Below are 144,179 nucleotides of genomic sequence, written 5' to 3'. Positions count from 1 at the left end.
GACGGACGAAGAAGGGGACAACACACCAAACGTTTCAAAGTTGAGACGTTTTGTGTGTTGTCCCCTTCTTCGTCCGTCGTCTCCGGTTTTCAAAAATGTATAATGTTTCCCTTTCCCTCACCACGAACGGGGTCCTCCATCATCTCCGCCGATCCACAAGAAGTCCGCGAAACATCAGTTGTTGAAAACCACTGCTCCAAACTGTCGATTGTGCTGTATTTTGTCTTACTCTGTCGTTCCCATGGTAGAAAACGATCATGATTAAAAAACAAGCAATAAGATTAATTTGATTTAAATCAAATTTATTTGATTTAAATGTGATTTATTTAAATTTCAATCAGATTACATTGATTAAAATCAGATTTATTTTATTTGAATAAGATTTATTTCATTTAAATCAAAGTAATTAAACATATAGTGATTCTTTAAACAAAATATTAATTGAAAAATTTGTCCAATCACTGAAAACAATGCGAAATAAGAAAACCTACTGCAAATTTAAACATTTAAAGTTCTGCATAAATTAAAAAAAAAAACGTTTTATTAATATAAACGCCTCCATACAAAATAAATTTGATAATTTTTGTTGGTGATAAGCTTTATTGGCTTTCATTTCGCATTCTAATTGGCTTGCGTAAGACCTTACTTTTCGTCTTTTCTTTTACATTTTGACTTGCTTTGAATATCACTCTAAAAGACGCCCGTGCGTCTACTTTCCCGCACAACGTAAAAATAGTGAATTCTCGAAGTTATTGTAGCGTGAGCTACACTGCCCGAAGTTGAACAGTTTCGCGTGGCTCGCATAATAAGCCGTGCTCCGTGCTGCGCATGCGCGAGGAGCAGTGACGTCACACGACGCACAGCTGGCGCTCCGCCGCCGCCGCGCCCGCCTCGCCGGTCTGCGCATTCCAGAGGAGTGACGTCATAGCCGCGGCAGATGCACTGGCGCCGCCGCGTGCCCAGCTGTGCGCCTCCGTTGCGCAGTAGCCAACTCTGACGCTGCACCGGAGCCGCTTGATAGCGCCTCTCATTTTCTGCGCATAAGCTCACGCTACGTATGTCCTGGCATAGCCGAGCTAAGCCACCGCAATTTCTGAGAGGGTGACAAAACTGATTTAGATTTCCCTGAGGGTTTGTCTCAGAAAGATAAGAGATGCCGAAATAAAACCACGCTCGAGCCACGGTAAAAAAAAAATCGCTTGCTGCTTTTAGTATTTCCCATAATACAAGATGTTAATTCTGTGGTAAATTTGATTCGAGCTTAATTTAGGCTCCAACATGCAGTGAAATCTCGCTCGCTGATTTAAAATCAAAATCTCGAATTCTAGAGCATGCCTCTTTTTTGTTCTTCGTGTGCTCTAAGGGGTGCACCAAAACATAAAAAAATAGTGTTTTTTTTTTTATAAAAAAGTACCGTATTTACTCGAGTAATAGCCGCACTGTTTCTGAAGAGAACCCGAAGGTTCGCTTTTCCGCGGAGCACTCAAATTGCCAATCATCGCGATCGGCAGCATGATTCCTTCGGTTTACAGGACAGAGATAACGTCTTCGCGCGAAGATACCATCTGTGAAAATTGCATTTGTATGGAGAATCGCGTTCTCGATCTAGTTATTCGCTATGTTATTTATGCGCAACGCAATGATTGGCTGTATATGTGTTCTGCGGGAAAGCAGACGCACGGGCCTTGTTCATAGATAGCGCGGCTATTACTCGAGTAAATACGGTATTTCAATGTCTGTATTTCAGCCCCACGAAAATGTATTCCTGTAACTGTATTTCCAATTTTTTTTAATTTTTCAAATGTATTTCTGATACGTATCGCGATACATTTTTATAAATGTATTTCAGTATCAGTATTTTAGCTGTTTTTGCCATATACCCAGTATTTGTATTTCCAAATACGTTTGAGAGTATTTCTACCCAACCACCTAAAGTGAGGAAAAAATGTATTAACTTTTGCACAATAAAGAAGGGAGTCATGTGTAATCATGAGACAGAAAACTTCCCTGACTAAACTTGGTCTTGGCCCTCTGTCTGGAGGTCAACAATTCTTTTAAAATTGTAATACTTCAAGATTATTTTAAAATTGATATCTCTGGGTGTGTATCATTTTCTGATTCTAGGCTGACTAGAAATGAACATACCAAAACATTGTCCGAATATTCCTTCATAAATGACTGTTCCCAGTACTCTTTATTCCATTAGTCACCAGAGAATGGAACCAACTCGACCATACTATCACTAACAGCACCACCGTCCCTTCAATTCCTAAACCAGCTAGATACTCTCTTACATTGCGACTAATAATCTAGGGTGTCTTGGTTATGCGAATTTCGCTATCCTCATTATTTCTGTAATAGCTGTTACATTTATGATGTTTCACATTTTCTGTCTAATTAATTCTATGCATAAGCATTTATGTGTATGATCGACTATGATGTTCTACGCATGATTCCATGTACTTTTTTGTATGTATGTGTTCAGTCCTGTTAAAATCCCTTGTTAGATTGACGGTATTTTTAAACAAATAAATAAATAAACTCACCAGACGACAAACATCCGGTATGGGACGTAGGAAATGCACAGACGTCGTTTTTCTTCTAGTGTTAATATTTCACCACATCTGACTTAAGCACTAAAAAAATAGGCATAATCCTTTGTGAAACGAGGTTTGCGTGTCAAATTTCGTCAGTATGCTTATAATTCGAATTTCGCAAGGCGTGCCAAATGCACTGGTCCTTACGGCCGTTCCCTGCATATTAAATTATTGAATATATATATATATATATATATATATATATATATATATATATATATATATATATATATATATATTTATTTATATATTGTCGAATAATGTGGACAACATTTTTAAAGATGTGCTTTGCCAAATAAATAATTCAAGTAATGGATTGAACCGCCTTCTCGATGCATCGATATAATCCCATGTATGGCGTGGGAAGAGTACCCATAATTAGAATAAGTTCGTGCTGGTTTAATATTTCATGTTTCAAACGTAAGAAAGACAGGAAGATAACAATGCCCAGTACACATCAACTTTGCGTCGTGTTCATTTTCTTTTCTTCGTATTTCGAGCTTTCAATGATAGGGGAGACCGGATCGTCCGCTTGCATTGGCAGAGCCCCACAATTCTCCTCTCCGCGCAGTGCAATACGGGACCGCCGAGAGGCCTTGTGGAGTTTTCCGGAAAGGCCTATTCGCCGTTCTATTGCACCTGAACGGAATGTATACATCCATCGAGCGTACGCTCACGCATTTCCAACATTTTTTCAGGCCTTCTTACACTCGGTGTTTCCAACTGCAATAGACTCACCTCCACTGCTTTCATCCATGAATTCGGAAAATCATTGAAGCATGTGTTCTAACTTCTATCCAAGAACTGGCTTCGTAATACAAGATCGCCATGAGGGATGGGAAAAAAGAGTGAGTCTGTTTGTGTTTTTTGTGTTTTTCTTTGTGCACTTTTTTGTAACCTTTACAGAAATTGTCCCGCGGTGCAAATTGAGCCTCTCTACGACCATTTATAGCGACCATGGTACGGTCAATAACTTTTTTTGGCACGCGCGGAACACTGAGGATCGTTGTCCTAATTTCAATCTCGGATGCACAAAAAAATACACAAAACCTGTTTTGACTGTCATTCACATATGCTCTTAAATCAACGCGATTCTTCACCGCATCTTCACCGCATCTGCAGGTAGCAGATGCGGTGAAGAAGGAACACTGTAGGAATTGTTTTAATCTCCAAAATCATCACAGCACGGCAGTGTGGCTCCCTGCACTTTATAGACGAGTATTACAAGGTTAAAATTGAGATAGAATGAGTACTGCACCAAGAGTTCAAAAATATGCGTACGAAAATACAGTATTTGTGCATGCTGTTTTCGGAAAAGGACAGTCAGCGGGTGCCGACCAAGTATGTATTTTTAGTCCAACCACTTTCTGTCGCTTTTGCATACCTACGATTTCTTTTACTTTCTTAGTTCTAATTTATTTTATTTTTTCAGTGAATAATAATGACCAGCAAAGATCTGTTGGCATACTTTGTAACCCTGGAACGTTGAGAGGAACAGGACAAACTTAAGCATGAAATATGTCCTGTCCCAACAATCTTCCCCTATGTGCTTAACCAGCTCGCCTGAGTTGCCTCGGTACTCGCTTTGACTTCAAGAGATCCGTTTATTAGGGCAGACAACTTGGAGTGAAAACTCTCTCGCTCGCTCTCCCACATACATGCAGAAAAAAAGAAAGGAAAAAAAAAAGCTCGATGTAAAACGAAATACAGTAATCAAAGATACGACTAAAGGCCGGTCACGCATTTGCGACGGTGGCGTTCACAACACTCAAACCGACAGAAACGACCGAAACCCCCGAACAAGCGTGACTCATAATTCCTTCGCGAAGCTGCCTCTTGCATTGCCTGCCACGTTTTGTGCGGCAAACACTTGTCCCGGTGACTTTGTCGTTGTCGTTTTGGTTGCTGCGAACGCAACCGACACAAAGATGTCAACCAACTTGAAAGATTATAGAAAATTAAAGCGAACAACAGATATTTCAAGCTATGAACGCATCCTCAAAACTATACCACTGATTATTTTATAATTCGATATTCTACGACGTATTTGACGCTATGTTATATTTCTGCACGACACGTTATGGAGCTGAACTCACAGCGCTTGCAAAACTTAAGACGCAAAGCGTACGGTAAGCCTTTGACGTCCCCCCATAATTTAAGTGGAGACGCCACTGTCGAGTGATTGCATGAAATGCTCGAGGGATATCCACCAATGAGTCCACAACCGAGTTCTCGGTTCTATTCTCAGTTCAAAGGACAATGACGATCTCCCATGTTGGCAACACTCAGTCCACCTCGTCAATCTTTGGTCCGGCGGCGCCGCCTTGGTTGGGAGGCGCCTGCTGACCAGAGCCTTGATGGAGCTTGGTCATGATGGGTGCGCACACCTGCTGCATGTCCTTCATCTTATCGTCGTACTCGTCTTTCTCGGCCAGCGTGTTCCTGTCGATCCAGTTGATCACTTCCTCACACTTGCTCAGCACCTTCTCTTTGTCGCTGGCCTCGAGTTTGTCGGTTCCCACCATTTCCACGGACTGCTTAACGTTGTACACGTAGGACTCAAGGTTATTCCTCGCGGTCACCCTTTCTCGCTGTTTCTCGTCTTCCTGCCTGTACTTCTCGGCGTCTGCCAGCATACGGTCAATCTCATCTTTGGACAAGCGGCCCTTGTCGTTGGTGATGCGAATGCTCTCCGAGCGTCCGGTGCTCTCGTCCTTTGCAGAAACCTGGAGGATGCCGTTGGCATCCAGGTCGAAGGTCACCTGAATCTGGGGCACTCCTCTTGGTGCCGGTGGGATGCCCATCAGGTCAAAAGTGCCCAGGAGGTGGTTGTCCTTAGTCATGGCCCGCTCGCCTTCGAACACTTGAATGGTGACGCCAGTTTGGTTGTCTGCGTACGTCGTGAATGTCTTGGATGTCTTGCAAGGTATGCGGCTGTTACGCTCTACAATCTTTGCCATTACACCACCTGCGGTTTCGATTCCCAGTGAAAGAGGGGCAACGTCGACGAGCAACACGTCCTTGATAATATCACTCGTGTCTCCTGTTAGAATAGCTGCTTGAATAGCTGCTCCGTAAGCAACAGCTTCATCGGGATTGATGGACATGGCTAGGTCCTTACCATTGAAGAAGTCCTTGAGTAGCTTCTGAATTCTTGGGATGCGCGTAGATCCGCCCACCAGCACGATCTCATGTATTTGAGACTTTCCGAGCTTTGAGTCCTGGAGTGCTTTCTCTACAGGTTCCAAGGTACTGCGGAATAGGTCCATACACATTTCTTCGAACCTGGCTCTTGTGATTTTGCTGTAGAAGTCAATTCCATCAAAGAGTGCGTCGATTTCAATGCTGGCTTCTGTGCTGCTCGAGAGTGTTCGCTTTGCACGTTCGCAGGCAGTTCTCAGGCGTCTGATGGCTCTCGTGTTTGTTTTCAGGTCACGCTTGTGTTTCCTTGTGAACTCTTCGACGAAGTAGTTCACCAGCCGGTTATCGAAGTCTTCCCCCCCGAGATGCGTGTCTCCTGCTGTGGAGCGAACCTCGAACATTGAACCCTCGTCAATAGTGAGAATGGACACATCGAAAGTGCCTCCACCCAAGTCGAATATTAGCACGTTTTTCTCGCCTTTCAGGTTCTTGTCCAAGCCGTAAGCAAGAGCGGCTGCGGTGGGCTCATTGATGATGCGAAGTACGTTGAGGCCCGCAATAGCTCCGGCGTCTTTCGTGGCCTGTCGCTGAGAGTCGTTGAAGTAAGCAGGCACGGTGATTACCGCATCTTTGACGGCATTACCGAGATAAGCCTCGGCTGTTTCTTTCATCTTGGTCAGCACCATGGCACTAATTTCTTCCGCATTGAAAATCTTTCGCTCTCCTTTAAACTCCACGCTGATGTTGGGCTTGCCTCCTTGATTGATTAGTTTAAACGGCCAGTGCTTGATGTCCTGCTGAATCTTGGGGTCATCGTACTTCCTGCCAATGAGTCTCTTGGCGTCAAACACAGTGTTTTCGGGATTGAGAGCCACTTGCGCTTTAGCCGGGTCACCAATGAGCCTCTCGGTGTCTGTGAAGGCGACGTAGCTGGGCGTGGTCCGGTTCCCCTGGTCATTGGCGATGATCTCCACTCTGCCGTGCTGGAAGACTCCCACACATGAGTACGTTGTACCGAGGTCGATACCGATGGCTGGGGCACTTTTGGCCATGCTAGCTGGATTTCGCACTGTTTCGAATCTAGCGAGAGCACTTGCCGCGACGGTGTTTTCAGCAGTTTTGCCAAAATGCGGCCGGTTCCTTTTAAAAGGCTCCACGCGCCGGGCGTCTATATTTATCCACACGGCATCGCTTCCCAGCCCCGCTGGCAAGCAGCGGGGGATGCGTGAGCGGGCCAACCTATGGGAATCTGTTGCTGGGTGACGTGCGCTGAGCGTCACCGGGAGACGCGTTCCGTCGCGGCCTGCTCGATGGTTCAGCGCAGTGGGTCGCCAGGTCGCCAGGCCATATCGACGTCCTCTTCAGTCTTTCGGGGAGCAGGTTCCGCTGCACCGGACCCGTAAATCGGCCATAACTTTTGAGTGTCTGCGTAGGTGTATCGATCGCGTGGGGCTCGTTGCCGATAGCCCGCGGCTTGCTATTTCGAGCGATTGCTTAGGGGCCTTAAAAATAACGGTTGCGAGGATGCCGGCGCTTCGCCAGGGCGGGGTGCTCGTAGAGCACCGTGACAAGAGGTGCTTCTCCGAGTTTTGACAGGGAGGCTTTCTGGGCGCCCGATTTGGCGACGGGCGCCAGGACCCTTGGCCAGTGGACGTTTCACTGTGTACCGAGGCGGCGCGCCGAAGGACTTATCCAGAGGTGTGTGATTTCACAAATAATTCGAGAAAGGGGTCTTCCTTGGTAGTTTGTGATCATTTGGTAGCGATATATCTCGCATTCATTCCGTCGGGTTGCTCATCGTGTCCTCGCATGATGAACGTTCATAAGAGCTAATGAAACCTTTTATGACAGACATGAAGCACAAGGCAATGACTTGTGCACATTCATAATCGTTCCGTCTGCACAAAAGACGCAATTGACTTATAGACATAAAAGCGTCAACTGCCGCTTATTGTCTAAACGCAAGTGTCGGAGTAAACTTTACGTTTCTCGAATTAATTGAAGCCATCGTTGAATCATTTCGAGCCCGTAGTATTTTGCTAAAGTGTTTCTTTTTGCATTATGTGCTGCGATACCTCTTCAAGGCATTGAAACTCAACCATATGTTGTTTGTTTTTAGACTTTTTATTGATGCCGCCTACTGCGCTTTAGTTTGTTTAATTTATACGTGCATATGTGACGGCCGTGTGCTTTGAAGCTTCGTGTCTGTACTCATATTGCTTGTAGTTTTTACGACCCTAGCGTGGTGACCTTTTTTTTTTCTTTTTGAGGGGGCGGGGGATGTACAGTTTTGGCCGAAGTGACTGGGTCAGCGTTTATTTTAAGTCTTTCTGAGGCTGCAGGGTGAAAGGGGGGGGGGGGGGGGGCGGTTGTCGCACACTTTTGGTTTATGTGTGCATTTTGGATCGGGTGTCGCGTTCTATGCACAACTACAGCGTTGGGAGGAGCTGCGAAGGTTTCAGAAACGTAAATTTCATTTCGTTCTATTTTATTACCTTAAGGACCTCTTGAGGTAAGCATTAAATAAGGGGGGTGTCAAAATTAAATTTCTATAATAATAATTTAAAAAAAGTCGACAGCAACTCACGAGCAAGGGCAAAAAGGGACGGATAAGCACAAAACTGTACGTCCCTTCCTCCCCTTTGTCCAGGATTATCTTGCCAGTCTTAAACCAGCTCGACTCCGCTTTAGTTTCGAAAATGTGATTTCTACTGCAGCTTCCTTCACGCGAATGCCTGTTTTGGAAACCTTACTTTATGATCGTGAATAGACTTTATTAACTATTGTGCGTTATTCAGAAGGGAAAAAAGTCTAGTTGGGATGTACTTTCAAAAGCACATTCTAAAAAAAAAAAAAAAAGAAAAACTTGTGCGTTTACTTTTTTCCACAACACTCGGAGAGCCAATCACCGCAACTAACTGAGGCAGTTCAGCGAATGACGATGCCGAAACCTATGTTTAGACCAAAAAACTCAGTCTGAGTTGTGATATTAAGCAATGCAAGGGCGTGACGTTTTGCATTGTTTAATGTCACTCCTCCGACTGCGGTTTTTGGTCTAAACGTATGTTTCGGCGACGTCATTCGCTGAGCTGCCTCCGTAAATAGCGGTGATTGACTGTCCGAGTGTCGGGTGCGGGAAAGTGGACGGACGAGCGTTTTTTAGGGAGCAGTTAGCTGTATATCTTACTTCATATAATAAACAGTCTCACTACTTCTTTCTTAAGTTAGAAATTAATATAAGTCATAGTAGTCTAGGTATTATACATTTAGTTCAAATATTATTTGCACCTTTTTCAGACTTCTCTGTTCTTCGTGGACTTCGTTTAATTTTTCCTCAGTCTCGGACCTGGACCATGTTGTACTAGCTACTTTTTCCTTGATATCCGGGGATGGGGAGGGATCGCCAATAATCAAAATTGCATTCTTCTCGCTTATGACTGTTGTGTATTATTAAATTCTCTGTTTTAGGCCTAAATACAAAATAAATACAAAAACGACGTGGGATGCTGATTCTCCGGATAAATGAGTATTTCACCTCCTCTGATTCGTTACAATTCAGTTCTTAATTTGTGGTGGTCAGTGTAATTTTCACCTTAGATTTGTTTTGTGTTCCAGTAACCTTCCTCATGACAAACTGTCGTCTATTGTGTAAGACCATTTCACCACCAGGACTTTCGTGTTCATATGGACTGCATTTATTTCCGAGTAATTCAACGCGTGCTTTTCTAAGCAAGTTTTTTTTTTTTTTTCTTATTTTCCAAAATAATTTGGCAAAAGACTGCCTGGTACCGAAAATCCTTTTGCAATCATGTCTTTCTTCGAGGGGTAGTTTATAGGCCACTGAACGCACCAGTTGAATTTTCATAGTGATTGAATTATATATTATGTGTAAACACGTGAATAGCGATACCAGGGTAATACTTAATGGAAACTTTAATCAGACACATGTAAACTGGGATTCACTGAAAACTGGTGGCGTTGATGTTCTAAACGGAGAAAAGGTACTCGACATTACGTTTAATCAGAATCTTACCCGAGCAGTGAAAAATGCACTAGAAGCACTTATTACTCTCAGTCGGTATTGGAATTGATATTCACTACGGACAACTGTTTCCGAGTACGAAGTTTCAGTTATGTAGGGCATTTTTGATCATAAAATTGTCTTGTTCACAATCCATTTACCACAAATATACCCATCACCGGACATTTAAGCCCATAGCTGTTAAAAACCTTGCTCGTGCGGATGACACCAGTATTATAGAATAGCCACAATTGGAAGCTTTTGAGGAACTAAGCGTTGCTAACACAGTAGAAAATTTGTGGATTTTTTTATAAGCAAGCATCTTTTGCATTAATAATTACTTCCTAAACACAAATAAAAGCACGGATCGTAAACATCCCTCGATTACACGTGATATTGTACGCATAAAACGTCAAATAAAGAAACATACAAAGGAAACAAAATGCATATGCGCTAAAAACGAAATTTCAACTGAAAGAGGCAGAGCAAAAGTGTTTTCGGTACCCCTTCGTAACTTTATAAAGACTGCACCAGAAACGTTTTGGCGGTTTCTAAAAGGAAAAAAAAAGAAATGATTGAACGAAATATTGAGAGTGACGTAATCATTACTGACAGTGCAGTTATGAAGATTGTTTTAACATGCTCTTTAATTCGGTCTTCACGTCCGATACGCCACATGTTTTGAGTGAGATAGCCCGTGATGTTGCTGAAACGAGTACCCAACCAGTAATTTTTTTTTCTAAATTACTTTTCTTGGTGCGAAAAAGTCAGTAAATCTAAATTTAGAAAAAAGAATTCTTAAAACGATATGCGGAGGGGCTGTACTATTTGGCAGGTCACTACCGACACAGTCTCTTCCTCAACAGTGATTATCTGCCCTTGTTGTCCTCGCTTTTAAAGAAGGAAACAGTCTGAAGATAGAAAACTACCGCCGTATGTTTTTAACAAGCGTAATTTGTAAAGTGATGGAGCACGTTATTTTGAAATAAACATTTTACTTCCTAAAGGAGCACTGAATGTTTTACCCGCATCAGCACGGTTTTCGAAATGGCCTGTTGAACGTAACACAACTTGTAGAAACGTTTTATGATTTTTTTCTTATATCGTAAACAACAAACAGCAGATTCATGTCATCTGCATCGATATTTTAAAAGCATTTCTCCATACACCTCACACAAAGATTAGTATGGTTTCTAAAAGATATAGGCTTATGTAGTAACGTCGTGCATTGGATTGAGGCTTATCTATAGCCAATCAAAGTAAAGGAGATGAAATTAAAAGAAGCATATCTGCTCTTTTGCCCGTATGATCAGGAGTCCCTCAGGCCTCGGCGGTCTTGGGATAATTATAGTTTTTTTTAATATACATCAATGACATTGCTTCACATATCCAGAAACCAACAAAACTAAATCGATTTACCGATGATTGCCTTTATTCACCATTAAAAACCACGAGTGATCAATTCACTTCAACAGAAATTTTGAATTTTAAGGCAGTGGCAAACGCGGATAAATCTTCGCAAATAGGCATACATTATTATAACAAACAAAAAAGTGTCTTGCCTTTTTGTTGTAATATGGGGAATGTTAAATTAAGCAATGTGTAAAGTTTCAAATACCTCGGTGTTACAATTTCACACAATTTACAATGGTTGACCCATATTGATACCGTTTGCTCCACCGCTTATTGGAGTCTATGCTTCATAAGACGGAAGTTGAAACTGCGACTAGTGACACCAAGCTGACAGCTTATAAAACAAGAATACTCCCCATTTTGGAGTATGCCAGCGTAGTCTGGAGTCCTTGCAAAAAAAAAATTACAAGATAATATTATAGGAAATTTAAAGGATGGCTGCACGTCTTATACTTTATAAGTACAAACGATAAGAATCTGTGACTAAAATGCTAAATCAGTGTGGTCTTCAGTTATTGAAGACTAAACAGAGAGTTAACCGGTTAAGACTGTTCTACTAGATTTATATTTAAAAATATAAAAATCGACCCGGAACTATATCTAAAAAGGTGCACACGTCATTATAAAGGTTTTAACCCTACAACAGTAGGATAGATATTACCAAACATTAATGTTTTGTTGACGCGTTTAAAGAATGGAATTAACCTCTAGAACGTGTTGTTAGGTCCTCTAACGTGTGTCATTTTGAATCTTCATTGGAACATCTGTTTTCCCAGTGAAAAAAGAAGCATGTCATTAAAAGTTTAGGGGTACACTACCAATGCTAAGTTTTCAAAGGTAGGGCTCTTATATGCGACAATTTAAGCTAAAATTGTGTTATGCTTCTGTCTGTTCATGTGCTTTTTAGAATTGCTGACTTTGTGCAATTTTCTAAGTTATTTTGTTTGTCAAAAGTTTGGTGCAAATGTGTAAATAGCTCTAGCCTCTCCTGTAATTGCCTTCAAGAGAAGGCCGAGAACATCGGTAGATAAAATGAATCAAATATTCCACGTTTACTGTCGAGAGAGAACTGTCTGAATAGATTTTAGTTTTGCTTTTACATCTGCGATTTACTCAAAACTAGGAACCTATGAATGACTTGCCCGTGAGGTCAAACGTTGGTTGTTGTCATGCTTCGTGGTGTGAAGTGCGCGCAGATAGGTTTGAAGATAGCACGACCTTGCGTCTTGTTATTGTGCTTATGTACATTGCATGAGCATATAGACACACAAGCAGGGACTTTGACTGATAACACTGAACCCAGAGAATGCAGCCAAACAGAAAGGATCAAATAGAAGGTGCGAAGTTTCAAGCTGCTGTGTTGACTTGTAATTCTACTTGCGGCTACATGTAAATACCGTATGAAAAAAAAAACGCTATTATCGTCGCAATAACTGGTCTTTCAGAGCAAGTAGAGACATTTGTTTTCCTTGGATGACTCTGTTTTGTGAAGTAGGCGCTATTTGAGTGATTTTTGGCGGCCACGTAGTCACTGAGAGCTGAAGAAACGCCAAGTGTCCCGATCATCTTTTTTTCGCTTCGAAGTCAATCAGATTGCGGAATTTTCCGATATTAACTTTAAAGAACGAAGAACAAAGCAACAAAAGTCGGAGCTCCAATCAAAGTTGTGAAGGTGGTTGGCCAGCGAAGCCGTGGTGTCACCTGCAACGATTGCCCATGCACTGCACTATAGACCCTTTTCATGGCAAACGCCGCCAGGCGGTGCTCCAGTCTTTGATATTCCAGAGAACTTCCGGTTCATAAAAATAATGAACAAAGGCCACCCTAACACCGCTGCTTGAAATGTCGACGAAACGTTTAACCACCAATTCTCCTAGTGTACGCCAAAAGAACCAAGAAGCGCGAAATCTGTTAAAAAATTTCGAATATTCAAGTAAACCAAATTGCATCCCCGAAGACGTTAAATGGTCTTGCCGAGGGCCCTCGTTAGATCTCCAACTTTGATGTACGTGTAGCATTTATGCTTTTTTGGCACTGGTGACATAAGCAAGCTCGACAGGCTTGTAAAGACGGAGCGACCAGAAGTCGGACGCAGGAGGCAGTTCATGCTTGTAAACAGCAAAATGGTATATACGAAATGATTGGCGGAAGAAAAGTAAATGCACTGTACCAAAACTTTCGATGTATGAAGCGCTAGTGACGTCACTCTCCACGTCGGGAGCTGCCGTCGCCGCGGCAGCTTGCGCAACAGGAATTTTTACCGAAAAAACGTATGCGGTGAGCGCTACGTGCTTCGCATTGTTATCGGGAGCGCCTTATCATCATGTGGTTCGAATGCTTGTTTTGTGCTTGTTCTTTATTGAAACGAATGCTGTGCTGTATGTTGTATGCGTGATATGCACTTTTCGCTTCGATCGCTGAAATTTTTATTCCGTGAGAACGACACAAAAAAATTCCAGAAATCACCTGCGAGTCATATACAGCTTGGCTGTAAAACCACAAGCATAATAATCAAATTATCACGCTGTGAGTGACTATACTTTTACTTACATGTTTTCATAATGCCACTGTTTTGTAACACCGACCATAGGCCTACGGACATTGTTCTCTGAAGAAGCAAGGGGGATAATGTGCCTGCATAGTAAGCACGACACAGGGGCGATGTCGGAAGGACAGGCGACACCTGACGCAGTCGCAACTATACCCTGTTATAGGTCACAAAAAGCATGACAAGCTCGTCCCGCGGAGCCCTCGACTCTTTCCCCTTTGGCAGAGCGATCGGGCGAAACGTGGCGAGCATCGAGGCACTTGCCTCTTCTATGGTCTTCGCTCTGCTAAAGTGGAGAAGGGTCGAGGGCTTCGCGGGACGAGCATGTACTGCTTTTCTTCACCTGTAGCAGGGTATAAATGCCCCATCGAAACCACAAGTTGGCCTCGAGGCTAACACTCCACAGTGACCCCCTTAAATAGGCTCGAATGTTGGAATTTCGGTTGTCATGACTAAACTTTACACGAAGATACTTACAAATTTGCCACTATCTCTCATAATTGCGGTACATTTTGTAGGCATATTATTCGAGGCAAAGTTTAACAAACGAGAATGAATTATCAAGCGGTATAAGAAAAATTTAAAACCACAAAATTCATTTGTAGCTTCATCATTTAATAAGGAACGTTATAGATAATCATTTGATTCCAAGTTACGTTGTGCAGTGTCGCTTTTATCACTTTTATTGTGCGTTTTATAAGTAAAAAGATCGTTTTGCAATGAATATTATAGTCTTTCAACACATTTACAATAAATGAAAAGAAAAGGAACCACCACATGTAAACTAGAACAGTTTCACTTTCAGCAAATTAATACTCAGAAACGAGCATTTCGTGGTACAAATTCGCAGGGTCGACACACTTCACCAAAACTTTAGACCGGTATAGATTGGTATAGATCTTTCCAATTGTTTTCAGCAAGTTGAGATGCGCCTAGTCATTGAACTTGTACAGGGGCGTCAGTGTGCAATATTTTGCACAACAGAGCTAATGTACAATGCTCGAAGTTTGATTCGTTCATAAAATGACGGAGTTTAACAGAGCCTGAAAGGTGTTCTTCCTTCTGGCGACTAGGTACGTTTTTTTTAAACGTGTGACTCAAGTTTCTTTCATTATCCGCCCGCTAAATGCATCCGCTCGCTGCCCAGGGGCCCCCCTGCTGTTTGAAGTCATGCGCGACCCAGACAAGGCCTTTGCGGAAAGGAATCATTCTTCGAACCATCCGGCGGCGGACGTTTCGTTTTTCTTACTCACACTGACAGTGATAGACTTTGGGGGTTGAGAAACCAGGATACCAGCGTGGATGATTGTTCCACGGAACACGCGATGAGAGAGTGCCATTTTGAATACGGGGAATTCGTTAACTCGATCAGCTCATAAACTCAGATCCTGCTTCTGTGTGCCTGTGAATGTGGGCAAAGAAATTACGAGAACGCGAGCGAGCTAGTCATGATCTAAGATGTTCAGCCCTGGTTCAGTAAGACGTTGCGGATACACTCATTTATATACTAAAGAAAAAAGTGTCGCGCCTCTATTCTCAGAAGAAAATGCTTGGCTCGGAAATGCGGTCTGCGCTGATCAGACATTGAGCACAAAAAAACGTCACGCTGAATTCAGACGTGCTATCATTGGAGATTGCATCATCCAGGCACAGCTGCGTAGAAGCAATCTGCGGACATAATTTCTTAGGCTTAGGCATTTCTAGCTCACGGTTACTGGATATTTCGCTGAACTACGGGGAAGTAAACGAGCGGGCATATTTCAGAGTGCAGGCTAGAAAGAAATTACCGATACGCACACGAACATAGGAGCAACTCTGTTACCACGCGCACACGAAGCGAAACTTTTTATTGATTCTTTTTACTGGTTGGTTTGACCACCTACTTGTGAGTGTTTGTAAGGTCAACGTGCGTGGTTGCGCTATGTTTGTACAAGCAGGCATTGTCTTCATGTGCGAAAACAACACTGCAGATTACCGCCGAGACAAATTTGAACTCTGACGTTTATTTAACTTGAGCCAAGTGGCGACAGCGTTTCAGGGCTGTAAACAGAAAGCCAAAAAATACGCGTACTTGCAGGATATGCAGGATGCAGCCGGCAAACATTTTGTTTGCGAAGATGAAAGCTGGACTGAACTGCGCTGCGACGTTCATCATGCGCGGGGCCGTTTTTCCGCCTGACTCTGTTGGTGGGCGCACGTGCTGTCACAGACCTTGAGCTTACACTGGCAGAAAACAGGGGGGGGGGGGGGGGGGGGGGGCAGTGATTGCAGCCGCAAACACATTCCGCCGGCTGGAAAGCGAACGTTGCTTCGCTACATTGCAAAGCGAGCTATGGAAGTGAAACTAGCCTTGGAATTACCATTGACGGGCATGCACGTCAAATATAGTGACAGCTTACGGTGTGCCTTCAGCAACACCCAGCTCCTGCCGTACGGGAGCACCCCTAATCCTCCTGAGTTCACGTGCATGGTCATGTGTACCGCGGCAGCACGCCAGCCTCAGATGTGGGACAATGGAGAGAGGCACCTGGTCGTTACTTGCCTTCCTATTTGGTACAACAGATAAAACGACTAAAGATTCAAATAATCGGGGGGAGGAGAGACACACAGGCGTTTCGAAAAGCATTAGGGGAACATAGATCGTATGCCAAGTAGATTTGGTGATAACGCGCATATTTCCTCGTTGCATTTCTTCTTCGATGTTACTTTTTAGTTCCTCCGTACTCAAGTTTCCGTAACTATTTTCGTAGCTATTTTTGTAGCCTCTATTGGTTAAATATATAGCCTTCCCTTCATTTTTTTTAATCTCTGGTTGAAGTATATATTGCCTGTCAGGCCATCATAACGATTGCACATGTTCTTGCAAACGGCACGTCGCCAGCTAAATAGCTACACTAAAAATTATATATAAAAAAGCGCAGGCATTGGACGAAGGTATGGCGTCAGGCGGAGAGTGGGAAGGAGATCAGGGAGACGCGCTAGCTCCTAAGGTCCAACGAACTAAACGTTTCTCGACGGAGACTGGTTTCCTCGTTGATGTGCGCTCTTCGTCTAACGTGCAATTACGTGAAGGGTAGCATATTTTTTTCAGCACAAAATGCTGCCAAGGATCTCCAGTTTTCCGCCTACTTAAAGAAGTTACACCTGTGTCTGGAGCTGGAAAAGGAAGATCACCTACCAGAGTGTGCACAAGTCGTTCCACTGTCGGCTGCTTCAGAACGGCGGCTCCCGTCTGTTCACCTTTGATTTCAGCTGATGTTATAGACGAAGATTTTTCATTTAAATTTAAATTATTACAAATGAAACACCCCTATGGTAAAATAACATTCTCAAGTTGGTAAGCAGGAATTTGTGTAAAATAGATAAATTGTTTTAATTGTTTTTGTGGTTACCAACAGCATAACCATGTAAAGTTGTGCGTGACTTTAGTTCAAAAGACAGCAAAAATATAAGAACTAAAACTGTGGAACAGCAACATAATTTTAAGTGTTTTCTGTGTGTGAAATTGCATACCGGTAATCTAGGTTTCTAGATGATATGTGAATTTACTATACAAAAGCAGAATATGCGTGCCTTGCGGGAAACGACTGGATAAAAAAAGAAAAATATATATATATTGTATTACAATCATGCTTGGGAAAAAAATAAAAAAACACCGCAACAGAAGACGGCACAACTGAATTTCCGTGAATTAGTTTGTTTAAAAAACATCCAGCCAATCGTGCAATAACCTTTTAGATTAGTTTATAGGTTTTCTATGGTCTTCGCAGAAATTTATTTTCCGTCCATATTCTGCCAGCACCTGTGAACTATACAGGCGTAATAATTAAGTTTCAGTAATTAAATTACTAAAATTTAGCTACATTTGCAGTATTGTGTTTGTAATTCATTACTTTTTTCGACGTAATTTCAGTTGTAATAGAGCTACTTTTTTGCCTCAGTAATTACACAATTTGAATTACAATTGCGTCTTTTTCACGATTCTGTCATGCAGGAGCTCCATCATAGAGGCAGTGACAAGAGAAAAACCCCCAGCGCCTGCCTCCTGCGGGATCTAAAGCGCCGCGGTTGTTCCCGGCGTTGACCATGGACCCATAGCTGAGAAACTGCAAGAGAAGCTCGTTTTAGCGAACACCGTTTTACCGACCCCAATTTAACGAATCCCGTTTTACTCTTTTTGACGTTGCAGGTATGCCTAAGCGCCATATTTCAAGAAATATTATGCCCATCAAGAAACTGAACATAATTACTTTATCTTTTTTACGTTCGGGCTAAATACTAACAAAAAAAGCGCAAAGAAAAACGCAAAAAAAAACACACAAATTTGTATGTCTTGGCGCCTAGAAACACGGAAAAAATTTAAATGTAATTTTGGCAAGTCTTTGGAAGAATACGTAACGAGTAACGTAACTACGTCACACGTTGCTCGAAATAAGTAACGTAAATATGTTACCCGTTAGAGTTTTGAAAATGTAACGAGCACGTTACAACGCTACCGGAAAAAGTAACGCGTTACCGCCAACACTGTTCGAGTCCTTATCTCATGAGCGAATGACGTTTTAGCGAACAGCGACATCTGAGCGAATCAACGTTTTAGCGAATAACGGGGACGCGTGTTAACGCAACTCACCGCGCTGGGCTTACGCCGCTTCGCGGCGACAGTCAGCGGCGGCTCATTACAAAAATGTGAACCCACTTGGCCCACCCGTAAACGCCGCATTAAGGCGGCCGACTATTCACTAAATGTCATTCGGTAAAACGTCGGCGTTCGCTAAAACGTCCTTCGATCAAGTGAGCGCCTCCCAAATAGTACAGCGAATCGACAACGGTCAGGCAAAGAACGAACAAAGACACCCCAGTGCGGAAAATGCTGTCACATCTCAGTCATCGGATTGCTCTAAAAAATTTAACAGTCTTGTGTTTATCCACCGTACAATCACAGCAATAGCTGCGACACGTCACAGCTAAGTCGTTGACCGTCGGCGTCGCGTTCACGCACCGTGGGGCAGTGGAGTGCGGTGGCAATCAGGTCATCGAACGACGCTTCATCGACAGATCGTTTCATCGACAGATTGTTTCATCGACAAATCGTTTCATCGACAGCTTAGATTAGCCTTTTTTCTGTAATAAACTGCATGAGACTCCCGTCGCGAAGCGGCGTGTACGGGTCGGTCAGGTGGATTAACATTTTTTGTAATGAGCCGCTGCAGACTGCCGCTGCAGACTGCCGCTGCAGACTGCCGCTGCAGACTGCCGCTGCAGACTGCCGCTGCAGTCTGCAGCGGCAGTCTGCAGCGGCAGTCTGCAGCGGCAGTCTGCAGCGGCAGTCTGCAGCGGCAGTCTGCAGCGGCAGTCTGCAGCGGCAGTCTGCAGCGGCAGTCTGCAGCGGCAGTCTGCAGCGGCAGTCTGCAGCGGCAGTCTGCAGCGGCAGTCTGCAGCGGCAGTCTGCAGCGGCAGTCTGCAGCGGCAGTCTGCAGCGGCAGTCTGCAGCGGCAGTCTGCAGCGGCAGTCTGCAGCGGCAGTCTGCAGCGGCAGTCTGCAGCGGCAGTCTGCAGCGGCAGTCTGCAGCGGCAGTCTGCAGCGGCAGTCTGCAGCGGCAGTCTGCAGCGGCAGTCTGCAGCGGCAGTCTGCAGCGGCAGTCTGCAGCGGCAGTCTGCAGCGGCAGTCTGCAGCGGCAGTCTGCAGCGGCAGTCTGCAGCGGCAGTCTGCAGCGGCAGTCTGCAGCGGCAGTCTGCAGCGGCAGTCTGCAGCGGCAGTCTGCAGCGGCAGTCTGCAGCGGCAGTCTGCAGCGGCAGTCTGCAGCGGCAGTCTGCAGCGGCAGTCTGCAGCGGCAGTCTGCAGCGGCAGTCTGCAGCGGCAGTCTGCAGCGGCAGTCTGCAGCGGCAGTCTGCAGCGGCAGTCTGCAGCGGCAGTCTGCAGCGGCAGTCTGCAGCGGCAGTCTGCAGCGGCAGTCTGCAGCGGCAGTCTGCAGCGGCAGTCTGCAGCGGCAGTCTGCAGCGGCAGTCTGCAGCGGCAGTCTGCAGCGGCAGTCTGCAGCGGCAGTCTGCAGCGGCAGTCTGCAGCGGCAGTCTGCAGCGGCAGTCTGCAGCGGCAGTCTGCAGCGGCAGTCTGCAGCGGCAGTCTGCAGCGGCAGTCTGCAGCGGCAGTCTGCAGCGGCAGTCTGCAGCGGCAGTCTGCAGCGGCAGTCTGCAGCGGCAGTCTGCAGCGGCAGTCTGCAGCGGCAGTCTGCAGCGGCAGTCTGCAGCGGCAGTCTGCAGCGGCAGTCTGCAGCGGCAGTCTGCAGCGGCAGTCTGCAGCGGCAGTCTGCAGCGGCAGTCTGCAGCGGCAGTCTGCAGCGGCAGTCTGCAGCGGCAGTCTGCAGCGGCAGTCTGCAGCGGCAGTCTGCAGCGGCAGTCTGCAGCGGCAGTCTGCAGCGGCAGTCTGCAGCGGCAGTCTGCAGCGGCAGTCTGCAGCGGCAGTCTGCAGCGGCAGTCTGCAGCGGCAGTCTGCAGCGGCAGTCTGCAGCGGCAGTCTGCAGCGGCAGTCTGCAGCGGCAGTCTGCAGCGGCAGTCTGCAGCGGCAGTCTGCAGCGGCAGTCTGCAGCGGCAGTCTGCAGCGGCAGTCTGCAGCGGCAGTCTGCAGCGGCAGTCTGCAGCGGCAGTCTGCAGCGGCAGTCTGCAGCGGCAGTCTGCAGCGGCAGTCTGCAGCGGCAGTCTGCAGCGGCAGTCTGCAGCGGCAGTCTGCAGCGGCAGTCTGCAGCGGCAGTCTGCAGCGGCAGTCTGCAGCGGCAGTCTGCAGCGGCAGTCTGCAGCGGCAGTCTGCAGCGGCAGTCTGCAGCGGCAGTCTGCAGCGGCAGTCTGCAGCGGCAGTCTGCAGCGGCAGTCTGCAGCGGCAGTCTGCAGCGGCAGTCTGCAGCGGCAGTCTGCAGCGGCAGTCTGCAGCGGCAGTCTGCAGCGGCAGTCTGCAGCGGCAGTCTGCAGCGGCAGTCTGCAGCGGCAGTCTGCAGCGGCAGTCTGCAGCGGCAGTCTGCAGCGGCAGTCTGCAGCGGCAGTCTGCAGCGGCAGTCTGCAGCGGCAGTCTGCAGCGGCAGTCTGCAGCGGCAGTCTGCAGCGGCAGTCTGCAGCGGCAGTCTGCAGCGGCAGTCTGCAGCGGCAGTCTGCAGCGGCAGTCTGCAGCGGCAGTCTGCAGCGGCAGTCTGCAGCGGCAGTCTGCAGCGGCAGTCTGCAGCGGCAGTCTGCAGCGGCAGTCTGCAGCGGCAGTCTGCAGCGGCAGTCTGCAGCGGCAGTCTGCAGCGGCAGTCTGCAGCGGCAGTCTGCAGCGGCAGTCTGCAGCGGCAGTCTGCAGCGGCAGTCTGCAGCGGCAGTCTGCAGCGGCAGTCTGCAGCGGCAGTCTGCAGCGGCAGTCTGCAGCGGCAGTCTGCAGCGGCAGTCTGCAGCGGCAGTCTGCAGCGGCAGTCTGCAGCGGCAGTCTGCAGCGGCAGTCTGCAGCGGCAGTCTGCAGCGGCAGTCTGCAGCGGCAGTCTGCAGCGGCAGTCTGCAGCGGCAGTCTGCAGCGGCAGTCTGCAGCGGCAGTCTGCAGCGGCAGTCTGCAGCGGCAGTCTGCAGCGGCAGTCTGCAGCGGCAGTCTGCAGCGGCAGTCTGCAGCGGCAGTCTGCAGCGGCAGTCTGCAGCGGCAGTCTGCAGCGGCAGTCTGCAGCGGCAGTCTGCAGCGGCAGTCTGCAGCGGCAGTCTGCAGCGGCAGTCTGCAGCGGCAGTCTGCAGCGGCAGTCTGCAGCGGCAGTCTGCAGCGGCAGTCTGCAGCGGCAGTCTGCAGCGGCAGTCTGCAGCGGCAGTCTGCAGCGGCAGTCTGCAGCGGCAGTCTGCAGCGGCAGTCTGCAGCGGCAGTCTGCAGCGGCAGTCTGCAGCGGCAGTCTGCAGCGGCAGTCTGCAGCGGCAGTCTGCAGCGGCAGTCTGCAGCGGCAGTCTGCAGCGGCAGACTGCCGCTGCAGACTGCCGCCGCGAAGAGGCGTGAACGCGGACGGAGGGGTGGCTTAACGCGCACCCCAGTATACGGGTGATTAAACGTCCTTACAACGTGCAATTTGTGTAACGAGTGTCGATGAAACGTTCGTGTCGACGAAGCGTGTGTCCATGAAACGTGTGTCCACGAAAAGTTGTCCACGAAATGTAATTCCACAAAACGAGAATCGGGGGAAACGAGTTCCGAAAGCTATTGTTCATGCATTCCACCCAGTGCAGTGCATGAACAATAGCGTTGGGAAGAAAATAGGCATTTGTTTTATTCCGAACGCTTAGGTTTGATTCAATTTCGTTCCGAACACTTTTGTTTGATTCTTTGCTCTGGAGTGCATGAAAGCGCGTCTCCCGGCACGAGCATTGACAGGGCTACAACGGCGTTTTGTTATAGACTATTTTCTGTACAGAAAGCGCGTGCAATGGGCAGTGGCATAGCCTCCTCTATACACGAACTCAACTCCCCTACGTCACGCCGCGGTGGTGGCGCGCCGGACGCACTTCCGGTCTGGGGCGGTGGGCAGAAGTCGCCGTGCCAGACATGCATTCCTCCTTTGGAAGAAACGAGACAAAAAACCGCAAAAAAACCTGCCTTCTCGTCAAAATGCTGCGACGAGGGCTGTACCAAGAGAGTCTGGAAAGGTTTCAAGATCAGTTTTCATGTGTTTCTGCCCTCTCCGTTCGTCCGAGAACGTGGATAGTAGCCGTGAATAGGGCAAACCAGACGCTGTCGAACTACGATTGCTTCTGCGGGCAACACTTTGTGGTCGCCAGATGTATTTGCTTTGTTCCAACATGAACGAGAGAAAACCTCCAAGTTGTCCGGACCACCCACGGGTTCAGTGCGTCTTCAAATTCACACGGCCGGCTGATCGTTCGAACTTTCGTCTGCTCTTTCAAACTTGTCTGCTTTTTGTCGTTTGCTCGTTCAAACAAAAGCGGCCCGTAGACCAAACTTTGACCCAGTGATTGCAATAAGAAGTAATTGCAGGCCTCAAAAGGCTTAAGTAGGCTCCGTGTAAACAGTAGATACAAGATGTTGATCATTGGTACCGGTGGCCATCACCGACTTGTTACGCTTGCTCTGTTCCCGCTTCCGATTTTCAGTATCGACGTCGATCATCGCCGCTACCTTCTACACTTTTGCAGCACGAGCGACGTCGCGACCGGAAATAGCTAGAAGAATCTCATCATGGTTTTGGCATCCATTCTGCGGCGTTCATGCGAATGAATCGCCGCACGTCAAATTATTTACGGAACGTTTAGCGGCGTAACAAGCCTTGATAATTTCGCTCAGGCGATTAAAGTGGTAAGACATTGCGATGAGGACGTAGAATCGACAATTCCAAAGCGAAAAAGAGTATGCAGACTCACACAGACGCCGACAACCTGACATTCGAATGGTTTGTTGACGCGTGACGCGGTGCTTCTTGCCCGTACATTGCGCATGCGTTCGATCTGTCGTCTGCTCTTTAAAACTTAGCTGCTTTTTGTCGTCAGCTCGTTCAAACGACAGCGGCCCGTAAACCAAACGTTGACCCGGTAATGGCGATAAGAACTAAGCGCAGACCTCAAAAATATTTTGAAGGTTGGTTGGGGTAAGTAGGCTAAGTGTAAACAGATACAAGAAGATGTTGATCATTGTTACCAGTGGCCATCACCGACTTGTAATGCCCGATTCTACTTGGGGTTTTCAGTATCGACGTCCACCATCTCAGCTATGGGCCACGCTTTTGCAGTCCGAGCGACGTCGCGACTGAAAATAGCGTGCAGAATCTCATCGTGGGAGTCAGGCTTTAGCGTCCATTCTGCGGCGTCCACGTGAAATGGATCGCCGCACGTCACAATATTCACGCAAAGTTTTGCCTCGTTAGTTTTGCTGAAGCCGCTCAAGTAGTCAGACATTGTTAGGAGGACGTAGAACCAACAATTCCAACGCGAAAAAGAGCACGGAGACTCCCACCGACGCCGACAACAACGCAATTCAATGGTTTGTTTATGGGCGACGGCGGGCTTCTTGCCCACCATCCACCGCGCATGCGCGGCGCCGGTGGCGTCCGCTAGGGGCGCTCTGGTTTGTTTGTAAACATGAGTTGGTGTATACTCACAAAGCCTGGCTGTTCGACGACGGAGCCACAGAGTGCCCGGTCGCACATCTGGAGCGCGAGGATCTGGTAGCACAGAGCATCAAAGAGCCGTTTGTCGGGGAACTCAGAGCTCTGAGGGAAGCTAGACGTCAGCGCACAGCTTTCGCAGCGGTGAGGACCCGAAAGTAACGCGTTCCTTTTATTTGCAAGTAATGAGTAACGTACTTCGTTACTTTTTTTTTTCCAAGTATGCGCATGCCGTGAGCCTATGCATATTAACTGTAAAAAGTTTGTGCGGAACTTAATGAAGAACAGAATCGTATCATCCGAACGTCTCGCTAGTTAATCTTTAAAGCTAGAAGTTGTTTGGTTTTTATATCAATCCTATTTCTTTCAGAACTTTCAAACGGGTATGACTATTTATAAAATAGACGGTGAAAATATTAAACAAAAGAAGAGCAACACTGCACCACTGCACTGGGAACAGAAATTCCTAAACATCGAGGAGAGAAAGAGGAGTTTGAATGTGACGTCACGGAGCAAAACAAACTCGCCACGCACGCGTTTCCCTCTTTTTTTTTTTTTTTTTCTTTTTTTTGTGTTGCTATTGCGCGTGGTGTTACCGGCATACAGATACGCTTAACAAAGCGTGTCGAGGAACAAACTACGTATCTGAATTTTGATTTGGTCCGGGACACCTCCGTCATGTGCCCCAATAATAAAATTAAGCCCCGAAGCCCTCAACAGTGCGAGCTTACTGCCAAAGTTCCGACAGAGTCGGAAACTTCGTTTCAGCTTGAGACGCAGTCGACGCTACGAGGTAATCGGACCAATCAGGCAGCGTCCAAAGCGCAATTCACTGAGCCTTCCTTTGTTTGCGATTGGTTCAGTGATTATATATATATAGAACACGTACAGAAACGCGACGGGCACCATGATGGTTCCCGTTTGACGCTACCTAATTGGTCCCATCAACTGGTAGCGTCACCTGTTAAGCTGAAACGAAATATAGAAGATTTTGCAAACTATGGGGGGAGGGGGGGGAGAGAGAGAGAGAGAGAGGAGGGGAGAAGAGAAGACACGAGAGCTGCAATATCAAACTTGTGGTGGCGGTAGCGAGTTCGCTCCGTGGCCATCTACTCAATGCTTCGGGAGATATAAACTCGACGCCGTTCCGCGACTCTGCTCTTTCAAAGTCCTACACACGAAAAAACAACAACATAAAAACAAAGGGGACGCCATGCGACACCGCTCGGGGAATCATGCGTTCGATTAGCTCTCACGGATTGCGGCATTCCAGAGAGGGTTTTTGTTTGCATGTGTGAGATGACGCACATGGCGGGAAACTGTATATGACTTATAGGTCGGATTTCTGGAATTTCTTCATATCGTCGTCCTTACAAGAAAAAAAAAAAAAAGAAACCTTTAGCGATTGAAGCGAAAAGTGCATATCACGCATACAACATACAGCACAGCATTCGTTTCAATGAAGAACAAGCACAAAACAAGCATCCGAACTAGATAATTGATGATTAAAATAAATCAGAAGTCAATTCTGGGTAAAGTCACGGAAATCGATAAGAGACTATCTGCCGTCGAGACTAAGAGCACCGCTTGTGAGGTCGTCCAACAAGAGCTGGTAACGTTGCGCCAACAAGTTGCATCCCTTTTAAATGATAATTCCACGTTGAAGGTTAGTCGAGCAGAACAAGAAGATAGGTCTCGACGGGATAATTTGCTGTTTTATGGCTTGGATGACGCTCAGTCGGAAACTTGGGCTCAAACAGAAGGTAAATTGCTGAATGCTATAGCGACTCCTATCAACCTGGTCATCCCTGTGACACCATTGAACGAGCGCACAGGCTTGGCGCATTCTCAGTCAATAAATGCAGACCGATCACAGACAAATTCTTGTCATTTAAAATGAAGCAACAAATTTTATTCGCAAGTGCTAAACTAAAGCCTAGCGGCATAACTGTCAGTGAAGATTTTTCACCCGCTACAAGACATGCTAGGAAAAAGCTTGTGGGATTTGACAAATCACACAACGCTACATTTAAATTGCGCTATAACAAGCTCTTTATGAACAACAAGTGTTCTAGTTATAATCCCCTTATCAACAGTGTCTGTGAGCTTGCAGACACGTATAGTATTCAGGTTTATCAAAAACCAGCTGATAACCACGTAACTGGTTTGGCTTCCAACGCCCGGCAATGACGAGTCGTGAGGGGCAGTGACTTGTCATCGTTGCCAAAACAAGTTTCTGTTCTATCTACTAATATTCGTAGCCGTCTTCCAAAAAGGGACGATTTATGTTCTGTTATCGATTCCACTGATGCTGACATAATCGTTTTGAGTGAAACCTGGCTTTCCGCAAAGGTTGATAACGGCGAACTGTTCAATTGTAACAAGCGTTTTAGTGTGTACCGACATGATAGAGGCCAAAAGTGCGGTGGGGGCGTCTTGATTGCTGTGTCTGACTGCTTTGAATCATCCCTCGTTGATATAAGTAACAACTTGGAAATTGTGTTTGTTTATCTTCGCTTGGGGCGCCACTCGGGGTTGATTTTGGGAGCCTGTTATCGTCCCCCGTACAGTAGCTCTAACTTCGTTCACGAATTACATGATGCTATCAATAAAGTTTCTGTTCGCTTTCCTAGTCTCCCACTAATTTTACTGAGCGACTTTAATTATCCCAACATAGTGTGGTTGAGCGAACGACCATTTTCGAATTCTTTTTTAAGGGAATGTTACGACTTCTTACAAATATGTCTCGATTTAAATTTTTCGCAACTCGTTACACAACCTACGAGAATCGCTTCATCTACATCAAACATTCTAGACCTCACTTTTTCTACTGTGCCCGACATTGTTTCTTCTGTACCTGCCTGCCTGGCTTGAGTGACCACTCATTGATTCATTTTGAGCTTAAGGTTGCAGTATGTCGTGCTGTTGATAGTACAAAACGCGTCAGAGAATATAAGAGAGCGGACTTCGAATCAATTAATCGTGAGTTGTGCTTTTTCTTAGATGACTACTTACCACAATTTTCGTATCGCTCCCTGGAAGAAAATTGGAATCTATTTAAATGTAAAGTTGATTCTTTCATGAGCACTTTCATACCGCTAAGATACGTTACTTATAATTGCCAGTCTTCATGGTTTCATCAATCCCTTAAACAATTGTCTAACAAGAAGAAACGTCTTTTTGGATCTGCGAAGAGCTCTAACTCTCAGCAGCGTTGGGACGCCTATGCGTCCGCAGCTAGTGCTTATAAGAAAGACATTATTAACGCCAAAGATGTGTTTTTTAATGTTACCTTGCCCACCATGCTGATTAATAATCCCAAACAATTCTGGAACTCTGTAAATAAGAATGATAAGTGTGCCGTGTCTCTCAGAAATACGGATGGTAGTGATATTCCTAGCAGTGATTGTGCAAGTGTCTTCAATGAAATGTTTGTGTCGGCGTTTTCTTCCTCTCAGGTTTCTTGGATTCCTGAATTTTCTACCAATGCATATTTTCAAATGGATCCAATTTGTATTGACACTAGAGGCATAACCAATGTGATAGATACTCTCGAAATGTCGTCGTCTACTGGTATTGACAATATCAATTCAAATTGTTTTGAAAAATACGAAAATGTACAGTGCAATTATTTTATCCAAACTTTTTGAGCAGTCTTTGGAGCTTGGTTTTATCCCCGACGATTGAAAGGTTGGGAGAGTGATTCCTTTGAATAAATCAGGTGACAAACATTCTCCAACTAACTATCGTCTCATCTCAATTACTAGCATACCCTGTAAAATTCTTGAACATATCATATACTCTCACCTTGCTATTTTTTTGGAGTCTAACTCTTACTTCCGTAATGCTCAACATGGCTTCCGGAAATCATTTTATTGTGAGACTCAGCTCTTGTGTTTTACCCCAGACCTTAATTCCATTCTTGACCGTGGCTCTCAGGTAGACTGCATTTTCCTAGATTTTTCTAAAGCCTTCGACAAGGTCCCTCCCTCCCTCCTTATTCGAAAGCTTATCAAACTTAATTTACACCCTAACGTCTTTGCATGGCTACGTTCGTTTCTTACTAATCGATCGCAGTTTGTAACTGTCGATGATGTGGATACCCAACCTTCACCAGTCACTTCAGGTGTTTCCCCGGGGATCTGTTCTGGGGCCCCTCTTATTTCTGATCTATATTAACGACCTACCTAATAATGTAAGTTTCATCTGCCAGTCTGTTTGCAGATTACTGTGTTATTTATCGTGAAATTACTAGTGACTCTGACATATCTCTCCTTCAGTCTGATGCTAACTCTATCTCTGAATGGTGTAGCTTGTGGTGCATGAATTTAAATACTGCTAAATGTAAATACATGCGTGTGTCTCGTCTTAACACAACACGTTCTGTTTATTCTATTGATAACGTTCCCCTCGAGTATGTGCCATCCTACAAGTATCTTGTAGGATGGCACTTGTAGGATGGCACTTGCGATTTATCCTGAAACGTTCCCCTCGAGTATGTGCCATCCTACAAGTATCTTGTAGGATGGCACTTGTAGGATGGCACTTGCGATTTATCCTGAAAAGCTAATATTGAACACATCGTTAACAATGCTAATGCATGCTTGGTTACCTTAAAAGAAACTTTTTTTTCTCGCGCCTATGTCATTGAAACTCATTCTTTACAAAACCCTTCTTCGGAGTAAGCTTGAATATGCTGCGTCTATCTGGGACCCCGGTCTTGAATCGCTCATTTCTGAAATAGGATCCGTCCAAAATCCTGCTTCCAGCTTTATTCTTTCTAATTACCACCGTACCGGCAGCGTAACAGTAATGAAAACCAGCTTATCCTTGCCTAGTCTTTCTATGCGCAGAAAAGTGTCTCGCTTGTGCTTGTTCCACAAACTATATCATCATAATTCATCACTCAAGCAAAGGCTACTAACACAGCCCCGTTATCTTTCAGCACGGAACGATCATAGATTCAAAATTGGCATTCCATCCTGCAGGATGGAATGCGCACATGTGCACACTAAGTGCACAAGCAACAGTCGATTTTTCCAAAAAAAAATAATAAACATCGCTTTCACTCACTCACTATTCCCAGCACCTCTTTGTGTTGGAATCACCTTCCCACGGATGTTGCCGAAATCGTGGACAGTAAGAGTTTTAGAAATGCCTTGACTAACATGTATTGCTTCACACAACTATAGTCCTCCTGCCGTTTTGCTGTTGTGTATTTTTCCCTTTTTTTTTTCAAACCACCCCCCTCTGTAACGCCTTTGGCCCTGAGGGTAAAATAAATGAATAAATAAATAAATAAGGCGCTCCTAATAACAATACGAAGCATGCAGCGCTCACCGCTTACATTTCCTGGTAAAGATGATCTGTTGCGGCAGCTGCCGATGCGCCGGCAGATCGGACGTGGAAAGCGACGTCACTAGCTTTCCATATATAGAAAGTTTTGGTACAGTGCATATACGTTTTGACACCCCGGCTTTGCTGGCCAACCACCTTCACAGCGTGGATTGGAGCCCCGACTTTTTTGTAAATATTATTTAGTGTTTTTCTTTAAATGAAGCGTTCTGCGCTGACTTGCACGTGGCAGAGAACACCTGCACTAAGCCTTAAAAGTGTTACAGCTGTTAAGAGAATATTCACCGTGGCCGGACGAAATTAGTAAATGCAAAATAGTTTGTATTTATTTACAGGGCCTTGGGTCAGCTGACACAGATATCATAGAAGGGACAGCATGCTGGTTTGAGACCATATTTTACGTGGGTGTTGTTGTCATGTTTGTGACCCCAGACTCCTGGTTCTGTTAATCAGAATCAATGTTCACCAGCTTGTTGGCGCTCTTGCATTCTTTTTTTTTTTTTTTTTTAATTTTGTCTTTGCCCTTATTTCGAGGTTCAAGATACCAGATCTGACAGGCACGTAGCCAGGATTTTGTTGGGGAGGGGGAGGTGCCCATGATAAAATGCTGTATGAGGGGGAAGGGGGGAGAGGAGGTCCCAGCAAAATGAAAAATTTCGGGGGGGGGGGGGGGGGGGGGGGGGGGGGGGCCGGGCTCCATGCCCCCCCCCCCCCCCCCCTGGCTGCGTGCACCACCAGCTCGGCGTGCTTTCTCACCTGCGTCATAAAATTAAGAGTGTTACGAGCGTGCAACGATAGACTGGAGTCGTCTGCATGCAATGTTCCGGGCGCAAGTAAATCCGTGTTGCGAGTCTACCTCGTGCAGGCTGACCCAATTCCTACAAGGACTCTGTCAAGTTGATTCAGGGCATATCGAGCGTGCGATAATTTCAACCTTTGATCGCAGCATTAGCTCTGTCGCAGCCTGGTGTATCATCTCACTGGTAACCCCCAAATGGGGCGCACCGACTTGATCGATTGACGTTTTAGCGAACGCCGACATTTCGCTGAATGGCACTTAGCGAATAGTCGGCCGCCGCGAAGCGGCGTTTACGGGTGAACCAATTGGGTTAACATTTTTGCAAGGAGCCGCCGCAGGCTGTCGCCGTCAAGCGGCGTAAGCGCAGCGCGGGGGTGGGTGTTAACAAGCGCCCCCGTTATTCGCTAAAACGTCGCTTCACTTAAATGTTTCTGATCGCTAAAACGTCATTCGCTCATGTGATATGGACCCGCCTTTGTTTGGGAATGGTGATATCACAAAGGCAGACTGCTCGGTATAAAAGCCTAGAACTAATTTTCGTTCTTCCGCGATATGAGGTGAAGCCGCTTATAAGATAAAAGACGACTTATGAGAGATAAAATCACCGCCGTGGCAAGCGATGCAAAGTGTGGTGAAGAAGAATCGTAGCGACAGCGGAGTAGTCGGAAACAGTTACTATAGCACGTATTGACAGAAATATTAATACGGTTTCATATCTGGATTTTATATGCTTTAACTGTACTTGGGATTTAGAAACTGAGGCTGCAGATGGAAGAGGGAAGGAGGGTGGAATAAGTAGGGCAATTAATTTCACACACTGGAGAGGCCAGCTTTAGATAAACACCTGCTTAAGAAGTTTTTTGCGACCGAAATCAAAAGGATGTGCCTAGGTAAGGGGCCCGCTCAAAGTATGATGGCTCTTTCTTGATTGAAAAATTCATATTAAACTTGAATTAGTGTAACAAAACCAACATTTTGAAAGCTCTTTGTACCGCGTGAAGTGGCATTTGGACAGAATTGGCAAATCACATACTGGTACTGGGCAAAATGGTTCCAAGTGCGAACCCGTATAAACTTGAATCAACTGAATTTTGTGATTTTTGTGTGTGTTAGCTTTAGAAAGTTCGTTAAAAACAGACGTGTACCCGTTACTTAAAAAAAATGTAAAGGATTACAATTAAAAATTATCGACCCTCAAATGTAATGAAGTATCGCTACAAATTACTTTCGCTGAAAAGTAACGGATTACTTTACTCGTTATGCTACAAATTACTTTCACGTCCGTATGCTTATCAAGAAAAAAATAGAAACAATTTTGATTTTGTCAAAACAACGTTCGAAAACCCACTATCTTTCCATTTCTCATAGGCCCGCATCATGGTAGTCCTTGTAAAAATACGGTCGCCTGTAAGCTGACAAGGCAGCGAAAGCTGCAACCACAGCCGCCATCCCGCTAGCTTATAAGGCGACCAGAAATGATCCCTGGAATTCAGCAGATAAAGCTACCGGTGCACATGCTCAGTAGCAGCGCCTACCTCCGCTAGGAGATCAAGAAGACGATGCCTACTCGGCGCTGTCTTCTTTATCTTTTTTTTTTTTTTCTCGCATATTTGTATATGCCTTGCACGTTTTTCAAGTGGTTCTAGTGACCGGTCATACAAATGCTCGTGTTTTTTTTTTTGTTTTTTTTGTTTTTTTTGGGGGGGGGGGAGGGGGGGGGTTATTCTCCTCCTCAGGATGTTTTCTATTATGTTGAACTTGCTAACTTATGCTGCTCAATGGCCTGCTCATAATGCTCCAGTTTCTGTATTACGTTCATATTGTTAAAAGGGTGCGAGTAAGTTAATTAATCCGTTATTAATATTTTGCAACGAAATTACGTTACAAATTAGTGCAGCAAAAAAGTAACGCGGCAATTACAAAATTACTTTAAAAAGTAACGAATTGCAAGTACTCCGTTACCTGTGAGGGATTACTTCTTAAGTCTGGTTAATACCATGGGTTTCATAGACATTTCTGCTATAAAACGTTAACTATTTGAAACTGTACGTATTGATAACATGTATTCTAATGGCTCAAATTGTGCGGGCCTCAGCAACGCCGAGCTTTTAGTATTTTTTTTTTTTTTTGTCTGTGTAAATGGCATTGCTTGCCCATTAGATTTTTGTTGCTGAAAGGAGTTTTATTTTATGCCTTTATTACCTAAAATTAACTTGTTTCACTTGAGAAAAAAAAAAGGCTATGCAGCATATTAGAAATAACAAGAGTTTTTCCCTTCGGCTTTCCTGCAGAGCGAATCAATATAAAGCAGGAAGGCGTCTAGCGGATGCCTCCCGACATCTACGTTTTGACTCGGAAAACTATCTCTGGTTTAGCAATATGTTATGACAATGTGCATAACGTTTAATTAATTCTGACAATTCAATTTGAAACGTTAGTAGGAAATGTCCGGCAATTTCTCTTTCTGTCTACATGTTTTTTCCAAACTTGTGATTCGCTCGACGACCTATACCACAATTACTGCCTCACTGCGCGCTCCAGAAAGAAGGATCTGCCTTAATATGTTTAGTAGGTCATTTCACCTCATAATACTATGTTAAAACTTGGCAGTGCACGTCTTGGATGAATGCTTTTCTTTATGATCTCTACTGTGTAGCTTCATCAAGCTGCTAACTCGAGAAATCAGAAAATCAAGAATGACTCGAAAAATGGGAAAAATGGGGTATGAGGACAGACCTCACATAGATATTTACATATTTATTTTATTTAGGAATGCCGCCAGTTCCCCCGCATTCGTCACAATGGGGTGATACATTTGCGTGACCAGTTTATGGCGATATATTTCAACACGAACTTTGCCAAAATGATGCCCTCGCGATAAATATGTTGTTTACAGTATTCACCTTGCGACAAAGAGGGTGATGACAACGAGCTTTCTCCACGTGATTTCACGCTGTCGCCGTTGTTCTTGTGCACAACGTTTACCCACTCGAGTGACATGTGAATATTTTGTGTTAACTGTGGCATACATAACCAGTAGCATGATTTTTTTTGTTTTTGTTTCTTTGCGAAATAGATTGCTTTTCTAGATTACCTGGGTCTTTATTGCATGTCGCACACAAAAGAGCACGAGCTGAATCATTGTTGATAAATAATCGCGTGGTCTTTCCTGTGATGTAGCATTAAAAGGTTTCAACAACAACGTGAAAAGTGAGAGCCCTGGACATATCCTGAGGGCTAGTTCTGTTTCACCATAGGTGCGATTGAAGCTGAACCTACAAGCGCGATCATACTGCCCCGAACTATAGGGATACTATAGAACTGGGAGGTGTGCTGACCACGTCGGCCTCTCCATGGGAGCTGGGTGTTGTATGGCTTAATTCTGCCCCGGCGGCCTGGGGTGGCACTGCGGCTCCATATGACATGAGCGAATGACGTATTAGCGAAGAGCGACGTTTTAGCAAATCGACGTCTTAGCGAATAATGAAAGCGCGTATTAAGACCCCCCCCCCCCCCCCCCCCCCCCCGCGCTGCGCTTACGCCATTTCGCGGCGGGAGTCTGCGGAAGCTCATCCCAAAAGTGTTAACCCCCTTGGCCACTCGTAAACGCCATTTCGCGGCGGCCGACTATTCGCTAAGAGTGTCATTCAGTAAAACGACGGCGCTCGCTGAAACGTCATTCGATCAAGTGAGTGCCTCCCGTGTTGGTGTGACTATTTCTTCTTGTTTTGCGTTCTTTGTGGAGCGATGCAATATTGTGGGGCTGCTATACTCCGTTTCACGTTAGCTGCGAGCGTGGCCAAAACTATGGGTGGCCGGGGCGAATCAAACTCCGGCGATAGGACGCGACTTCTCCTGCACTTCGAATATCACTTCGCAAGGAATCTGCGCGGAGGTGCAGAAAAGTCGAAGAGAGACGCCTCGTCTGCTACGGGAGTATCGACGGCATCGTCTGCTATATATTTAGAAATGCCATTTCGCGTCCCGGAATAAAAGTCTGGTTCAGTGCGGTGGCTGCTGGGCTTCGCGGAGGGCCGTCGCACTGCTGGCAGAGGAAGGCCGCGGCTGGAACACGGAAGTTAGTATACGTTCGGTGCCCAGACGGGTCTACTTGTCTGCCGCGGTGCCGTCCGGAGCTCATGGAAAAAGCGAGTTGAGCAAGATTTCTGGGTAGACTGCCGCCCTGTCTCCAATTCTGAACGAAAAGCGCGCTCTCCGCAAACGCATAACAGCAACAAAAGCATGTACCGCGTCCCTCTGACACCGCATGGCTTTGGCCTCTGACCGTCGCGTTGTCACCCAATTTTGACCAGTTTTTCATTGGAGAGCGTTTCCCGCCGTCGGCGGATCAACTTTTTGTCGATTTCCCAACGTCTGTAAGCGCTGATGTTTGTTGAACAACTTCGCGGTACGACGAAGTTTGGGTCTCCTGGCGAAGAAGAGAGGCGCGTTTGGGCCTGACGCCCAAACGTGCCTGTCTTCTTGTCTTGCGTTGTGGGTGGTAATGAGGAACACAGAAGCCCAAGGGATGTCCAGCAACTTGGCGAGGAAACTGTCAAACTTCAAGCCAACGATTCGGCCGTTAAGATCACAAAAAAAAAAGAAGGAAAAAATGAGTAGTAGTCGCATCAGAGTTGCCATCAAAAAGGCGTTTTTCGTCGAAGCATATTCTGTGCTATATTATAAAGAACGCGGAACTTAATTTATTGCTTTTTTTTTTTTTGCAATCAGTCTTAGCAGGACCGAAATGAAAAATTGTTCAATGTTTGCACACAGAATACTTCTAAACTTTTACTTTTGAGAACTAGTTTTTGGTGCGTGCGAACGCTCTTTTCCAAGTGGTGAACCGTCCCCCAGCCTTTGGCTGCGCTCGGAGCTAAGCTTAAACAAAGTATAGCTGTGCCGAAGATACAAAGCACTTGGAACGACGTTAAATGCGGCGAAGAAAACGACGTAGCGGTGGTGTTTTGTGGCGGGTACAACGTGGGCTACAACACATGCGAAGAGAAACCCTCCTTGTCTCCGAGTCCGAGCGACGCCTCTCTGTACGCGGAATGGGATCGTCTGATTCCAAGGGGGAAAAAACTTAATCGGAGAAAAAGGAAATAGAGAAAAATGTGTTACAGAAATCAAACATCTCCAAGTGGGATTGCTTTTCAATAAACGCAGCATTTGAAGTTGCTCTATCTTGCCAGTCTTGGTGTTTATTTTTATACTATGCCATGCTCTCTAGATGAAATGAATTCAGACATTTCCTGGTCTATAAGCTTTGGCTGAGAAAGCAGAAGTCAAGAAAAGCTCTGTTTCATTATACTATAATGCACAAAAAAGATGCATTAGCACCAGAACGAAGCGAGGTATTTAAAAGTCCGTAAAATGTACAGCTGCCGAAAAAAATAATTAAAATAGCTTTGACAAATCAACAACACCTGCTCAAAGCCGGGTTAAAAGACGCCAGCACACCTGGCTAATGCCAAGAGCTAAAATTTTTAAAGTTAGCCAGATCCTCTAGAAGTGGCAACCATTCAGGCCGAGTTTGCTGCGCCATGTACAATTCACGCATAAAACACATGTGCTCTACGAAATAGCTATGCACAGGACGCACATCTATTTCTGCATGACGCGCTGCCAAGTGGCACAGTCATAAACTGTGAAGGCTCAAAAGCATGATCGTGTCGAGGGGTACACCGTCGTCCTCTTCAACAGTAAAAATCGAATTCCTCGGGACGTAAGAGGGAGGTCGTTTTTGAGAGTCCTTTGCAGAACGTCCCAAAAGAATACTGTATCCGAGCAGTCTAGGAAATGTGTTCGAGAGTTTCCCGTTTTTTACATTGTATGCAGTTGTCGGTCAAAGCAATGGGTGCCCCCTTCTCAGAGCCAAGCTTGGACGGGCAAAGTTTGACCAAACAACCTGAAAACAAAAATAGTGTGTGCGGGGTTAACAATTCTCTTGACTCGTTTCAACACGTCTTGCCCTGGGCCCTCACTGCAGATTGCACGCTCCAATGGTGTGGGAAAAACTATAATCACTTCTTTCGTCAGCCATTACGCGAAACGCCACACAAATAGTCCAAAGAAAACCGCGTTGTTAAAAATTGATAGGCGCCATGACTTCTTTTAGATACCCGCGTACAGAACCCCTCACAGTTACGTTGGACGAAACGAACTCAGGTAGAATGCTGTGTAGCCTTGCTTTAATGACCGTGCGTAACAATGCATCTTTATGGTGCCGAAGAAAAATAAATCTGCTGACCAGCTGTCTCACGAAAAGATGCGAAAGGCCCAGAGCACCAACGCTGACTTGTCGAAAAATATTGGTTCGGTTCGTATTCTCCCACACTGAGCTACAAAGAGAGAATGAAGACATCTTCGCGCGTTATCTGGAATTGCGAACGTGCGGGCTTCGTTCACAAAGCTGCCGAAACGTCACAGGGTCTCTTGTGTTATCCCTAAGACGACTTGAAGGCCAAAGCCCAAGCGCCGATGTAAACGTGATAGCGAACCTCCGAAGACAACGCGCTCTCTGACGACGTACTTTTGGCGTATGTCAGGACCTTTCGCGTCGCCAATGTTTTCTCAAAGTCGACTGAACGATGAAACATGAAGCTTTCGTCTTAATAAAAAAAAAAAAAAAAAAAAAAAAACGCGAACACACGATGGATGCGTTGAATGCTGATACGTGAGCGATGTAATACCTGTAACATTGCTGCACGAAATGTGTTACATACAGATACGCAAGCAAAAATTGATGACCCATTGCCTCTCCACTTGTTCGCCTTTGCGCGCAAAGCCTGAGTTTCATTGCGCCAATACTCATCAGTATCGCGACAGTGATATAGAGGTACACCAAGATAACGAGACGGCAAGTCGGCCATGCAACGCGTTCAAACACATTCGGCTCGGCAGGCCAATCGCTGTGCCAAATGCCCAAACACTTTTCAAAGTTAATGGCGCTACACGTATATTCGAAAAACAGTTCTGTCAACTCTACGGCTTTCTTTATGCTTTCTCGGTCAATTAAAACCTCTAACGTAACTACTACGAAAAATGCTTAAAAAAAAGGTTCGAGAAAAGTACAAAAAAGCAGATGCGAAAGTGGACCCTTTCCTCAGAGAAGAAGTATGACCAATACGCTCACTCCCACGTTTGTTCACAATAAGATGGGTGGCGCAATTTTGGTATGCCATACGCATTCCCTCACAAAAACTGAACAAACATTGACGTGGTCTAAAATGGAAAAAAGAATTATCATGTGACACGTAATCGGAAGCCTTTTCCACGTCGACCTGTAGCATAGCGACTTCCCGTTCCATACTATCGCAACATTCCAGAATGCCCCTTGCCGCATGAACGTTTGTAACGATACTTCGTTTTTTGATACCACACGTCTGGTGCGGGCCAACAATAACGCTTATCACACTTTGCATTCGCTCTACTAATATTTTCCTCGACATTTTGTAATCCACATTCGTCAAAGTTATGGGGCGATACGCTCGATACATTACGGAATTTCACGGGATCATCACTTTTAGGTATAAAAATCGTATGAGTGCACAAAAATGAAGGGGGTAAAACTTCTATACGGTACGCTTCGGAAAACACGCTTTTTTTCGGGCGCGCGGTAACTAAAAAGCTTTTTCCAGCACTCAACAAACGCGTCTTCCACGAAATCGTTATCGCCAGACAGAACCCCTCGATACGAAATCTCGTTTATCTCCATTTCTACTCCCGTACCCTTCGTTCCGCCCCGATCGCCCTTTTAGTGGGAATTTTCTCCGGTGACAACCGCTTCCATCGCGCATGCACCATAGCCCCCTTATATTGTTCGTGTGTTCAGAAATTCCAAGCGCTTTTTTATACTGATATCTCGTCCGTACAAAAACCGGGCGAGCGGCATTCTACTTGCATTACCGTCTCAAGCAGGCCATTTAATTCACTTGTTTCCTTTTTTCCTTCATGCTTTAATAAACTCGATCGTTCTATGGTTGTCGTTTTAATTTCCTGTTTAAACAGTTCCCATTTAACACCTGCCTCTTCCCCTTGGGCGCTTACGAATTCTTCAAGCTTGTGACGAACCGCAGTTAAAAAAACAATCAGCATTTAGATGCTTCGTATTAAATTTTCATAATTCCCAAACAAACCTCTTAGGGACTCCTTTAAAAGAACAAATTAAAAGAAAGAAACAAGTGAATTATCACTGAATGACACGTGGTCGACTGAATATTGTTTACACGCGCTAATAAGATCGAGGGAAACGTGAGCCCGGTTTAATCGCGCGTGACTCGTGCCCTGAAAATGCGTGTATCACTCTAAAAAAAAGGCTATCACCTTACACCCTTTTGTCCCATATAATACACCCCAAAACTTCACTTCGACGTACAGCGCCCTAGAGTCGAACAGACGGCACGAAATTTTACCAGGGGCTTGATAACGGTGCAATATAACTTATTAAATTGCTAAAGCACGTATCAAAGACCAAAGAAAGAAAACATGAAGCTTTTGCAGTGCGGCCAAGAAAACTCCGATAATCTTTTTTGTAGTCAATCATACGTACATCAGCTATCTTAATAAGTTGTACCACACGGCTATCAAGCCCCTCGTAAACTTTGGGGCCGCCTGTTCGATTATGGGGCGCTGTACGTCGAATTGAAGTTTTGGGGTGTATAATATGGGACAAGGGGTGTAATAATACACCTTTTTTTTCTGAGAGTGTACTGTTATAGCCTCCCCTATACTGACAAAGCCTGGCGGATCGTCACGTGACGCGGCCGCCGAAAGGGAAAAGGTAGAGCGGCAGACAAGAGTCTAGGGTGCCTACATGTCTATCTGTCTCAGAGTGAAGACACCCATTGTTGCCCTGAATATGCCAGCGCGTGAGGCTCTCGCGCACTCGGTGCGTGACTTGGGTGTTAAAATGGTGTCCATGCATTAGCCAAGGCTACTCGCTCGAGCTGAATGACACCGGATTGCGCGCACTTCAAAATGCATAAAAAAACAATTGGGTGGAAAAATGGCTGAGATGTCACCACTCAAGAAAAAGCACGCGTGTGTATGAAGGCACTCTACAAGAGTATAGAGTGCCTTCATACACACGCGCGCTTTTGCTTGAGTGGTGACATCTCAGCCATTTTTCCGCCCAATCGTTTTTTTATGCATTTTGAAGTGCGCGCAATCCGGTGTCACTCAGCTCGAGCGCGTAGCTTTGGTTGATGCATAGACGCCATCTTACCGCCCAAGTCACGCACCGAGTGCGCGAGAGCGTCACGCGCTGGCACATTCCGGACAACAATGGATGTCTTCACCCTGAGACAGACAGACATCTAGGCACCCTACAAGAGTAATGTAACGGGCGCCCCTCTGCGGCGATACGCCGAAAAAAACTTATTCCGAGCAATGGAATGTCCGCTTGGGCTTCTCGCTATCCTCGGGCCATAGAGAAAGGAACGTAAAGAGCGGCCATTGCGAAACATAACAGCACATGCGTTAGTACTCCGTCTTTAACCTTGTCACAAAAAGAATTAGAATACCTAGATAAAGTAAGTAGGCAGGCGAGCTGGTTGATGTTACACATTTTTGAGACGTTTTGTGTGTTGTCCCCTCCTTTGTCCGTCGTCTCCGGTTTTCAAAAATGTAGAATACCTAGCTTTACATTAATTTCAATTTAGTTCACTATTTAGCATCATATCGAAAGAAAAGAAAAAAAGACCAGTTATTCTCCCTGGCCCTTGCATATAGCACAAATAGAAGAAGAGAAAGTGTAAATATAGAGAGTTGTCAGTCAGCGCTGAGTAAGTGTTTCTTTCTTTTGTGTGTATGTTGATTTGAATGACTGTTCTGCGGGTGCGCTGTTCCCCCTGTACATCACTCAAGCCATTTCGCGGCCCAGAAGCTAAGGACTCTACTGGCCGTTGGGAGGCGCAACAGTATCAATTAATTTAGAAATTTTCTATATATGTATACAATTGATAAATATACTGAATGTATAAAGTAAACTTTTAAAATTAATATTAGCCTTGAACTATTTAAAAAAACGTTTTAATGGCTGCGGCTATGGCTTTAGCGAGACGGGTGCACCTTTGGAGCGTCGACACGGCGGACGGCGGGACGGGACGGCTGCGCTGTTTGTAGGGGTGTCGCGAACTTTTGTCGAACCGGATTTTTAGGTCGAACTTTCAGGGTTCGACTGGGTCGAACCGGTGCGACGAACCTTCGAAACTTTTCAACAGATTCGACCGGTTCGACTTTGCGGACAGTGTGGCCAGACCTTGATACAAGCTTGTCTAGGTTTGGAGAATTTATTTTTATGCAAAGGGTTATTTTATTTTATGGACAGTTGCATTCAAAAGAAACCAATTCTAATCACTGAAGAAGTTAATAGCTTAATGTTTTTTGTACTGTATTAACTGAAATAACCAATCAGCGGTGCCCTTAATTCATCCCTTAGCCATCACCATTCAATCCGAAGCCAACTGGCCAGCCTGTCGCGCATGCGCACATGAGTCGAAGCTCAATACAAGGTTCGTCGAAATTTCCACAAAAAGGTCGAAAAAGTCGAACCTGGTCGAACTCGAACCTCGGCCGGTTCGCGACACCCCTAGCTGTTTGGTCTGTGTAATTGTCACGTGCGGTACGCCGTAGACATGTTGTAGGCCCTGTTGTGAATTTTCGGTAGTTTTGGGATTGCAGCGCGTGTCGCGAGAGGAAGAAAGATGTGGAATCGGAGAAAGCAAGATTGCGAGGACGACACCATCGAGTAGACCTTTCCTGTATGTTCTGTAAATATCCCGCAGTTTTATTAAATGTAAGTGTTTTCTTTTGTGAACAATCCCGCAATTAATCAACAGGCCCGTCAGCTTGCTGTCTTGAGTAATTTTTTTTTCTTCCTTTGCGCTGTAGGTAAGACGTTTTACTCTTTCCGCGTTTTGTTTTAGTTGTGTCGATTTGGTTGCGTCTATGACATGTTTGAATTTTTTTATTGTCATTATGAACGTGGGGAGAGTTGTCAGGGTTCTCCCCACGGTGAGTGGCGGTGGTTCTGCCTCCCATAAGTCCAGCTGGCCTCCCATCCTTGTTAATGTGCTTGCCGCCTCTACATATTGCCACGGATCAACCGAATCTCACGGTACCATGCTTACTAGATCGATCCCTGTGGTCGGCATCGTTTCTCCGCAGGCACAGTGCATACAAAAGAGTGCTAAAATACAGTGGACATTATTTCAATGCCTTAGATACCCCCTCCCCCCTAATGCACGGGTGGGTGGCCGATGTTCACCTCTAAGATATTGTTGGGGAGAACCCTTGTCTTTGCATTAAGCCATCATCTGGGTTCTTGTTCTTAATGTTTTGGTCATGATCATTGCTCTAGTCAGTAAGAGGAAGATATGTTTAAATGGGCAGTGCAGGCTGCATTCCCTGCATTTGTTGGGGCATTTGTATCGGTCACTAGTCTACACAGTGGCAATCTCCTTTAGACTTCCACTTTCTATGTTTCTCACTGCGGTCAGACATTTTTTTTATTTCCTTTATTGATGGCCACTTTTAAGCCACTTGTTATATGCATTGTTCCTAAATTAGTCATATATGAAAATGCCCCTCGTTGAACATGAACAAGTATCTTTAAAATGTTCTCAAACCGATTGCAGTTGTCATTGTAATTGTTAAAGGCGATTATCAGTGTTGCTGTAATATATTTGCAATGTCTACTGCGGATGTCCTGTTGACGGGTCATTGAAACATATTTCTCGTGTTTCTGTCACGTGTGAGTAACGTATCTGACATGAATAGTCCGCCATAATTGGTCTCTTAGCTTTATTTGACCTTGTTATTAAAATAAAAACTTGCGGATTACATCCTTGTGTTGTTCCTTCGGGGCAGTTAGCACATATGGGAAGATGTCCTTCCTGTTGTGTGCGTGGTCACTTTTAGTAGCATGTTGTACTGTGCATGATTTTTGCCAAATTTGCGTGCACGTATAAAACAATTAGTCCAAATTACAAAGCGTACTATCTACTATAAAAGTAAGTTACTGTAGACTAGATGGCGCTGGCTACTGCCTAAGCTAAACAATACCGCCATTATTCACCATCCATCCATCTAGCTGGCGGTTATTGCATGTCTCCATCCATTTAACTAGGGACTCTACTGGCCGCTGGGAGCGTTCGCTGACAGTCAAGTGGGCCGCTGGAGCCTATGGAAGTGCCCGCTCTTTACCTTGTGTATACTACTCTATGCTCGGGCTACCGCTTCTTTTCTCGTCGGGTTTGAAAATCATGTTTCGGGACCTCGCCGCTGCAAAACCTGTGCGCTGAATAACAGACTCCCCGAGAAATGCCCTGTGCTACCAGATCCTCGGGCTCCAAATCTGCGACCGGGCACTCTATGGCTCCGTCATCGAACTGCCAGACTTCGTGAGTATAGAGGAGGCTATGGTACTGGTACTGTACATGTCCGCCACTTGACGCGCAGTGAGCTACGTCCTCTAATTCACATTGATCGAGCATATCGTTTAACAAAACTGAACTTGCGTCTCTATACCGCGCGCTGTTCGACCTGTCTTGGGCGCACAAACACAATTAAAATCCCCCAACGACATCCCCAGTCGATCTGTCTCAACATACCCTTCAATATCTTCGAAAAACACTACACGTTCCTCTATCTTTGTAGGGGCATATATGCATAAAACACGAAACTTGAAAGTAGAGATAACAAAATCACACAACACAAGGCAGCCCGCATCGCGGCTAATCACCTGGTCAACGGTCCCAATACACTTTTTTTAGAAATAAAAGACCCCCTCCCCCCTTCCACCCCCGACGTCCCCTTAGCGTGGCTGCCGCACACGTTGTACCTCGCTTCAACACATCGCACCATAATCTCTGACTGGGCCTCGCTCTCCATTTTCGTACCTTGAACCATAACCACCGTCAAGGTCTTTCTTTATAAATAAGCGATTCATCGGGTACTGACGACGTTTGGCAAATAAGCCTCGCACGTTTAACGTGCCCACACATTTAGTGATCGTTCCAGATGCACTAACGATTAAGCGGGAGGCTATAGACAAAAGGACAAGGTAGGCTGGCCGAAAAAAGAAATAGACCGCACGCGCACTAAAAATCAAACGAAAAAAAGAAAAAGGGGGAGCTGTACATTTGCAACGTCGTGGGGACCGAGACCACTCACAGAGAGTCTTTCCTCGGGCGATCATCCGACGGGATACGCGGCTTCACCGCTTCACCGCTACCCGACTTTTCTTGCAGACGTTGCCGCTGGCTCACTCGGTTGCTTTACCGTTTGGCTGGCGTCCATTTTGGAGTCCTGTTCGTGTGCCGCTCCTGCGTCACTGCTCTTACCACCGGGATGGCTGTTCGCCGCTGCGGATTGTCTACCTGCGGACAGCGCTTGATCCTCGTGCAGGCACTCTTTGGCTCTGTCGCGGAGCGCGTCTTGACCTCGTGTCGTCACCTCAAGATCGCTCACATGTGACGCTACGTCCTGGTGTCCGTCGTCCTTGGGTGCGGGTGCCCCACTCTGTTTCATCGACAGCAGGTCGTTCGGAGGCGACCCTCCTACGAGTTTCTCCGCCTCGATGCCATCCAACAGGTAGTCGGAGTTGTTCTCCAACTTACGGTCTCGGTCTATCGAGGCGTACGTCTTGATGCATTCTTCTGTTTCATGACCGTAGCGGTGGCTGTCAGAGCAGCGGGGGACGCGGCAGTCCCGGCGAATGTGGCTCATACGACGGCAGCGAAGGCAGAGCGGAGCGCGTCCGGGCACCACGACAAGGACCTCACACCCTTCCAGGCGCGCCTCGTGGGGGAGGCTGTCCACGGTGATAGCCTTCCTTAAGGGTCAAGCGTACACTCCGGGTGCTAGACTCGACAGCCTCAAACCCCTTCTCCCGGAAGAAGTCCCTGGTGATCTCAGATACCTTACCGTATTGCTCCAACTCCTTGTTCACCTGGCCATTGGGAACGTCGTACGGTACCCAGTGGAGCTTGAGCTTCACCGCCGTGTTCGCCGGTTCGATGACGAGGCAACGCCCTTCCTTGATGCTCAGCTTCTTCCCGACCACCAACCTTTGCTTTGCCGCTAGCGAGTGCAGCCTCAGCATCCAAACGTGGTTCATCTGATGTGGACCGGCTGAGTCCAGGTGCTTCAGAACTTGCAGCCGCTGCAGCTCGCCACGGAAGTCTTGCACGCGATACGGCCTTCCTTTTAGATCACAGTGCAAAAATACACAGTTCGTCACAACATATCCACTGGGCAGTTGAGGCAGGATAATCTTGTAGCCTTCAGTGTTATCAAAGACAGACGTACCACGGCCTGACGCGGCCGTTTTCACCGCTCTGTCAGAGCGCATGACGCACACGTCCGTGCTCGGCGGAGGCCGAAAGTGAAATCACACTCGGCACTTGGTACATTAATAAAAATCTTAATAGTATCTCCAAACGTTAACACCTGCACATTTTTTTACATTCAAAGCTAAGTCGTCGACAAATATTAAAAACAAAAAGAGGATCATGAATGGATCCTTCAGGGACTCCTGAAGTTGAAAAGAAAATGTTTGATTAAGTGTTATGTATGCGAAGTGTGTTTGTAGGAGAGATAAGTAATTAACTTTGGAACCAGTTACACAAGTTTAGGCGAAAACCATATAGCAATAATTTGTGCAATAACAACGTACGGTCAATTTTGTCGAAAGCTTTCGGCATATCAAAGGATATGCAATCTACTTGTCCTCTATTTGTAACAACAGGAGCAGAGTAGTTAAAAAAGGAGCACAAGTTTGTTTCAACCGAACGCACCTTTAAAAATCTGTGCTGAAACTTGCGAACTACCGCCGGAAGTAAAACGAGACTTGTTATGAATAACATGCTCGAACGCTCTAAAATATTCACGCAGGTTACCCGCTACAGGAGCATCCCCACCTTCTCAGGTGGGTACTATGACCGCTTTCTTCCTATAGAAAGACACCCGAGCTGATGGGGAGGTTAAATATACGTATCAGTTGACGCGATTCAGTTTTATAACACAAGGTAATAATACAATGTTATACGCTATTATTTTATTTTAAAATAAACATTACCTGCGCAGTTTATTGCTTACTTTTTTTTTTAATGCATTGCATCCCACAGACCGTTCACACAAATCATCGTGGACGTTGGAACATTATAACTTGAGAAAAAGAAGATAAATAAAATTCTATCTTTGCGACTGTGGTCAAATAAAAGATAAATAATTAACTAACAACTACCAAGGAATTTAAGAGTACGATAGCAACGTATAGTTAAATAACGGCTCCTCACTCTGGCGTTAACTTTATGACTAGAAGACATCAGAAGAACGGATAAACCGCCCAAAAAGACGGCATCAATGGTGGGGTTTTAACGTCACATCAGCGGCCATTGTGGTGGCTTTGCTGCTGAGTGCTTACCTTGAGCAGCACATTTTTGACACCACCACCAAAGTAAATTTTCTAGTCAAGAACGGAGCGCTTACCTTGTGCAGCGCATATTTGACACCACCAAAGTAAATTTTCTACTCAAGAACAAGTAGGAATAATTACCAGTACTGTACGATGATGCCATGTGCAAGCCATGTAAATAGGACGTATGTTCTTCGTGCAGAGGCTATCTTAAATATTGACGTACTACATCGCGGGAAGGTTCCTTCGAGCTCTCTGCCTACCGCGCATGAGTGGCTTCTCATGGCTTTGTCTTCGTGCCCGCGTACCTGGCAAGAAAGTGCGGTTCCGCCCTTGACAGCAGAAACGTGGCGCTCGAGTGTCGAAGTCAATAAAGCCCCGACATACAAAAACAAAAGACAAAGACAAGCCTCAAACCAGAGTCTTTCGCGATTTGAGACGCTTTGTAGAGCAACGGAGGCTACACACTTAAAATTTTAACACCCTTATTGGTGTAAATGGCTTGTCCTATGGGGAGCACCCTTATTCGTGTAACAGAACACCCTAGGAAATGGGTGTAAGTCTTAGCACCTTAAGAAAGGGGTGTGATTTGCTCACACCCTAGAAGAAAGGTGTGATTTTTCTAACACCCTTAGTGATGGGTGTGACATTAACACCCTAAAAAGGGATGTCATTAATGTCTAACACCCTAAAAAGGGGTGTTACTTTCTAATCCCCCCCCCCCCCCCCCCCCCCCGGTAATGTCCACCTCTCTGAAATTCCTGGGGAGAACCCTGCTTGCGACATTTATTCTTTCTAGCACTGGTGACGTAAGCAAAACTCGACAGGCTTGGAAAAACGGAACGACCGGAAGTTACTTGGGGCACAAGCGGCAGTTCATGTTTTTAAGCATGCTTGCAAAGTACTTACAAATAAGAGAGCGATCTCATGTAATCCGTGATAGATGCATAATCCAATTCGGGCAGCACAGAACAATTCGCAAACACAATGCCGGGGATGAAGGCGGTCGCTCACATTCAACGGAAGCCTCGCGGTCACCGATGAGCAGCTCTCTGTCGTGATAGATGCACAATCCGATTCGGGCATCACGAAACACCGCAAACACAATGTCGAGGATGAAGGCGGTCGATCACTTTCAACGGAAGTCTCGGGTCCGCCGATGAGCAGCTCTTTGTCGAAACTCGTCCAACAAACACAGCACAATGATTCCATAGACTCCGACGAAATAAATGGCCAATAGATGAAAAAGTTGGCATAGATGTATTCCGGCCCTTCACGACGAAAAACCACGGTCGCGAAATGGAACTCGTCAGGACCTGCTTGCACAAAAAAGAGAACACTGACGGACGATTTTTGGAAACCGGATTTACGTGGTCCCTACAACTCACCATAAACTGGCAAACGGCGAAGGCTGTGACCCCAGTAAGCCATCAGCGTGTCAGAGCGAGTCGCGTGACAAATGTTCGTCCACGCGTTTTTGTCCTATGGAGAGCGGTCACGTGTTTCGCTCCACACCTCTGATTCGCTAGAAGCGGCCTTCGCACTCGCTCACAGCCACACGGACACAAAAGAAAGTGGGGAGGCTTATCAGAAGAAGAGGTCAAAGGGGGGTGGACAAAGCTGCTAATCTCCCTCTGCTGCCTCCTGGGCTGCACAGGGAGGGTCGCTTTGTATGTGGGACCTTGAAACTGTTGTTGTTCGAGTGGCGGTTCCCTTTCGAAAAGTGTGGAGCCGGGGAGTGGCTTATGCTTTCTGGGTAGAACTCGTTGATCGTCCTCTTGTTTATGCGTTTGAATTCCTTCTTTCTCTTTCCTTTTTTCTTCATGTGTTTGGAAGTGTATTTATTGGTTCAGTCAGGTGAGTTTGTGCTACCCCCCCCCAAAAAAAAGGCGCCACTGTTTCTTCCAAGCTTCAGCGCAGTTAAAAAGAAAATGAATAAAAAGATTAAGCAAAGCGGAATTCGCTCGCTTTTTGCCCGAGAAAGACTTCTCGGGCTAGAAGCAAGCAGATTCTGTTTTGGCTAATCTTTTTATTTTTAACGTCGTATTTTAGGCGGCAAAGAAATAGAAATACCTCTCCGGCATAGCAGATTCACGCAGGATAGTCTCAACACTCAACTAAAAACGGCGTCGCGTACGTTATGTCAGGATATTGTTGGCGCGACTCATCCCATTCGTTAAATATTGGCTAAACCAAAATGGCGTGGGCACAATCTTTTCGAATAGATCCAGTACCGGCGACATACGGTGTGTTGCCTGGGCTCTATATATTTACACGTCTTCGGTCACCTTTTGCGAGTGGAGGTCATTTTTTAAATCGTAGTTGAACTGATAAAACTGATGCACGCGCGACACGCAAATTTCGGCTCCTCTCGGTCGAAGAGTTCGTTCGGAGTTCCAAAAAACATTCTCTAGCACTTCCTAATCATACGCGCCTTTGTGTGGCGATTAATTATATTCGATGTGGGTGCCGCCGTACATCAGCAACCGTTTCATCAAAGAAATAAACATGAACGGTTATAAAATCATGGGTGTAATCGACAGTATCAACATTACGCCCGTCTCACACCGTGTGAATGAAAAGTGTGTGGACGTCCGTCAACCACTTGACCGGGGACGGAAGCATAGAGCACTGCTCATCGTCATTTGCGCCGGGTTTTCGGGCAAAAACCGGTAGGAATAAATGGCCTCTCCTCTGGCGTGAAAAAAAACGGCGTCAATGACAATGATATTGACCGAACAGAGGGGAAAGCGGATTTGTGTAAGATTAATGTGACGCGCATTCTTGCACGTTCTCGTTGATGTCCTGAAGTTTTGACGGGACGCCGGACCGATGCATCGCTACATAATTCCAAGCAATTTGAGCTACGTCTTGGTATTGCACAAAGTATAAAATCCATCGCTTAAAGCACATATTAGATAAACATTCGAGCTTGCTAATGCAGGCGACTTTTTTTTTCCGACTCATTTCATAGCTAGCTCCTCGATTTGGGGCACATGCAGCTATACCGCGATGACGATCAATCGATGTCACGATGTCCTTACCGGTTCCTCTCGTAGACAAGGGTTTCTTCGACGTGGTTAACCCCGACTCCTTGAAATCATACAAGTCCATCACACCCTTTCTACACGTTATAAACGGGGGGTGTTGCGACGAGTGCCTACACCCTTCTAACACGATTTCCTGAGCATATTTCAAATTGTGGGTGTGATAGGGGTGTAAGGGGGGTGTATGTAGGGTGTAAGCCTTCTCCTACACCCTTGTTACACCCACCAATACTCAAAATCGTGTAAAAAGGGTGTAGGAAGGGTGTAGGAAGGGTGTTGGTTAAAACAAACACCCTTTTAACACGATTTTGGGTGTTAAAATATTTACTGTGTATGCTCAAACACGAGCATCATGCACGCGAGGGTATCTTTGGCAGGCTTGCAATCGCTCGTGCTCTCTTCGCGAGCACCGAACGACTAAACGCCTGCCAAAGGTACCATCACGAGCATGCTGCATGGGTTTGAGGCTTGTCGCTGTCTTTTGTCTCTGTCTGTCGCTCTAGTGGGACACGGGCATTATGTTTCAAAAGTAGCGCAAGGTGCGTCGATGCACGAGGCACGTGCAACGTGCGACCCTTGGGAAGATCATGGTCGCACAGCGTAGGACTGATATAGATTTCATTAGGGTGCCTCAATGTCCTTCTGTTTAGGGTGATGCCACCCTTTGTAGTACCACATGCCGACAGCACGCGCTCACGAGAAAAATACAAAGAAATCGACGAAAACAAAATGTCGCCATAGCACAGTCAGCGCCACAAGCGCGTGCAGAGACACGCTCTTTCATGCGCTTCTGAACAAAAAATAAAAATAAACGTGTGTGACAAAATGGCGAGATGCCACCACCCTAAGCAGAGCGCACATGAAGGCACCCTAGATTTCATACGTCCTTCCAAGATCTGGAGCGCGGCACGTATCTCGAGCATTTCCACAACAATGAATGGCGCCACTTTTCCCAGGATAGAGGGGCTTTAGCGGTCAATACCCACCGGGAAATTAAGTTTGATTTGACTCGAAGCGCCATCTTACAGGGAATTTTCGTGAAACGGCCCTCGGCCGCAATGACTGAACCAAATCTCGAGCCCGAATGTCAGAGCTCTTTTCTGAACTGTAACGCAACGCTCGTGTCCAATCACTCGGTGGCTAGGCCTTCCCAAAGTTGCTCCATTTGCCCACCAGCCGCGCAGACTACCAGTCGACCGATGCGCCTCATATTCACTGCCCTGGGGCAATACAGAACGTGTGGGCTGGAAAACCTCTCGTGCAACAAACTACGTATTAGAATGTATCAAATAGACCGATCTCATCAAGCGGTCGGCGCGTGCGTGACGTCGTCGTAGCATTCGTTCACAGGAGGCTGGCGGTAGTGCACAAACTGGCTCGCGCAGTTTCGTTTTCTGCTCACACAGAGCTCTAGCGAGGTTGTTGCACGCGCAAAAAAACTAAATTGTTCCCTCGATGCATGCGGACGTGGTGGAGCAGCCCAAATGGCTGGCGAGACCGCTCTATTCAGGAGCTCCCACGGTGTTCAGGATTCGTCCTTAAAGGCGGGATGCAAGCTAGCTGCATTATAGTCAGAAATTTTATCCCTGGGGCGGTTGGCTGGGCCGGCTTGATAGAAACAGCATCTCGGCTGAGAATGGTGAAAAAGAGCGTTGCCAAAGCCAGCGCACGAACTGAGCGGGACTCAAACCACGTCTTGAGACGCTCGCGCGCCCCGGCCTTCGCAGTGCTTTCTTTGACCCAGCCTCAGCTGAGACGCTGTTCAAGCAAGCCGGCCCTGGTGTAAGCGGTTATCTCTCCCGGTGGCTAAAATAGCCGCAAGAGGGATTTTCTAATCACGTGACCGGCTTCGTGGGTACAAGGTACCTATAACCATAGCCTCCTCTATACTGACAAGGCCTGGCAGATAGTCACGTGACGCGGCCACCGAAAGTGAAAAGGTAGAGCGGAAAACAACGGATAAGAGGAGATTCATGTAATGGGCGCCCCGCTGCGGCGAGACGCCGAAACACTCTACTTTTTTTTTTTTTCTCCTGCTGGCGAGGGTAAATGGAACTCCACTCCTTCCCCGTTCCTCCGTTTCGGTTTCGTCAGTTTCGCTTGTGCTCAAAACTGTGCGGCAAACTGCGGGGGCTGATTGATTACAGATTACAGATATTGCTACACGGGAACAGCGTCGAGAGGTCAGTATCTCCTGCTTGGAGTTTTCGGTGGTCTATGTGCCATAGGGCACACCACTGCACAGACAACGCAGATGGTTCTGATGAGAGAGAGGTGACGCTTTATTAAAATATTTGGGCGGACTTAGCCTTGCCGATTAGGCCGGCATTGTCCCGCCCAGAAATGAAAATGAAATAATAAAATGAATAAAACTAACTGAAATAAATGATGATTGAAGAAGAAAAGAACACACTCACACACGCACACAACACAAAAAAAAAAACTTAGTGTTTGTCTTGTTTCGAAGATAAGTCACAAGTTCAGTCACGCACACTTCCGGTCTTTCAAGTGTTGATGGCACTCAGTATTTCATTCTATAGTCGTGCTTGTAGTCCAGTCGCCTGGAGGAAGTTTAGGAAAAGGGTCTGTAGTAGCTTTCTTCGAGCTCTTCTTCCAGTTGGATATATTAAATCTGTAATGTCGTTGATCTTGAAGTTATGCCTGTTAAGTTCTTGAGCGAAGTCCTTTCGATGACTCTCGAATTTATTACAATCACAAAGTAGGTGATTTAAATCTTCTGTAACACCACAACTGTCGCAGGAGGCTGAAGGTACCTTACCCCATTTGTGCAAAAGTTGTCTGGTGCGAGCGGTTCCGGTGCGAAGTCGGTAAAGTAGAGTTGCTTCCTTGCGGCGTAGGCTTCCACTGAGACAGGGCTGATGTTGGCTATTTTTTGCCTCCGACAAAGAGCCGAGATGTTCTTTGACACGTATGCGGAAAGCTTTCGGGTCGTCAGGTGTGTGTATTGTTCGCTCTTTATTGTGTGCGTGCGTAGCAAGGTTGTCCGCTCTTTCATTTCCGGCGAGTCCAACGTGGGCGGGAATCCATTGAAAACATATTTTGAAACCGGAGTCCTCAAGGGATTCTGTCGCGGACCGAGCAGCCACCGCGATTTCCGATGTTCCTTGTATATGTTTTAGCTGTTGCAGTGCACACCGAGAGTCTGTGAGCACAACTACTTTTTGCGGTGTAAATCTCTTAAGAGTATGGAGTGCTTCCACAATTGCTATTATTTCTGCGGTCGTGGAGGACACCATTTGGTCGATACGGCCGCTCCACTGAAGGTTATAGGCTGGGACATTATAGGCGGCTGTGCTACTTCTTTTATGACGATTTACAGAACCATCCGTGTAAACTTGCAAAAAATCTTTAAATGTTGTTTCAATGTACTCCGTCGCTGTCATTTTCAGTACCACTTCGTTTGATATTTTCTTGTTTGGTATACCCGGGATCTTCTCATTGCATTTTGGGATGTATGCCTCCCATGGGGGCTTAGGTTGGTAGTCAAAACTATCTGGTCGCGCTTCTGATTGCCACCCTAGGTGTTTCAGAGTCTGTAAAGAAATGTGAAAGCGCGAACTCGTCCTTTTTGCTAGTCGTTGGAGCAGGCTCCTTCCAGTAGCTGTTTCGTGCAAGCGGAGCTTCTGTAGGAGTAGGCGTTGCGTTGCCAAAAGAGGCAGTGGCAGAGCTTGTGCCTCTATGTACACCAGGTCATTTCTGGTAGAACTGGGGACACCAAGGCTTGTACGAAGTCCTCGTCTGTGGATGCGTTCGAGAAGTTCAGAGTCGGATCGTGATAACTTCATATAAGGGAGGGCGTATAAGATGCGGGAAACTACTAATGCTGAATGGAGACGTAGCATAGACCTTGGAGAGTTCCCCCACGACTGTCCTGCCACCCTCCTAATGGCATTTCTCACTACTACTGTGGACTTTGCCGTAGCCATTGCCTGTGAGTGCCAATTCAGCCGAGAATTGATGGAAAAGCCTAGAAATCGATGCTGCCGGACACGACGAATCGGAGTTCCGTTTACCTGAAGATCTATTCGTGTGCTGTTTCGATCTTTTCCGGGAAAAAGAATGAACGCCGTCTTCTGTGGTGAAAAATGGAGTCCGCACTCAGCTAAGTACTTGCTCGAGGCTTTAATCGCAGCTTGAGCAGCATTTCGTAGACCATGATGCCTGAAGCCTGAAGTCCAAATACAAATATCATCCGCGTAAATTGACATACTAGTAGGAAGAGTGTACTTGGGGAGTGCTTCTGGTAACTTTGACAAAAGGATATTAAAAAGTATCGGCGATAGTACACTTCCTTGGGGCAGGCCACAAAGGGATTTACGCTGCGAGCTCACTGCTCGTCCCAGCCGAACTTGGAGCGTTCGTCCAGCGAAAAAATTCTTTAGGAAGACCTGTAAATGACCCGTCATTCCAAGTTGTGTTAGCTTTCTCAGAACTGCGGAATGCTGTACATTGTCATAAGCCTGGCTGATGTCAAAGAATATTGCCAGAGTTGAGTTCTTGTTGTAGTGATTATGCTCAACAGCACTCAATAGGTCAATCACACTATCCGCTGTTGAGAGGCCTTTTCTGAATCCGGTCATCTCTTTGGGTAATAGTTGATATTTCTCAAGCCACCACGAGACACGGGAATGGATCATTCGCTCCATAAGTTTCGCTACGCATGACGTTAGCGATATAGGTCGATATGAAGGTGATGATGTTCTCGGTTTTCCCGGCTTGTGTATAGGAACAACCCATGCTGTTCGCCAAGTTTCTGGTATGTTTCCCGTTGTCCATATGATATTGAAGGAATTCAGAAGTTCCTCTAGTCGTCCGTCAGGTAAGTTTTGGAGCATCTGATTTGTGATCCCGTCAGGACCTGGTGCACTTTTTCTGCGACACATTTTTAGTGCAGCGGCTAGTTCGCCTGCGGTGAAGAGAGCGTCAAGAGGTGATTTCTTTTTTACCGCGTAGCTTTCCGCTCCAACCTCACTTTGAGGCGTCGAAAAATAATCCGCAAAGCTTTCTAGTGTGTCTTTTAGATTTTCGCCCAGACGAAGGGCCATTGAAGCGTAAGATGTATGCGTCTCGTTTTTCCCCGTAAAGCAGTTCAAAATCCGCCAAATGTGGGTTCCAGGCTTGTTAGCATCGGCCGACGCTGTGCTGTCATCCCACTGCTTGCGCTTGGTCTTTTTTGCATATCGACGAATGATTGCATTTATTCTATTTAGCACGGTTTTTACTTCACGTGTATAGTTTCGCTGAAGTTTTCTTTCTACTTGTCTACGTTGCGCAAAAAGCTTAAATAGTGTCAAGTCGGGCTCGGGATAATGGCTTGGAAGGCGTATTCTGACTGTGGCTCTTTCAGCACTAATCACTATCGCCTGGTCTAGGGGTTCCGGTGATGCTGTGAGATCTTTTCTGTAATTGTCCCAGTGAATGAAGTGTCCAATGCGTTGCTGTGTTGAGCAAACGCCTGCTAACTCTATAAATATGGGATAGTGATCACTGCCCATTGTATCTGGATAGGTTCTCCATTGTATGCTGAGGTCTGATGAGTATGCCGTGATGTCTATTGCACTGTATGTGTTAGGTGATCTAAAAAATGTCGGACTTCCGTCGTTTGCTATAGCCAAATCACAATCCTCAAAAGCCTGAGCCAGTGCTTTCCCTCTAGCATCATCTTTTGCACTCCCCCAGAGGCTGTGATGCGCGTTCCAGTCACCGCATAACACAATAGGGTCTGAGCAGCGTTTGCACAGTTCGGCAACCGCACTCGCAACAGTAGCTTTGCCCTTCCCCGGACGCACATAGGCTGAGCCGATGCATAGTGGATGTCCACCTACGACTACATGCGCTGCTATCAGTTCGAGATGTTCTGTGCACAGGTCACTTGTGTCAATCCTATGTTGGGGAAGCTTTTTTCGTATAAATAACGCCGCAGATCCGTGGGGAAATCCTTTCATTGTGGGATTTTTGTAGCATGTGTATCCGGAAATACTACCATTATTTGGTAGTCCTGCTTCACTAAATGCTAAGATTGGTATTTGGTAAGTTTGTAAATATAAGGACAGTGCCGCCAATCTTACTGGGAGGCTCGCACAGTTCCATTGCATTATTAATGGCACATTTCTTTGTTTAGGGGGCACTGTTGATTGATGTTTTGGATCCTGGGCCATAACTACATCCATTTTCGGATCATATCAGTAATTGTCACTTCGAAAACCATAATTCCTTGTAGTACCATTTTTAGATGGCCTGGAGGTAGTTGGGCAATGAAGCCTCGTATGGCAGAGAAAAGCAAACTTACTATGTCGTTGACATTTGATGTCCCAGGCAGATCAGTTTCTCTCTTTGGGTGTGGTGGGACATTTTCTGTCGCTCTACTGTAGAGGCGTCTACCCGTCGACGAAGCCCGGTGAGCTTGGGACACGTTGGGGTCTTGCGATTCTCTGGGTGGTAAGGGAGGAAACTCCTCCTCGAGTAGCGTCTGTTTCTCTGTTAGATTCTTACTGGCGCTGTTCGTTTTCCTATATTTTCGTCGCCCCTCCTGTGGTTTCATGCCAGATGTTGTTTGGCTGTCTGTAGGTTTTGACATCGCAACTGGTGCAACAGGTGATTTCTGCGATGCGGCCGTATCGTTGACCTCCACGGTCTCCACTGGCTTCAAAGCCTGTCGTGGTCCATTGACAAAAGCCTTGCTTCTTGCGAGTGCTCCGAGGCGCACTTTGCAGTTGACGTAGCTTGCGGGATGGTCCCCACCGCAGTTTGCACACTTCACGGGGTCTTCTCCCTTGCAGTCTTTGGTTGCGTGTGGTCCTGCGCACTTTTTGCACTTGACAGCGTTCTTGCAGTATTTGGCTATGTGTCCGAGTGCCTGGCAGTTGAAACATCGGGAGGGGGCTTCAACATAATCGCAGACCTCATGTATGGTGAACCCAAGGCTCACTCTTACTGGGCGCTCTGTGTTTGGCCGGAAAGTTAGAACGACTCGGTCAGTCGGTTTAGCCACTTCGCCAACCTTTGCGCGACGTTGGTAGAGTCGGCGGGCTGCGATCACACCAGCCGGTTCCAGGAATTCCGTTAGCTCGCTGTCCGAGTACCAATCAGGTACCCCTGTCACGAGGCCGTTGTTCCGCATGTAGGTCTTCGGTATGGTTGCTTGCACCGCAACTCCACAGAGAGAACGAACCTTCAGCAGCTTGTTCACGGTAGCAGCGTCTGCAACATCTACAAGGAGACCTCCCCGAGCAGTGAAATGATGTCTCACAAGAGGGGCGTCTGCCGCTGCCGCTATTTCTTCGCTTAGTTTGAGCGGATTCTGTTTTTGGAGTCGTTGGTCATCTTTGACTGGGGTCAGTAAAACTGGTACCCCAGTTGTTCGCTGACGTCGGTGAGTAACGAGTATGAATCCCTCCAGGTCACTTTTCTCCTCGTCGACGTGCATGGTAGAGTCTGATGTTACTTCAGACGCTCCTATATCCTCATCTTGGTCGTCATCGTCAGGTTCGTCGTCATTTTCTCCTTTGCGTCGCTTGACACCCTTGAGCGCTTGACCTGATGTTCTCTCTTGGCCTGGCTGGCCGGCTTGATCTTTCGCTAATGCCGTCACCGAAGGGCCTGATTTTTGTCTTCCATCTGATGAAGGCTCTCCATCGGAGTTTTCCATGATGGAAAATCCGGGAGCACCTTGGTAGGACCCAGATTTAAAGGGTCCACGTAGCTGGCGGCCTTCAGGAGTATGATTTGTAGGTCCGGGTATAAAAGAGGCTTCCTTCTTTCGTAGGGAAGGAACAGATCAGGCTCTAATCCAGAGGCGTCGGCAATCTTTCAAAAATAATGTGGAACGCAGAAAAAGGATCGACCATCTACCTGGTTCTGATGACGTCCTCTGGTCGAGACGTCTTCGTTCCGACGAAGTCAAAGACGACGAAGACGAAGACGCTGGTACCTGGGATAGAGGCCTCTGAAACAACGCCGTAAATAGACGTCGAAACAAAACAGTCGGTTCTTCCATGGGTTCTTCCGCTGCGCAGCTGCACAATGCGACGACGAGACTGAGCACGCTGACGGCGTGGCCTCCGCCATAGGCCTCGGCGGCCGCAATCGCCGTATCCTCGACATCAGCAGCCAGTCGCATCGGTTTCTCCCGAGCGAACAGTGTGTTCCGGGTCCTCGCCACTCAAAAGCTGTGCACTCACTACCAGATTCCCCTGAGGTCACTCTATACTGGTAGTGACCTTAGATTGCTCGAGAAGTTTCTGTGCTACCAGATCCTCGCGCTCAAAAATCTGCGACCGGGCGCTCTATGGCTCTGTCGTCGAGCTGTCAGGCTTTGTAAGTATAGAGGAGGCTATGCTATAGCAAAAGCTCGTGACAAACCACTTGCCGCTACGTTGCCAAGGGTCGCGTAGCTTTTATAGTGCTGCAGCCCAGCACTGCAGCCAGAGCACGTGACTTCGTCTTGCCGCTCTCATTCGTACGCGCTCTCATGCGAAGGAGACGTCGAACGAAGCAACACGCTCACGCAAGTAGCTGTGCCAGCGTTAGAGAGCTGAAGAGCAACGTCAGCCTTGACTACGCCGACCGAAATAGTTGACGCCGAGACAGGCAAATGGCGCCCACATTTCCGCCCTCGCTTCGGTTATTAAAATACGATTCCCTACTCAGGAAAAGGGTGAAGAGGCTTCAGGGAGTGATGAATGTGACATCATTGATTGGTGGAACCACCGGGATGCCCTCCAAGATACCTGCATTCGTACAAACCGCGGGGAGCCGAGAGGGATGTCAGTGTTTTCAGACGCATTTAGCGGTCGCATTTCCTACTATACAGTGCTCAGTGCGCGTTGACTAGAGTAGAAAAATGGAGGCGTGTATGCTACGGCGATTTCTTGAATGGGTGGATGCAACACAAAGAACGTGAAATCTAAAACCTTCTGTATGAGGAGCGGCTGGAGGACGGCATTGATGGATATCAAAAACTCCTTCGGGTGCCTCGGACGATATGCGCATCAACGCAAGCCACAACAAGTTAGGCGATCACGATGCCACCGCCGGTATTTTGCTGAGCAAAATCTGTAACATTGCCAGACACGCGAAAAAAATACCGCCGATTGCAAAGAGATCTCAGTCTTACGCCAAGGCAGGCCGAGCAAAACCTACCTCATCCCATTGGGATATCGACGTCAGCGCGGTTCCACGCAAAAGCGTGACGCTGTTACCACGTCATGCGCATCCCGGGAAGCAAAGGGAGGGATTAGAGCCATTAAATGAGCTGCGCTTAGAGTATCGGCACTCCGTTCACCGACACTCTTGTGGGCGCCGTCATTTTGGTGCTTGTGCAGAGCAGACGCAACTGCCGATCGTCAGGATTCAAAAGTGCGACTTCCTTAGCATTAGATTTGGTGTTAGGAAGCTCATGTAATATTGCTATGCTTTGTCACAAACTGTTAAACATTTATGGAGGACGGAAAAGCGTTTCCTGGGATTTCAGATAAACCTTCAGATAACTGGCAGCCGTGATTTTAAGACAATATGGCCAAGTGTCGTACTCTGAAGTGTAGCTTATTTAGTGGCACTAGGAGGGATTTCTCCCCCCTGTGAATGTATTCACATCACATGGGGGAGCTTTTGCTCAGGCTGCACAAACACCCCTCCCTCCCCTCCCCTCCCTCCCTCCCTCCCTCCCTCCCTCCCCCCCCCCCCCCCCCCACCCACCCCCCACGCCTTGGCGTGGGATCTCTTTGCAATATAGGCGGTATTTTGTTCCCGTGTCTGGCAATTTTACAGATTTTGCTCAGCGCGATACCGCCGGTAGCATCGGGATCGCCTAACTTGTGGCTTGCGCCGTTGCGCATGTCGTCCGAGACACCCGAAGGAATCTTCGACATTCATCATTGACGTTCTCAAGCCGCTCATAGAACTGGTTTTACAGCGAAACTGTATATGACTCGTAGGTTGTGTTTTTTCGAGTCCGTCGACAGAAAACCATCGCTCGAGCCTTATCACCGTTCGCGCACGCCTTATCATTTATCGTGTGGTTTTGACACTCGTTTTAATAAGAAAACCACAAAACAAGCCTCAAAACCACGTGTTAGATTATAAGGCCCGGGCGCAAACAATTATAGGCAAGTAGCACTTCCCGCATACGTTTCTCGGTAAAGATTACGGTTGCATAAGCTGCCGCGGCAATGGCAAAGTGCGAGGTGTGGAGTGACGTCACTAGCCCCGCTAACAATGCGAAGCAAGTCGCGCTCCCCGGATGCGTTTCTCGGTAAAGATAGGGGTTGCATAAGTTGCCGCGGCAACGGCAGCGTAAGAAGTCTTTCATGTATAAAAAAAGTTTTGGTACAGTGCATTTACTTTCTTTTTCGTCAATCACTCGATATAGACCCTTTTGCTGTTTACACACATGAACTGCCGCTTACGTCCCAAGCGACTTCCACTCCCACCATCTTTGCAAGCCTGTTGTGCTTGTTTATGTCACCACTACTAGAAAGCATAAATGCTACACGGACAACAAAGTTGGGGATTTAACGAGGGCCTTCGGATGTACCATATTATATCTTGGAGGAGGCAAGGTGGTTTCCAAGAATACTCGAAACATTTAAACAGATCTCGTAATTCTTCGTTCTTTTGGCGTTCACCTGGAGAATTGCTGGTTAAATGTTTCATCTACATTACAAACAGCGGTGTTAAGGTGGCCTTTGTTCATTCTTTTAATAAACCAGAAGTTCTCTGGGACGTCAAAAGACTGGAGCACCACCTGGTGCCGTTTGCCATAAAAAGGGTCAATAGTGCAGTGGGCAGGTGATACCACAGCTTCGCTGTCCAACCATCTTCACAGTGTGAATTGGAGCCTTATTTTTTTTATTCGACGTCTGTTGCATCCACCCATTCAAGAAGCATCTTTCTTTTAGTAGGAAGCAGTTCGTCGACCTCTGCAGCTAACAACGCTGCTGCTGTAATCGCGTATCGCCGTTTCATGTACTCCTCCATTTTTCTACTCTCGTCAGCGCGCACTAAGCCCATAGAGTAATATACACAAGGTAAAGAGCGGACACTGCCATTGGCCCCGGCGGCCCAGATAGACGAGTGACAGCTAGCGCTTCTAGCAGGCGGCATTAAACACAATCTAGTTCCGGTTCCGGTCAAGTTAGTTTCGGTTTCGGTTTGGGCTTTTCTGCTCCGGTTCTCCGGTACCCTTCGCCTTCTCTTTCTCCCCATCTTTCCTTCTTGCGTCTCTCTTCGCTACGCTCTCAGGAGCTCTTCGGCTCCCGAAGCCGCTGTTTCTTTTTTTTTTTTTTATGTTGACGCAGTTTTATTTTAATTTTTACGATATAATTCGTGCAAAATATGTAAAAAAAAAAAAAAAAAATTCTACTTCAAGAAATAGATGAGTGTATCTTGTTTCAAGAAATAGATGAGTGTATCACAACCTCCACACTGACTCCTGACTGGTGGAGCATTTTGGGGTATACAACAGTAAGTGGTTGGAAAATATTTTATTGGACCACATTCGTATCTACATGATTTACTTCATAAGCTCTGTATGTTTTATAAGAAAAATATACTAATACTCACAAAAAATAAATGAATATGAAAGAGTTCGGCATATCATACACTTCGTAACAGGTTTTTAGCGGAACCAAGTTAACAAAAAGTTTCCACAGGAAACATGCTGAATGGTCCATTCGCTTTCACGCCGACTCGGGCTCGGGCAGTAAGTCTAGAAATAAATAAGACATCGCTATCATTACTAGTCATAAGAGTATAATAAGAGTGCAAAGCACACAGCGAAGAGTATGAATAAGAGTGGAGTGACAACGAGGTTGGGTAGTAGCCGGCACAGTCACAAATCACGCTACGAGAGTTTTGATTTTGAGGCTTCATCAGCGCACGCCTGCAAGTTTGATTACATTGTTAAAATAAAGGCAATCCCTGCGTTTTTACTCTCTCCAGGAGTCACCGTTTCGTGCGCGAAAACGAATGCAATGGTTGCTTTGCCCTCACCAGAAGAGATAACAATATTGTAAATATGCATGTTTTTCGGTTTGAGTCACTTGACGTAAGCTCAGCATGAAAGTATGCCTTCCATATTCGCAACGTTACGTTTTTAATATTTAAATTCCAGTTTCTGGTGTTAGGACACACGCGGACGTTTAGGAAGTTGGGGAGAGTTAGGAATGGTCGGATGTGCAACGTCGAGCATGATAGTTATATGTTTAGTTTTATGCAGATACATAGAAATCGCGAAGTAATGTGAACTAAAAAGCAATATTATTCTGTTTTGGCACAAACTGCTTGCGAGCTGAAAACAAGATTGTTATAATAATATTAATAATAATAATAATAATAATAATAATAATACAAATAATAATAATAGTAATAATAATAATAATAGTAATAATAATAAATTTGTATTCAGGAACATTCATAAATTCATACAGGAGTGCGGGGGCAATCAAAGCCAACAGTGGCTTGTGTGATGCCGCCCAAAAAAAAAAGAAGAAACAGGTGGAATGTCCAAGAACACAGTTAGTAAAAAATTAGCACAAATAAAACAGAGAACGGGAAAGAAAACGATCATAAAGCAGTGAGGAGTGCGCAAGACAGGATGACTAATATATACACAAATGCAAAATGTAGTAAATATAGACACAATTGTGAAACGACCAAGAACAAAGTCAGTACAAAAATTCGCAAAAATAAAGCAATGTGGACATGAAAAAACGAGAATAAAGCAGTTAGGAGTGCACAAAACATGAATAATATGTACACAAATACATACGCACTAAATATAAACATTGTTATGTAATCTCTCCTCCAGAAAGATAAAGTTTCATACTTTTCTTCAGCTGGCTCAAAGAATTAGCCTGCAGATTTTCAGAGTGCAAATTGTTAGAGATCTCGGGCACATAATATTCGCGCGTATTCCTACCATATCGAGTACGGACAAAAGGGATCTTAAATGTTTCTTGAAAACGAAGGGAATGAGTGGATACGTATTCTCTTTTGAAATCATCAGAGCAGAAGTAACGTTGGACAACAGTTCGAGTAAACAGACTTCTGAGACATGGGAATTGCAGAAAGTTAAACAGGTCACTGTCATCAGGTATTTGCAAGTCATAAGATACATTTTTCAACATATTTTTTTAAATGCTATCTGTTTTGCCATGCCACTGGGCAGAACAGTTTCCAAACACTGTAATTCCATACCTTAACACGCTATATGCAAGCGTGTGGGCGATTATTTTACGTACCGAAAAAGGCATAAGTGATTTGGTGTTATATAAAAGACAACTTACACTCCTTAGCTTTGCACAAAGTGACATGAATTGAGCATTCCATGCTAGGCCGGAGTCAAATAAAATTCCAAGGTACTTGACAGATTCAACATATTCCAATGAAACACACTTGCATGGTACACATTTTGAGTGATGTAGAACAAAAGGGAAATCTAGACGCACGTATTTAAGGGGATTATGGAAACAGATAAGTTTAGTCTTATTTACGTTAAAGTCCATAAAGTCCATACGTTAAATTTACGTTAAAGTCCATACGTTAAAGTCCAGTCATGGACTGGTTTCGCTGAAACCAGTCCATGACTGTAGTCGCAGCACACTGCAGTGAGCGGGCGGTGACTATTATGGTATCGTCCGCATATTGATAAAGCTTGGCTTCAGAGAGAGATGTTGAAATGTCATTAACAAACAGATTAAATAGAAGTGGACACAAAATTGAGCCCTGGGGTACCCCTGCTCTTAACATTGTTTGCGGACTGCGGGACTCAGCTGCTATTAAAAGCTGTGAGTGATTCAAAAGGTAATTGGACAGAAACGAAAAAAAAAGGGCCACGAAAGTAGAAGTCTGTTTACTCGAACTGTTGTCCAACGTTACTTCTGGTCTGATGATTTCAAAAGAGAAAACGTACCCACTCATTCCCTTCGTTTTCAAGAAACATTTAAAATCCTTTTTGGTTATAATAATAATAATAACAATAATTATAATTATAATCTTATTTGCACATACTGGAAGGGGCCCATGTGGTGGTGCGCGGGGCTAGCCAGATAGGTGAAAACCCTTACGCAGAGCTCTTGCCAGCCAAACTTGTACGTAGTTCAGCTACTTTACTCAAGTTACTGTAGTTTAACTACTTTTTTGGGTAGTTTAGTAACTTTCAATTACATTTATATTTTGGTTATTAGTGGTTTAACTACTTTTCCGAGTGAGATCTACTCAAATTACAAATTACGTTCGAATTTTAGTGGTTGAAACGCCTAGCAACTGAGATAAGATGTTGGAAGGTCAGCTGATATTTGCAGAGGGGGAAGCATGTGGCGTAGAAAAGGGAGGGGGGAGGACGAAAGTAATTTGGATAGTTCAAAACCCCCCAAATTTTTAACGAGCTCCCCACTGCAACAACACTGCTATCAGGCGCGGGGAGCGAACAGACACGACGCAAGAGAGGCCGAGTAACTGTGGGATTAGCGCCGAAGACTGGCGTTTCTCTGTGTCTTGAAGCTCAAAAAGACTTGACGCATTTGAAGAAAGGGCTTCTCCCCGCTTCTTCCTAATCTAGGAATTCTAGCCCACTACAGGAGGAAACACACCACATCCTCACTCAAAAGAGGTAACAAAGTGCAGCACCCGCTCTGAAGTTTATCTGGTGCTCCTGTATAGCTTGTGCTGTCTTTCGAAACGTCATCTGGTCGTTTCTCTCAGTGAAGAAATGGCGGCTATAAGACCGATACAAATAAGTGCTTTATAAGTTGATTGTGTTAAATGGTTCGGCAGCGAGAATAAAGCGATCACTGTGGTGGACTAGTTCACGCTCGCAGGTGTGTGACACAGTGAGACGGAACACGAAGACAATGTGGTTGCATACGATAAATATGATTAAAGATTTAAGACATTATATACAGATTATTACAAAAACCGCACAAACGAATGTCACTGACAGTATGAAATAAGAGTGTTACAGGCCTTGCCGGGGAGCGATGCGACAGTGTTCGAAGCCTGGTGAGCGTTGCAGCGATGGCTTGGTTGGATGTCTCAACCCGTCTGTTGACGTGTGGCTAGGAGGCGGCGTCTTCGTAGTCGGGTCTTGCGTGTAGCTGCAAGACTCCGTCGACCTGTCCACGGACGACCTTGCGTAAAGTTGCAAGGTACAGCCCGCCGGCCTGATGCTGTCCCGTCGAGTTCCACACTTCTTCTTCTTCCACCTGCTTCTTTTTCTTCTCCCTCAGTGAAGGCTTTCTTTCTTGCCCGTGGAAATCACCACGCTCACCCCAAATCACCACAATCACCCCTCACTTAAGATAGTTGTTTGGTTCAAACAACTTCTACCACGTTCACTGTCACTGAGTACGCAAGCTACCATATGCTATAAATTATGTCCGTTGACCATATACACACACACACACAACAAAAGAAAATTTCTACGCGAAGGATAAGGCATTAATAGTCACGGCCTAAACACTGTGCGTTGAGAAAAAAAATAGTTTTAACACAATCAGCAGTATATACGTCAAAAGTCACTGAAAAAGGTCCGTCGGCCACACGTGCACTTAAAAAAAATTATTTACGCACCTAAAACCATGAATGACCTAAACAAATATTCTTAAGCAGCAGACATCCGACTCATATAATCAGCGCCAACGTTTTCACTACCTTTGATATACTCAACGGTAAAGTCGTATTCCATGAGAGCTAAGCTCCAGCGCAAGACTCGGTTGTTGACGTGCTTTGCGGAATTTATATAAACAAGTGGCTGGTGGTCACTCTGCAAAATGAATGACCTTCCGAGCAAGAATACATGAAATTTCTTAACTGCCCACGTAAGTGCCAGACCTTCTCGTTCGATTGTTGAATAGCCTGCTTCACGCGGAAGAAGTCGACGACTTGCGTAGGCGACCGGGTGAAGAACATCATCATGCCGTTGCATGAGAACGGCACCCACGCTGGTGTTCGACGCATCGGTGCGTAGCACGAAAGGTTTCGAGAACTCTGGTGCTTTTAGAATGGGTTCTTTGGACAATTGTTCTCTTAGCTTGTCAAAAGCCTCTTGTTCCTTTTTGCTCCAATTTACCCTGTTTGGTGCCCTCTTTCGTGTCAGTTCGGTTAGTGGATGAGAAATCTCAGCGTACTGAGGAACGAAATCCCGATAATAGCCGGTAAGGCCGAGGAATGATCGCACCTCTTTTTTCGTCTCTGGCTGTTTAGCAGCTTGAATCTTCTCCAGTGTCTCGACCTGCGGCCTCAGGAGACCATGACCAACGATATGTCCGAGGAACTTCACAGAAGAAAAACCAACTTCGCTTTTTGTAGGTCGGATGGTTAAACCGGCATCCTTAACCCGCCGGAAGAACAACTCGAGCGCCTCCAGGTGTTCCTCCCAGTTCTCTGTGGCAATGAGGACGTCGTCGAAGTAGTGGTAGACCTTTGGGAGACCCTGGACCACTTTTCTCATCAGCCGGGTGAAAATGGCCGGCGCGGTTTTGATGCCAAAGGGCATAACACGGAACTGGTACAATCCCAATCTGGAAGAGAAGGCCGTCATCGGTTTTGCTTCCTCATGCATTAGAACCTGCCAGTACCCCTTCGAGAAGTCGAACTTTGAGAAATACCGGCTTCGTCCTAATTGTGCAAACATCATGTCCACCCTTGGTATTGGTTCGTTGCCGGAGATCAGAGCCCTGTTCAGTTGTCGGAAATCAATGCACAGCCGCATTGACTTGTCTTTTTTCTTTACCACCACAACAGGTGATTGATACGGAGACTCCGATGGCTCAATTATGCCTTGCTGTAGCATTTGCTGGATTTCACTTTCCACAGCTTCTTGTAAGGAAAATGGTATCGGATACTGGTTCACTTGAACAGGGGTGTCCGTTGTAAGCTTAAATTTGCATTCCACCAAATCGGTCTTTCCTGGAACATCTGAAAGACTCCCCTGGTGTGCCGCCAAGAGGGTAGCAACCTGAGTTCGTTGATCGCTAGTTAATTCCTCGGAAACTTTCACGTCTCGGTAAGTTTCTTTTTGGTGCAGCGTCACCACAGGTACATCCTCTTCCTCCACTTCCTCGTGTTGGAATGCGGCTGACGCACGTTGGGGTGTCTGATCGGTTAGTGGCCTTTCTTCATACTTCTTCAGCATGTTGATGTGGAACAAGCTGGTTCTGGTCCCTAGGTCGATGACGTAGTCGACGTCGTTTCGTCTTTCTAAGACGGCAAAGGGACCTTTCCAAGTCAAGATAAGTTTGTTAGCGTCAGAGGGAAGGAGTAAAAGAACCTTGTCTCCGACAGAGAGTTGGCGCACTCTTGCCTTTTTGTCATAGTATCTCTTCTGTACGGCCTTCGCTTTCGTGAGATGTTCTTGGGCCATCCGGCATGTTTCCTCTAACCGCTGGCGCAGGTCAATCATGTAGCCATATGAGGTCTTCGTCTCGTCGTCTATACGTCCCCCTGTCCAGAGCTCTTTCAAGATGGCCATGGGTCCTCTGACGTATCTGCCGTACAGTAAGTCGAAGGGCGCAAACCCGAGGCTAGTCTGTGGAAGTTCGCGATACGCGAATAACAAAGGCGCTAAGTACCTGTCCCAGCTTTTAGGGCACTCCTGACACATCCGGCGTATCATTTGCTTCAACGTACCATTAAAGCGTTCTACAAGGCCATTGGCCATAGGATGGTACGGTGTGGTCGGCAGCTGTCTGAACGAGAGCAGACGACTGAACTCCTTCATGAGTCCAGACAGGAACGATCTGCCACGATCGCTAATGATTTCGCGCGGAAACCCCACGCGTGAGAACATTTCGAGGAGAGCTTCGGCTACCTTCTCGGTCTCAATGCTTGGCAGAGCAATGGCGTCAGGGTAACGTGGCGCGAAGTCCACCATGGTGAGGACATAGCGGTTTCCCTTCTCTGAGATTGGTGCTAGTGGGCCCACAATATCGATGGCTACCCGCTGAAAAGGTGTAGCAATGACTGGCATGTTTCCGAGAGGCACACGGCCTACTAAGTGCTTTGGCACAGTTCGCTGGCAGATGTCACACGACTTTACGAACCGAGTGACATCTCCCTGCACACCCGGCCAGTAAAACTCCTCGAGCACCCGATCTGTTGTGCGCTTAATTCCCTGGTGTCCAGAGAGAATCCCCTCGTGCGCCATTTTCAGCACGAAGCTTCGAAGGTTGCTTGGGACGACGAGCTGTTCCATTTGCTTAGCCGATGGTAACCTGTAGTGACGGAAAAGAATTCCATTTGTCAACACGAACTTAACATCAGCTGCTCGTGACACCACCTCGCGTCCAACAGCTTCAAAGCAGCCGTTTAGCGAAGGGTCTTCTCTTTGCTTGGTTCGCAGCTCCTCTGGATGAATGTCCACTGGATTGACCGTTGCCACAGGGAGCCGGCCAGCTGCACCCTCAAGCTGCTTGTCCTTCGGATTCATAGCAGCCAAGAAAGAGGGCGTCTTTGTACCAGTTGGTTGACTCGTCAGACTACTGTGGCTCTCATTTGAGGTCTCTGGTGCAGGCTCTTCTTTCTGGGTTGGAGCATACTGCTCTGCTTTCCAGTTGATATCAGGATCAGAAACATCCCGTACGCCAACAACGTTTCCTAATACGACGTCGTACAGCGGATTTTCCATGCACGTTGCAGTCACTCTGCCCCTGAAATAAGGAGAATCAATGTCCACCTCCGCTTCAGGTAGACACCTGACTGTCCGGTCCAGCAGGTAGAGCATTCGGCTTTTTCCTGTCAGTTTGCCATCAGGAACTAATGACCGCTTTACTATTACGGAGTTACATCCGGAATCCCGGAGAACAGTGACAGGGTGTCCCTCAAGCAGTCCTGTAGCCGTCGGCATATCTTCTGCTTGAACCTCGGTCCCCTTTGTCTTTGCCGTTCCCACCGGATATTGCTTCGACAAACAGGCGTCGGAGCCCAAGTCCTCAGGACGATTGCAGTGCATCACTGAGCACGACGCTTTACCGCCAACGTCTGACTTTTTGTTAGGACAAGCCTCGGCTTTATGCCCATTATCGCGGCATTTCCAGCAGAAATTCGCATTTTGTTTAGGTCCTTTTGAGTTGGACCAGCAGTCTGCGGCCCGATGGCCCAGTTTGTTACAGAGGAAGCACTGCGGCTTCCTCTTTTCATCTCGATGGGCGGGAATTCTAGCTAACCCCGAAGGCTTGCTAGAATCTTTTTCTTCTTTATTTTTTCCAAGGTTGGTCAACCCTTGGGCCTCGAGGTAGTGGTCTGTAGCCTCCGCTAGCTTATCGAGGCCCTGGCAGCCCCTTTCCTTTAAAAAGATCGCGAGCTTCTCATGGCATTGTTTCAGGAACTGTTCGGACACTATTTTATCTCGAAGTGCGTCGTAAGTATGTTCCGTTTTTGCCATCTTTTGCCAGTGGTCAAAATACCCTAAAAGGCGGCCGGAAAATTGCCTACCCGTCTCCGTGTCCTCCGGTCTCGCGCTCCGAAACTTAGTGTGGTACCCTTCCTCGGTGTACCGAAAACGTTGAAGGAGTGTCTGCTTCAACTTATTATAGTCCATGGCGTCGTCAGGAGCCATGCGTCCGACCACACTTAGCGCCTCTCCTGTCAGGCATAGGCTGAGGGACAAGGCCCATTTATCCGGGGACCACTCCTGACTAGTTGCCACCCGCTCAAATCTTTGGATATACGCATCAAGTTCGTCGCGCCTCTCGCTAAATGCCGGTATTAGCTTGTGCGGGCTCCGATGTCCATGTACAGTGCCAGTTGACGTACCCTCACCAGCCGCATCTGGAACTACCGCTCCTACGATCCCCTGTTGCTCCTGTAAGCGTAACTTCAGCTCTAGTACTGCGCGTTCTGCATCTAATCGAGCGCGAGCATTGGCTTCCGATTCTTTGACAGCCTCGCGCTCTGCCACACGCTGATCTCGATCGCGAGCACGTTCATCGTCCATCCATTGTTTTAGTTCTGGCCCCGAAAGCCCCAACTCTTTGCCAACCTTCATTAACTTCTCGAGATCCATTCTCGGTCGTCACACACACACCAGCGAGGTGAAGCTCTTTAGAGTGGAAAACAAGAGCAAAGTCCTGTCGTGGACGCCAGATATGTGGTGGACTAGTTCACGCTCGCAGGTGTGTGACACAGTGAGACGGAACACGAAGACAATGTGGTTGCATACGATAAATATGATTAAAGATTTAAGACATTATATACAGATTATTACAAAAACCGCACAAACGAATGTCACTGACAGTATGAAATAAGAGTGTTACAGGCCTTGCCGGGGAGCGATGCGACAGTGTTCGAAGCCTGGTGAGCGTTGCAGCGATGGCTTGGTTGGATGTCTCAACCCGTCTGTTGACGTGTGGCTAGGAGGCGGCGTCTTCGTAGTCGGGTCTTGCGTGTAGCTGCAAGACTCCGTCGACCTGTCCACGGACGACCTTGCGTAAAGTTGCAAGGCACAGCCCGCCGGCCTGATGCTGTCCCGTCGAGTTCCACACTTCTTCTTCTTCCACCTGCTTCTTTTTCTTCTCCCTCAGTGAAGGCTTTCTTTCTTGCCCGTGGAAATCACCACGCTCACCCCAAATCACCACAATCACTCTATGAGGTATTAATTGCCGCCATTTCCAAAAAAAAAAAAAACTGATGCATTTCTGAATTTGCCATTCTTTCCGAAAAAAACTGATGCACCTCCGATCTGCCCTAAAACAATGCATACCGGCCAATTCAAAAATCAAAAAACAATGTTGTGTAGGAAATGAAAGGGCATTCTGAAAGAGTGTGTTAAAAAGTACTTCAACTTTACTTTGGAAGTACATTGTATTTATAGTACTTTATTTCAAGTACATTGCATTCGGTGTACTTACTACTTTGCTTGAAGTACATAACCTCTATTTTACTTTGTACTTCCAGCTAGTTTTTAGACGTACTTTACGCATTACTGTAAGCAATCAAACACTGTCTGCAAAATCAAGCTCAGGCAGTGCTAAACCTCAAAGGTGAAATGACACATCCGCAGTACATACTTGACCAAAAATAAGTGCACAACAATTAGGCACGCAAAAGCAGAACCAGCTATTAAAGCGTTTCTGTGAAAACACAAGCCGCTTTATATTCGGCGAGCAGAATTTCACTAACGTATCAAAACCTTTGTAAGTACTTCCTTGTTAGCATAGAAAAAATAAAAGTAACTTCAAAAGAAATTTGCGACTTTTTTACAGTAATTAGTCATTTACTCAATTACTTTCTATATGAGTAATTTCTACTCTACTCAAATTACTTTTGAGGCTAATACTCAGTAAATTACTTGTTTTGAGTAGCTTGTACATGTCTGCTGCCAGCCCGCCACCCCATATGAAGAAACAAAACAGAAATAAATGTACAGAATTTACACACTACAGAAAGTACGTAAAAAGGAAAGAAAAGAAGGGAGAAAACATGTATCACATTATGACGGCGATGGCAGCAGCATCCCATACATTCTGACAAGCTCTCGTGACTCTGCCCCATTTGACGGCAGTGGGTTGCGCACGCTGATCGTAATTGTCAGTTGTCAGTCAATATTTCAACTACCTCGGCGCATCAATGGAAAGGTCAAATGAAAATCACACTATCCAGAATGCACCACATCATTTGTCACTTGCGCAGTGAACTGCGTAAATTACTGGTCGATCTTCTGTTCTTGAGGCAGAAAATATTGAAGAGAACCACACTCGCAAAAGCTCACAAACAAAAAGTTACCCTGTCGCCTACTCCACACCTCGCCGTAACCGCTGGTTGTACTAAACTGTGCGATGGTAGCCGCGCGACTGCGCGGCGTTCATTTGCGATCCACGGCCTCGTCGCGTTCTTGCGCGCGCGCAGACATTTGCCAAATTTTTGCCAAATCTTTGCCGAACGTTTTTACAAAATTTCGGCATGTGCGGAACTTTGCCGAATCTGAAGTTCGGCAGATTCGGTCCATCACTAACATTTACGGCGTGAGTGTGTGTAGGCGTTGTAAAAGAGGGGGGGGGGAGAGGAGAGGGCCAATTGTGTATGCGCACCGGGCGCTTTGGTCACTGGTTCCTTTAACGGCACAGTCGATAGACCCCCAGCAACAACGCTCACGCCGGATTGGCTACTCGGCAACGCGCGGGAACTTAAATTCCGGATTCGGACGGCGCGTGTATGACTCGAAGCGCGTCAACCCGCGCGTTAACCCACCCCCGCGCCTGCGTTCTTACCGCTTCGCGGCGACAGTGTGCGGCTGCTAATTACGAAATGATTAACCCCCCCCCCCCCCCCCCCTCTCCCGTACACGCCGCTTTGCGGCGTCCAGCCGGCAACCCAAGCCCCGCTGCCCCCATGCACCTCCGTAAATAGAGTCCCATACGATTTAGTTCAGTGATGTTTCGTCAACAATATTCGTTTTTTGTTAGTGTTAATTGTAAAAAAGAAATGACGTAAATATCGCCAAATGCCTCGTCAAAACAAAATGTTTGAGGAAAAAAAAAAAGAAGTAAGCCCACACCATGGATAGAATCCGGGTCTGATACGTATGAGGCAGACATCTTGCCACTAATTATGCTTCCGCTTCGGAAATTCGCATTGTAACCGCTGCCTAGGTTGACGGCGGCAGCGCCTATCTCCACGAATCAGCCAATCCGGCGTGAGCACCGTTGCTAGGGTTTGCATCGCCTACGCATTAAAAATATGCCCCCGCGGGTCGGGGGGCGGTGTCTTTGGTATTCCTTGGACGCCGCCGGCCAGTGTTTGCCCTGCCCAGTTGCGGCTGTTTCAGGGGGGGGGGGGGGGGGGGGGGGGCAAAACACATGTCTTTCCCCCCCCCCCTCTGAGACCTAGGGGGGGGGGGGGGGCAAGCGCCCCCCTTGCCCCCCGGTTGGTACGCCCATGTACACACCCCCTTGTTTCACTGAAGGCACCCTCTTAATTCGCAACGATTCCTCTAATCTCAATGCCCTCTCCCCAACCCCACCCCCCCCCCCCCCTAAAAATTTAGACACCCCCCTAATTTCAATTCCTGGGGGAACCCCTGGGCGTAACAACAAGATGAGACGACGTACACTGTCGGCTATTGATGCCGCTGGTCGGGCCGTGATCGGAGGGGGCAGGGTGTCGCAGGTTGACATTCCACTTTACAATAAAGAGTCCACTTGAGGGATTACAGTGCAATCGATCGACCTGCAGATAGTCATGTTGGAACGCTGGTCTGGCCAATGTGACTGTCGTCTGCGATGTCCTGTTGTCTCCTCCCCGATAGCGATTGCGCTCTGGGGAAAGGACTGAATAGTATGGAATTACGACGGAAAGTACGTATATTTACTGTTTTGAATTTTAGCATTAAGGGAGGATGGTAGGTAAAATAAACAAAAAAGGTATCCTTTAGTTTCCTGCTTAAATATACCACGATTCCTGGAGAAACTGCCCTCCAAGTGGCGCGCTGGGATGAGCGCTAGCGATTTCTCTGACAGTGGAGCTTCGCTTCCACCTGAGTGAATACCCCCTTTTACGGCACAGGCGATAGACCCCCTACAGAGATTAATGCAAGACAACAATTGCAGCCGCACGGTAACAGCACAAATATGAAAACCAATACTGCAGTAGAAACACTGGCTACGACGTTCCGTGCGGGGAAGCAAATACATGGCTTAAAAACCGCAGTGGAGCGGCTAGATTTATTGGCTTTCAAATAATTACGGCATGCGTGCTTACTTTTTATTAAGAGATTCATCCCCTGAGCCGTTCAAAACACTCTCAGAGGTATGACATTGCTGAAACAAAATCAACATGCTGGGATTATTTTTTTTTTTTTTTTTTTTTTTTTGCTTAGGTGATCACCGAGAAAATCCGTACCTTCAAAACGACCAGTATAAAAGGCGGAAACGCAGAGCACAGATGTAGTGATCGTGCTAGTGTGTTGTATTGGTGTTAGTATGTGCCATGTATGTATGTGTGTGCGTCCGATATATATTCAGCTGATAATAGTGGTATGCATAATGTATATACATGTGTGATAATAAGGTGCTGAAGGGCCCAGCGTAAAGTAGCGGTGTGAGCAAATGTTTTTTTTTTTTTTTTTTTTTTTTGTAGCACATGAATTGAGCGGTATTTAGTGACATCTAGCCTAGGTACTTGCAATTACTCTGCTTGACCCTGCCATCTGGTGGCAAGCGATTTAACCTTCTTTCACGCTTCGTGATCATTTCTAGGACAGCTTCAAATTTGCTCTTTTTGAGAGCGGCTTTTGGTTTCGCGAATGGCTTACCACTCCTCCGTGATCTGGTGTTGACGATGGAATAGTGGCTCGAGGAATAGAAAAAGTAAGACGTAAAGTGCTAGAAGTAACTGGGTATCGGTTGTCTCTGTTTAAAATCGCAGTCCTGACGACGAGAAGACTGAGTGACTGCTATCGAAACGCAAGTTTCTTAACTCGCGGGGGGCGCTGGCTTCGGAAATAAATACAGTTCGTGGAAAGCTCGTGTTGTGCTTTTATTTGCTGCTCTGCTCGACCCGTACAGTCGCCGGCCATATGAGCTCCCCCGGCCGAACGCCGACCGGAGCAGCAAAAATCCCGCATGCGGCGCGTCGAGCGTTGCCGCGTTCTGGGAGCCGGGCTATTGGGACCGAACCATTCCATTATCTAAGGGGTGGACGCAGGAAGTTTAATAGCATTCCGCGTTTTGGAACGCGAATCTGAAGCACGGCCGATTACAGTCCCGCTTCCGGTTGTAGGTAAACGCACACGGCCTATTGAAATTCTTCACTGCATAATATCTCTGACGTGTTATATGCTATTTTTTATTTGTAAAACCGGTGTGTCATTTTAAATATTTCCTACGGAAAAGTAATCCTATGCCACAAGCTTACAATATTTCTTAAACCTAGACTAGACAATGACAAGCTAACTTGAAATAATTTATTTAATCTATAAGAATATGCTATAGATAACAAAAAAAAGTTTTGTGTCGAAGCAGAATAAAGATTCGGGCACTTTTCATGAACGCGTTTTATCGAGACCCTCTTGTTCTGCGCTCAGTAGCGTGTTGCTTCGCCAAGGGTAATTCTCTACACGATGACTTTGCAGATGGCTTCCTGGTCGGCCACTTCTCGCTTGCCGGGGGATCATTGTTGTCACGCCATATATTATATAAAAGATAGAGTTTTTACATTTGTAAGCATCGATCGAACACTGCTGCTTTATCTACGCCTAAAGGAAGCTCCAGTTTATCAGCAGTTATAAAATCATCTCTGAGCACTTGGGGCCAACACCCGAAGACGGCAATTCTAATCGGCCATGTTTTTGCGGTTCACACTTCTAAATGCTGGAATTCCGATAAAAGTTATGCGTCCACCCCTTTGATAACGGAGTGGTTTGGTCCCAATAGCCTGACTCCCAAAACGCGGCAACGCTCGACGCGCCGCGTGCGGGATTTCCGCTGATCCGCTCGGCGTTCGGCCGGGGGAGCTCATATGGCCGGCGACTGTACATACAATAGTAGTCGCAGCTTCATTGTTAAGCCTCACTGAGCTCGACTCGCTAGATTCGGGGCCGCCATAATGAGATGCAGACGACGGAGGAATTTTGCTCCCGGGCCAGCTTTCAGGGTCGAAAGTTCCTTCCTTTCTTATGGAACGTATGTGTAGAGAGCGTTCCTCCCTTTGGGGAGGACTATATAGACCCTTTTTTATAAGAGTGCGCTGGTTATGCCAATCATTGACGTCACGCATTTCCCTCCCCGAAAAGCATCCCTCGTGCGAATAGCCCCTTTGAAGCGGCATGTAAAGCCATTTGTGGGGAAGGTCTTTTTAGGCGAGGATTAAAGAAAGAACACGATAGGCAAAAGTTTACGTTTTCCGAGCAGAATCTGCTTGATCGCTAGGTACTTCATGCCTTCTGAACCGGTCACCTGACCAGAAAACCTTTCTTGCGGCTATTTTAGCAGTCAGGTGATATAGCCACATTGATCAGGAAACCGCCCCAGGAGCGTGGAAACAGAGGAGACGAACACGAGTCCAAGGTTAATGTTTGTCCCAAATGATTCAAACAGGAGACGACGGACGACAAAGGAGACAAGAGACAAACACGGTGCGTGTGTCTCATATCCCCCTTGTCGTCCATCATCTCCGGTTAGAATCATGTGTAACGTTAACCAACTCGCCTGTTTATTAACCTTGTCTTTTAATGTTTGTGATTGACCCGTTTGTCTGCACGCTCTAGGGTTGATATCTTAAAGGGGCACTGACACCCCAAAGGTCGTATTTATTTTTATTGTCTAAAACGATGCAAGTTGCAGTCATAGACACGCAAAAAAAAACGCATCGCGAAAAAAAATTTTCCCGCGCGCGCGCGCGCCTTTTTATTTTTGGCGTTTGATTTTCCCGCGTCTCGCCTCCTCGCTTCTTTTGATCGGTGACGTCAAAAATCAGGAAATTTAGAAGCTTTGTAGGCGACATCTCTATAACATTTAATTACGGCAATCCTAAAACATGTTTTTTAACGCAATTGCGAACGCACTACGGCCCTTCTTTTTGAAATACCAAAAATCGGGAGTTCGTTGTGGTGCCGTCTCCTGGATTTGTATCCTCCAACGGCAAACAGGCGACACCGCTCAAAACCGGTCCGCCGCAACGCCGGGCGCTCGCTCCTTTCCTCCTCGCTTTGGGTCGCCATGGCAACAGCAGGGAGTGGTGAAAGGAAGTCGACTCTCAGGTCTCCGCGATTTTTGACGTCAAGGCACCGGCGCCGATCGCGCGGGAACTTCGAATTCGGCATTTGGAAATTGTTTTTTTACTTCACGAATACTGAATTCCCAAATCTCAAATTTTGAGGGTAATGTCCCGGCATCGTTTTCAATCGTTTCGGATAATAAAAAAAAAATATGATTTTGATGTGTCAGTGCCCCTTTAAGATTTTCCTAGATTATGATTTATTTTTTTTTTTTTTTTGTACGAGAGCGTGGGATGCAACGAAACTATAACCATGAGCGTATCGTTTCTCAATATCCTCGGCACCTTTTTTTTTTCTGATTTCTGGCATCTTGATTTATCGAACATTTCACATTTGGTGGTTTTCTTGTAAACGTGAAAACACGGAACACGGGAGGAGCAGGTCAGCAAAGTGTAGCTAAATAAGAAAACTAATGTTTCCATCAATTCTTCCTTTTTTTTCCCACGCAAACCTAATATTTACAGGAACACAGATACATGCCAATAACAGTGAGCCCCTCCAAACTCTTTTCGGAGGTACCCACTCTAACCGGTTCACTGCCATGAAGCTCTTTGCCGTCCACGTGAGCCTCCCATGGCACCGTAACGTTACAAGAACCCTTGCTGCACAGCATCACGAGTCTGCACGACCGATTCGACGATGACGTCGCGTGGACCTTCGGGGCGTCCATTGCCGATGCCGGAGAACTGGTCCTTTTGTCGGGACCCTTCCTTCACCCTTCCTTGAGCTGTCCAAGACCTCATCGAGGCCAGGCGCTTCGGCCAAATGGGGTGAATGGCCAAAGGAACGCGAATGTCGTGCTCCTTTGGAGGAGAGACGGAAGTTACGCTTGAGATGCCTTCGTCAGAACCGATGTCCGGATGATCGTCGGGTGCGGCGCTCTTTGAAGATTCTTTCTCCAAAACGTCGCTGTGGTAGGTCGCTTCCAGGGTACATGGGGCTTTGTGGTCGGCTTCCGGCGTGCTCGCATTTGTTTGCTTGGAGCTGTTCATACTTCCGGTCCAGTAGGAACTGTCGTTGTCTTTTAGTGAGTTCACGAATTGTATGGTGCGCTCCATTTTAATCATCTCCAGGTCGCTCGTGTACGGTACGCTTCTCTCGCTCTGCAATCGACTGAGCCGAAAGTTGCGATTACGTTCGTCAAGATACCAGGTAGGCGGTTCCTTCCTGGCGCTGTTCTGGGCGAATGGATGTTTGTTCTGCCAGATTTGCGCCACTAGCAGAAGCAGGAGAGGTATGGAAGCACACACACCCACTGCGGCGAGGACAACAAACCGGTAGTGGCCCTTGGCGCATAATGCGCTTCCGCTGCCAATCAGCGCGGCGCTGAAGATGAGGCCTATAAGGATCCGATATATGCATTTATAGTTGCGTTCTTGTAACTTCTTCAGGTTCCTCGCCTGGCCTCCACCACCGACAACTGAAATTGGTAGAAAATAAATGAGAAACGTGGAAAGAAACAAAGTTTTACAAAAATATTCAAGCAGTCTAAATCCTATCCACATTTAAACGACTTTCTCAACTTCCATCCAGTCACGTGGTATCGAAAGTTTTCAATAGATTTTCTACAGACTTTCTTTCAACCAAAGTCTATAGAATACAACCACTAGAAATTCTATAGAATTTCTATTGCCGCGTTTTAATAAACTTTCTATGATATTTCTATAGACTAGATTTGATAGGATAATAACATGCAGTGCGGAGAAGCGACATCACGCTCAGTTGGAGCGTCCTCGCGGAGGCTGCTTTTCCAACTTTCTCAAATAATTATTGCCTCGTTAAAATATTTATAATTATAGATACAGTTCCTTAACCCTTAAAAACCACATTTGATATGAATTATTGGCGGGAAAAAGCAACATATCTGTGTATTCATGATGTCTGCATATGTGCACACGGTATGTTCGGATTGGATGTTTCCGTGGATATATTGTGACAATCCTAAAAGTAATTTTTATGATTATTTTTTTCATGAAAAACTGGCCATTTGTTTATAGAAAGGGGACAAAAAAGTTGTTAGTATCTCTATCTGTTTTCTATACAATTTCTATCTCATCTGTATACACTGAGTTTTATGTAGTCTACGAAAATTAGTGGCCAAAAAGCCTTAACAGTGGATAATAAAGTGGATACATTTTCTTTAGAATAGCATAGCCTTAAGCATTATTCTCTATAAACTTCGGTAGAAAGTGAGTGACTTTTTTTTAGGGGCGAAGCTCCTTAGGGGCTAGCCATGTCCGTATGTCCGTCCGCCGTCCGGCGTACCCTGCTCGTGAGTTCAGGAGCGAGAGCAAGAAAAAAAATGAAAAAACGTCTGGCGTGCCCCTGCTCGTGAGCTCACGAGCAGGAGCTCACGAGCTCCTCCTCGTGAGTCCAGCAGCGAGAGCAAGAAAAAAAAAATAAAAAAAGATGAAGAAAAAAGAAAAAAAGAAAAAGAATAAAAAAAATAGGGGGCTGTGAGATGCCATCCCATCTGTCTTCTTAAAAAAAGAAAAAGAAGAAAACCACACATTCTTCTACTGACATGAATGAAAACGGCACCATCAGCACTACCTATGACCAAAATCAGTATCAAGAAAAAGAAGAAAAAAAAAGAGTAGGGGGTTCTGAGTTGCCATGACTCTGGCCTCAGCTCTCGAGGAGACCAGACGTATGCTCGTGAGCTTCCTTCCAAGATTCGATCATTGCACCGATACGAAAGGTTCCTGGCACCTCATCGCAGCCGCCATGGATACCGACGACCGACAAGGACAAGTCACCTAACCAGCCGACACGCCAAGCGACCCTCGGAGGCGTTTTGAAGGGTCAGAAGATGCATACTGGAAGCGGAGTGGCTAAGCCTACCGCTGCTCTTGCCCAAGCGATTGAAGGAAGCATTGGAAGCCAGGCGTCCTCGACCGCCGTTTTACAACGGAACATCGTCATGGACGCAGGATACTTCCTGACGTGCAGTACCAACAAGGATTGGGTCAACACTTGCATGGCTAACCAAGCATTCCTGAGGAAATGCATGGAGCAGCGGGAGAAACTTCAAACACTGCTCTCAAACAACGAAGAGAACAATGGTTTCAAAGAAAGCCAAACCGAAACGACGCCTCTTTGTGACGAAGTCTCTGCCATGAACGAAGAAGAGTTTCCTACTCTGGAAAGTAGCTCGCACCAAACACGCGAAGAACAACATCGCCCCATCACCGACGATAAGAACGACGACGGCTGGCAGACAGTGCGACGAAAGCGAAAACACAACCAGGCGTCAGCAGGCCAACGTGAGTCTTTCGACAAAAATGTTCCAAAACCACCAACCCAGACGGTTGTTCTCCGCCCTGTGTGAAACATAACATCGAGGACTTCTCGACAAAAGAACTCCGCACCGCCATAGAGAAGGTCGGGATAAACAACGTCGACGAGTTCACCTTGCACAGACACGAAAAAGCGAACACCATTGCCATCACCACTAGGAACAGCTCGCTCGTTTCCAAGTTCCTGCAGATCACGGAAATCCCAAACGAACAACACGGCCCACTGGCTGTGCAACCCTACAAGGCGATAAGCTCAAACGAAGTGCGAGGGGTGATATGCCTTAATTCACCACACGATGACCCAGCAACTCTCGTAAACGAGCTTACGTGCAACACGCACAAGATTGTCGCAGCACGAGCCCTGGGCATCAAGCAAAAGACCATTCTCGTTACCTTCGAAGGCAAAACTGTGCCCCGATATGTCCGCTACGTCTTTGAGGTCTACAAGGTGTCAGAATACAGGCCAAGACCACTGGTCTGCTACGGGTGTCATCAACTCGGCCACAAGTCTGACGTATGCCCCTTAAAGATCAAACGATGCGGATCGTGCGGACATGAACATGGAGAAGTTGAAGAATGCCAGGCCACACCAAGGTGCCTGAACTGCGAGGGACCGCACATTGCCACGAGCAACGAGTGCCCGAAAAGAAAAATTCCACCGAGAAGCAACACGCGAAGAAATAACCAAAGTAAGAGATCTGCCACGAGAGGAGGTATGACCTCGCAGTCTTTGAAAAGTGTGTTCACACAGACATCTCCAGCACAAACGAGGACCCTCTCGGACAATTCGTGGGCTAACATAATAAGGCCTAATTAACAAGCAACCGATCCGGCAGGGTTATTCTACTCCACAACCTCCGCACCATCCGGAAATGCGCAACAACGGCAGCCGGGGCAACAGAGCCCAACCTCACTCCTTTCAAACACTACACCAAGGATGCAACTCGATTGGGAAGCAAGGTTCGAGACACTGAGCCGAAGGGTTGAGCAAGGTTTCGCAAACGTCCAGACCAACACGAGCCGAATAGAACAACTAGAATCTCTAGCATTTGAGATCCTCACCAAGGTGAACTACATCGGCGAGAAATTCGACAAATACCTCACTGCCAAACACCCACCACAGTAAATATGAATTGAAATTGAAAAAACATGATAGCCGCAGCAAAACGGTTAAAAGCATTAAGGCTACGGCCCGACAGCTTCGAGCTGAAGGCCGTATCATCAAGATACGATGGATCCCCGGACATCAAGGTATCCACGGAAACGACGAGGCACATGCAGCCGCACGGGAGCAGCTACAGGCAGTCCCACCCGGCCAAGGCTCAGTGCACCCCGTCGTAGATGAAGACATCGAAGACGACGTCGACCCGTCGGAAATCAAAGCCCAAGAACGGCTAGAAAGAAGCCAAAGACTCGCCGATCTACGCAGGCCAGACGAACACCCCCTTCCATCGACATCTTACAGTCGGTGGGAGCGTGTATGCCTCCGAAGGTTGCGTACAGGAACCGCCATGACACCGGCCTTAAAGTATAAATTACGAAAAAGCAACAACGGGGAAGATTCCAAAACTGACATGTGCGATCACTCTCAAATATTGGCAGACATCAAACACATCATCTGGGATTGTCCCAAAAGTGACATCAAGCGGAAACTAGCTTTGAATGCTCTACCGCCACAAGAAAGACCATTCTGCCTAAAGGAATGGGTTCTTCCAGACGGCACCCCCGAGCACAGAAAAGCAATTTTAGACTCGCTGATAGAGTTCATCAAGTCCGCCGGACTTGATATTTACATTTAGCCCCAATCCCTCCTTCCCCTTTCCCTGTAGCCAATGACGAGTTTCAAGGGCAACAGGTACCCCACCTGAAAAAGAAAACATTTTCTCACTCACTCTGAGTTGCTGTCTTCTTAAAAAAAGAAAAAGAAGAAAACCACACATTCTCCTACTGACATGAATGAAAACGGCACCACCAGCACTACTTATGACCAAAATCAGTATCAAGAAAAAGAAGAAAAAAAAAGAGCAGGGGGTTCTGAGTTGCCATCCCATCTGTCTTTTTACAAAAATAAAAAGAAGAAAACCACACATTCTCCTACTGACATGAATGAAAACGGCACCATCAGCACTACTTATGACCAAAATCAGTATCAAGAAAAAGAAGAAAAAAAAAGAGTAGGGGGTTCTGAGTTGCCATCCCATCTGTCTTCTTAAAAAAAGAAAAAAAAAGAAAACCACACGTTCTCCTACTGACATGAATGAAAACGGCACCATCAGCACTATCTATGACCAAAATCAGTATCATCAGCACCACCCGAGCTTCGCCCCAATCAACATCATTCACCACGTGGAGATGCGGTAATTTTTTGTAATGGGTAAGACACAGAAAACAGATGGCACGGTTGTGAAGGTTTCAAATGGTCACACGTGTCGAGCTAATGGCGACATGTACAAACGTCCCACAAATGCGTCACGTTGGACACTGTTACGGCTAGAAAGTGCGCATTTTCACTCTATAACATGCACGGCCGCGTGTTGGCGCAGTCAATGTCACCTAGAAGACAAGGCCTGCGCATGACGTTTCGTTAGTAGTAGAGTTCCTGTAGAGGCTCCCTACGGGAGCCAGAGTTGCGTGTTCATCCCCGTAGCGCCGTCTTTCCTGCAGAGCATGTTGTTTCTGCTCTTCACATGACTGAATTCCGCGAATAGAGGCGCCGCGCGTTCGAGGAGCGCGGCGCGCTCAAAAGTGGGGGAACGTACTGTCGGGACGCGTACAACTTCTACTTTCCTGCACGGCATTTGGTCCAGACCCTCACGTGATCGGATCTCGGCGAATAGGGGCGCGGCGGCACGTGGAAAACAGACGCGCAACTCTGGCTCCCGTAGGGAGCCTATACAGGAACTCTAGTTATAGTATAGCAGACTGTAGTATAGATCCCCGACCCGCCCCCCGAGCCGTATATGTAGAGAGTTTGGCCATTCGTTGGGAAGTATAGGAGACAAATGAAGCGGCGCCATTGGCCGAAAGCGGGCTGGGCGTGTTCCAGGGCGTCTTCAGAAATTCGAATGTGACCAACCAGAAGCCGGAAATAATACCCTGGCGGTGGTCGCGAGAAACAAACCTGATAACTGCATTGGAGTAACTCTCGATGGCTGAAAATATGGTACACGTGATGTTTCAATCACACTCATCTAAAATGATGGTGGAAGAGTGCGACTAGCGGAAAGATCGACATAATCCTTACGCCAAACGCCAAGCGCCGGGAATCTGCCGTCAGAGCGGTCACACTCTGTCCGCGCAAAACAGAGTTGAGCGGCGCATTCGTTTCTTACATCTTTCTGCATGATCATGATGAGACAACACGTGCACCCTATTTTCAACCACAAAGAGTTACTACACTTCGCTCTTACGCACTTATTAAAAGCATATACGAACATAGACCTTCGATTATCGATCGGCTCAGAATTGTTTCTCGCTACCACCGCTAGGGGATTCTTTTCGGCTTCTGGTTGGTCAAGAGAGCATGCCAAGCCCTCTTTCCGAGTCTGCCACACGCCCTGGCGCTGCCCGCGCCTCCATTGACCAAACTCTCTACATATACGGCTCTGCCCGCCCCAAGCGGCAAACACTGCATGCTGAAGCTTGGTGAGTGTATGGGCCGCGTCAGAACTGCGTCGCATTCACTGACGGCCACAGCTGTGTGCGCGACTGATGAGCGCGAGCTGATAGCGAGCTTCCACTTCATTTGCAACTCGCATGCGAACACTCCCTCAGCCAGGAGCGCTAGCTATAGCACGCGCTCCTGGCTTTGAGACGTGCATTTCTAGCGCGCGTGCTCATTCTGCGGAACAACGCTTCAAAGCAGCGACATCGAGCTCTCGTGCTCGTGGCGTTGGCTGCATTCTCTGCTTAAAGCCTGGTTCAGACAGTTGCGTTTGACTGCGTTTGACTGCGTTGCGGCAGCGAAAAACCAGGACATCCCTGCTGCCTATATCGCGTGCCAAGATGATTCCTCGAATTGGAGTCCACGCTTCATACGAAGCACAGATGTGCCGGTGACTCGCTTTCGGTTCTCGACGCAACGCACTCAAACGCACTCAAACGCAAGTGTCTGAACCGGCCTTAAGAGTGAACGGAATATAAACAGCACCCTCAAAAATAAACTATTTGCTATATTACCCAAGCATCAAGGAGAATGCAGGGATTGGTGTTCCACGTGCCACACGCGCACGCCTTCCCCGTATAAAAGATTCGAAATAAATAACCAAAATAAAGCGTTGACGAACGCGCATGCAAGATACAATTTGTTTTAGGTTTTTTCTTTAGAAAAGTTACCACTGGGCTGAGGCCAGCACGTGCGGCGCGTGGAACACCAATCCCTGCATTCTCCTTGATGCTTGGGAAATATTGCAATAGGTCTATTGCCCCATGCCAGCCAGAGCCGTGTATACAGAGAGTTTGGTCAATGGGAGGCGCGGGCAGAGCCAGGGCGTGCACCAGACGCAAAAATAGGGCTCGGCATGCTCTCTTGGCCAACCAGAAGCCGAAAAGAATCCCCCAGTGGTGGTAGCGAGAAACAGTTTTGGTCGTTTTAATAAACGCGTAAGAGTTAAATTTAGTAACCCTTTATGGTTGAAAATAGGGTGCACGTGATGTTTCGTTCACGATCATGCAGAAAGATGTAAGAAACGAATGCGGCCGCTCGAACTCTGTTTTGCTCGGACAGAGTGTGACCGTTCGGACGGCAGATTCCCGACCCTCGGCGCTTGGCGTACGGATTATGTCAACGTTACTAAAACACTCAGTTGGGAAACTCGCCGTCGAAACCTGGGCCGCTGACGTCCACCGAGACCGAGCTAAATGCGACAACAGCGCCACTCTTTTTCGTTTGTCTGTACTATGGTCACCTCGAGCGTTTTGAAAGCCTGTTTTTGCGTAAAAACAAACGGAAAAGACTCTTTTTGTACGAAATTTATTGGAGTTTAGTACCAAATGATGGGCGCGTGATGTTTTTATCATCTTTAGTTCGCAGGGTTTTGCGGAAGAATTAGTATTGTTTTTATACAACCATGCCTCAGCGGGCCTTTCAGGTAGCGCGTTTCGCCCTAGGTGCATTTTAACTTCAGTAGGTAAACGCGGCGCGTCCGCCGGGGAGACGGGGATGGCACCCCTGCTGTATCTGTTCTGAAAGCCAAAATAAAAGTCGCGTGCAGTTCTTCGAGTGGCCGCTGCGGGAGAAATGGTGGCGTTGTGTTCGTCATTAGCTCGGTGCTCGGAGACAGATTGGGTCCATTTTTTCAAAGCTGTCTCTATGGGAGTTTCCCAACTGAGTGTTTTAGTAACGTTGGATTATGTCCATCGTTCCGCTAGGCGCACTCTTCCACCATGATTTTGGATGACCGTGATTGAAACATCACGTGCACCATGTTTTCAGTCACCGAGAGTTACTCCGACGCACTTACCAAGTTTGTTGCTCGCGACCACCACCAGGGTATTATTTCCGGCTTCTGGTTGGCCACATTCGAATTTCTGAAGACGCCCTGGAACACGCCCTGCCCGCTTTGGGCCAATGGCGCTTCCTCATTAGTCTCCTATACTTCCCAACGCATGGCCAAACTCTCTACTTTTACGGCTCTGGTGCCAGCGTCCAGCGAAAGGCTTTGCAGCCCTTCGCGCATCGCATTTCCTCTCGTGCATTTGACGCTCCACGTGAACTTCTTCATCGTGTGCTATAGCTACAGACACTCGGCGTGAGCATCTGTTTCATTATCTGCTACACACACCACTGAAACAGGCGATGGAGCAGACGATGTCGCAGTCGATGGAGCAGATCGATGGTGCTCATCCGGGCTAGCTAGGGGCGCTGAGGGGATCTACTAGTAATAACGTTTAGAGGAGGAAACGCGCAGGCCTTGTGTTCTAGGTGGTATTGGCCTAGTCCCCCGATTGAGGATATTTGCATGCAGCTCATAAGTTGGGCACGAGCGTTCCATTAGCACTTGATTTGGGCTTGTGACAATCAATAGCTCGACAAGCATTCGGGCAGTGGTTCATGTATAATCGCTTTAATGACGACAATATAGTTTTAGTAGATCGTTCCGATACCTCCAATACCTCCGGTACCCTGATAACGTACAATATCCGATAACGAGACGGCGCATGCGCAAAGGCGGCAGCAGAGTATCGGATATCATTATCAGAGTCATCGGAACGATCTACCACAATTCCATGTATCCGAACCCAATAGACGATTGTAAACGAGGCACCTGGCCGCCGTCATGTTCCTGCTGCTCGTGAGCAAGAACGTGCCAGTGCAAGCCAGCCAAAGCTACCTTCACGCGCATGCTGCACGTGTTTGCGTGTGTCTGGAACTCGGCGCGTGTCCTGTGCTTTGCCAACCCCGAGCTCAAGATCACATGGGTGCTTGTTCCGGTTGCGAAGTGAGGGGGTGAACCAACGAGCTTGAGTAAACTTAGAGCGGTAAACCAGCGGTCAAAAATGGCACACCCCCGGTTGCCGCCATCTTGCCTGTTTGCCACATTAGTGATCACGTGACGTCAAGATGGCTGCGCCTAAGGGTGGGCCAGATCAGATTGGCCAGATCGCGGTGAGCAGATGGGCACTCTGGGGCTGCGTTCGAATCTTACTCGAATGGCGCCGAGTTAATCCGGCGGATCAAGTCACGTGACAAGACAGCTGCAGCAACGCTGGACGCGGGTAGGTTGCCGAACGCAACGGGTACGAGAACTTCACTCAGGAGTGCCAGGAGTGAGATAGAAGCTGCGTTCGATTTACTTGCACCTTCTGCACCGGTGCAGAAAAGTGTGGGGCAGTGTACTTCCGGTCGTATCTCAATACATATACCGGAAGTAGACTGCCCTACACTTTGCTGCACCGGCGCAGGAGGTGCAAGTAAATCGAATGCAGCTTCTATCTCACTCCTGGGCGAAGTTATCGTACCCGTTGCGTTCGGAAACCTACCCGCGTCCAGCGTTGCTGCAGCTGTCTTGTCACGTGACTTGATCCGCCGGATTAACTTGCTGCCATTCGAGTAAGATTCGAACGCAGCCCCAGAGTGCCCATCTGCTGACCGCGATCTGGCCAATCTGGGGGGCTAAGCTCGGCGCGGCGAGATCGAGGCGAGTTCTCCGCCAAACTCGCCGACCACCGCGATTGGTCGGCGCCGTGCATGACGACACGCGCCGACACTCCCTAGATCGTGACGTCAGAACGGATGGTTTGAGGCGGTCGGAGAGTTGCATATTCAGAACTCGCGGCGAGATGCGGTGACGTCATTGTGACGTGGCAGAAGCCGCCGCGGAAGGGAAAAGCTTGCCGGCTCCGACCTAGGCGAGTTTGGGCGAGTTGGGCGCGAGATCAGGGAGAAGCGTCCAAAATGGCAGCGTTTTCGTTCGTGTTTTGCCGTCGGCATAGGTATTTAAACCACGCCAATGTGTTTGACATGGACGACGTTGATTTTCAACAACACTATCGCCTCTCGAAAGACGTGGTAAGGTGGCTGTCCGATGAACTGCGTTGCGAACCGGGCTTGAGGCGATGGAGCCGTGAATGGACTGTTGTCCCCGTCGTGAATCCTACATACAAAATCTACAAAGTGAATCCTAGAAACCAATGTGTTTTTACGGCAATCTGCAACCAGGAACGCAATTTACCATTACCTACAGGCTTTTACAATTATTTTGATGGGTTGCTGTGCTGCGTAGATGCAAGATAAACGCACTTGATAAAATTCAAACTAAAACAGATGATAGTAGAAAAGCAATATACATGAATGGCGCAGACTAACAGCTGTGTAATTTCTTTCTCATCTTTCTTCTTCCACACCCTATTTTGACAAACAAATTGGCCGTTAGTTGTTTATACAGCAGGAGAACATGCCAGAACATTGCGACATTGTCACCTACTGTAGATAAGCAATTTAGCCAGTGCAGTATGACTGCTAGCCTAGGGTCTTTAACGTGCACCACGTCGTAGTGATAGACGACCGCATGCCGGTACGATGCTCATCAACATCGAAAAGGGCAGGGGTGGGGGTGAATCCACGATCCTGGGTTCTGCAGCACGAGCTTTCGCTCCACGTGCACCCTATTCTGAAAAAAAAAAAAGATATTGTGGCTGTATGGCGGTGTGGGGGGAGAAAGATGAGAAAGAAATTACACAGTTGTTAGTCTGCCCCATTCCTGCATGTTGTTTTTCGTCTATACTCTGCTTTAGTTTATATCTTTATCAAGAGCGTTTTTCTTGCATCTACGTGGCGCAGCAAACCATCACAATGTCTAGTCAACTAGCCCACATCCAAGCAATGTTTGTATAATTAGCATCCCTGCTGTTACCTATTCTTATTTGTCATTTACGATTTAAATAAAAAAAATTGGGCTGTATGTATGTCGATACTGCCTAAAACTTGGTCTGCCTCAACGGGGAAGATTCTCCCAGCTGTAGATGAGAAATTTAGCCATGCAGTGCCGTACAACCGCTAGCCTGGGGTCTTTAACGTCCATCCCGCAGTAGTGTTACACGACTGCACGCCGGTACGATGCTCATCAACATCAAAACGGGCAGGGGTGGAGATTGAATCCAGCATCCTGGGTTCTGCAACGGACTTTTTGCTCGACGTGCTCCGAGCTGGTGTGCGCTAGCCCAGCCGGCCACCGGTCCCCCGATTTAAATAAAATAAAAACCCTTCACCGCGGAGCGTAGGGAAAAATCGGAGCTACGCTGGGGAACTCGCCGCCGCCGGGGGGGTCGGAAATGTAAGAGGGGGAGTGGGAAACTCGCCGGGGCGGAGTCAAAAGAAGCTCCTCCCCTCCCTCGTGACGTGGCATCGGAGAGATTCCCGCCGGAGGCGAGCTTAGCCCCCCTGATCTGGCCCACCTTTGGGCGCAGCCGTCTTAACGTCACGTAATCACTAATGTGGCAAACAGGCAAGATGGCGGCAATCGGGGGGGTGCCATTTCCGATGCAGGCAGGGGGTTCCGGTTTACCGCTCTAAGGTAAGACTCAAGCTCGTTGGGGTGAACGCCGCTCGTTTTTGTTCAATTTTTTGTGCGACTATCAATGCGTGGGGTGAAAAAACTGACGCGTGTTTCATAGGTTTTAAACCTCAAGGATTCATTCTAAGCGGTATCTGCGTAAAGTACGAAAATCGTTGCATCGCCTTTTTAATGAAATAATCCGCGATGGGAGGGGGGGGGGGGGGGGGGGATTTCTTCGCGCTCTTCAAGCCGCACCATTTCAGCGCCTATTTAGAAGACAGCAACAATGAGCCTGAGCCTGGAGACTGCTGTCTGTGGATAAGACAGAGCATCTAAGTTGGCGTTGACGGCACCTGCACTCAACGCCGATTGACTCGTGTGGCGGGTTTCGCCGCCTACCTACATGTCATGCGAAAGAAGTCAGTATGCACGTACATATTTTGTAATACCCATGCCACACGGGCAACTCGAATGTCATTTACAACGGACGGCATTTGAGCGGACTGCCAGTCAGCACGCGACACACTGGGTGTAGCGCATTCCACGTGCGACAGATTGCGAGCAGATTCGCCGATCACACAAATGTCATTCGTTGTAAATGGCATTCGAGTTGCCCGTGTGGCACGGGTATAAGTGTGCCTTTCGGTCAAGGAATTAGATACCTGAGCAAAACTACACCCTGCAGTCTGAGGTAACTTAGACACGGGGACACAAACACCTTTTAAACAAAAACTTTTTTTTTTGTCAGCAAGTAAGCGCATGTACAGTGCGACGCGACCATTCTACACCTAAACTGCCCGCGCGTCTTCTTTTCCGTACGCCAATCGGAGAGTGAATCACTTCTATCTGCAGAAGGAGGCTAGCAAAAACACCTTGCACCTAGAAGTGATGCGACGCTGAGGGTCATGTGTCGCATATGTCGCACTCCGTTCCCCGATCTGCTAGTGGGAGCCGCCATCTTGGTGCTTAGTGCGGAGCACACGCAACTGTTGATAGTCACAATTGAAAAATGCGACTTCCTCAGCTTTAGATACGGTCTTAGGAAGCTCAGGTTACATTATTCTTCCCTGTCGCGAGCTGTTTTAACATTTCTTGAGGGCGGAAAACCTTCTTCTGCAATCCGATAAAGTTTCAGATAACTGGCAAGCATGCTTCTAAGCACCAAGGTGACTGAAGTGTCGTTGCTCTGAAGCGTATAGCTTATTTAGTGACTCTGTGGTCATCAGTGTAGGCAACTGCCCCCTTTGCCCGATAACTGGTGCAGCCAAGGCGCGTTTCACAGAAAGTTCGCGCAGAAACAAGTGAAGGAACAGGGTTGTCAATCACTGATCTCTATTGAAGCAGGCTGGATCGAGGATCGGGTGCCCGTCGGTGGCACCACCGGCGGCCGTTACTTGACACCAGGCAATACACGTAAGTCTATGGGAGAAACATACAAAAGTAAGAATATTGAAGCATGTACGGAGGGCTCGAAGGCGAGTATTTTATTATGTGCTGCGATCATTATATTGGATTTGGAGATCGAATCTGTATTTGTCAAGCGTTCGAACGCCAATTAAAGAATCAAGCTTGCCAGAGCATCCACGGCTGAGCTGGCAAGCTTGCTCTCGTAGTGGAGTAAAAAAAGGAACTTGTCATAAATAGGATCGTCCTCGGGGAGGCAGAAGTTAATGGATGTCAAAAAAGTTCCATGTTTACGGCGGTTTTTCGTGAGTGAGCGAATTCCGCGTAGCAAAGCTTTCAAGCTTGTCGTCTGCTAAATCTAACTCGTCGAAACCGCCATTGACTACGCGGTGACTCTGGGTAGCTTTTGTCTCATTGAGCTGCACTACATTTTTCACGCAGCAGAGCCACTCATGACCACAAAACATTTATTTATAAGAAACATGTGATGGCTGTCAGTTTTAATGTTTGTGCACAAGCTATTTGACAAGCTTCCCGGAAAGGAACAAAAAAGTTTCATTGCCGACAACAGCTTGAACATGGGGGAAACTAACCATGCATTTGGTGGTGTCAAGCAATGGCTGCCGTTGGTGCTACTTGACCCCAGCAAGAAAGGCGTCGATTTGCGATCCAGCCTTCTCAATAGACAAGAGCGATGTTAATAGACATATTCCAAAACTCGAAGCTCCTCATCGCGGCGTAATGGCACGTTATGCATTGTGCGAATTAGTGGGAAGCGAAAGAAGGGGGAGGTGTGACGATCGCGCTTGCAAAAGTGACTCAGTGATTCACCTCAGCATGCGCAGCTGTGGTGGGTTTTAGCGGGGCGGACAGCAATCGCTAAGTGGATAGCAGCTCTACCCTGCACTACAGGGAATAGAAGGTGGGAGAATAAGTACATTGAGGGGCCTCGCAAGCCCACCATAGCTGCGACTCCGGAGGTGCAGTGGAGGTCAGCGGGGCTTGAGCCGATGGTAGGGCGCCGTGAACCGGCGTGTACGGGTGGGCCAGGTGGGTTAATGTTTTTTAATGAGCCATCCGCAGACTGTTGCCGCGAAGCGGCGGAAACGAGGGGGTGAAGGGGGGGGGGGGAGGGAGAGGGAGTAACACGCGCCCCAGTGTTACACCCGCCGTCTCCTATTACGCCTCTGAAAAGAGCGGCCGACCTGAAATGAAATTCACTGCAGAATTCCATTATGGCTAACAAGCTGCGAGAAAAACACTGTTGCGTCCCAAGCTGCAAAACAAGGGTGTCCTCGAGATCTGCAGGCAGAAAGGCGATGTTGTTTGGTGTCCCGAAAGAAGTCGAAAGATTCCGAACATGGGAGCGGGCCCTACTTGGCGATATATATATATATATATATATATATATATACCGGGTGTTCCATTTTAATTCGAACAGATGTATTTAAAAAAATCCGTAAAACATGCACTAATACAGTTTGCGCAGGTTAGTTATACGGCAAGGGGGACATTATGTGGGTGGCAAATGTTTGCGATAAGTCGGATAATTAACTATACCTCCTCAATTAACTTTTTAATTGGTAAAATAATCCTATAGTTTCAATTAGAAACATGCTGAGCATAATGGAAAACCACTCTATCAGTCAATTTTAGAACGACTTTAAGCTCGTTTGAAACTCGGAGGCACACGAAAGTTACCACCCGTGCAGCAGCAGTGGCGGAACGCGATGATAATCTAGTACTCTAATCATCCACGTTTTTCCACTGCTACCTTTGCGCCTGCTGCATCAGCGGTTACTTTGGTGCGCCCCTATCATCATCATCATCAAACATCCTTAAGGTGCTGTTGCACGTGTCATGGGGGTCTGATAGGCGCTGTCACCTAAAACTGTACAACTCCTTAGTTCGATCCCTCTTCGATGGTGTAATCGTGTACGGGTCGACACACTCTTAAAATGATGGATCCAATACATCACTTTGGACTTCGCCTTGTCACAGGTGCATTTCGCACATCTCCTTTAAGGAGTTTGTATGCTGAAACGCATCAAATGTCCCTCGAGAGACGGAGGCAGTGCCTAGGTTTCTCGCGGGACAGCGGAGGCAGTGCATCAGCGTCTTTTATGCTTACAAAGTGTTTTCCAGTACAAAACATCCCTCCAACAATGCCCTTGACACTTGCAGAAGTTCGCAACTTTTGGAAAACAAGTCGAGCGTTGTTCGACCATTAAGCTTTCGTCTGCAAAGTACTTGCCAATCTCTTCTTTTCTTGAGAACACCGATAGCGTCGTTCCTTGGGATGCTCTGCCGGTTTTTTATGACTGGTCACTTACTAAATACAATAAAAGGGTAATTTCACCACAAACCCTCCAGCAGGAGTTCCTCTATTTGCAACAGAAATGTTCAGTCTACGGGTACTTGAGACGTGTCCAAATCGTCGTAGTTTGTAGGATGTTCTCTCTATTCTACATCATACAGAAAAGCCATACAAGTTGCCTGTATACAGGGCAAGCATTTCCCCTGCAGACCTCTGCGGTATTATTTTACTAGCTGCCGAAGTTACACTCGACAAGAATGTAATGAAAGCTGTTATTTTTGTCGATTCACAATGTGCCTTACTGGGTGTGTCCTCCCTGGTTCCTACAAAAAATCTCCTTACACACCATCTACACGTTCAAATCAACAAGGCACTCCGACGCTGTCGGGACATAAAGTTTCGTTGTGCGCCGAGTCACATTTTGATCGTGGGCAATGAAGAGGTGGATAAATTGGCCATGTCAGCTCGACCCTCATCAACAATATTCAATTGCTTAATTAGCCTACCAGGATCTCAAACCACTTTTGAGAAAATCAATTTTTCACACATGGCAGCTGGAATGGGATACAGAGGGCAACAACAAACTCCATAAAATTAAGCCCCTTCTGGGCATTTGGGAGAGCTTTTATAACAAGGAACGTCCCGTGGATGTTCTTCCGTCACTCCCGATTGACTCATCAGTATGTGCTTCGTGGTGAACATGTTACACTGTGACCATTGTGGAGAGCTTTTGACTAGATTACACATTTTATGACATCGTTCGCCTCATCATTCACGACGTCAAGCATGTTTCCCGGAACGTTTTATAGGTCACCTTCTATTTCACATCTCGTTTCTGCTTGGCGATAAACCTTTAGTCCAGCTCAGTCGTGTTTTAGACTTTTTGGAACGAACTGGGTATTTATATGATTTATAACTTTGTAGCCTTGGAGTAGTTCTCGTTACAGTATGGCCTAATTACGCTTAGTTTGAGACACTATAGCCCTCGTTGCAGCTACGACAATAAACTCATAATCATCATTATAATTAAGTTGCATGAAAGCGCCCTCCTCCCCCCCCCCCCCCCCCCCCCCTTTCTCAGATATCGCATGGAGATCCGAATTAGGTTATCAGAAGTTAGAAGAAATTTGAATATCAAAGGTAAAAACACTTGCGCTTACACCACTAGGCTGTAGTGAATTGATACAAATTAGTGAACACAAACTAAAAATTGATTGATATGAAAATTTAATCAGTGATTTTAATAGAAAACACAACTTTGTACATCTAGTTTGTAAATATTTGTATTCAACATATTGACAAGTTTGAACAAGAACACATTGAGCAACAAGAATACCGAAGTAATTTGACACCGAAAACGATTTTATGTCAGGATCCATATGTATAACATTTTGCGAGGCACAGAAGAGCTGGATTAGAACGCTTCAGGTTTAATTGGTATGTGTGGTGCAACGCAAAATGAAAGACGCGATAAAAATTAAAATACAATAATATGGTACGCACGAAGTTCTTTAAACGTTCATTCTTTCAAAAAGAAATATCGACCAGGCAGTTATTGTAGGCAAAATACTTTGTGTGAACACGATAAATATAAAGGCAGACTGTTCTGAAATTGTTCTACGTGACAATGAATTGCCAAGCAAACTGTCCTGTCATTAAGGAAAAGTTCGCACTAATATGCTGAAGGGGTTACGATCCTTCAACTAATTTATTTTAGAATATTTACATAATTAGAAATCTGAGGCGTTTGTAACTGCACCGGTGGGTGCTTGAGTCCGTCGAACCAGCAGCTGAATGCGCGAGCCGCATTTCACGCGCCAGCTTGTCTTTTTCTTCGGCGCCTTGTTGACAGTCGGTACAATGCTATGCACAAGCAAAATACACACCCAAGGCTGTGCATGTTTAAATAATAATAGTAATTCACACCTGAATAAACAACGCTGAAGACGCTCACTCATGTTTGAAGTTATCGCGAATGCTTGGATCGAATAGTGAACATCGTAAAGAATAATCCTTCCCGACACTCGCGATGATACGCCCTTGTATCCCAACAAAGCGCGCCTTTCTCAAACGCTCAGCGAGCACGCGGAAGGAGTCGAAGCGAAACAAACAAGAAGACAAAACATTTCTTTACTTGGCGACTTGACGGCTGGCGCCGGAGCGGCGGACATGGCAGCGACCATGGCATGCTTGTAAAAGCCGCGCAACCGGCGTGCAACACGAGCACCAGCGCCGCGACTACGCTGAGGGCGAGAACTACTTCTGAGTGCGTGAGGTCAGTGAGTGAGTTCATTAGTTCGATGAGGAGCGTGAGTTTGTGAGTTCGGTGAGTTCATCAGTCCGTTGAGAGGCGTAAGTTCGTGAGTCCAGTGAGTTCGGTGAGTTCATGAGTTCGATGAGGGGCATGAGTTTGTGAGTTCGGTGACTTCATATGACTTTCATGGGGGGCGTGATTACGGTGAGTTCATGAGTTCGGTGAGGGGCGTGAGTTCGGTGAGTTCGGTCGGTGTGAGTTTGTAAGTTCGGCGAGTTCATGAGTTCGACGCAGGGAATGAGTTCGGTGAGTTCATGAGTTTGGTAAAGGGCAGGAGTTTGATGAGCTCATGAGTTCGATGGAGGTGTGAGTTTGTGAGTTCGATGAGTTCATGAATTCGGTGAGTTCATAAGTTCGTGAGTGAGGACTTGAAGGTGAGTGCAGCCGTGAGGGTGAGTGAGTTTTTAACTTTTTTTTTTTATTTTGAACTAGCTGCGAGTGAGTGAGTTCGACTAAAAATGCCGACCTCTGGCAGCGGAACGGGAGGCAAGGCAGTGGGAATGAAAGTGCGAGCAATGTGGCTCTGGAAATTCGTGCGGCGTGTGTTGCTACAAAAGTTTTGTGTGCCGCAAGTGCTCGAAAGAGGGACACTTGCAAAAAATGTGTCAAAATTCAAAAACGCGGTCGAAAGAGAGGAACTTTCCGGCGGCTTGCGGGAGCGCGAGCTTCGCCGAAGCGGTTGCTTTGCTTCCGCTGTTGGAGGCGGAGCGGTCGCTGCCGGGGCAAGAAGCACCACCGGGCCATCCAGGATTGTGCGTGGAGCCGATTCATGCAGCAGTTCTGAGAGAAATGTATCAGACGTATCTGGAGTAGTTGTAAGTGGATTCGGGACCGTCAGGGACGTCGCACGAGCTGGTGGTATCGGCATCTGGAAGTTACTGTGTGGCGGAAGTTGTACGCCAGTCACCGCTTCATCTTCCGGACTTGCGATGGGGTCCGCATGTGGAGGACGCATGTGGTCGGCGTGCGTGAAAAGAAGCTGGCTAAGCACTTTCACAACGTAGGTCTCTCAACAGCTGACACACGATTCCTTCCTCCCAAGAGTCGCACTCGCCGCGCACTGTTTTCACAAAAACACGATCAACCACACTGAACACACACTCAGCCCCTCGCACCAAATTGCGTTGTTCTTTTCGGTGAGTTTGCTTGCGTTGCTTGGTACTGGCGAAATCAGGTTTTAGCATGGACAGTTTAGTTGGTGGCTGGCGCTTCAGGAACAGCTCGGCAGGTGGTTGTCCAGTCACACTGGTCGGGGTACGTTGCAATAGCTCAAGAGAAAGCTGTCAAGACACTCCTGGAGGGTACACCGAGTACCAGTCTCCGCGCTTTCGAGCACAGCTGATTGAGCAATACTCCCTTTACCGTTTGAACGGTGCGTTCTCCAGCACCGCTAGAAGCTGCGTGATAAAGCGGTGTGCGAATGTGTTTCACGCCGTTAGTAGTCATAACCTCAGCGAACTTAGTAGACGTGAATTGCGGTTCATTGACTCTCACCAATGCTTTAGGGAAGCTGTAGGCAGGCTGTAGGCAAGCCGTAGGCAAAAAACAAAACAAAACAAAAAATCTTGAAACGTTTGCTAGTTTTGGCGGTGGATGTTGAAGGCGGACCACACCTCGACCCACTTATAGATGAATCAATGAGTACAAGAAACACATTTGCACCCTTGGAAGCAGAATCCACACACACACGCGACCAGCACCGGGCAGGATAGCTCCAGGGGTGCAGTAAAACCGGTCAGGCAGCGGGCTGAACTGCTTGGCAGATTTTGCATCTTTGGACATGCTGTTCCATTGCCTGATATATTCCTGGCCACCATACAAAACTTCATGCCAGCATTTCCATGCGCCTTGCGCCTGTATCCTCCTCGTGTAGCATCCAGGTGCATTCAGTGTCTGCGCTTGGATCATCTCACAGACTGTCTTTTGTGTGCTGTGTTAGCCGTGCGATCGCGGCTGTAGTCGCCAACACCTGCCAAAGGCACGTTACTCTTGAGGATATTTCAACAGCCTTTTCAAACGTCGCAGGGCCGGCCATAAATACCTCGGGCCGTAATGTGGGTGTCATAATGAATTGGTCGCGTCTCATGAGAGCGGCCCCCTGTAAGGTCACTTCGGATATTTCTGTGCGAAGAGGTTCATGAGGTGGTTAGCATAGAGGTCTAGGGCTTCTGCGGATTGGCAACAGCACACACGCTAGCCCACCGAGGCTAAACGTGTCGTGTCCAGAGACGGAAAGAGGTCTGGCAACTCTGGGTCCAGGAGAGACGCTATATTAAAAGAGCGGGAAACAAACGTTCGTCTCGATATCATCTCTAACGTTCTTGGAGGTTTGCACACGGTACACGACATGGTGGCAGCGGTGGCGTGATTGACCACGAGACCTCGACGACGCCTGAAGTCGGTTTTTGATGGCACAAAACCAGTCAAGGCCTTCTCAAGCGGAAGATGCTGCGGCACAAGCGGGCGAGGCTTCGTTCTTCAATGGCGCGGCACAAGCGGGCGGTGTTCTGTTCTTCGACCCGTCCGCCGTTGAAACTCCGGAGAAGCTAGACCCAAACGACTGGAGGAGGTGGATCGCACGATGGGAACGCTATCGCATCATCTCCGGGCTCCATCTACGAGACCAAACGACCCTGGTGAACACATTTCTCTACGCGATGGGACGAGAGTCCGAGGACGTTCTATTTTCACTGAAGCTGTCAGCGGACGAACTAAACGTCTACGATACAGTGAAAGACAAGTTTGAAGCTCACTTCATTCCTCATACGAACGTCATATTTGAACGGGCAAAGTTTAACATGAGGAAACAAGAAACGCACGAGACAGCGGAAGCATTCATAACAGACTTGCATAGGATGGCAGACACCTGCGACTACGGAAGCCTCAGGGAAGACCTGATCAGAGATCGGCTGGTCGTGGGCCTCCTAGACAAGACGTTGAGTGAAAAGCTTCAACTGGACGCAAGACTAACTCTACAAGGGGCTATTGCGGCGGCTCGTAACTCCGAAACAGTTAAGCGTCAACAACACGAACTGCGTGGTCACGAGGCAGCGCGTGCCGACGTCAACGAAGTTCATAAGCGATTAATGAAAAATAGTCAGAGTGCAGGCGAGCTGGTGTAAGTTGAACATGATTGTAAACCTGAGACTGGGGCAGAAAGAGAACACAACAGAAGGTAGTAAAAGAGGAGGCAACGTCTCAAACGCAGCTGCAAAGTTTATTTCAAACACGCGTGTTTGAAATAAACTTTGCAGCTGCGTTTGAGACGTTGCCTCCTCTTTTACTACCTTCTGTTGTGTTCTCTTTCTGCCCCAGTCTCAGGTTTACAATCATTTTCATAAGCGAGGAGGCCGTTATTGTCCACCGTACCGCGAACATTCAAAGCTACTGACAGCGTCAGAAACATCGTGGTCCTGCAGATGGTGTGGCGGCACTCTGAGACATAGCATGGCGCAATGCCCAGCAACGGGGAAGAAATGCAATGTATGCAAGAAAACTGGCCATTTTCAAGCGGTGTGCATGGCCAGAGAACGTCCAACACAGCCACGCTCAAGCAACAACGGGAGGCAAAGAAACTCCGCTGTGGAGGAGCTATTCGTGGGACAGGTGCTACACTCAGCGAACGGACAACCATGGACGGTAAGAGCCAGAATTGGACAAAAGACGCTGACAATCAAGGTCGACACCGGTGCGAATATCACGGTGATTCCAGTCACGGAATACGATGAACGTGCCATGGGTACCCTGACGGTGGCCAATGACAAGCTTCTCACGGCAGGAAGAGCACACCTCCCCGCCCTTGGACAGTTCATCTCGACAATCGAGTGGAGCAACAAGACAACCCAGCAGAAAATCTTTGTTGCTGAAGGTCTCCACTGTGCGTTACTGGGACGTACAGCGATTCAAGCCCTCAACGTGCTTCCGGCACTGTATGAGGTCAGCACTACCAGCAGCCATTGTCCGAAGGAATACGAGTCGCTTCTGGAGGATCGTCTGGGAACAATGAAGACGACGTACAAGATTGCACTTCACCCTGATGCCAAGCCCTTCGCAATCACATATCCTCGACGTGTGCCTATCCCAATCCTTCCAAAAGTTCGTCAGGAGATACAGCGAATGCTGCATTTGGGAGTGATCCAACAGGTAGAGCACGCAACGGAATGGTGTGCGCCAATGGTAGTCGCAAAGAAAAAAGACGACAGCCTGAGGACTACACAGAGCTCAACAACCAGGTTATTCGGGAGCGCGTCATTATGCCCACAGTCGAAGAGAACTTGGCAAAGCTCGCTGGAGCGCGCTTTTTCAGCAAGATGGACGCAAACGCGGGTTACTGGCAGGTTCGCTTGGCACCCGAATCCAAGGAACTGACAACCTTCATCACGCACGTAGGACGCTTCCAGTTCCAACGGCTGCCGTTTGGTATCTCAACAGCACCTGAATTCTTTCAGAAAGAGATGTTCCGAATTCTCGAGGGAATACCAGGTCAAGTATGTCACATGGACGACATATTGGTGTTCGGGACTGACAGGCAGGAACATGACAGGAACCTCGAGCAGGTACTCCAATGTCTACGCAACGCAGGAGTCACCCTAAACAAGAACAAATGTCAGTTAACAACGAACAAAGTCAAGTTCTTGGGTCACATCCTGGACAGCACAGGCATCACAGCTGACCTAGAGAAGACAGCAGCTGTGACCAACACGCCAGCACCTGAAAACCTGAAGGAGCTAAGATCGTTTCTAGGAATGGTCAACGATCTGGCGAATTTCCTTCCCATGATGGCACAAAAGACAAGGCCGCTGAGGGACTTGCTACACAGCGACGCAAGTTGGTATTGGGGGGAACCACAAGAGAGCGCCTTTCAACAAATCAAGGCCGAACTTAGTACGACTCCGGACCTCGCTTTCTACAACCCTCAAGAGGAGATCACCCTTTCATCGGATGCGTCATCATACGGACTTGGGTCCGTACTGCTGCAGGAAGACCAAGATGGGAAAAGACTTCCTGTGGCTTACGCTTCTCGAGCCATGACAGAAGCAGAACAGAAACACGCTCAAGTAGAAAAGGAGGCGCTCGCTCTCACATGGGCGTGCGAACACTTCTGAATGTACCTACTACGACTGAGATTTCATGTGGAAACGGACCACAAACCGCTGGTACCGCTGTTCTCAACAAAGCGACTAGACGAAATGACGCCACGTCTACAACGCTTGCGGATGAGGATCCCGGAGTACGACTTCACAATATCTCACACACCGGGCAAGGAGATGCACACCGCTGACGTACTATCGCGGAAGCTCCACATATCCCAAGCAAGCCACACAGACAAGGAGGAATCCTACATAAAAGAGTATGGGCTCTTAGCACTGGAACTCTTGCCTGCGTCATCTGAACTACTCGATAAACGCAAGTCCGAATTGAGTAAGGATGTCACCACGGCACGGATCATGATCTACTGCAAAAGCCAGTGGCCGGTGCTCACAGACTTGACACCAGAAGCAAGGAAGAACGGGAGCGTGACATCAGAATTTACCACAGTTCAAGGGCTCCTGATGAGAAACAACAGACTTGTTTTTCCACCTGTAATGCGGCAAGACATTTGAGACGTTCTGTTGCGTTCGTCCCCTTCTGTGTTCCCGAGTCTCGGGTTTTATTACCATGAATCATCACCAGCTCGCTTGTTTTTTAAGTATTATTGAAGACATTCTCGAACGCCTGCACAGTGGACACCAGGGCATCGTGAGATGTCGAGCCAGGGCGAGGGACTTGGTTCGGTGGCCAGGCATCAGTCAACAGATTTACGACTACGTCAACCTGTGCCCTACCTGCCAGAAGTTCCGGCAACCAGGTGCGGAGCCTATAATTCAGACAACTCTGCCCGAACGTCCATGGCAGGAGATCGGTATGGATCTGTTTCTGTTGGATGGGAAGAACTACTTGGTAGTCATCGACTACTTCTCCAAGTTCTTTGAGCTTAAGCAGCTCCACAGGACGACGTCAAAGGACGTCATCGAAGCACTGAGTGAAATATTCGCACGATTTGGAATCCCGGAGGTCATTCGTTCCGACGGTGGACCCCAGTTTGCATCAAGCGAATTCAAGTGCTTTACACACAAGTGGGCAGCGCGACACGTAACGTCGAGTCCCTACTATCCCCAAAGCAATGGCGAGGCAGAAAGAGCCGTCCAAACCTCGAAGAACCTGCTTAGGAAGTCCGAGGACCCTGCACAGGTTCTTCTGGCTCACAGGACTACGCCAGGGAAGGGGGGCTATACACCAGCGGAACTGTTGATGGGACGACGACTGAAGTCTACAGTTCCTGTGTCACCGCAGCTTCTGACGCCCAACTGGAAGTACACTGCTCGCTACAGGCAGCGTCACAACGTAGTGAAAGCCAAAGAGAAAAGCCACTACAACAAGCGTCACAGAGCAAGAGACAGAGCTGAACTGGCCCCTAGATCGGAAGTCTGGATGTACGCGGGCGCCGCACACCAAGGAGTGGTGCTGCAGCAAACCCACGAACCACGGTCATACCTGGTGCAGACTGAACATGGTGCATTAAGTCGCACTACCAGACATCTGCAGACTGCGAGACAAAACACCACACACAGCGTGGTCGCACACAAGGGACCACCAGCTTCATCTGGCAGCAATAACGGCCTGGTGACCAGAAGCGGAAGGATCTCTAGAGCACCGGCACGATATAGACAATAGGTCTTAGAAGGGAAGGTGTCGTGTCCAGAGACGGAAAGAGGTCTGGCAACTCTGGGTCGAGGAGAGACGCCATATTAAAAGAGCGGGAAACAAACGTTCGTCTCTATCTCGTCTCTAACGTTCTAAGAGGTTCGCAAACGGTACACGACAAAACGAAGCGTCAGAGAAACGTGTCCTTACGATTGGGAAGATGCTGAAAGAGGCTTGTTGCCGCAAGCGTGTCAAACCAGAACATTCGGCACGCATTGCAAACATCGAACTCCAAGCGTATGTGCTTAAAATTGGGCACGCGAACGTCGTTTCGCAAGAAGTTTCAAGTCTTTGTTTTACAGCTCAACTCGTAGGTGATGGAATATTAAAAATAAACCAAAAACGGCGGCTGTGCATTTTTTTTTTCCTATACCATTTTGTTGGTCGTCTGCGCACTGGTCTTCAAGCTCGCTCCCGGGTGGCTTGCTGAACGCAAAAACGCCGAGAACGCCATAGTCGAGGCTGGCTACGAGCATCATAACCGCGAATTGTAATTATTTAAAAACATATATGAACACTGATCACTTGAGAGCAAGCTTGCAAACCAGTGGACTGACGATGAACATCTTCTATAGGACATAGGAAATACACGGCCGCCATTTTTTGCTCTATATTTCTTTACCTCTTAGAGAGATAGATAAATAGATGGATAGATGGGGTTTATTTACGTGCCTGCAAACAGCCAAGTGGCCTGAGCAGCAGTGCACTGTCCTGTACACAGATACATAAAAGTATGGGATAAAAACACAATCAGACGAAAATGTCTGTTTCATCAAAAAAGGCATCATGAATCTGTTGCAGACGTGTCATTGGGCAAGTGGCCCGCACATCAGGATAAAACGTATCTCTGCATTTTGATATCTTCCCTGAGGGTACCCGGAACCTCAGCGACATCAGTTGGGTTGAGTTGTGAAGCTTTAAAGTTGAGCTTTAAAAAAAAAATAAAGACATAAAACTTTTCGCGAAACGACGTTTGCGTGCCGAAATTAAGCTTTGCACATACAGAATTCGACTTTTGCAAAGTGTGCCTAATGCGCTGGTCCTTACTGTCGCTCTCTGTACAGCAAAATTTGGGCGTCGTTCAACCGCTGCTGTGGAAGCACCAAAAAAGCTTTGCCCAGGATTCGAAGCTTTCCACACCGGTGAAGACGTCCTGTAGGACAGGAATTGTAGTTTCTGTTGTCCTCCCACCGCTGCCACCACTTATACCAGGCCGAGGATGTTCAGTGGTCACCTGTGTAAGGCTTAAGGTACTCCACAGGGTTTTTTTTTTTTTTTTGAGCTACAATTAATTATATTTTCTGACTCGCCGGCCTTTACACTTTCCGGTATGCTATATTTAGTATCGCGAAATTTATAATGGTTATTGTGAAATCGGCAAATGAAAATGATGCAAAAATCAACATTCAAATATACACGCACTTTTCAGTGCCGTGACGTCCAGTGGCAGGCAGGCTTGCCAGCCGAGCATGCAGTCTAAGATATAGAAGATTCTAATCACTTGTTTCGTGCTGGAGTGCGGGTATTGGAGCGAGCTTCCAAAGCATTCATTTGACACCATGAAACTGCTTCGAATCAGTTGGGAACAAATTCTACAGTCCAAAGAGTGAACCCCTGCATTGCACTGACGTCATTTTTTCGTTGTTTCAGTAGAGACGTTCAGTTTGAGAAACACGGTGAGGACCATAACTGTAAATTCAATAACTTCGCGAAAAAAAACAATATTTTGACCTAATCTTTGGTATAGTATTTTAGCGATGTTTGTTGGTGAGTTTAGCAAACTTTCAAGCAAATCGGAGACAATGAAAAAACCTGTGGAAAAAACCTGTAGTTGCATCCCCTTTAAAGGGGATGCAACGATACTGAATTGGAATGTCTCTCACTTCACACTATTTTACTGGCACGTAGTGATCACAAATATACTGGCAAGCAACGCCATGATCAAGACGCTCCTTTGTCCCCGCGTAATTTCAACAAAAAGAGCGGACGTTTTCTTTCAGTCTTTCTTTTCCAAAACTCGACGATGAAGTTGTGGGGATTGCATTATTGGCAATGCCAACAATGCGATTCCTAGGATTTCCTCATCAAGCTTTACGACCCCCCGATGGTGAATATATTTAAAGTGACTCTTACAGTGGACACGAGCACTACATGAACATTCGATCTGCCCTTGTGGCAATCGTGTGACTGTGAAGAATATTGGTGGCATATAATCTGGGGTCATTAACGTGCATCACAGTAATACACAAACTCATGCCGGAACGATACTCCACCCAATTAAAAAGGACAGATGTGGAAACTAAACCCCTTGGGTTTTGCAGCCTGACCGTTCCCTCCAAGTGAAAGCGCGCGCTGCAGAATGTGGTACATGGTCATTCAGAGATGTTTAAATGGTAAAAAATGCTCGTAGTCAAAAAGCTAGAAAATGGAATTGGGTTGCTCTTATGATGTTGCAGCGATATTGCCACATGATAAATAAAGGCAAACAATTTCTATAAAAACGAAGACTCTTATATTGACTGAACACGCTGAGCATGGTATTGATTCATCGGTGAGCAGCAGACACGAATTTAGTCAACATTGCAATGATCGCCGACAGAATAGTAACCAAACGTAGCGATATGTCGTACGAGCTCCTTTCTCTTCGAGGGCACAGTAGCTGTTCGTCCAGGAGCAAAGCTCCGCTGGAGCACAATCAAGGATAATGTACCAGTGCAGGAATTCCTGCGAGGGGTTAATTGAATGGCGGGCTTCACTCTAAAAACTTTAGTGCGTTTACTCTAACAAGGTGTAAAGTTGGGCGAGTTGGTTGATGGTCATAATGAATGGGTTAAAACAGCGCAAAAAGGACGAAGGACCAGTAAAAGGAAACACACAGAGAGGCTCAAAGAAAGGAATTTGTACACGGAAATTGAACACGCGCTGGGACGCCGAGCATCCCTGGAACGCAATGCTTCATGAATTCCATGACTATGAATTCCTGACGTTCTTGCATACGATATGTGCGAAGGTTTCTAGCAAAACGCAGTTTTACAAAAAGTGCAGCCCCCTTGCTGTGTCATGACGTCAGCATAAACAAATATGCCGGCCCCCATGGAACAGAGCAGACAATGGTCTATACTAGGTATGAAACGGAGTATAATATCTTTCTGTTGCCCATGGGGCGTGGCCCACCGGATGCTCTGTGGCGCGCCGATCCTTAGCGCAACGGAACGCAAGGAGGAACATGCCAATGAACTGGCGACATTAAGAGAACGCAAAGAACCTGCGATGACCATGCAGTCAAGCGCGCGCTGTCATTGGTTGAAGTCGGGCGAAAATAAAAGCACGTGGGTAGATTTGGAGGGTAAACAAACCAACGCACGAGGTGCGCGAAGAGCGTACAAACTTTCACGTCGTATAAAATATGTTTGCTGCCATTTCTGATCTTAAGTCGGTGTCAGTAAAAAGGCCCAAAATAATAAGACAGTTTGAAGGAAAATAAAAGGAAAAAAAAAGACACATATTCACCGTTTTTGTTACGTTCCACGTCTCCGGGTAACATTTCTTTTTCTCCATAACGGTAATTCTCCAGCTGACTCATCGTTCTTCATGGCGTCCCGTAAACCGAGTATTGTTCGAATTCTACGCGTTGCACAATGGAAAATTGACAAGGTCCCTGAGACACGACGGTTATGTCCCGCCGCATTGACCGTTGACACTTGGTAGTGCCATTTGCACGCCAGATTTTTCGAATACGCTGACCTTTGTGTTCAGAAAAGTACAACCAGAGGCACGCCTGCTTCTACGGCAAGGTAACATATGTCTAGTGAGACCCGCCCAAAGACAAAGTAACCACTTACTGCACGGCATGGAGGACGTCGTCCCAGGGTTGATACCACTGCGCCTGCATTAGAGGAGTGACATCGGCTCAGCCTTGCCGTCTATCAGCTCCCCCGAACAACCTACACGCAATGGGCTCAAAGAAAAAAAGAAAAAGAGGCAGCGTTATCTAAGGCACGGCACACGTATTAGAATGGACGCTTATCTCGACCCTTCGACATTGCCCTACAAGTAGCTCATATTCTTTCCCGGAAAAGGGGACGGAGGGGAGCTGTTGGGTCAGGGCTCTCTCGTGCCCCAGATTCCGTCACAATTACTGAATGCATCGCTCTCTCCTGTGGATCAGGTAGGTGAGCACAAACTCAAAATGACATTCCCTATTTTGAAATTCTGGAAATTAATTCAAAAATTGAAAACTTAAGGAAGAATTAAATATAGAGGGGCAGACACGGACAGCACACGTGTCCGCCCTCTATATTTATTTATATTACTTAAAGGCCGACGAGTGGCCAGGAAGGTGGAAACTCTCGCTCAATTCCTCCTGTCCAATCCAGAAAGGGGCAGATTCTCGTCTTTCCTGCGGGGAGTAGCTCAGAGACCCGCTCCTGTGGGGAGAGGAGGAGAGAAGAGCGCGAGTGGGAATGGGAGAGAACAAAACTGGGGAAAATCGAGTTATCCAACCAAGTAACTTCACACGTCTTTTTCGCGCTTTGTTCTGTTCCCTGGATTAAAACCTACCTCAAAAAAAAAATTGCTAGACGTTTATTGGCTGGCATAAGACAATTGATTCTGGCAGAATTACCATTATCGTTGAAATCTACCCGCGCCGACCATTAAGAATAGCTGTTGTCTCTTCACTCCCTGTACGAGAGATGACGCTTTGCTGTGGTCGCTGGAAAAAATTTTTTTCTGCCCTTTAAATGCAAGAAAACTTTGTATTTAAAACATTTAAACCAGCTACATCCTTGTGCCGCAATGATCACTGTCTCCTTGCTCATGATAGAGCGTAACGCTTCAGAAAACCCGCCAGGGACGGCGGTTTTCTTTTTTCTTTTTTTTTAAAGAAAAACAAAATTAGCCCCTTAGCAGCTCGCGTTGTCACCTCACATCTTTACATTTGGGGCTGCTTCATATAAACACTAGCGTGATCAGGAATGAGTTCAGATCCTGCACTCTAAACACGGTAGCGGATCTCTCCGCTACTTATCCGCGACTTTTATTGCAAACATGTGACGGCTATATTTGTGGAGAATATCTGGGTCACCTTGAATATTTTTTTAATGTGTTCGCCTAAAGATAATTTATCTGGTATCCACAGAAAACATTTTATCACGGTTAACCCGAAGATTTCTTTTTATCTGCCCAAGTAGCAAAGATAAGCGGCGCTAGAGCGGGTCGGTCTTGGGGAAGTTATCGGGTCAGCGTCGGCTGCCAGTCTCGGCCCAGTTCCGGGTTTGCTACATCGAGCAGAACCCGGTCCGACGCCGGCCTCCGATTCTGGGCCGACAGCGGCTTCTACCTCCAACCCGACAATGGTTGAATCGAATTGTTCGGCAACGGGCCGGGATCGGTAACCGATTACGGGCCGGTTCTGGGTAGGGCTTCCGGGTCGAGCGCGGCTTCCAAGGGCGTCCTGGTTATGGCCCCACCCCCGTAATATTGTAATCCGGCCGGAACCGACTATCGACTCCGGGTCGATTGTAGCTTTGAAAGGAATAAAATGTTGTATTTGCGCAAATCAATATTCATATTGAGATTTTAAAGATTATCGTATATAAAAATCAACGTCACGTTCAGTATCAAGTAAACACCCTATTTAATTTATAATTAAAAAGATCTCACACCGAGGTTTGTAGATTTAAAAGAATCTTCAGCGTGGTCTAGACTACACTGAAGATATTGCAAAACCTTGCCAATTACTGTCAAATATAAAATTTTATAAAGCACTCATTAAGCTCAAATAATTTAGCCTATTAAAACCTATTTTGAGAGATATTTTAGAAAGTTGAATGCTAAAAAATGAAAAAGAAGCCCGGGGGGGGGGGGGGAGAGGGGGGTGCGAGAGAGAGATAAGGAGACATTAAGGAATAATGAAAGGGGAAGGGAGTCAAACATGTGTCCCCCAGTTGGAGGAAAAATGACATATTACTTTGACCCAGAGAGAACACAAGCGTTCATCGAAAAAAGTTTATAAACGCAAATAAAGTATATAAGCCCTGTTTATCCTTCTAGAAAAAATGAAGACAAACCCTAAAAGAAAAAAAATGAAAGACGTTTACAACTCCCTATAATGCCGAATTAGAGCGCAGCTCTTGAGGAGGAGGAGGGGAGGGTACGAAGGGGACGGCATACCCCTCCTCCTCATCTGTACCCTCTCCTCCTCCCTCCTCATCTACTCATCCCGTGATCCTCTTCTTCTCCTCCTCCCTCTTCCTCCTCCCTCCTCCTCCATCCATCCTCCCCCTTCCCCTCCTCCCTCCCGCGCGGTGCATTATGGGACCTTTCCCATGTGGTCACGTACGCACGCACCGACCCAGCGGCTCCCGAGAGAACTTTTCTCCGCTCGATCGAGCGGCCCCGGTGAGAGTCAGATTACCTTACCCGGCTCAAGTGCTGCGTCGTCGACGGATGTTGCCGCACGCTTACATAAGTCCGCGCAACATCCATTACACCACATTAGATAACATCTTGGCAATCACACCATAGCACTGCCAATACTGCTGTCTCATCTGGCTGACGTATTGCCTCGCGATTGCACCAGTTCACGCCATCGCGAGGTGACCCTCAGCACGAGGGTTTAAAAAGGGGTCGGGACAGAGGTCTGAACGGAGATGAGACGGACCGAGACGATATTGGGCCATCCACCTGGACTGACGACGACATCGATGCTGCATCATTATTCTAAAGTTGGACAAATAATAACCAGTTAATTCAATAAAAAGTTAGCGTTCTCACCAACCGTTTTAGACCATTTTAACTTCCTAGTCAAGTCTAGAACACCGCAGACGCAACAGTGGTGACCCGGAGAGCACTGTCCTTCTCAAGGGAAGCCCTCTTCAGCAAGCAAGCACATCATCATACCGGCCCTCCCATATTCGCACCGAACGGAAACTCCCGGCCCTGCTCATTTCCCTCGTCTCCCAGAGGTTCCTTCCACTGCCTGGCCCGCCGACTCCCGGACAACGGCTCAACCGAACAGCATCACCGACACGGTTCCTGTTCCTCATAGCCCACGACATGGCAGTGGTGGTACCGCTCGACGGAAATGCGAAGCTCGGCGAGCGCTTTTGCAACGACGGTCTCTGCCACCGCCACTGTCCGCTCCACTCCAGCGACCATCTTGTCCGCGGGGCGCGTCACCCATTGTTGCCCCAACTTTCGGCGCCACGGCCCGCGACTCAAGCAAAATACCGCCTCCGCCACCATCACCGCCGGTGAGCTCCATCTCCTTTCTTTCACAACGCAAGACAAACGAAGAAAGCTACCCGCGTCCCTGCCACGCCGTCAACGCTGCACCCCTCCGCGTGCAGTTTACCGCAAGGCACCCACAGCGTCGGAACTCACAGCGTGGCACTCAATCAAGCAAATTACCGCCTGCAACCCAGCGCAACTCAATGCGTGCAACCCAACGCGGCCACACCACGCTACTCGCCGCGTGCCACTCAACCAGCAAACCACCGTGTGCAACCCAGCGCAACACAATGCGTGCAACCCAACGCGGCGATACCACGTCACTCAACGGGTGCCACTCTCTGCACTCAGCTCACTGCAGACACCCCAACACGAGTACGTCCCCGCCGCCTCCTCACCGCAAGTCCAATCACAGCAAGCGCCTCACCGCCGGCCACCCACCGCCAAGTCCCACCGCCTGCTGCTCTACGCGAGTACCACGCGGCCGACTCAATGCGGGGCCTCGGCACGGGCACACTACTGCAAGCGACTCTCTGCAGCCCTTCTGACGCTCCTGGCTCATTGGGAAAAATCACGCGCGTCCGAAGAGACTGCAACATGTGATGCACGGGCTACGCCCTCAACTTTCCACGACGGCCCACACAAGGTTCTGTAGCACCGACCGACGCCACTCACGGTCGGCGCTCACGAAAAGAGCGAAGTGATCGCCACCTATCATCGAAATCTTTATCTTTCGCATCAACTCTTCTCGTCGTCCACCCCAACCATCATCGCCCGAATGTCCAGCAACCGGAGATCCAGACACGCTCCGGCCGCCACGTGCAACAGCGTCTGGGCATCGCATCTCCTCCTTCAACAGCTGCTGCACACCTCACTCGCGCCCGCGGCGAGTCGAAAGCCTAGACTTCGGATAACGGTGGTCTCTAAACGTTCGCCTACTCTCTGGGGAGGGAGTACTGTGGTCACGTACGCACGCACCGACCCAGCGGCTCCCGAGAGAACTTTTCTCCGCTCGATCGAGCGGCCCCGGAGAGCGTCAGATTGATTACCTTATTCGGCTCAAGTGCTGCGTCGTCGACGGATGTTGCCGCACGCTTACATAAGTCCGCGCAACATCCATTAGACCACATTAGATAACATCTTGGCAGTCACACCATAGCACTACCAATACTGCTGTCTCATCTGGCTGACGTATTGCCTCGCGATTGCACCAGTTCACGCCATCGCGAGGTAACCCTCAGCACGAGGGTTTAAAAAGGAGTCGGGACAGAGGACTGAACGGAGACGAGACGGATCGAGACTATATTGGGCCATCCACCTGGACTGACGACGACATCGATGCTGCATCATTATTCTAAAGTTGGACAAATAATAACCAGTTAATTCAATAAAAAGTTAGCGTTCTCACCAACCGTTTTAGACCATTTTAACTTCGTAGTCAAGTCTAGAACACCTCAGATGCTACACCCATAATGCACCGCGCGGTTACGGCGACGGCGACGCCAACGCGTCACGCCGACGCGTTACACCGACGCCGCTCAAACCGGGAACGGGCGCCTAAGAGCTGCGCTCTAAAACTAATAAGATACATAAAAACGTGTGAAGTAAAGTTTTCATCGACTTGCTTCCTAAGCTTCCTCCTCTCCTCCCGACCCCCGCCTCTGTCACTGACTCCCGACAGGTACTTCGAGATTCTCTCTCGTGGTTACATCCCTTCAAGGGTACTGTTGCGTGGAACTCTTTTCATATCTTTAAGGGTGTGAGAAGAGTGTTCAAAAATGTGCTACAGAACACACTAAGAAACTTTACACCCTTAAGGGTGTAACATGCCTGTTAAAGAAGCTTACACCCATGACTACACCCCTTCAGCACTCCCATTTTAGTGATGCACACATTTTTATTGTAAAAGAGGGTGCTGTTGCATGAAACCAACCCAAGATTTTGGGACAAGCGAGCAGCTGCAAACTTGCGCCATCTGTCGGCAGTTGCATGAGAGCCCGAGTCCAATTGAAAGAACGAAAAGTGATAATTTTTTTGTTTAATAATAAAGCCACGGATCTTATTGCTGCGGGGACCCGGAAATTGGCGAATTGACCTACCTATTTCCAGAACTTCAAGGCATAGAACTAATATATTTACTTCTCCTGCAACAAGAATCAAGATCCCATAGACCGTACAAGATAAAAATAAGCGCAGACGTCTAGCCCCCGGGAAGAAATAACACTTTAGAAAATTAAAAACAACTGCTATTGTTTTATTTAATATATCATTAGCTTATTCCAAAAGAGCTTTCGCAAATCGTCATTTATTGTCAAGCTAGAGGCGTTTGAAGTTCCTCCTAACGGCAGTTTGCTATCGCGAACGAAAATTCATTACACAAGCAGAGATTTTGGGCTAAGACAACACCATATAGAACAATCAAAGCCCGCGAACTACAATTTTGGCGTCATCACACTGAGATCGAGCGAAGACACATGATTGAACACGGTTGCTGCGTCAGCGCTCAGCTGGGCCTCGTGTCCAATCAACGCGTCGAAGTACGCTCGGCATCGGGCTCGAATCGAATGGCTGAGTCGGCACCATCCGACTCTGATGACATTCCATGGATGAAGAAGAGGTCCTTCGCAGGCCTTGATTATTCCTAGATGGTGTTGGCTCAAAACCTTCCACAACGCTGCAAACCTTTTATGAGATGGAATTCATATATACTCCGGAGAAGCAGTGTCTTGATTTGAAAGTAATGCGCATAGAAACTGAGGAAGAGGAGGATAACGAGAGCACGCGTGGATGTCAGAACGCCGAGCTCTGATTCGAATGATTAAGGCCTGTTCACACATGTAGCGGAGCGCTACAAGGGGAGCGCTCACCTCGCGCTAAGCGCGTGCTGACGGGAGCGTTCACCAGCTTTGTATCGCACCGTCAATACTGTTGTTCATGGAAGACAATGAGTAGCGGACCACAGGTGAGAAGCGCTACATTAGCGCTTCGCTGCATGTGTGAACCGACCTTTAGTGGGTAGACCAGGGTGTAAGATAGACAGGTGGGGAAACGAGAGCCAAATGAGCGACCGCATTGTGTCCCCCTTGGTTTTCTCTTTTTCTGTGGCGCCATCTATGTGGAGCAACGCGAACTTTCACTCCGGGTGGGCGAACGGTGGCGACCGGCTAAATTGACGAAGAAGCTTTCTCGTGGATTTTCAATGGAGGACTGTCGTGCTCTCGGTTTATTTTGCGCACTCTCCCATAAAGTTCCATGCAAATTCGATTCCAATTTTTTTCTTTTCGCCGCAGCGCCATCTGTCGCAAATCGGGGGTACCCGCAAGCAGACGAGTACACAATCCGGTCACGGCGCTGCGGTAGGTTTCTATGGGCCGTTTCCCCACCTGTCTATCTTACACCCTGGGGTAGACCTAAAGCTACCTTGATCTCCAGTGCGCTCGTCGAACGCGCTCGAATGTGAGAGTCAAACGCCACTCGCCTGCTTTCCTCATCTTAAAGCGTTCGACGAGTGCAGTGGAGACAAAGGCTGCCTTTGTCTGCGCTGCACTCGTTCAGCGCGTTCGAATGAAAAAGCCAAACGCTGAACGCCGGCATTGCGCGTTTTAACGCGTTTGACGAGTGCAGTGTACACAAAGGCTGCTAGCTTTATGTCTACCGATTAATCGTTCTAACCAGACCTCGGCGTCCTGACGTCCGCGCACGCTCTGGTTCCTCCTCTCCCTCGCTTCCTCGGAGCATAATCGATCCAACCAGTTCTGAGTTCTGACGTTCCCGGACGTTCTCCTTTCCTTCTTGTAGTGGTTCTAACTCTGTTTTCTACTGGGATATACGGAAGATTGCCGGAGGTTGCATTGTGGCACTCAGCTCACGCCGCGGGAGGCCCGTCCCGGCATGCTTCTCGGTAGTCGATGATCATTCGGTTGCTGGGAGTTGCGGAGTTCACACACAAACCGAAACTAGACACTACATCTCTCCCCCATTTGGATGCTGTCTACAAGAGGGAGAAGGCTAACACTGTTCCACGAGTCTTTTCGGTTTTGCCCGCTGCCGATGTTGGCGCATCGATAGCTGCGAAGTTACCTGACTGGGCGTCATCTTGTATATAAAAGTCCAGATGATGCCACAAAGGTGGTGATCGTACGAAAGTTCTGGTCGATCGCCAGCTGGTGATATCCGTGTCGTAAGTCAATCTTTGAAAACAACCTGGAATGTGTCAGTTCAGCAGCCATATCCTCGAGGGTCGGCGTGGGATCTCGCTCCCTTTGGATGGCCACATTATAGCTTTGCGCATTTCCACACAGATGCGACCTGGATTGGATGCGATGCCTTTGGGACGATCGCTCTCGGGGAAACCGACGGGTTGGGTCCTTCCACTGGATCAATGATGCCTGCCTCGAGTAGGGCTTGAAGTTCAGCTGAAGTTCACATTGAGGTGGGAACAAAGGGGCCAAAACATTAAAATCATAAACAACGAAGCTAATTATTTCACAACTAGAAAAACCAAAATGAAAAGTGTCAACAATGTCATAGTCAACTTTCCAAGGGAGAGGGGGCCGGTCAGGATGGTGACGACCGATGATGATGTTCGCCCGATGCAAGTCCCCCGGGAAGTCGAATGAGAAAAAAAAAACTAAAAGTTGTTCGATCCCGCTGGACACATTACGACGTTGGTAGGTTTACAATGGCCAGTGTGGCCACGTTTATTTTAAAACAAAACGACAAGTCAACGGTAATATACAAAACTTTCGAAATGAAAACCCCATACTTTAGTCCCCAGTTTCAAGAGCCGAATTCTCCGAGAATCCTCCCGGCAGCCCTTTTCTAGACTCGTAGAGGCCTCCTTTCCCTCCAGAGATAGACCAATCACTTCAAATTTCACCGCTCCCACGTGGTACACTGTCGCCCAATGGTCGGCGAGCTGTCAGCCTGACGCTCCAACCGCCAAATCCAAATTCCGTGTAGAGTCGGTCTCTGCAATTTTCTCAGACTAGCTGGCGCCAACAGCTAAATTATTACAACGCGCAAAAAGCGACAATTTTGCACTAAGCGGTAAAACCCTCTATATACAGGCACACTCGGTTACAAGCCGCAAGCAGCTCCGAACACGTGTTCTCCCCGCACCGCCTCTCGAAACCCGAGACGTTTCTTAACGACCGGGGTTCGACTCTTCTCCACCGAGCACCGCGGCTGCTCGAAGCCGCCCGCGCGTGGGGGCGGAAGACGCCCAAAAATACAGACACAAACATAGGCAGATAAAAAAAACACTGCCGACGCAACTGTAGAAAGATAGACTTTTCTAAAACAAATCTTACTTATTTCTAACAAAATCCTTCGTTACTTAACACCTCCCCACCAAGAATGTTGCAAGTACACTTGCTGTTCGCGCAACACCTGTCCCCCTTTCCGAGACAGACGCGTAGCATACAAAAACAAAACAACAACAACAAAAAACAACAACAAAAAATAACCTGTTGGGCGACAGAGAAAACCAAAAACAAAAACAAAAAAAAAAAACAAGCAAACACAGTCCGGTGAGGCTCAAAGCCGCAAGTTCCAGATTCCACCATGATCAATATTTAATCAAGAAAAAAAAGGAAAAACTGTTGCCGCAGGCAACCAACTCCAAACGCGACCAGAAAAAAAAAAAAGAAAAAGGGTTTGCTATACCTAGCCTATACCCGAATCTGTTTCTCCATGCCTGCGCGTCCCCGTCGTTTCAAGTGTCTCACGTGACCGAGGCAAAGGTGTTGCCCCCGCACCCAGACACGCGAAGGCCGCGGTTTGTTCCCGGAGTCCACGGCTCTATGCACTAATCCAGGGCAGTTCTGCTTAAGGTGCCCCAGCCTCCCACACGAAAAGCACCCTTGCGGTCGAGTTTTCTCAACCCTTCGCTGGTCGCCCCCAACTTCAGCAGGCCCACCCCGCATGTTCACCTATGGCCCCTCGGCCGCCCTCTGGGGCTCCCAGTTTCGATCGTGCTGACTCTCTTCGAATTTCTCAGCAAGTTCCACTACTTCCTTTGGCCTTAGCCATTCTTTGGTTTCATTTTGAAGTACGCAGGCCCGGACATCATCCGGCATGACATGTTTTAGCCGATCTGAAATGATCAGCTGCCTTAGATTATCTAGTGTCTCTACTTCGCGGCCCTCCATGTAGTAGCCGAACATGGTATTCAGATCGGTAGAGAACTGTGCCCACGACTCCTCCTCTTGTTTGCGTGCGACATGAAACCTCCGCTTATACTCATCCGGAGTCATCCTGAGCTCGTCGAGGATAATGTCTCGTAGCTCCTTGTACTGCAATACCCGTCCCTCTGCTCTGTTTGCCACAACGGCGCTCGCTTTCTCGTTTAGAAAAGGCAGGATGATTGCCCCGTGTAGGTCCTGTGGAACCTCACAACTCGCCAACATTGTTTCAGCGCCTTTAAACCACGCAGGCACCAATGTGTCCGTCTCGGGCATTGGCGCCAGCACCGCACGCAGCTCCTTTGCATACCGTCCGACTCCCCCCGTACCACGAGTGCTCTCTTCATGAGGCTGCTACGTTATTCTGAGCTGCTCTAGTTTTATTTTCTCGAGTTCTATCTTTAGTCTCATGAGTGTTATCTCAGCACTAAGGTCATTCGAAGCTGTTGGCTGCCCTCCCTCACTGGTGCCAGCGTCTGGTTCCGAGTTGGCGCCACTGAGGGAACACCCTGGGGTCTTCGATCTAGTCTCTCTGGTCATGGTGAGCCTCGGAGAAAACGGGAATGGGACTCACCCACTGTTGTTTGGCAAAATCCAATTCTGCTCCTCCAGTCGCCGCCACCCACTTGCCGCAGTGTCCCCACTCGGCCTGGCGATCGTGCCCGTCGTCTGGAAGTCTCAGCTTTTCCTCTTGACGTTCGCCGAGAGAGAGAGAGAGAGAGAGAAAAAAAACGCACAATATTCCGGCACCACAACAAAGGTCAGCACTGCAGCGACGATCTCGTCTCTCCTCTTGAGGCTTGCCCCGATATTCTGTCGCCGCTCGTTGAAGATGCTTCGCCGGTCCGCAGGTGAAGCCACAGGCCGTCCTGTTCTTCGACGTAGATGACGCCCAGGACCGCCCGTCAGCTGCCACCACTCCTTTTGGGTAACTGTACCCCCCGGACTTCTCACGTAGATATTGCCACGGTCCTCACTCCGGCAGGAGCGAGCCTTGTCCGCAGTCCAGCAGACGCCATGACTCTGTTGGGTAACTGTACCCCCCGGGCTTCTCAAGTAGATATTGCAACGGGCCTCACTCCGGCAGGAGCGAGCCTTGTCCGCAGTCCAGCAGACGCCACGGCTTCTTTGGGTAACTGTACCCCCCGGGCTTCTCACGTAGATATTGCCACTGTCCTCACTCTGCCAGGAGCGAGCCTTGTCCGCAGTCCAGCAGACGCCACGGCTTCTTTGGGTAACTGTACCCCCCGGGCTTCTCACGTAGATATTGCCACTGTCCTCACTCTGCCAGGAGTGAGCCTTGTCCGCAGTCCAGCAGACGCCACGGCTTCTTTGGGTAACTGTACCCCCCGGGCTTCTCACGTAGATATTGCCACTGTCCTCACTCTGCCAGGAGCGAGCCTTGTCCGCAGTCCAGCAGACGCCACGGCTTCTTTGGGTAACTGTACCCCCCGGGCTTCTCACGTAGATATTGCCACGGTCCTCACTCCGGCAGGAGCGAGCCTTGTCCGCAGTCCAGCAGACGCCACGGCTTCTTTGGGTAACTGTACCCCCCGGGCTTCTCACGTAGATATTGCCACTGTCCTCACTCTGCCAGGAGCGAGCCTTGTCCGCAGTCCAGCAGACGCCACGGCTTCTTTGGGTAACTGTACCCCACGGGCTTCTCACGTAGATATTGCCACGGTCCTCACTCCGACAGGAGCGAGCCTTGTCCGCAGTCCAGCAGACGCCACGGCTTCTTTGGGTAACTGTACCCCCCGGGCTTCTCACGTAGATATTGCCACTGTCCTCACTCTGCCAGGAGCGAGCCTTGTCCGCAGTCCAGCAGACGCCACGGCTTCTTTGGGTAACTGTACCCCCCGGGCTTCTCACGTAGATATTGCCACTGTCCTCACTCTGCCAGGAGCGAGCCTTGTCCGCAGTCCAGCAGACGCCACGGCTTCTTTGGGTAACTGTACCCCCCGGGCTTCTCACGTAGATATTGCCACGGTCCTCACTCCGGCAGGAGCGAGCCTTGTCCGCAGTCCAGCAGACGCCACGGCTTCTTTGGGTAACTGTACCCCCCGGGCTTCTCACGTAGATATTGCCACTGTCCTCACTCTGCCAGGAGCGAGCCTTGTCCGCAGTCCAGCAGACGCCACGGCTTCTTTGGGTAACTGTACCCCCCGGGCTTCTCACGTAGATATTGCCACTGTCCTTACTCTGCCAGGAGCGAGCCTTGTCCGCAGTCCAGCAGACGCCACGGCTTCTTTGGGTAACTGTACCCCCCGGGCTTCTCACGTAGATATTGCCACTGTCCTCACTCTGCCAGGAGCGAGCCTTGTCCGCAGTCCAGCAGACGCCACGGCTTCTTTGGGTAACTGTACCCCCCGGGCTTCTCACGTAGATATTGCCACTGTCCTCACTCTGCCAGGAGCGAGCCTTGTCCGCAGTCCAGCAGACGCCACGGCTTCTTTGGGTAACTGTACCCCCCGGGCTTCTCACGTAGATATTGCCACTGTCCTCACTCTGCCAGGAGCGAGCCTTGTCCGCAGTCCAGCAGACGCCACGGCTTCTTTAGTTAACTGTACCCCCCGGGCTTCTCACGTAGATATTGCCACTGTCCTCACTCTGCCAGGAGCGAGCCTTGTCCGCAGTCCAGCAGACGCCACGGCTTCTTTGGGTAACTGTACCCCCCGGGGCTTCTCACGTAGATATTGCCACTGTTCTCACTCTGCCAGGAGCGAGCCTTGTCCGCAGTCCAGCAGACGCCACGGCTTCTTTGGGTAACTGTACCCCCCGGGCTTCTCAGGTAGATATTGCCACTGTCCTCACTCTGCCAGGAGCGAGCCTTGTCCGCAGTCCAGCAGACGCCATGACTCTGTTGGGTAACTGTACCCCCCGGGCTTCTCAAGTAGATATTGCCACGGGCCTCACTCCGGCAGGAGCGAGCCTTGTCCGCGGTCCAGCAGACGCCACGGCTTCTTTGGGTAACTGTACCCCCCGGGCTTCTCACGTAGATATTGCCACTGTCCTCACTCTGCCAGGAGCGAGCCTTGTCCGCAGTCCAGCAGACGCCACGGCTTCTTTGGGTAACTGTACCCCCCGGGCTTCTCACGTAGATATTGCCACGGTCCTCACTCCGGCAGGAGCGAGCCTTGTCCGCAGTCCAGCAGACGCCACGGCTTCTTTGGGTAACTGTACCCCCCGGGCTTCTCACGTAGATATTGCCACTGTCCTCACTCTGCCAGGAGCGAGCCTTGTCCGCAGTCCAGCAGACGCCACGGCTTCTTTGGGTAACTGTACCCCCCGGGCTTCTCACGTAGATATTGCCACTGTCCTCACTCTGCCAGGAGCGAGCCTTGTCCGCAGTCCAGCAGACGCCACGGCTTCTTTGGGTAACTGTACCCCCCGGGCTTCTCACGTAGATATTGCCACTGTCCTCACTCTGCCAGGAGCGAGCCTTGTCCGCAGTCCAGCAGACGCCACGGCTTCTTTGGGTAACTGTACCCCCCGGGCTTCTCACGTAGATATTGCCACTGTCCTCACTCTGCCAGGAGCGAGCCTTGTCCGCAGTCCAGCAGACGCCACGGCTTCTTTGGGTAACTGTACCCCCCGGGCTTCTCACGTAGATATTGCCACTGTCCTCACTCTGCCAGGAGCGAGCCTTGTCCGCAGTCCAGCAGACGCCACGGCTTCTTTGGGTAACTGTACCCCCCGGGCTTCTCACGTAGATATTGCCACTGTCCTCACTCTGCCAGGAGCGAGCCTTGTCCGCAGTCCAGCAGACGCCACGGCTTCTTTGGGTAACTGTACCCCCCGGGCTTCTCACGTAGATATTGCCACTGTCCTCACTCTGCCAGGAGCGAGCCTTGTCCGCAGTCCAGCAGACGCCACGGCTTCTTTGGGTAACTGTACCCCCCGGGCTTCCCACGTAGATATTGCCACTGTCCTCACTCTGCCAGGAGCGAGCCTTGTCCGCAGTCCAGCAGACGCCATGACTCTGTTGGGTAACTGTACCCCCCGGGCTCTCAAGTAGATATTGCCACGGGCCTCACTCCGGCAGGAGCGAGCCTTGTCCGCAGTCCAGCAGACGCCACGACTTCTCTGGGTAACTGTACCCCCCCCCCAGGCTTCTTACGTAGATATTGCCACGGTCCGCGCTCCGGCAGGAGCGACCCTTGTCCGCAGTCCAGCAGACGGGACCCTTGTCCGCAGTTCAGCAGACGCGACCCTTGTCCGCAATCCAGCAGACGAAACACTTGTCGCATAGAGCCCAGGTACGCTCCGCCTACCTCCGTTGATGCCGTCGTTTTCGATCACCGCCCGTCGCAGGAAGTCAGCAGGATCCTGTCGACTGCGCCAGTCAACTTTCCAAGGGAGAGGGGCCGGTCAGGATGGTGACGACCGATGATGATGTTCGCCCGATGCAAGTCCTCCGGGAAGTCGAATAAGAAAAAAAGACTAAAAGTTGTTCGATCCCGCTGGACACATTACGACGTTGGTAGGTTTACAATGGCCAGTGTGGCCACGTTTATTTTAAAACAAAACGACAAGTCAACGGTAATATACAAAACTTCCAAAATTAAAACCCCATTTTTTGTCCCCAGTTTCAAGAGCCGTATTCTCCGAGAATCCTCCCGGCAGCCCTTTTCTAGAGTCGTAGAGGCCTCCCTTCCCTCTAGACAGGTACTTAGCCAGGGGGGAGGCCCATGGGGCCCGGGCCTCCCCCGAGATCTTCCATTTTGCTGGGACCTCCTTTCCCCCCTCCCCCTCATACAGCATTTTGTTATGGGCGGTCCCCCCCCCCCCCCCCGAAACAAAATCCTGGCTACGTGCCTGCCTCCAGAGATGGACCAATCACTTCAAATTTCACCACTCCCACGTGGTACACTGTCGCCCAATGGTCGGCGAGCTGTCAGCCTGACGCTCCAACCGCCAAATCTAAATTTCGTGTAGAGTCGGTCTCTGCAATTTTCTCAGACTAGCTGGCGCCAACAGCTAAATTATTACATCGCGCAAAAAGCGACAATTTTACACTGAGCGGTAAAACCCTCTATATACAGGCACACTCGGTTACAAGCCGCAAGCAGCTCCGAACACGTGTTCTCCCCGCACCGCCTCTCGAAACCCGAGACGTTTCTTAACGACCGGGGTCCGACTCTTCTCCACCGAGCCCCGCGGCTGCTCGAAGCAGCCCACGCGTGGGGGCGGAAGACGCCCAAAAATGCAGACACAAACATAGGCAGATAGAAAAAAAAAACACTGCCGACGCAACTGTATAGATAAACTTTTCTAAAACAAATCTTACTTATTTCTAACAAAATCTTTCGTTACTTAACAGTCATCAAAAGTGAAAGTCAAATTTGGGGGTTTCACGTGCCAAACCAACGACGGGCATCTGGCACGCCTCAGCGGAGGACTGAGGATTAATTTCGACCACCTAAGGATCTTTTGACGTGCAATCAAAAGCTCGGTTACACGGCGCCTTCTCCGCAATAAGCCTCCGTCAGATTGCGGGCACCTCGGCCGGGTTTCGAACCCGTTACATGGGGACCCGTAGGCCAGCGCTCTCGCCTCGGAGCCACCGAGGCGGCTAACAATGTCATAATATATAATACTTAAACGCCTAAAATAGATACGTCAACAACAAACACTCATTCAGCGACACTGACGTTATATGTTGACGTTATCCGATGCTGCATTATCTTTTGTGTGATGTACGCACTTCGGCATGAAGCGCGCATAAACATGGAAGAGTTTATCAGCTCGTAAAGTTTGCCTTTTTCGCGTTTATTGCTTACTTCCTCTTAAGAATGGCTGACCTTCCAGCCAGAGGGTTGATGTCCGTTGGGAGTTCCTTCCACTGCTATAAAAATCAGACTGATTACGTACGTATGTCTGATGTAATTCGCACGTTGCGTTTTTTGTTTTTTGTTTTTTTTTCTTCTGTACTCAACACGGTGGTGAGGGCATATAAAAAAACGTTTTCTATTTTATTCTGACCAATACATTCGAAACAATAAACTTTTCCCTTTTAAAAATTTTGGTTATTTATTATGAAATATTGCTTTAAAATAAAAATGGATAATTATAATGGGGGGTAGACTAACCGCCGAATTCAGAAACCTCACTCAAACTACGCTCAAACTGAAGGGTCCCTCCGCTTCCTCGAGGAAGGCGCGAGGGCCGGCGCTGGCCAATCGCGAGGACGGATCCGCCGTCGCGATTGGCCAGCGCCGGCCCTCGCGCCTTCCTCGAGGAAGTGGAGGGGCCCTTCAGTTTGAGCGTAGTTTGAGTGAGGTTTCTGGATTCGGCGGTGAGCCTCCACGCCAAGTGGGGTATATGAGAAAACGCTGGAAAAGCACCTGTTAATTACCGAAGAATAAAATCTGCGTGCAGGTGGCTATTTCAAGGTTCCTACAGTGACATTTTAGAACATTTTGCCATCATGCCCGCGAACGCTATTGCAATATTAACAGATTGACAGTTAAATGCACGAAAAACTCTCCTGATGAGCTTCAGCTAAAATGTTATCAGACGTGTACGCAGTACGTGTTACTTTTATGTAGTTACTTTCTTGTCTAACGAAATACCGACTTACTTGAAACTTGCATTCGTTCGGGCGTATGAGAAATGAAAACAGAACATTTTTGAAAAATGTCAAAATTGTTTCTATTGTTTTCTGGATAAGTGTACGGAAAAGTTGAAAGTAATTTGTAACGTAACGAGTAAAGTAATCCGTTACTTTTCAGCGAAAGTAATTTATATCGGTAATCCTTTACACTTAAGGCTCGGTAATTTGTAATTGTAATCCATTATATTTTTCAAGTAACGAGCACAAGTCTGCAAGCGCATCAGTGCGCCGCTCGTCACACTGACTGGGAAAGAGCTGATTTACCCTGTGGGCAACCATGGACATCCAAAGCGTTGGCCCAGGTTGCCCGCCTGTCAAATCATCAGTTCCACCACAAGGGGGCCAAGGGAAATTGGCGTCGCGAGCGGCGCTCGGACGCTGATAAAAGGCCGTCGCAGCGTAGGCGTGGGGGCTCTTGGGATCACGGTGCGGGCGATGAGAGTGAATCAATGACTACGTGTTGTTGAATCAGTGCGTCGTGTCATTCTCCGAGACGGGTAGCAGCAAGGGAATTCCCACAACCTCAAGCTCTTTTCTTACCCCTTTCTGTCGTCTTTAAGTTTTTTTGTTTTTTTTTATTTATTTATCTTAAGTTTTTTTTTTTCTATATTTTTGTCTTTCTATTTTCCGTATACTTGCGTTTGATTGTTTTTAAATTTAAATGTTTTACAGTTTTATCATAGATTTTACGTAAGTTTTTATAATACATTTCTTATTTTTCTATAATTTCCAGTCGTCACATTTCACGCTTCCGTCTCGTCTTTCTTAATAAAGTACCAATTGTGAGTAGCGCTTGTCCTGTCCCTTTCATGTCCCTGTCCCCGTGATTTTTTTTAAGCTTAACAGATCTGTCTAAAAAAAAAACGGGAAAGGTACACTTATGCGGTTTGTGCACGTGAGTTATACGGCCCGGTGGGGACATAGTATAGGGGGCTAATTGTAACCATCTGTCGACTAATGTAGTAAAATTTGTTAATTAACTTTTAATTGGTGAAAATAGACACATGCTTTCCATTGAAAACTTGCTGGGCGTCATCGAAAATCACCAAATCAGAACTTTTTAGAAAGATTTTGCGCGCGTCAGAAGCGCAGTAGTGCGCTAAAGTCACCACTCGTGCAGCTGCAGGTACGAGCTAGGCCTATGATAAGAGAGAGAAAAATCGCGCGGGCGCCTTATCGCACCAGTAGCCTTGCCCCTGCTGCAGGAGTGGTAATTTTAGCGCACGGCTGCGCTTCTGACGCGTGCAAAATCTTTCTAAAAAGTTCTCATTTGGTGGTTTTTGATGACGCTCAGCAAGTTTCTCATTAGAACCTAATGTGTATTTTCACTAATTAAGAAGTCAATTAACAAATTTTTCTTAACTAGCCGACTGATCGTTACGATTATCCCCCTACACTATGTCCCCCTGGCCGTATAACTCACCTGTACAAAACGCATAAGTGTAGCTTTCACGTTTGTTTGTTTTTTAAGAAATCTTCATAAGCTTAGAAAACTCATCTTGTATGATGTTCAACCAACTAGCCCAAGAATTGGTTTTAATTCCGTTACACTACCTGATCTACTCTGATCAGGGTGGAAAAAAATCAAGATAATTGAAATCATGATTTACATAGTGAATTAAATAAGACCAGTTTTACCATGATGATTTAAATCAAACAGCACCCGTGAAATAATTCCGAAAATAGTTTTTATTTCTCGTTTGTATGTCATTTGTTGCTTTCTATGGGCATGCGTTTTTTACTGTAACCAAGGGATCATCGAGCAAGACAATTTATATCAGGCTGAACACGAGCAACAATCATTGCTCATCTAAACAAATCCTATTATTTAGCTTTCTTTTACATTCCACTTTGCTTGCCAGCAACGTCCTATGAAAACAAATCGGAAAGTGAAAGAAACAAAAACTAGAAAGGCAATGTCTTATTGCAAGCAAATTAGAGCGCGCTAAAAAAGCAAATTAAGCTTTCTAACTAAATAAAAAAAAGATCAAGCTGTTTTTTTAGTATGACTGGGGTTATATCAATAAAAATATAAGTTAATGAAAGTGTACTTTAAATTTACAGCAATTTTTCCCCACATTGTTATCAGTGATTGGACTGATTGATCAATCAATCTTCCATGTTTAAAAATACATGTTGTGATGAAGAGTCAATATTTTCGAGCTAAAATGATTGAAATATATATTAATTTGATTTAAATCAAATGACTCTGATTTTAATAGAATTATTCTGACTTAAATCAAATAAACCTGATTTATCAAAAAAAAAACAATTCTGCCCTTATTTCGATGCATGGAAGGTTGCCTTTCAATTCCCCCAAAACAGACATCGTGGTCAGGAACCTTCTAAATCGAAGCGGTCTCCTGACTGAAACCTGCGAGCCCAGAAGGTCAAGTGCGAGATAAGCGCGTGAGATATCTGGGAAGATTAACAGAGCATACCCCCGCGTGATATCATAGGAAAGAACGACCTTTACAGATAACACGTCGCACGTGTGCTGTCCTTGTGTATTTTTTAATACCGGACAGCGGGTAGTTGACGCGCAACGGCCGGGTAGTTGACCTTTCTTGGAATCTTGCATGGTGTGCAGCAGTGTTGTACGGAACGGCGTTACAAGGAACGACGTTCCTGGAACGCGTTCCGTTTAAGAGCAATGAAGGAACGCCGCCGTTCTATTTTCCATCTGTGGAACTGGAATGGGAACGCGATACATTTTTGCTGGAACGGAAAAAGTAACGGCGTTCCCTTTTTTTTTTTTTTTTTCGTCCAGTGGGTTATTTTTTTAATTTTATTCCTAAGAGAGAAATTCTGAAAAGTATGAAAACAATATAATTACTAATAGCAGGGTCTCTTTAACTTTTTTGCTGCTTATCTTAGGCTTTATATTGTTGGGTTTTCGCTTGGTAACAGTTGGGCGCAGGAGAGCAAGTGGACATTGATACTTTTTTTCAGCGCCCAAGACTGCGGTACAAAAAACAAAACTTTTAGTCGAAGGAAAAGTCACAAAAAGAGGGACGTTTCAAATTCAGCTACTTACTTTGCTTACACAAATCCTCATTCACCTAGTAATCTAAGGCCGACTACAGCCATCACTGAACTTCCACTAAGAGACCTAGAGTTACAACAAAAGAGCATGTTACCAGACATAGAACGCACTCTTGTAACCCGAACATTGGTCACTTAAAAGATACACAAAAACTAACCTTTATTTCCTCTCCCCTAGTCCCCACCTTCTAATTGAAACAACGAATTTAACCTTCAAAAAGAAAGACGTGTGGTTTTCAAGACTGGCCTTCCAAAATCCCTACCCACTTCTTCACTTGCTCGTCTTGCGGAAAACAACATCGAGAAGCAATTGTTGTTAAGTTCGAACACGGGACTTTGTTAGATCGAAACGTGTGAGGTCGTTGTAAAACGATCGTGCAATGTGGGGTAACAGTACATTTGGCTCGTCTGAATCGTCCCCCACAAACATGAATATGGTTAAGAGGTAAGATTTTTAAAGGGGAATATACCAACAAATGAAACCTTGTTTCCGCTTGTTTTCTTCTCCTGGAGCCCTAATCTGAACACTTGGCGAAACAGTCTGCGAAATATCCGGCGGCCGTGATTGGCCGACGCCGCACTTGACCTTGGCGGCGGCCAATCACAGTCGCCTGATTTCTCAACGACTTTTTCGCCAAGTGTCCAGATTAGGACCCCTGGTGTCCTTCCATCGCGGCATTCACATTCGTATTTTGCCATTTAATGCGATAAAAAGCATAACTTTGTTTGACTTAATTAAATATGATAATCAGCAAAATAAAAATGTAACGTATGTAATGATACGTTCCATTTTTTTAACTGTAACGAGAACGAGTTACTTTTCCGCAGATGAAACTTTTAACGGGAACGCGTTCCAAAAAACAGAAGGAACGAGAAACGAGCTTTCGTTCCTTTTTTTTTTTTTTTTTTTGAGGAACGTGTACAACACTGGTGTGCAGATCACGATAAGGTCGGCTTCTGGAAGAAGCAAGCGACTATCTGTCGCAGGAAAAATCTCTATAAATAAGAGGGACAACGATAACATAGCTACACCAGGTAAGGTGGTAGCGGGATATTAGGGTGAACTTTAAACACATGAATATGCTGGTGAATTTTCGTCGTTAGAAAGACCCGTGACCGGGGCAAGGGACGCAGCACAGCGTCGGGCTTTATGTGTCTCTCGCCCTTTGCCTACTGAGATGTTCAAATATGCCCCCCTGTAAGAGGACGCCAGGTAGCAAAAGGTGGGACCCATGTAGGGCCCACGTGGGCAATGGGGGCTCTGGAGACCCCTACGAAACCCACGTTGGTCCCACCACGTAGGTGCAGCGTGGGCATGCCCAATACGGGCTGCCCACGCAATAGATTCGTGGGTCCCACGCCCACCTCGGCTACGTGAGGGCACGGTTAATTTGGGCTGCCCGCGCAATACTGTTGTGGGTCCCACCTCGGCTACGCGGGGGCAGAGTTAAGGCAGATGTGGGCTTCAGGGTGGCAAAGTATATATATGGGCATGCCCAACTTGGGCTGCCCGTGCAATACCTCCTTCGGTCCTACTTCGGCAATGCGGGGGCCGAGTTAGCGAAGATACGGGCAAAGCATGGGCGTGCCCGAGTTGGGCTGCCCATGTAAACCCCCCAATGGGTCCCACCTCGGTTCTGCGGGGGCCAAGTTTGAGAAAGAAGAAGGCTCAACGACGGCAAAGTGCGGGCATGCCCAACTCGGGCTGCCCATGTCAGACACCCGTGGGTACCACCTCGGCCGTGGGGGCCAAGTTGCGATGATGTCGTCTCAACGGCGGTGAAGCGAGGGCATGCCCGACTTGGGCTGCCCATGTAAAAGCCCCATGGGACCCACCTCCACTCTACGGAAGCCCACCTCCACTCCACGGCGGCGAATCATGGGCGTGACCGACTTGGCTGCCCATGTAAAACCCACCTCGGCTTTACATGGGCTACGTTTACGAAGATAGGTGCCCCACGACGGCAAAGCGTGGGCATGCTGAGCTTGGGCTGCCCATGTAAAACCCCCCTGAGTCTATCCTCGACTTTGCGAGGGCTAAGATAGCGAAGCTGTGGGCTCCACGGCGGCAAAGCGCGGGCATACCCAACTTGGGCTGCCCGTATAAAAAAAAACCTGGGTGCCACCTATTGGCTCTGCGAGGGCCAAGTTTAAGAAGATGGGGGTTCCATAGCGGCAAAGCGTGCAATGTTAGAAACTATTACGTCAAAGTACGGGACAGATGCATGCTAATATTGTTGCCACAATATGTTATGTATGCTCACTACAGAACAGGTTCCGTAGCTACTTGATATTGTCACAAATTACAGATGATGAGGCGATGAATGAACAGAAAGTGAATGTTTAATTTGGCGAATTTGTGCCAAAAACAAAAGTACAAAGCGGTAGCGTTGCAGGCGTCGAAGGTCGGTGGAGAAGCACGATCGAGCGAGCGCAAGGGCGAGGCTCACTCCGGACCGCTAAGCGGAGCATCTTTTGTACCCGCGTGGGTTACTGGAACATTCGGCGTAGAATGGTCGCCGCGTAGAACATTTGTAACTCAATCAGACGACAAGGTGTTCGAACTTACGAGAACGTCAAATTGAAATAATAAATAAATGAAATCGAACCTGGAGCCTCCACGCCATAGCCAAGCACGGTATACCATTCGGTCACGCACGTGCTCGCTCGGCGACGCGCATGGCAATATGGGACATGTTGCTGGTTCAAGGGTTGAATCCGTGAGTTCCGTATACCGTCATGATGGTGCAAGTGCTATTTACTAAAGCTACGGGAACTGTACCATCATAAGCGAGAGCGTCATATGTTCTGCGCTAAACCACGGCGGAACATGTTCCGTTTCTACATTGGACAGCACATATTCCGCGATGTGCTGGAAAACAGTACAGGTTGCGTTTTATGGCCAAATGAAGAAAGTTCAGTCTCGTTTGTGATAGCCCACATACCGTTTTATGCAATATTATTAAAAAGCCCTCCGTCTGATTCCCGCAGGTCTCTTGGAGAGCGAATCATCGCAATTTACACGGCATCTCAGCAAATTCCCGAGCCATCTTTATATTCAAAAACGAGGCCCGCGCTGTGATATTATATATAAGCAATGCAAAACTTCGTTTTTCTATAAAACTTTCCTTGGCCTCGCCATTCGCTAGGCTGCCCCATAAAATTAGATGATTGGCTCCCTGAGGATTCAGCAGAGATGTAGACAGACGACCTTCTTTGTAGTGAATAACAGAACAGTCCGACCCTATTATACGATATCTTTCATTTTTCTGGTGTTTGTATTTTTATGCTACACTCTAAAAAATGCCTGCGCGTCTACTTACCCGCAATACACTCGAAGAGCCAATCTCTGCGATCTACAAAGTCAGCTCAGCGATTGATGAGGCGGAACATCCGTTTAGACCTAAAAATGAAGTCCGCGCTGTGGCATTACGCAATACAAGGCGTCACGCTTGCATTGCGTAATGCCTCATCGCAGACTTCATTTTTAGGTCTAAACGAATGTTCCGCCTCATCATTCGCTGAGCTGATTTCCTAGATCGCAGAGATTAGCTCTTCGAGTGTATTGCGGGTAAGTAGACGCGCAGGCATTTCTTAGAGTGTATGCACGCGTACATACAAATACACTCGGCGAGGCGGAAGTTTGTCACACCGAAAACGATGTCTTTTTTGTAACTTCGTTCGATGCCTGCCATATTTGCATGTAGCAACAAAAGAAACACGTCATTATTAGTAAAAATTTCAACACATTTTAAATACATTCGTCTGAAATTTCTGGTATCAAACCATAACAATGGGATCATATGGAAGAAAACTGAGTAGTTACGACTCTGATATAAAAGTTATATTTTTGAAATCGTAGAAAAATATCATTATAAAAATAAACTTTTAATAAATGAATGAATGCAACCTTATGATCCAGCTACATTTTAAAAATTACAGTTAGCTGCAAAATAAACGAATGAACAAAAAAATCTAAACAAAAACTTCAGTGCGCACGCAGCCACTTCTCTTTGAACTCCGTCAGTTCTTGAAAGGTACACCATAGGAAGGGGTCATTAGTACACCATGGGATGTACGAATGCCCCCTTGCTCGAGGAATGCCTCGGCCCCTCCTCCGGATTCATATCCACCAGTTGTCTGAAAGGAATGTCGTAAAGAAACATTTGATAGTTTTTATTAGAAGAAATCTCCTCAGGAAGGGTTAGGGGTTCTTTGCACTCTAATATTTGAGCAGTGTTGTGCACAACGTTCCTCAAAAAAAGGAACGAAAGCTCGTTCCTCGTCCCTTCTGATTTTTGTAACGCGTTCCCGTTACAAGTTACACCTGTGAAAAAGGAACTCGTTCCCGTCACAGTTTAGAAAAATGGAACGTATCGTTACACATACGTTACATTTGTATTTTGCTAATTACTATATTTAGTTAAATCAAGCAGAGTTTTTTTGTTTTGTTTTTATCTATCCCATTGGTAGTCAACATACGAGTTTGTATGTCGTCATGGAAGGGCAACAGGAGATGAAAACAAGCGGACGCAGCGTTTCATTTGTTGATATATTCAAGTTAAAAATCTCAGCTTTTGACCATATTCATGTTTGTAGTGGACGATCCAGACGAGCCGAATGTACTTTTACCCAACATTGTACGAGCGTTTTACAACAACCTCACACGTTTCAATTGAACAAAGTCCCTTGTTAAACTTAACAACAGTTCCTTCTTAATGTTGCTGTCCGCAAGACGAGCAAGTGGAGGAGAGGGTAGGGCTTTTGGAAAGTCATTCTTAAAAAACTACAAATACTTCTTTGTAAGGTTGGCTTTGTTGTTCATTTTGAAGGTGGGGGACAAGAGAAGAAATAAAGGTTATTTTTTTATGTGTGTGTCTTTTAAGTGACCAATGCTCGGGGATAGAAGGGTGCGTTCGATGTCCGGCAATCTGTGATCTTGTTGTAACTGTAGGTCTCGTTATGGAAGTTCACAAGTGGCTGTAGTCAACCTTAGATTTCTGGGTGTATGAGGATTCGTGGAACCAAAGAAAGTAGCTGAGTTTGAAACAACCCTCTTTCTTTGTCTTTTCCTACGACTAAAAGCCTTGCTTTTTGTAGCGCAGTTTCGGGCACTCAAAAAAGAATCAATGCCCACCAGCTCTCCTGCAGCCGAAACTGTTAGCAAGCGAAATAATTTATAAGATTAGTAGCCAAAAAGGTAACAAGATCCTGCACTTCGTAAAGATATTGTTTTTGTACTTTCAAAATTTCCCTGTTCGAAATAAAATAAAATTACCCCATTCGATGAAAAAAAGGAACCCCGTTACTCTTTCCGTTCCAGTAAAAATGTAACGCGTTCCCGTTTTAGTTCCAGCGATGCAAAATGGAACGGCGGCGTTCCTTCGTTCCTCCTAAAAGGAACGCGTTCCAGGGACGCCGTTCCTTGGAACGCCGTTCCGTACAACCCTGCATTTGAATCTCTAGTTAGTCCTCCTGTCTGCCTAAACTCCCTATCATGTCTACCACATCTTCATATTTTTAAATGTCGAACCGAATTTTTTATCGGTTCGGTTCGGGTTCGGGTTCACGGCTTTCGGTTCAGTTCCGGTTCAGTACCGGGGAGCAAAAATAACGGTTCGAACCGGTCTGAGCCGCTAAATTGAGAATATATTTTCCGCGTTGCTTTGGTGATAGGCACTATTCCAAGCGTGAAACAAGTAACTATATAACTTTTTGTCATTCGTACAATCCACTTTTATTTTCAGATATCAAAAATAAGAAATTGCGTTTTTTTTAGTTCCAACAAAACAGTCAAAGAAAAGCTAGATTAAGATAGAAAACGTCGTGTTTGTACGAATAAACATTTATTTGTTTACCTCAGTGGCATATATTTTACCTGAATCGAAGGTGATTCGTCTGGTAGGTCACCCAAAAGAGCCGCGATTGGTACAACTTTGCGCCGCACTATTGGAAGTTGAATCCTAGTTGTGCTCTTTAACTGAGGAATTAATTACAGTCCATAATATCATGGAATGGGCGCATCCTCGACCGTGAAATCTTGCTTATGAAATGCATTTCACAATATATATGATGAGGACGCAACTGAGCTAGAAGCAATATCATTTGCAAAAATGTCACGAAAGTTTGAGGACATTTTGTTTCTTTTTTTCTACCTTTTATTCTCCCTTTTTTGCTTGGCAGCAAACTCAGTGGCGCCATCTTTTGTGTAGCCCCGGTACACTTTCGGTTCACGTATTTTTCCAAATGTTCTACTCCTCATTCTTTAATCGTAAGTGTGAATTAGTCTCACGGTGCTATAAACGGCCATTTCCAGAAGATCGCCTGTTCATTTGGTTTCGTGCTCAATTGGGGGCTATTTGCACACTCGCGCCACTACGTGTCAACTCACGGCAGAAAGAGCGAATAGAAACTCTGAGCGGCAATCACAAGGTTTCTTTTGCTGACCAACATTGCTTACACCCAGCACTGTGATGCAGGCGAATAATCACGCAGAAAAGAGTAATCAAAATTGTTCACTCTAATCTATACGTACCTTCGTACTCAGATAGAATCTGGCCTAAAATAGCGCGTACCCGAGTGAACATTTTTGGCATAGCTTGGCGTTTGAGGTGTGTTCTTGACAAGATACCGATCAATTCAATTTAGCATCACACTTGCTATTTGGTGATTTTTTTCTTAAATAGAACAGAGTATTCTCTACTCGACAATGGGGTCTGCGTGCGCAATCTTCATAGTTCGCCACGCGCCCCTGTGTACTTTGTTTTTATCCAGCCCACAAACAGAAAAAAATGTTGTTCAACACATAAAAGAGGCAACAACAGGCTTTTTAAGTTTGAAAAGTTAAATATGTGTAAGGAAACCAGCGTTATTTAAATCAGCTTCAAGAAAAACAAAGCTGTCCCAAAAATCTTATGAAAACGCTGGTCACTTTACGGCGTTTTTTGTTGAGGATAAAAACGCAGCAAAAGTTTTGCAAAGCCTATTTCAGATAATATGGGGGTGCATTTACTTATGATGTAAATCTTTAAGATGACCGACACTTCATTTATGTTGACAAATCTTCAGGCAGTAATTAACTATATTTTTATTATCATCAATAAATTTGACTGCATGAAGTTCACATAACCGCTTGAGACCGACACGGGAGGACGATACTCGAACATACGCCAGCTGCTGAGTCTGCGGGAACGTGCTTTTTTGTTCGCTGTTTGGCAGTGTGCAACACCGGGTTGCCGGGTATGCCAAAAAGGGCTGTGTGCTTACATAATAGATCTGAAGGCAAATAGATTAAATGTGCAGAAAGAGAGATAATAAATGGTATTCTTCTAAATAGTCTCGTACACAACGCCTTACTGCAAAAATAAATACATGGAGATTCAGGCATGATATTCCTAACTGCACATAAATATCGCGAAGGACAGACAGTATATTTATAATATAAATCACATTTGAACATTGGCTCGCATGATTTCGAAACTTCGCAAAGTGCCGTCTAAAGAGGTTAATGTTATAAGCGGTTTTACGTACATTTGTTTTGGGCCCTCACTTTACAACTCTGTGCTTTATCAGTCATGCGCGCTTTAACATTTTATTAGGATGCCCCATATTATCGCGAACCTGCTATATATATTGCACAACTTTACAACTTAGACATCCCTTTTGGCTGGTGTTGCGAACATCACATTTCACCAGAAAACCGATCTGTTTAACTCGGTTTGTACGAGGTATCATCGCACTTTATGCAGGTGGTCATTGCGATTTTTCCTTGATGATAAAATCAAATCCGGTGGAGCAAAATGCATGCTGTAAAAGGTTCGCGCTCAGTGCAAGTCATGTATTACGGAGACATAAATTATTCTTGCTTGGTGCAGTGTTGTGAGGAAGGGCGAACGCGTCTGGCACCACGAAAACGCACTTTTTGGCAATAGTGTTTTTGCAAACAAAGTAGTTTCCCGGACCACGCTTTCTGGTCTGTGCCAAAGATGCAGAGCAGAGGAACCTGTACAACACAGTATGTTTAACCCCCCCCCCCTTTGCCTTTTCTTTTTTCGATGCTCCTCCAGATAATACTTTTTTATTCCTGAGGGACTCCCCATTTGGGTGCGTTACTTTGACAATTATATTTGTGTCATTTGTGAACAGTAATCCTCCATTTCTATTATTTTGCAGCTAAAGACTGTGAAGTTTAAACAAAATACAGAGGTGAGTTTGGGGGAAAATTGAGAACGATACTCTTGTGAGACTTAGAGCGACTGCCAACGTTCGACTGTCCCTCTGTGAGGGCACTAGGACTTTTCTTTTCAGGTATCCCTCCGATACACACTTGTAGTTTTATTTATCGTCGGATTAATAAGTCACATTTAGTCCATATAATGCTTTTATTCTTGAGGACAACTTTCTGAAGCAGTTCAGCAGCAACGAAAACATGCTTGAGTGCCTCAATGATGTGTACATGTAAAATGGGTCGTGCAACATTTTTTGTACTTTCAGTAAATATCGCTAAGAGCTAATCCCTGACGCACGTTGATGACTTGCAAAATCACCCATTAGTTTTCCTCTCCGCTCAATGGCAGGCGCCGGAAAAAGAAAGGAAACAGCTGTCCCTCCTCAACTCATTATTAGAGCAAGGGGCCACGTAATCTGTCGCTAAGTGTACCGTCAGTGTTCATCACAGTCATGCGCTGGGGTTGGCAAAGAATAAAGCTTGGGTTGAGCTTGAGACATTGTTAGAGTTCAGCTATTCTTATCTTTGATTGAGCACGAGCCATTACCCGAATATTTAGAGATGCTGATTGTCATGAACCCAAGCACTGGACTCGGGCTCATGACAATCGAGCACGCCACGGTGTCATGTGACACGCGGTGAGAAGTCGTGACGCCTTGTGACGTCACAGTCTCAACGACGCTAATAAATCTAATGACGTTCTCAATTTAAGTAGACCTGACGCAGTGAGTCACGTGACTACGACACGGGGCCGCGTGGCGTGACACTACTTGACAATATGTCTTGAAATTAAGACGTCACGTAAGCACGTGACAGATGATTAATCCTAGTACCAAAACAAAAGCGCCACAAAAAACTGCAATTTCTCACACATTGCAATTCAGTATATGACAACTTGATTGCTAAAAAGAGTCCAGCTGCCAGTTTTCATTTCTCAAAAATTCATTTTGTAATTTAAAAAAATACCGAGAACCGTTTTGAACCGGTTACCGTTATATTTTTTTCCGGTTCAGTTCCAAGATTGCGGCAACGATTTCGGTTCGTCTCAATTCCAATTCGGTTAAAAGTAACGGTTCGGTTCCGGTTTCCGGTTCGGTTCCGGTTCGACACTTGGATTATAAATCTATAATCCCCTGGAAATCTCCCAGCATCCTTAACAGTGAAACCTTCAAGACTTTACAATACCGTAACTTGCAAACGCTTTAAGGCAGACCACGCTCAATGGTGGAAAAACGTGACCATGCCCGACTTGGGCTGCCCATGTCCAATCCCCGTAGGTCCCACCTCGGCTCTGAGGGGATCAAGTTACCAACGGTGCGGGCTCCACGGTGGCAAAGCGTGGGCATCCCCGATTTGGGCTGCCTATGTGAAACCCTTCTGGGTCCCACCTCGGCTGTGCAGGGGCCAATTTATCAAGGCTGTGGGCTCCACGGTGGCAAAGCGTGGGCATCCCCGATTTGGGCTGCCTATGTGAAACCCTTCTGGGTCCCACCTCGGCTGTGCAGGGGCCAATTTATCAAGGCTGTGGGCTCCACGGTGGCAAAGCGTGGGCATGCCCGACTTGGGCTGCCTAAAAACAACACCCGTAGGTCCCACCTCGGCTGTGCGTGGGCCTGTTAGCAATGGCGCCGGCTCCACAGTATAGCAGAGCGTAGTCATGCACCCCCCAACTTGGGCTGCTCCTATAAAACTCCCGTGGTTAGCAACGGTGTTGGCTCCAAAGAAGCAAAGCGTGGGCATGCCCAACTTGGACTAGCTGTGCGACTCTAGAAACGGCACTTTCCGCTGCGATCGGCTTAATTTGATGACGAATCGCCGAGGATTGTAAATCTAGGCGTGAGTGAGATATTTTAGGCTTGGTAAACTTTATCAGTAACTTAATACTCAGCGTGTATGTTAAAAAGGCCGTTTTACAAGGCGTGGATTCTTTACGCAGAGTATGCAAAGCGCAAGCGCGAGCGAGAAGGAGGGTCATACCCTCCTCTCCGTACCCTCCCCTACTCCTCCTCAAGAGCTGCGCTCTAATTCGGCATTACAGGGAGTTGTAAACGTTTTTCATTTTTTCTGGTTATTTTTTTCTTTTACAAAACCGCCCCAACGATTGCCGGCTCCGAGGGAGTCTTTTCCTGCGTATTTTCTAAAATGTGCAATTTCCTTATTGCTATTTCTTTTTAATTTTGTCTAGAATTTACCCCAAAAAAATAACTCTTCCGTAATGTTTTCGAATTGTTTGCATGCTCATTTTTCTCGTTACTTCGACTTTCGTAGAGCTTCTGACATGAGCCGCTGGACAGCCTCTGACAACCGGCAATATTCGCATTCAGCCAAGATATCATGACAAGATAGCCGCGTTTTGCCGAGAACATCAAGAGAAACCTTCGGAACTGTTGTTTTAAACGCTTAAATTCTTTTTTCCGCTTGAAAGAGACATCCTAGACGTGTGTGATCCACTGGATAACGTAGGATAAGCAAGCTGACAGCATGGTACCTAAACAAACGCCTGCTTTTGTGACCCTATAATTTATCTGTCATTGCAGTTGTAATCAGTGAATTCCGTGGTTCAAACGCACTGACTGTAATGAATTCTTTTAACGTTCAAGAAAACAAAATGGGGCTTACAAAACGAATTATGTCGTCTACTTCCGCAGGCTGCAGGTCTGCTAGAGGTACCACTATCGTCATTCGCAATACTACCAATGGCTTTCGAAGGAATTTCCAGCACTGGCCTTTATAGTATTTGCTAATACTACGTGGGGTCTTCGAATAGGACTGCGCGAATAGTTCGAAAACTCTCTCCAGTCACCAGCTCTGGTCATTTAGTGACCAGAGCTGGTGAGTGGATAATTTTTTTATTTATCCACTGGGCACCAGCTATCGATATGTGCGGGCACCAGGCCGCACAGATTAATTTTTTTTTTATCCAGTGGGCGCCAGCTATCGATATGTGGGGGCACCAGGGCGCACAGAGGAGGTTAATGAGATGCACCCAGAGCTTTCGGAGTCAATGGTATACTTGCTTTTCCGAAGAGCTCAGGAGAGGGTCCGGGGAGTTGGGAAGGGGGCGCGGCTGGCGCCTATGGATTCTTGTTGCTAAGCGGGCGATACCATGTTGAGAGAGGTTAGCTCTTAAAGGCCCGTTGACACACTTGCGTTTGATAACGACCGGTTTCGATACGGCCTGTTTTTAAGCCTCTTGTGACGGCTTACGACTGGCTGCTCTAGTGCGGAGTCGGTCGTCAGCCGTCACAAGAGGCTTCAAAACGGGTTGTGTCGAAGAGTCGTCACGTCATGAAATCAAATGTGAGCGATCGGCTGGAGGAATAGTATTAATTTCTCTGGGGTTTATACGTTACTCAATTCGTAACCAGTCCCTGATAATGGTCATCGTGACGGCATTCGTCGCTTCATGACTAGTTCATAATTGCTATTTTCGAATGATGTTGCAATCTCAGAGTGATTTGAGATGACGTGGGCGGAAACGGCTGATCACATTTATATCACTCGAATTTCAGCGCGCTGGGCCGCACCCCCACACCGCTTCCAGCACCGTATCTCCATCTATGAACGGCCACGTAAACCTTAGAATCGGAGAATTTTCTTTCCAGCCGCCTCGGTGGGGGGAAACAAAGCAAAACGCCGCTTCGCCGCCCTCCGGATCCTCAGGTGACGGGTTCCAATTCCGGCCGAGCTGCCCGCAATCTGACGGAGGCTTATAGCGAAGAAGGCGCCATGTAAGGGAGATTTCGCTTGCACGTCCAAAAATCCTCGATGGCCAAAATTAATCCTCAGAACTTCGTAGGGGCGTGCTCGTGCATTTCGTTGGTTTGCCATGGAAAACACCGAAATTTGACTATCTGGTTCTCTCCCCCGGAGCCCTGGCCTTTCTCGGCACCCCAAACTAAACACAAATAAAACCGCGCCAACGAACCATTCCAGCTTGCGTGAAGTCGGCCTGTGTTCGGAACGGGCACATGGTTAGAAAGCCGACACGTCCGCACTTTGATTCCGTCAACGTTGTTGGTTTATCAGTTTATTTTGCACTGTGTATGAATCCATAAAACCAAACAAATTTTAAGTGTTGATTGCTGACTGACCCGCACCAGGATCATTGTTTTTTAGGGGAAAGGCCTCGTCAGGCATCATGACCTTTCGCTCCTGCCTAGCTCCTCTCCGGGTGTGTACCTAGACAATAATTCAATACATTCAAATTCGATTTCAATATCTACCAATTTTTAGTTCGTCACGAACTAAAAAAACAAATATAGACTTGTCTTTATCATTTTGATAAACCCGGGGAGGACAGAATGTTTCGTGTGCGCATTATGCGTGCGTTATGACTCGTTAGGCTTGGCTACCGGCAGACTTGTACGTAGTTCAACTACGTTACTCAAGTTACTGTAGTTTAGCTACTTTTCTGAGTACTGTTACGATTCCGGGCCGAGCATGCTCCCACTTCCAAGCGTCGTAGACTCCGAAGACACTGAGGAGCGTTCACTGAGAGGAGAAGACGTTTATATACAGGAATATTTACATCGTCATCTTTCAGTTTTGGTGTCTGAGAAGGGAAGACTCTTGACGAGTCCGAGCACCGGCTAATGTAGCCTCCTTGAAGTGGCGAGGGCGTCCCTGTCCAAGGTCCCGCGAGGGGAAAGGGCACTTTCGTCACCACGGGACGTCTCTGCAGGTCTCCCGGGACGCGGACCTCCCACGTGGTCACACCCCGGTCCAAGCATCCCTCTCGTCCCGTCTCCCAGAAGATCGCGGGAACAGGCAGCTCTCCCGATCACACGCCGAGACCCAAACGTCTCCACTTGTCTACGTCGTTCATTAGCACCCGGTCCGAAGGCCGAGGAAGCGGGCCCCCGTTTCTCAGCGGGGTGTCAGGGGGGTCAGCTCCCGCTGTGCCGGGTGGCCCGCTCGGTGTCGCCCGGAAGCCGCACCCCACCCACGCCGCGTCGGTCGGCATGTTCGGCGGCGCCAGAATGGCGAGCCCGAGTCTCTGGTCACTCGATGGGTGGTCGATGGCGCCGCCAGGAAGCCGAACCTGCCCTCTGGGTGGCCGACCATAACAGTACCTTAGTCACTTTCAGTTACATTTTTATTTCAGTAATTAGTGGTTTACTTTAATTACTTTTTCCGAGTAACTTCTACTCAAATTACAAATTGCTTTCGAATCGTTTGGTAGGTTTGCTTATCAACAAACATTCCTGCACAAAAAGAGATAAGATGTTGGAAGAGCAGCTAATACTAGCCAAGAGGAGGAAGCATGTGGCATAGTCAAAAAAAAAAAGGGGGGGGGAGGGTAATTTGGGAGGGTCCCAGACCCCCTACAATTTCCACGACCCCCCCCCCCCCCCCCCCCCCCCCCCCCCACCCTCAATGCAACAAACCTGCTACGAGGCGCGAAGAGCGGACAGACAAGTCTCAAATGACACCGAATAACTTCGGGATTAGCGCCGAAGATTGGCGTTTGTTTTTGTCCTGAAGCTTAAGGAGACGACGCACTTGAAGAAAGGGCTTGTCCCCACTTCTCCCCAAGGTAGGAACTCTCGCCTACTACAAGAGGTGTGCACACAACATCCTCATTCAAAGGAGGCAGCAAAGTGCAGCACTCGCTCTGAAGCTCATCTGGTGCTCCCTTAGTTTGCGCTGCACTGGAAGAATCGCGTGCTAAAGGGCAACGGAAAGGTGACCTCTTTGCGTTGCCTTTGCTCCCAACACTCAGAATATGCAGGACTCCCAAGATTCGAATATCGTTCGAGAAGCCTTTATAATTTCCCCCTTTTTACATTAAAAAAAAAAAAAAAAAAAAGCAGTGTTGGCAAGCACTTTATGTGCATGGTACTTAAAGTACTCCTTGAAGTAGGTTTAGAAGACTTATACTTTACTTGATGTACATTCTCTGAGCACGTACTTGTACTTTACTAAAGTATTTTTTTCTGGTACTTTCCAAGGAAAGTACAATTCCCGACTTCAAAGTACATCCCCCAAATTTGAACAACAAAATATTGGCTTATAGTCATGTGAAAACGCTCTATCGTCTTTCGAGACGTCATCAGGTCATTCCTCTGAGTGAACTAATGGCGGCTATAAGACCGATAAAAGTAAGCGCGTTCTAAATTGTGTTAAATAGTTCGTCAGCGAGAGTAAAGCAACTAGCTCTGTGGCGACTTGACTTTATCCAATATTTGCCAACATTTCCGAGAGGAAAAAAAAAAACTGATGCACCTCTGATTACTTCTAAAACAATGCATACCGGTTAAAAAAAACAGCAAAAAAACTGTATAGGGAATGAAAGGGCATCATGAAAGATTATGTTAAAAAGTATTTGTACTTTACTTTGAAAGTACACTGTGTTTATAGCAATTTACTTCAAGTACATTGCACCCGGTGTACTTACTACTTGTCTTGAAGTACATAACCTCTTATTTACTTTGTACTGTACTTCAAGTACTTTTAGATGTACTTTATGCAACACTGTAAACAAGCAAACACTGTCTGCAAGATCAAGCTGAGGCAGTGCGAAACCTCAGTCTAGAAATGATACATCCGCAGTAGATCACTAACCAAAAAACAAAAAAGTACAAAACAATTAGGCACGCAGAAGCATAAGCAGAAGGGCAACTTCGCTGAATTCCGCAGATTTCGGGATAATGAGTGATTTCACATTAAAAAGCCCTAGTAAAAGACATTATACGTCATCTTGCTTCGCGAAAAATCCCCACTCATATATATATATATATATTAGCGGGGACCTGATGAAGAGCGGCCCCCGCTCGAAATGTCGTAATAAACTTCGAATTAGTAACTCCGACAGTACGCATCTTTGACTTATTAACTTTTCCCGGTACACTGATGTTATATTTACCTTACTTCACCTATATATATATATATAGAGAGAGAGAGAGAGAGAGTGGGAGAGTTTTAAGCACGAGCAGAAATCGAAACCTAAACTTCGGCTCCGTCCGGCAACATTGGCCTCGGGCTGCCAAGAACATGACTATCACGTGGTACGAATTGTCACGTGATCCTCTAAACAACGACGGGCGGGACTGGGGCGGGCTTGTGCCAGGCGCGAGTGTCGTCTGTAACGCACTTTTCACCATGTTTTGGTGTCTAAGACATTCGACGACGTCTGCACAACTGCGACATAAGTCTGCGCACGTAGAGTCCATAGTGTGGACGAAACTCCGAGAGCCAATGAACACAAACGGTGAGACGACGACGGCGGTAACGGCGGGACCACGCGGCGGGGCGGCCGGACGGCCCCCAAGGAGCGCACTGCGCGGTGGGCCGAGAGGAAACGTTGCTGATGTCACTCGTTTGGAGAAGTAAAAACAATCAAAAAGGGGCAGGGGTGATGTCGTTTAGCTCCATGTTGGCTACGCCCACCTCGTAGCCTTGACTGCGCTGTTGGTTGCCCCTCAATTCGCCCGCTCGAGTCAGCCGATTTCGGCAACTTGGCGAGTTGCAAAGTTGCTGGACCGTTTAAGAAACATTTAGACACAGACAGAACTAGGTCGTAATATTTGACGTGTAGTCTTCCTAGCAGATACTCAAAAGGACTGCATTTTTTTTTTAACGAGAATGGAACGGAGTTGTTTTTTTTTTTTTTTTGTTTTTTTGAGTATTTCTGTGAAAATACAAGCCGTTTTATATTTGGCTGGCAGAATTTCGCTAACGAATGACAACCTGTGTACTTTCTTGATACCACAAAAAAATAGAAAAGTTACTTCGAAAGTAATAAGCACCTTTTTTACGGCAGTTAGTAATTTACTCAATTACTTTCCATCTGAGTAATTTCTACTCTACTCAAATTACTTTTGAGGCCAATACTCAGTAGCTTAACTTTTTTTTTTAATATTTACGTGTCTGGTTACGGGTGAGCTTCAGGTGGCTTTGGGTGCATTGCACCCCCGAAGCGCTCACGTGCCCACCGGGTTTATTAGAATGACCAAAACAATATAAATCTATTCACGAGGGGAGTGTGTGGGAAGTGTGCCTTATGAGAAGTTTCCACGGGATATGCAAATACTTCACTGGTGAATAATACATCTTCCTCCAAGAAATCCAATGGCCTTGGAGCCGACATATGTTGCACAGTTGGAACGGCATGCGCGCACAGACTCGGGGTTTTCCTCTTTGAATTGGGAGGGGTGGCTGACACAATCTATCGTCGAGGAAACCCGTCGAGACAGCTGAGATAGCCGTCTCCGCTGTCTTGGCGAATCCGGTATCTCGGTGCGTTGGTGGACTTGGCACAGCGCGAAAGCGGGGACAGCCCGACGCGCATGCGTTCTCCCAGCCGGAGGACTTCTAAACCGCTCAGGAAGGAGTTGCCGCTAAACGTGAGCCGTCCAATGCAAATTAGCCAAGCAGGATGTATTCTCCCAGTCTTAGCAAAGTATTTCGTTTCTGCTTCTTTCGAGAGTGCGCATAGTGTCTTGAGTCTACAGTGCTCTTGAATTGCGAGGAGCCCCCTGTGGTAACGGAAGTAATCGCGAGGAGAGAAGGTTTATCGCACCCGCTAATCTATCTACTGGCTTCTGTGCTAAGTGGTGATGTCATACGCCTGCTTCGCTATCCGTTGGAGTGTTGTGATCTGCCCCGTGACGTTGTGGGATCACGTGGGGAGCTACGTTCTCCTATACGTCTCGTGTCGCCGAGAAGAGGCGTAGGGCTGCGGCTCGCACGGGGCCGGGGTTCGATTCCCACTGAGCCGCTTGGCAAATCTCGCTTGTTACGTTTGATTGCGTTTAACTATGAGTATATTTAATTAATCATGACTAATTATCCATTACCTTATTAAAGATCTTATTAATCTTATTAATTGTCTTGCTGTGTGTGCTTTGTGCTGCCTGGTCTGTGTGTAACACAGGGTGCCCAGATGCGGCCTACCAAATAAGCAAATAGTCGTCCCCAACCAAGCCCAAAAAAAGCGGCGTGACCTTCGTGAAGAAGCCCAAAACAAGCGGAAGTTCAGTAAATGTACACATTCTTGAAAATAGTTTATTAATAATAAAATGAGAAAGAGAACTGGCTGAAATACGAAGGCGAACTCGCTCAAATACGAAGTCAGCGTGCCATGACACTATCCGCCGGATAGTGGCATGGCACACTGAGTAACATGCCAGCTTGAGCTCCAGTTCTGGTATCGTTCTTGGAGGCGGCGACTTGGTGAAGCCCAAGGTAGGTCAAAGGTGCACTGGAAAGTGGCCGAGAGTTCCTCACGTGTTTTTCTGTTGCCATCTTGGAAAAATGCTTGGTTGAGCGCGTTTTAGTGGCGCGTTTGGGCGTATTCTTAGATAGTGAACTGAAGTTCTCTGAACATGTGGCATTTTTAACCAATGCATGTTACCGCACCTTGGGAGCAATCACGAGAATGACTCGCAACTTTAAGACTTATTCTTGTTTTTTTTATACCTTTATCAGTCGCTCATCTTGTCTAAGTTAGTCTTCGCCAGCATTGTATGGAATTGTTTAAACAACGGAACTGGAAAATGTACAGAAAAAGTTTGTTCGAGTTCTTTATGATCGCTATTTTAACAGGCGGATTTACTTCAGCCATGAACGCTTAATAGATATTTTACATCTTCATTACTTGTCCACAAGGAGGCAGATACGGGATTTTGTGTTTCTACACAAATGTCTTCACGGTTTTATTGAGTGTCCGGAACTAACCTCTTCAGTGTTTATTGCCGTGCCAAGCGGGGCACTTCGATCTCATCGTGTATTCGGCTGCTCTGAGCCAAAGAGCATGCGGCCCCCGGAACGTATTTAGTACGCTTTTAACATGTGGAATGCAGTAGACACGCCGAAGGCAGATATTTTTTAGCGTAAAACTTTTAGCATGCGAGCACTGACAAGGCTTTCTTGATGGAATGTTTCCTTTGTTGGCACTTTTGAAACAATATAGCTAGGAAGACAACCTTCTACACATCACTTTTTGCAATGTCGGAGATCACATTTCTTTTGTTATTACACATTTAGACTTTAACTAGGCATGTTTTTTGCATCAGTGCTGTTATGAAACATGTAAACTTTTTTTTTCTAGGCATGTTTTTGTATTTTGTATTTTTATGTTTTGTGTTCTAGCATGTACGCACTTCGGTGCACCCTCGTGTAGGCTCTTGGGCTGTTGAGGGGCACCGCAAAAGTAATAAATAAATAAATAAATAAATAAATAAATCTGCTGAACGAGGTCGGCATGATGAGCGCGGATCTCGCACTTGCACGCTGCTTTTTTATTGTCTCCGGTGACTGGTCGCAGCCAGTCCTTAAGCTGTGTTTCCTTTTCCCACTCTTTGCAATATATTTTGCCGTACATCGACCTTTCGAAGCCATTTTGCGCAAAATGCAATGGCAACTAGACACGACGACCGCGACTGCCGACAGGCAACATATGGGCAAGGCGCCAAAACATTTGTGAATGGATAGTAATTGTTTTGTACTTTGTGACGGGCGGTAGCTTGCGCCACCTAACCGCCGCGTCAAACGGTAATGCTGTTTTTCGCTTTTTTGACGACAAACGCGCTGTCAATGAGCCATGACGAGCAATAAAATAACAATATGTGCGGGAAAAACGCGAATAAGCCCAAAAACCGCGACAAGCGACTGGAAAAATCTACCAGCGACTAGGTGAAAAAAGAAGCCCAAATCCGCTTATAATAAGCGGAACTGGCCACCCTGAATGTAGCGTATAAGTAACAATACGTTCCATTTTTTTAACGGTAACGGGAACGAGTTCCTTTTTCAAATATGTAACTTGTAACGGGAACGCGTTCCAAAAATCAGAAGGAACGAGGAACGATCTCTCGTTCCTTTTTTAGAGGAACGTGTACAACACTGGCCCGTCGGCACCGCAACGTGCGCACGTGGACGCGGCACGTGCATATCTTTGCCAAGGACTTCATAATGGTGCCCATCAACCAGAACTCGCACTGGTTCCTGGCCATGGTGTGCTTCCCGGGCGGCCCGCTCCTGCACCCCCCGGGGGAGGTGCCCTAGGAGGAGAGGGTCGCCTCCGCCGAGCAGAGCCCCGCAGCGAGTCCAGGTGCCCGAGGACAGGATAGATTCAAGTCAGGAGGATGGCGAGCGTGTTGTAAAATAATTTAATTAGGACTTTATTCTTGAGTGAAAGCGATGAAAAGGACATGCTAGATCACGAGAAAAACGAAAGAGCAGAACGAAGAGAACGAAGTGCTGAACGAGATCGCCTCAACAAATACCGAACGAAGCAATACATGCCGAACGCCTCAACGGATCACAACGTCTCTCACCAATGTAAATATTGCACATAAACCTTTTTATTCCTCCTCTTAATGCTACTTGACAAATGTCTTGGACTCGGAGCCCGAGGAACCTCTGGAAGCAGAAGATGCCGAAAACCCCTTACCAAAGTCATTTGATGCCACGGCAGAGAAAGCGTACATCTTGATCTTGAACTCTCTTCGAGGAGGCCAAGGCAACAAGTGTCGCATAATGTCCACACTAAGAGAGTACCAGACGGAGGAGTGGCGGGCTAAGAAAAAGAGCCAGCTGGTTTTCTGCGCCTCCAACATGCGGGGGTACACCCCCATGACGCCGCAGCAGGGCAACTACAGCGACTGCGGCATCTACTTGCTGCAGTATGTCGAGAGCTTCCTCGAGAATCCACCCAACCTGGGGAAGCTGCTCAAGCTGGACCTGGGGGACTGGTTCCCCAAGGACCGGGTGGCCCAGAATAGGGCGGACATCCGGGACCTGATCCTGCGCCTGCACGTGCAGCAGCACCCGGGCAGCGCCTTCCCGGACCAGTGGCGGCTCGAGGAGGAGGCCCTGGCCGCCCAGCAGTGCCTCCAGGTGTCCGGCTCAGACGACTGCGACCGCCCACAACAGACGGCCCCCACCACCGTCGTCTTCACGGCCGCCCCCGTGCCCAACACCATTGTGCTCGTCTACCCGCAGTCCTCTTCGGTCAGCTGAGAGTGTCCGGGTGGCCGCGCGCGACGCGACGGGAATCGTGCGACGAACCACCCTTCGTGCGGGGGTCCTGTGCGCCGAGCCACTGTACGATGAGCCTCGTCTGGAGAGTGACTCACAACATCTGCTAATGAAATGCCCCCTTTTTTTTTCTTTTCTTTTTCCTTTTCCTTCTTTTTTGTATGCATGGGACGACGGAGCTTGACTTTCTTGGTCCTAAAGTTTCGAATCCAACTGCTCGCCTTCGAATTGTACTTTCGGAGGAGCAGTTTTGAACCTTGGAGTTTTTTTTTTTTTTTTTATATATGTATATATACATACAGCATGCGTGCTTGACAAAAGCTTCAGGCTTTTGTGTGTGACTTTCCTGTGGCTTTCATGTAGCATTCGTGTAACTTTCGTGTGACTTTAGTTAGACTTTTAGTTTTCGTGAATGGTTTTTTATCGTGACAACTGACGTCAGTTTTTATTCAAGTCCTCTGTTTTTTCTTTTTTTCTTTTTGAGACTATTCTGTCACCAGTGCTACTTTGGTTCAGCCACACAAGCCCTTGCTGGCTTTGACGAACCGGCCTTGCCACACTATTGCATTCAGTGTGTACATATAAAAATTATAATTATTATTAATATTATTATTATTATTGGGACGACTACGACAT

General features: G+C 47.2%; 2 protein-coding genes and 3 pseudogenes across 2 annotated transcripts; 2 read left to right on the top strand and 3 right to left on the bottom strand.

Annotated features, from left to right (window-relative positions):
- Positions 1-4,181: 4,181 nt before the first annotated feature.
- On the bottom strand, positions 4,182-7,211 carry LOC8037153 (heat shock protein 70 B2). Its single transcript, XM_029981243.4, has one exon. The coding sequence runs from the start codon at positions 6,788-6,790 to the stop codon at positions 4,883-4,885; it is 1,908 nt and encodes a 635-aa protein (XP_029837103.1). The 5' UTR covers positions 6,791-7,211; the 3' UTR covers positions 4,182-4,882.
- A 68,172-nt stretch (positions 7,212-75,383) lies between these two features.
- LOC115311378 lies at positions 75,384-104,207 on the bottom strand. Its single transcript, XM_029969995.4, has 2 exons — positions 104,098-104,207; positions 75,384-76,601 (listed from the first exon to the last, which is right to left on the bottom strand). The coding sequence occupies exons 1-2, from the start codon at positions 104,105-104,107 to the stop codon at positions 75,769-75,771; spliced, it is 843 nt and encodes a 280-aa protein (XP_029825855.2). The 5' UTR covers positions 104,108-104,207; the 3' UTR covers positions 75,384-75,768.
- Positions 104,208-104,718: 511 nt separating this feature from the next.
- On the top strand, positions 104,719-108,036 carry LOC115311381 (annotated as a pseudogene).
- A 5,124-nt stretch (positions 108,037-113,160) lies between these two features.
- Positions 113,161-114,213, bottom strand: LOC120839119 (annotated as a pseudogene).
- Positions 114,214-114,690: 477 nt separating this feature from the next.
- Positions 114,691-143,602, top strand: LOC8043587 (annotated as a pseudogene).
- Positions 143,603-144,179: the final 577 nt, after the last annotated feature.

Source organism: Ixodes scapularis, unplaced genomic scaffold (genome assembly GCF_016920785.2).
Source record: "Ixodes scapularis isolate PalLabHiFi unplaced genomic scaffold, ASM1692078v2 PGA_scaffold9__187_contigs__length_104089568, whole genome shotgun sequence".
NCBI lineage: Eukaryota > Metazoa > Arthropoda > Arachnida > Ixodida > Ixodidae > Ixodes > Ixodes scapularis.
The sequence above is the reverse complement of the archived record's forward strand: the minus strand, read 5'-3'. Positions and strand labels throughout refer to the sequence as shown.

Coding starts and splice junctions, on each gene's coding strand:
- LOC8037153 (XM_029981243.4), bottom strand. CDS start 6,790: ATGGCCAAAAGTGCCCCAGCCATCGGTATCGACCTCGGTACAACGTAC.